We start from the raw sequence: 121,896 nt of genomic DNA, 5'->3' as shown, positions 1-121,896 counted from the left end.
CAGTTATTTTAGTCCTTTGGTCATAGGGCTGGCTATTTGCCAGAATCTTCTAAGAGAAGAAACAGTAGAGCTTATGATATTGATTATTTTAAATAAAATCGGAGTATTTTTCAAGGACCATCAAATATTCCAAGTTATGTTTGAGAAAACTCACAGGTCGTCATTTTGTATGATTCCACCAGATTCAGTGAATGTGTTATAATCAGATATTTTAAATCTATTTTATCAAATCATATCATGAAATGCTCATTCTATTACAATCATATTATCATTTTATTTTATCATATAAAACACTTAACATTTTCTACCTCATATTAACAAAAGCTAAAAGCACATGTTAGTCTTAAACTGTAAATCTTTTACAAAATTGTATAGATCTTTTTCATTAAGTACATATAAACAGGTTGTGATGTCTTAATGGGGTTATTTCTGTGTTGGTTCTTACTTTTTTAACATGGCTCTTACTTATTATAAAAGTTGAACCCAGAAGTCAACACAGTTATGCACTGACATTTTCACCCAATAAACACAGTGCCTATTATATTCTTAATCTCAGAAGGTATGTATGTTTATCCATATATTACTTGTAGTACTAAAAGTTAAATTATAGGAAGCAGAATGTTGACTTATTTATTTTTTAACTTATTATGAAGACATCTAAATAAATTATTTAGACACCTTTTAGTTTAATCTTGATTTAGCTAATTTTAGCAAGTATGTCTCAAATTGGATTCCATATTTTATATATCAATTTTTCTTATATTTCCCTAAATCATATTAACACATTTACTTAAACTATAAAATGGAAGCTACTGTGATGTTATAAAATTTTAGGTTATTCCAAAGCAAATCCACTTTAGAGGACACATTTGTTTGATTGATATTTTGATAAAGTATGTATGAATTAGGCTTTCACTTCCCTCCTTCCCTCCCACTTTTCCTTTCTCCCCTTCCTTCCTTCCTTCCTTTCTTCCTTCCTTCCTTCCTTCTTGGCTTCTTTACATTGTTCCTTTCATGTGTTTCACTAGTATTTCTTTCCCTGTAATTTAAAGTTGCTATGCCACGCCTTCACATTTAGACAGATTATCATTAGCTGATCTGGCTGTGTAGTTCAATGACCTTACCTATATTACTAAAAACATAATCTCTAAACTAAAATCTTAATAGACATCAGGGGTGCTTGGGTGGCTCAGTTGGTTAAGCGTCAAACTCTAGCTTAGGTCACGGTCTTGTGGTTTGTGAATTCGAGCTCTGCATCTGGCTCTCTACACTGACAGCACAGAGCATGCTTCAGGTCCTCTGTCTCCCTCTCTCTCTGCCCCTCCTCTGCTCTCTCTCTCTCTCTCTCTCAAAAGTAAATAAACATGAAAAAAATAAAATCTTAATAGACATCATAGTTATATGAATTACAGTATTATCTTTAAGCCAATCAAGCTATTTTAAAGTTAGTATGCATACATACATATATATTCTCCAGATTTTTTAATAGTATATTATTGAGTTGAAAACAGTTTTTCTACCACTTTGAAACATTTCTTGGATTTCTGTCATCATCATTAGGTGGTTGTGGTTGACCGTACAATGACCTTTTAGATGTCACTGCTTTGGGACCATGCAATTTCACTGGAACAGCATCTTTGAATACCAGACCTTAAAAGTCAATACTGTTCTTCCTGTGACCTACTTTCCAGATAGCAATGTGGCACATGGGAAACATACATTGATAAATGAGGATCTTTGTTGAACATTAGAACAAAAAGAACTAAATTGGGTCTCCAGATATTAATTATTCTCAGAGACACAGTCCATCTTAGTGATCTTCAAATTGAGAGACAATTTTACACTTTAAGATGATTGAGAATAGAAACATTTCAGACCTGGAGCGCAGTAAGCAATATTACAAATGGGTTGAGAAGAAGGAAAAAAAAAACACTTATGAACACATTTATAAATTAAGTTGAGAATGGTAATATTCTCTGCCTTGAGACATTTTGGCTAAGCAAAATGAAAAGAAAGGATAATTTTACCCTCTTCTGCTCAGTCTAAGACTACCCTAGGGGCAACTTGCTTTGTAAAACAGATCAAAGCACTTTTACAAACAGATGTAGCTTGATCAAAGTCAACATAAATGATTTGGATTAATGTTCACCATAGGTAAAATAACAAGAAAATGTGTCCTTTGCCTTTTTACTTTTTCATACTGTTAGTTTATTTTAATCTTATGTGTAAAAGTATATATAATCAATTTATCTTGCCAAATGGATAATATTTATGTTGATTATTGTAGGCTCATGCTTGTTAGGAGATCAGATTAAATAATGTATATAAAAAGGGTTTTGGAAAATATAAAGCATTATACAAATGGATGTGATTATTATGATTATAATCATTGTAAATAGTGAGAGTAACTGCTGTGAACATCTTAAAATATGCTTCCAACTAGGATAATCTGTCAGTCAGTCAATTGCATTTATTTTATGAATACACATACTGAATTCTGTATTATGCCAACTGGTGAGATAGAAATGAAGGAGATATTGTAATAGGTGACTTCTGAAGGCTTAACAATGTAAAGAGAGCACATGATAATCTTAAATGAATATGTGAAAGATAACATATGTACACTACATATCAAATGCCAAGCATATAAATCATGTCAAGCTCAATACAGCATATCTACTTTTGAATAGCAGTAAGAAAAACAAATCCAATCAAATAACTGCAATATAATGGGCCAAGGGGAATAATATAGGTTTGCACAAGGCATGTGTAACACATAGATTAGACCATTTGGCATAGTGGTGGCAATTTAGCATATCATAATCCCAAATATGATTGAAAGATGTGTTTTATTTGGTCAGTACATTGTCCCATTTTCCTCCCTCCTTTCTTCCCTCTTTCCCTCTCTCCTTCCCTTCTTCACTCTTTCCCTCCCTCCTTCTTCTCTCCCTCCATCCTTTCCTTCCTTCCGACAGAGGATGTGTAAGCCCTTTATACAGAAAATTATAAATCTGTATTGAGGATTACAAGGGTCTTCAGTAAATAAAATATATGCTGTTGTCTCTGAGATTTTACTTTACCTTACTTAAAACCAGCCAAATTACTTTGATACTATTTTATAGATTGTGGCAGAAGGCACAAGACTCTTGAGTTAGAGACAAACTATTACAGCTAAGGAGGCAGCATGAATATTGCCATATTTGCTTTGGTCCCTTTGCCCTCATCATCCAAGACACAGAGTGGCATGGCAGGTAGATGCCTGTACACAGAGGAGGCTGAATGATAGGAGAAGAAAACTGAATTTAAGGATCCATTGCTTTCATCGCAAGCAGTAAGCAAGACACTTTTTGTTTTTCAGGTTCTCAAGGTTGCCGGTTACATAAATAACACTGAGAAGTGACCTGTTTCAGTCACTGGAGAGCAGTCAGGGCCCTGCATTCTTTTCGTACCCAAAAGATGCATAGTGGGGACACAAGAGGCCCAAGGAGGACTGTCCTCCCAACATGTATCATGTCTATAAATGGCATATATAAATATGTGTATAATAATGGAACATTTGTATCATATAAATATGTTAATTTTCCCTCAATTAATTTATGAATTTATTGCCAGTCCAGCCAAAATCCCAACAAATTTATTTGAGGATATGGAATAATATACATGGTTGGAGGGAGTGCATATTAATAAAATTATTATGGATTTTTATTTGACATTATCTAGCATAACTGATGATGGCCATCTTGTATAACCCAGAATTTCTGTTTGTAATGTGCCTACCTTAGTTAAACTCTGCCACATGTACGTTATAAGGATGTTTGTGGTGTTCCTTATGATATTGTTTGTTTTGGAAAAAACTGAAAAAAGTCTAAAATATTTTATCAATATGGGAATGGAAAATAAATTATTAAATAGTTATTGAAATAAATTAGCTAGATCCAACAGGTTAACTGGGATAATACTAAAAAAACTAATGTACTATAAAATAAATTACCAAAGGATACATGCCATTTATGCAAATTAAAATGCAGAACAATATTATTTATTATTTATAAACACAAAATGCTAGAAATTTGACAACATGCAAAGAAAAAAATACCACAGATTGAAATAGTTATTACCTTTGGATTAAGAGGATAAAGAGAAAATAGAAGAGTGAGGAGCTTTAATTCCTTATGAAATATTTTGTTTCTTTAAAATGAAGACTTGAAAAATTGCTAACACTGATGTATAAATTCAGTAAAGTTGCAGGATACAAAATCAACATAGAGAAATCTGTTGCATGTCTATACATCAATAATGAAGCAGAAAGAGAAATCAAGGAATTGATCCCATTTACAATTGCTTCAAAAACCATAAGATACCAAGGAATAAACTTAACCAAAGAGGTAAAAGATCTGTACTCTGAAAACTGTAGAACACTTATGAAAGAAATTGAAAAGGACACAAAGAAACGGAAAAACATTCTGTGCTCATGGACTGGAAGAACAAATATCGTTAAAATGTCTATACTACTCAAAGCAATCTATGCATTTATTGCAATTCTTATCAAAATGCCACCTGCATTTTTCACAGAGCTAGAACAAACAGTCCTAAAATTTGTATGGAACCTTAGAAGACCCCAGATAGCCTAAGCAATCTTGGAAAAGCAAAGCAAGCCTGGAGGCATCACAATTCCAGGCTTCAAGCTATATTACAAAGGTGGAGCCATCAAGACAGTATGTTACTGGCACAAACACAGACACATATATCAGTGAACAGAATAGAAAACCCAGAAATGGACCCACAACTATTTGGTCAACTAATCTTCGACAAAGCAGGAAAGAATATCCAATGGGAAAAAGACAGTGTCTTCAACAAATGGTGTTGGGAAAACTGGACAGTGAAATGCGGAAGAATGAAACTGGACCACTTTCTTATAACATATATAAAAATGTTTCAAAATGGATGAAAGACCTAAACGTGAGACAGGAAACCATCAAACAGGTGGAACACAGGCAGCGACCTCTTTGACTTTGGTTGTAGCAACTTCTTATTAGACACGTTGCCAGAGGCAAGGGAAAGAAAAGCAAACTTGAACTACTGGGACTTCATCAAGATAAAAAGATTCTGCACAGAGAAGGAAACATTCAACAGAACTAAAAGGCAGCCTACAGAATGGGAGAAGATATTTGGAAAGGGTTGGTATCCAAAATCTATAAAGAGAGTATACAGCTCAACACCCAAAAAACAAATATTCCAGTTAAGAAATGGGCAAAAGACATGAATAGACACTTTTTCAAGGAAGACATCCTGATGGCTAACAGACACATAAAAAGATGTTCAAAATCACTCATCATCAGGGAAATACAAATCAAAACTACAATGAAATACCCCCTCACACCTGTCAGAATGGCAAAAATTAACAACCAGAAAACAACGGATGTTGGCGAGGATGTGGAGAAAGGGGAACACTCTTACACTTTTGATAGGAATATGAACTGATGCAGCCACTCTGGAAAACAGTATGGAGGTTCCTCAAAAAAGTTAAAAATAGAAGTACCTTGTGACACAGCAATTGTACTACTAGGTGTTTATCCAAAGGATATGAAAATGCTCATTTGAAGGGCACCTGCACCACAATGTTTATAGCAGCATTATCCACAGTAGCAAAATTATGGGAAGAACCTAAATGTCCATAGAATAATGAATGGGTAAAGAAGATACGATATAACTCTATCTCTATCTCTATCTCTATCTCTATCTCTATCTCTATCATTTCTATCTCTCTATATCATCTATATCACCTATATCTATATCTATCTATATATAATGCAATATTACTACTCAATTATCAAACAGAATGAAATCTTGCTATTTGCAATGACATGGATGGAGCTAAAATTCATTATGCGAAACAAAAAATAGGTCAGAAAAGGCAAATACCATATGATTTCACTCTCATGTGAAATTTAAGAAAGAAAACAAATGAACATGGGGGAAAGAAAAAAGGAGAGAGGGAAACAAACCATAGGAGACTTTTAAATATAGAGAACAAACAGGGTTGCTGGAGGGCAGGTGGGGGGGGATGGGCTAGCTGGGCGGTGGGCATTAAGGAGGGCATTTGTGATGAGCACTGGATGTTACATGTAAGTGATGAATCACTAAATTCTATTCCTAAAACTAATATCACACTATATGTTAACTAACTAAAATTTAAATAAAAACTAACTAACTAACTAAATAAATAGAAAGACTTAAAGCAGCTATGGCAAAATTATAACAGTTGTGAAATTTGGATGATGGGAACATGGACGTGTCACAATATTATTTGTTTCTGTCTGTATGTTTAAAACATTTTAATAGTAATGATAACTTTAATAATACAAAAATATAAACACTTCGTCTAGCTGTCTGTCTAAATTAATGAATTCACGCAAAGTATTAAGAATTTCCCTCAGTAGCTATACTGACTAGACATTAGTATGATTAGTTTTTAGCATGAGCTATGTTCTTGTGTTCAGGTTTACAATTTAATCATAATTACTGTGAAAACAGAAGAACATATAATAGTTGAAAGATAATATTTTCCTGGAAGTTAAAGAATGAGGATAAGCCAGACAAGTTCTTCTGGGTAGGTTATTTGAAATAGGGATTAAGTATTTTGACCCAAAACAATGACAGTGTTATTTTTTAAAGCTCTGCACTGAGGAGGAAAATAATTTCTGGGAGTTGTTAAAACTGTAATTTTATGTTTTAACATCAGGTTGTATTGGAGGTGTGCATGCTTTTATCATTTCTGAGTCACTATACCTTATTTGATGCTACTTATTCATGGGTGTTTAATTTTACTTTATGTTTAAGATTCAAAAAGTAATATATGCTTATTGTATAATAAATTCAAATTCCAAAATAAACCAAGAAACAACAACCATATGCCGTAACACAAAACACCAACTGTTATTAACATTTGACTTCTTTTAATACTTTTATATGCATACCTTTATTTTTAACTTAATTGCAATCATAACATATGTAAACCATTATTCACAGCTTCTGAAGTTTGAGATTTATTTCCAGCAGATAAAATCTAGCAATTAAATTTAGTTTTAGAAGTGGTTTTGAGATTTGCATCAAGGTGGTGAAAACTACAGAGAAGTTAGAATTGGAAAGCTATATAATTATTTACATACACTTAAATATTCAGAAAGAAATATTTTTCACACTAAGAAAGTACTGCAGCTGGAGACTTTCTCTGACTTAAAGGCTACATTCAGAGCAGGGCTGACCTAGGAAAAGTAAGTGTTTACCTCAGCCCTTTCTGTCTTTTGGAAGGGTTGCTTAGGAATGAGTGGATGAAACAGTAGAAGAAAGTATCAAACAAATTAAGTGTGAAGTCTGATTTCAGATTTGAGTTAGAGAAAACTTTTGTATCTCTGAGAAACCAAAACATTTTCCCTAGCAAATACTATAGAAGTGATCAAGTGATTGTAGAAGCTGTCACAAAGACCATGAAATCGTGTACTCTTGTGAGGAAATGAAGAACACTATGACAAACACATCTGTATCCCAAGGATTCCTAGTCTTGGTTTGATATATGTTGTCTCTAAGTTTGATCTAGTTGTAGTTTTAGTTTCTGCATATATCCATTTTGTAATAAAACTCAGAATTTTGTGGAACAGATCTTAGTGAAGCAACCAATGCAATAAGCTTCAATATATTGATAAAAAACAACTTAGTGCTCAATTCCCAACTCAAATCTCTGTGAGACATTTTCAGCTGCTCTGACATTAAATGACTAATTGTATTGCTGGAAATTTGGGAAAAAAATACATTGAGTTTATAGGAATTCGGACTGCATGGCAGGTAAATCAGTCCACATGCATCTGTTCCTGAGCTGATGTCGGACACTTCACTGAGTGATCCACCCAGGCATCCCTAAAAGATCATTTTAAATCTTAATTAATTTTGTAACATTCCCGCTAGGACATCTAAGTTTAAACTTATCAGTAGCCATTAAGAGATGCTTACAACAAATTTTAACAATTTGCCTTTATACATTTTGTGATTTTTATTTCAAATTACCTTCAAAGTTTAGAGCATATTCTACTCAATATCTATGTTGAGAGCTTCCACCTGAGACTGAAGAAGAGAATTATTTTCTATTTATTTTTTGCATTGAGGTATAATTGACATTTTAAATGTAAATATGGGGGCACCTGGGTGGCTCAGTCAGTGAATTGTCTGACTTTGGCTCAGGTCATGATCTTGTGGTTCACGAGTTTGAGCCCCACATCGGGCTCTGTGCTGACAGCTCAGAGCCTGGACCCTGCTTCAGATTCTGTGTTTCCTTTTCTACCCCTCCCCTGCTCATGCTCTCTCTCTCTCTCTCTCTCTTTCTCAAAAATAAATAAACTTTAAAAAAATTTTTAAATAAAATATAAATATGGATGCCAAATTGTCACGTTATATCTGATAATGCCTAATTTGTAGGAAAGAGCATAGTGTGTGTGTGCCAATTCAATCTTCTCAAAAAATTCCAGAAATATACAGACTCTCCAGCTAGATACAGCTGTTCTGGACCCAGGCAGGACTTACCCTACACAGTTAGCCCTCCTAAACACCCCTCCTCAAAGGCCAGAGCAGAGGAGAAACAGGGAGAACTCACTCTGTGCCAGCAACAGCTGAGAAGCAGGTAGCACTGGTACAGCCGTATCTACATAGTCCTCCTAAACTCAACTGATAGTTTATTTCTGGAGAGGAGTGGACATATAAGCACAAAGAGACTGGGAGTTGTGTCCATTCAGCAGTCTTAGCAAGAAGAAAATTCTTGGAGTGAAGAAGTATATTCCTACTATCTACACATAAAATGGGAAAAATAACTTTTTCCTTAAAATTAATAATTATTTATATATCTTTACAGATCTCATAACATTTCTCTTAACTGTACTATTATATAATCCTCACAATTTTTTATTTCAGTAGTTATTTTATTTTCATCTAGAAGATAAGAAATAGAGTCTCTGAGAATTTAAATCTCTTACCCAATATTACCTAGCCAGAAAGTGGAAGATATTTTTCCACACTGTGCTGCTCTGTCTATTGTATCTTCATTGAAATTAAACATAATCTCTCAAAAACTCTACAACCAGTTTGGTCCAAATTTATGAATGAAATATATCAGGATGGTGATTACAATTGTTAGCAACAAAATGAATAAAAACAGATAATTTTTCTCCTTTGGTTCTGAGTTATAGTTGTGAAGAAAAGTTCCAAAACCTTTTGAACATTCGTTCTATTTCTAGAATTGGCGCAAAATTTACAGAAAAAATTACTTTTAAAATGGTATTACTTACGGGTGCCTGGGTGGCTCAGTTGGTTGAATGTCCAACTTTGGCTCAGGTCATGATCTCACGGTTCACACTTTTGAGCCCCACATCCATTTTTGTGCTGACAGTACGGAGCCTTCTTGGATTCTCTGTTTCCCTCTCTCTCTGCTTCTCACCCACTCGTACTCTTTCTCTCTCTCAAAACTAAATAAACATTGAAAATTTTTAGATTATAAAAATAAAATGGTATTATTCATGTTAATACAAAAATCTAGCTTTTCTTAAAAATTAAAAATCTTAACATTTTCTATAATTACTTATAGTCAAACTTCATATTTTTATTACATTGTTCTGCATATGGATCATCATCATGGCTATGACTTCATAGATGAAATTGAATACTTGCAGAGCAAAGCAAAATATTTTACAATACATTTATTTTTATTTAAAGATGACAATGTAGATAATTTGAGGTTAAAGAAATCTGCAGCTTCTCTGTTGGTCTACTGATGTTTTGGAAAGCTGTTACACAATTACCTTATAATCTTTGAAGTTAAATTCAAAATTTTCCATTCTGTTTTTCTCCCAAAAGTTTAGTTAAAGAAGCTATATTTAAAATACATACTTTTTTATTGTTTTTCAGTTTGTTATGCTATTTTGCTTCTGCTGTTGCTGAACCAAGTAATTTCAACAGCAGTGTTATTTTACTTTGCCCTTATAAGTTAAAAAATGCTGCATATTATTTGCAGTCTGTAGGGAATTAGGTTGTAGTTTTTATTCAGGCAAATCAGGAAAATTCTTTATAGATTTCAATTTTTGCATGATTAAGAACTAAAGAACCATTCCTATTAATATCACTATACAATTAGGTCACAGATCAGTAGGATTTTTAGGCTTTTTACATGAATATAAAAATTTAAATTTTGAAAACCTTCATTATAGTAGGAAACTTATTCAGCACTTATTTGTTTCATGCCATTATTGATGTACATTTTAATGATGGAAGATTCCTAATGCATTTGTTGATAAATAGGACACTAGCTTTTCTCTATAGGATTACTGAGTTTTATCTTTTCTTCATTAAATTGTCAAGGCTTCTCTCCTCAATCACAAGTACATCCTGTATAATAATGTACAACAATGATTGGTGATAGAAAAATGCAATGGGGAACATTTCAATTTTTGAACTTCCTGGTTTTTGGTTTTAGTTAATTATTCTACGATTGATGTGCAAGCAGGGATGTCATTGATCTCCATCTCCCAGATGCCTCATCTGCTGTCTGATATTAGGCTAGGCATCAGGGTGCTATGTTAACTCTCTCAGGCCAAAGGAACACTACTGAGTGAATTATAATGGGGCCATTATTATATTTGGGTTTTCTTTATTCAGGTCATTTATGGCAAGCTTCAGAGATGATGCCATGACCCTGTAGTATTGGCCAATTATTCTGTCAAGGTATGCCCTAGCCGGACTACTGATATCACAGAGTTACAAAGCAGAATGAAAGATTCTACTTAAACAGCTTCATTTTAGGGAGGCATAAATTGTAGTCCAGAAGGATTAAAGACTTTGTGACATCATAAAGGTAATGACATATCTGGAGACAAAGAGAAATGTGACCTGACCTTTAACACATTGCTTTTGGAGAATCCAAGGTTCTTCCACTTATTGGCTGTGTGATATTTGGCAAATTATATAGCCTATCAGGCTTCAAGTTCATTGCTTACTCTTTATTGATAATGTCTACTTCATAGGTTTGTGTGGGGGGAAAAAGGCAGATATACAGTAATCATTAAATTTCCTTCTTTTATTTTTATTTTTATTGTTTCAGAGAAATCCACCATTAGCTCTTGAAAATTTTTCCTTAACCATGGTCTCTTGGAAATATTACCTTTATGACTGTAAGTAAGCAGATTTTGTTAAAATTATTCTTTTTAATCAAAGAGTTAAAATACTTTAAAACATTTCATTGTTGTCAGTGGTTGAGTGGTGAGAGGGGCAGAAAGGATTTGAGGAAGCTTGTGTTTCAACTCACTGCATTAGAAATAAACTGCAGCTAGAAATATCTCAGCTTGTGTATTTCTTTGAGTGAAAGATTTTTTGTAAAATTTTCCTTTTCTCCATTGTATTTCCATGAACAGGAATGAAAGCGAGTGCTGATTCACTTGTCCTCTATATAGCTCCCTTTGCCTCTTCTCTATTTAATCTTGCAAGCATAGGATCCTGGGATCCTCTTATGATTTTTTTCTCCTACCGAGTAAAAACTTAGTCCTATATATGATACTGGTGAGATAGTTCAAAAATGTCAAAATTCAATCATTTGATTGTTGACTTGAATTGCTGTTCAAGAAATACAATATAATTGTTGAAACCATGTATTTGAAATGGAACTTTAAATCTTCTGATTATTTTTAAATTAAAATACTTTATGTATCAAACCATCCTCATTACTGTTGTTGCCTAATTATAGAGAAGAAATTTTAGAGGTGATATTTGTTTATAAAACCTCAGAAAAAAATGGTTAATGTCACTCTAGACCTATGGGTTTTTGAGACAAGTATTTCGGTTGAAGCAGGATAGCATTAGGAAGAGCACTACCTTAGATGAATGTGCCAGCAGAACTCTTCCAAAAAGAAACAAAAGAGTGATAACATGTTTTAAAAATGTAAGTTAAACCTTTTCCAAAAAATTAATATTTGACATAAAAGAGGTTGTTATAATGGCTAGAATGGAATACATACTGTTATGCTTTACAAAATAATTATAGACAAACTTTATTTGGATTAGAAATTCATTAATGATAGGTGTGCTTTGAAATATTAGTAATAAAACCATGTTAGGATAGCATTAAAAACATTAATTTGTGATCCCCAATGGATTATTTACATAATAGCATCATAACTGCTTAATAACAACTCTTATATTTATAACTTTTATGGGTTATATAGTAATTGATGGATAGCCAAATATTATCATACCATCTTCAAACCATCCCTCTGAAATAAGATATTATAGTTATTCTTATTTTATAGATGAGGTAACTGAGGTTCAGAAAGATTACAGTTCCCAAAGTTACCCAGGCCAGAATTTGAACCCAGCTCTTCTAGTTCCAAGTCTTTTGATTTTATATCACACTCTAATACCATAAATAATAAACACTGTGATAATGTGAAAAGTGAAATGAGAGTTTAAAATCTGGAGTTTGCTCCTAACTGTATCATTAAGTCACTGTTGAACTAGCATGAGAAATTTGAGTCTATGCAGAGAAAACTGAAGCCTAAAGATTTTAATTTGCCCAGTCCAGTGTTTGGGGTTGAATAGACAGTTCTCACCTGGTGATAGTAGGAAGGAATAGCAACTACAAATTAAAGAAAATAAAATGATTATTTGAACCAAATGAGTTATATTAGGAAAAATTTTAAAGAAATATAGCTGAGCAATAAAAAAAAAGTGAAACATTGGAGATAAAAAAAATGACATTCTTTATAATATGCAGATGACCAAAGCAATTATCTTCCTGGTCTTTTCTTTCATCATATTTTTCTCCAGAAAATGGATTAATCACCCTTTTTGACTCACATTTCTTTAATTCTTTTTAATGTTTATTTATTTATTTTGAGAGAGAGAGAGAGAGACAGAGAGTGAGCAGGGGAGGGGCAGAGAGAGAGAGGGAGACAGAGAATGGGAAGCTGGTTCCAGGCTCTGAGCTGTCAGCACAGACGTGGGGCTCGAACTCATGAACCGTGAGATCATGACCTAAGCTGAAGTCAGATGCTTAACTGACTGAGCCACCCAGGCACCCTTCTACCCATTCATCCATCGATGGACACTTGGCAGGCTCCACACTGTCAGCATGGAGCCAGATGTGGGGCTCTAACTCATGAATTGTGAGATCACGACCTGAACTGAAATCAAGAGTAGGACATGCAACTGACTGAGCCACCCAGACGCCCCACAAATACTTTGTGCTTTTTAGGCAATTTCATCAGAATTCCACTGTTACCCATTTTGAGATTTGGTACATATTAAGTTCTAGAAAGTAAAGCCTCTCCAATTTTTGAGGAAGAGTTTCATCAGCTTTTCCTGGCTAAATACAGTGTTTAATTGAGATAGCCTATGTAAGTCTGAAAGCTATTAGCTAAAAGACAAAAAGACTACACTGGAAAGGAAGAACAATTGACTGTATTGTGAAGCCCGGCTAAAATGAAGTTGACACCGGGTTTGCAATTTTCTCTCTAGTCAAATCCAATCAAAGAAAATTCTGAACCTTACCTAAAATAAAATTACTTACAATCAAAGGAAATGTAAGTGAATTTGCCCAACTTGATAATCAGTTTTCTGAATGAGAATCGAATATATGAAAGATTCATCAAATTAGAAAGCGGCACAGTAGAGATGTTAGCAGTATTTCAAAGTGAGGAGTGAATAACAGTCCTATAATCCCAACAGGAGAACAATACACAATGGCCAATGGAAGAGCTTCTTGTTCTAAACTATATTCAGACTCCTCCTTTCCACCCCAAAAGATAAATCCCATATTCTGTCTCCACATCTTTAAAAAATATGTTCTAAAGTTCTTCCTCTCCTATTCATCTCTCCAACTGAATTTTGTGTCACCAACTAAAATCCTACACATTCATTAAGAATCCTCTCAAAAGCTACATATGCCATGATTGAAGCATTTCCCCCCACCCAGTGGATTCAAAACAATTCCCTCTGTGGTTCCACAGCTGTTTCTTTATTATACAAAATTAAATCACTTTGATAGTCAACAACAAATTACAATTTGTGGTATATATGTATCGGTATAGATATCGGTATCTATCCCCTTTTAATGTGCTTGAAAGCAAAGAACTTACTTGGTTAATCTTTCAAGTTCCCACATTATCCCACCTATTCTAAGCAATGCTATGTTTTCAATAAATGTTTGTTCTGTTGAATTCACACTAAAATGTATATTCACACTATTTATATATCTTAATATAAGATTATTATATTTAGGAAATAATAGATTTAGAAAGAGGTAGAATAAGATCAGCTGGGAAATGATTCATTAAAATGTACAGAAATAGATGTCATGAGGAGTGAAAATAATTTCCTAGTTGCTAATTTATAGAAGGTAGGCAATTAGCTGGCCTGCTGCTAAAGTCATATGTAGTGCATGTATGCAAATGCATGTATGTATTGTCCACTATAGAATAACTTAAAATATTATTGTGATTCTCAGTCCTGGAAATGACTATAGGTAATTGAACTGTGACAACTCTGTTTTCATAAATCCTGAAACCTATTGAAGTTACATCTGCTCTGGAAGATTATAAATCTTTCTTAACAAGAATTTTGAGGCAGTTTTTAACTTGTATTACACAGACATGACATTTATTACTACACACACACACACACACACACACACACACATATACACACAAATTCCTATTGACTAAATAAACACAAGCTAAAATCTTTCTATTTAATTCCCTCATTAAACCAGATAATTTTATTTTCTTTCAAGGTTATTTTGAGAGACATAGAGAGAGAGCATGGGAAAAGGGGCAGAGAGAGAGGGAGAGAGAGATAATCACAAGCAGGCTCGGCACTGTCATTGCGGAGCCTGATGCAAGGCTTGAACTCACGAACTCTGGGATCATGACCTGAGCTGAAACCAAGTGTCTGATGCTTAACTAACTGAGCCACCCAGGTGCCCCCAAACCAGATAATTTTAAACATCATTGTTCACTTTTTATTCTATGTGCTATAAATATTGGTTATGTTATATATATTAAGTAGATTTCTTCTCTGATCTTATTATCTTGATATCTTCTCATCAGAATAATTTTAACCTTAAATTTTAAAGATTTTTTAAACATGAATTAAATTTTCCAGTGAAGAATCCATTATTGTTATCTGTCTTTCTTTTTTTTTAAACTGAACAGGGGTGAATTTATAACAGCCTAAAAACAAAGTGAAGGCTCAGTAGAACATATACAGTATTCTGCCAAATTTAGTGATGTTAACATGTTGTTTTTTTAATGTTTATTTATTTATTTATTTTGAGAGAGAGAGAGAGAGAGAGAGAGAGATGGAGAGAGAGAGAGAGAGAGAGAGAGAGTGTGTGTGTGCGCAAGAGTAGGGTAGGGGCAGAAAGAGAGGGAGAGAGAGAAAGGATCCCAAGTGGGCTGTATGCTGTCAGCGCAGAGCAAGACACAGGCTTGAACCCACAAACTGTGAAATCATGACCTGAGCCGAAATCAAGTCGGGCACTTAACCAACTGAGTCACCCAGGTGCCCCAACATTTTTTTTTTGCATCTGAATTATTTCATCATGAATGTATTCAAGCATAAATGGCTTTTCTTCATATACACACAGGGTTGTTATTTTAAAATAGAATAAAAATCAAGTCATCAAAGTTTCTGTGGAAACAAATAGCTTTATTTATCTTCTTTAGATAATCAATCTGTGAATATTTTATGTAATTTCACTAACAACAGTGAAGACTTCCCTTCATATTTTATTGCCAGAGATACTCTTTTACTACATATTTCTTCTCTTTGTAATGAAAATTATGTCTAAAAAATAGATTTGCTTTTTAAAATATTTTTATTAATATTTTAAATGCATTTTTTACATTTTATTCATTCTTCTTTCTTCACATATTTAGTATTTGATTTCTTCTGTAATTGGAATTTGTTCTTAAATATTATTTGATGTGCATTAGAATTACAAATTTCACTTCTATTATGCTGCCATATGCTCTTACACTTAAATTCATTGACTTACTCTTTTCTCCTGTTTTTGGTCTGACCTTGAATAATTATTTCTTTTCTATTAAATTTGTTGACTCACAATTTACACTTTGTAATACTTAAGAACCTCAAAGTCAAACTACTCCAAGTACATTTGTGAAAGCCTTATAAATGTGAATGTAAGTTCAAAGTTGGGAAATAAAATTAAGACTTAGAATTTTTTTACACGGCACTCACTTTCACACAAAAAAACTTACAAGTATTTAAAGTCTCATCTCCTCATAAAACTTTCCCAAGTTACACCCTACAAATCTTGAATCTTTGCCCTTGAATTCCTATAGTATTTCTCTCCACATATATTTTTTCTATATTATCTTCTAACTGTTTTATAACCTTGGATAAAATTATACAATCCTTGAAGATATTGTTAATATTGTTAATATAACCTTGGATAAAATTACACAATCCTTGAAGATATGGTTAAGGTTGTTTTTGGTATTTTCATTATTTGAAATGCGTACCACCTTGTGATTGTATATTGAGGTATTTAGCATATTGATGAAATGAGATAATTTATGTAAAATATGTCATTAATTTGACCTCTATCGGCCATGGTTGAGGCACCAAAGCAGAAGTAATTTACAACCTCATAATATCAGTTATTTTGATTCAACCTACATGTTAACAATAATGTTTAAGATGGACAACAAAGTTTTAGTATCTATCCTCTTAGCGATGTCTTATTGGCCAAACAGCCAACTTTCTGTCATCTAGTAATTAAAATATTAGATAGGCTATCTTCATCAGTGCAAAAGCGACCTTTTCCCCCATTGCTCTCTAACCAAAGCCACTTTCCTTCTGTTTGAGTAGTCACTTCAGAAGCTACAAGTCACAGAATGTATGAAGATCTCTGCTTCTTCCTCAGGATAGCATTTCTGCTGTAACAAAATCATGAGGTACAAATTTTATTGAAGCAAATAAAGGAGCTGTGTACTCACTGAATCCTACCCACAGAAGAAGAGTTGTATGCTTAATTACAACAGAGAAGAGCCTCTGTTGTTCTCTGAACCAGGATCTCAATTGTAGTATCTTTAGGTTTGTATCATTGTGATTGCTTTAAGTCACACAGTTTTAAAATAATAACAGACATTCACAAAGCTTCTAGTAGGTTTCAGACATTGTGGTATGATTACATTTAATCATCCTATAGGATAGTAACCCTCCAACCCCACTCTCGGTACTGGTATGTTTTATTACTCTGTTTTAGAGAAGATGAATTTAAATAACTTGGTTTAGGTAACCCCAATAACAAGTTTATAATGAGAATTTAAATAGAAATACATAGTTCTTCAAACTCACATTCTTCACTAACCCATGTTGCCTCCACAAATCCTCTCAAATATAAAGTGTGAACTAATGGTATTTTCTTTTTTAACTTACAGCACTTATTCTTTTCACTTATAATATTGTGACAATTGGAGAAATTAGGTAACTTCTATTTTGGAGTATTAATTTTGTAATCTAGAGACAGTTAGCCAAGGGATTCAGAAATATCTTATGAATATGTTTTGACTTATTTTTCAGGTCAACTGTTGACATTAATTTTACCAATATAGATATCTTTAAATCTTTGGAAATGAACATAAATACGTTTTAGATCATTGTTTAGTTTTCATTGTCATTTTATTTTGAGATATATCATTTATAATCTGACATTTTGATTATGTCTTTAAACAGCTACAATATATATCATATTCAGTCAACATAGACAGTATAATCAGATAAATTGAATAATTCTCTATCATCACATTTTATTAGTGCTGATAATAACTCAAAAACATTCTATGAGGTTATTCTGTCTTAGCTCAATAGAAATACCATTGCTGTTTATTCACTATGTGCTTTTAGACAGCACCTAAATATTTTTCACTCATTCATTCACTCATTATGTATGTTGCTTGTAGGACAATAATTCTCAAACATTATTGACTCACAACTCACCGGGGAAGTTTATAACTGGCCCCATCTCAGAGATTCTAATTCAATAATTGACAAATATAGTCATTATGAAGCAGATTAACACAAGGACCACACTGTTATAGGAAATGCAGCTAATTAATATCAGTCACTTAGCAAATAATATTTATTTAGTGAAAAAGTGTATTTGTTTCAATACCATATATTTCTGCCTTTTAGTATTCTTCAATTTATTTAGGGAGATAAAATTACATATAAATTTTAGGATATCTGTGAAACAATCATCAAATAGCATTTGTTCAGTAGTTTCTAACAACTGTATTTTTCAAAACATATCATTACCTTTCTTTTTTTAATAATTTATTTTTAAATTAGCTAACATACAGTGTAGTATTGGCTTTAGGAGTAGATTCCCATGATTCATTACTTACATAGACTACCCAGTGTTTGTCCCAACATGTGCCCTCCTCAATACCCATCACCCATTTTTACAATCCCTCCCAACCCCCCACCCACCCACCCATCAACCCTCAGTTTGTTCTCTGTATTTAAGAGTCTCTTCTCTTATGGTTTGCCTCCCTCTCTGCTTGTAACTTATTTTTCCTTCTCTTCCCCAATGGTCTTCTGTTAAGCTTCTCAAATTCCACATATGAGTAAAAACATATGATATATCTTTTTCTGACTGACTTATTTCACTTAGCATAATACCCTACAATCAGTTCTCTCCATGTTGTTGCAAATAGCAGGATTTCATGCTTTTTCATCGCTGAGTATTATCCTTATTTCAACATTACTTTCCCTAACCATTTTAACTTAGTATATATACAAAAAGGTAATTTTTCATCTTTTCCTACACATAGCATAAAATATTGACAGCTGGTTGAAAAGTGAATAGTCCATAAATATAAACATATTATTATTATTAGGCTTAATCAAGTATCTTATAACTTGATTTAATCTATAGATTGTTTTGTCTTTTAAAAATGATTCTATCCTTAGAATTTTGAATTCTAAAGAATTAAATTGCTGTATCTAATTAGCATAAAGCCCAGAAAATATGTGGTTTATCATTTTCAGTTTATTCCTTGTTCTGATTCTGAGAATAAGTCATCAAAAATGTGGTAAAATATTAAGTTGGATTTTGTAATTATATGTATTTAGTTCTGATATATGCATAACCATCTGGGTTTATTTGGCATGTTATATGAAAAGTTAAGTAATCTTTACCAAACTAAAAGTTATTGAAATATTTATGAAGGTTGACATGTATCTTTCATCACTAACAAAATGAATGCAAATATCAAAGAAAATATCTGAAGATCTCACCAAGGGAAAAGTAAACAAATAAATAGTTAATCATGGGAGAAATAAGCAGGATTAACAACTACAGACCTGTACAAGATCGTTTGTATTAATTATAGCCAAGTTTTGATGTGTCTCATTAAATTTCAGTCACAAATTTTATTCAGAAGAGTTCATTTAAGTTGGCTTTGCATTTAGCATTGTTGTAATGTTTAAAATCTGGACAATGGGCTTGAATCAGAGTGACAGTAAACAATGTCATGTTTTCCAGGTACCATAGGGATGAATGTCAGTCTGGTCTTATTTGAAACCTCATTAATGATGTGGGAGTCAGAGTAAATAGTGTACTAATGAAATTCTGAGATGAGCTCAGATTGGCAGGTAGTGAAACATGACTTAAAAAATGGTCATTATTTGAGACAACCTTAAACAAGTAGAAATTTGGCAAGATAGTTAAAACACATTTAATTTATTAAATGGGATAACTGAGGAAATTAATGGAAACTACAATGTGAGCTCAATCTTTAAAAGGTATTTTGGAATTAAATAACAGGAAATATTAAATTAGAACATTTTATTCCAATTTCACCACAAAATAGTTCCATAGATAATACAGCATGGCATTCAAAAGTTTAAAAAGTTAATAGTTTATATTACACATACAGATATCCACATATCTATTTGAAAACCTACAGGCATTTTTCTGTACTTAATACTCTGGATGTATCTACATTATAGCCCCTCAGAGACTGAACTTTAAATCTTGTTGTCGATGTTGGCTAACTCATTCCAAGAAAGTTGTAGATGAAGTGGCAGGAGAGAAAGAAAAAGACCCATAAAAAGCAATTAAGAGGGGGAAAAAGGAATAAGAATTAGGAAAGAATAGCATTGGAATGACACCTTTGGGAAAAGAGAGAAGAATGCCTTCCTGGAATCATTTATATGAAAACAGAAGAAGGGAAATAAACAGTAAAACATGAAATTTAAAAGAAATATCAGGAGAAGAGTGGTAAAATAATGGAAAGAGTAGCATTTACAAATGAAATGAGTTTGAAAATAACTTTCACTACAAAGATTATCTTTTTAGAGCAAACAGATCTGTCTCTAAGTTATGTTACAAGCTCAACTGCCCCATTTATTACTATCCAGACTCCTTTCTACTCTGGTAATTTAAATATTTTTGTGACATAAACCTAGAATAATTCCAAAACACTACACATTAATTTTTTAAGGCCTATTTAGAACCTATTGGTATATTTGTCAGTTCCTGAGCACTTTTTGCCTTAGGCAACTTCTACATTTGGTGTTCTAGAGTTTCGTTGAGTTTTAAGAAAATCATGTACGAAAAATAAACATGTATTTGTTTAGGGCATGTGGAAGAGCTCTATTTTTGGTGTCAGAGCAAATGTATTTGAAAGAGTACTGAATTACAAGTCTGGTCAGACAGATTATATTAGTTAAGTCACCAACCATATTGATCTTGGATAAATTCCTTAAACTCTTAATATTTAATTGTGAAATTGTAGAGGTAGAATCAGATGATCCAACAAGTCTAGTATTCTATAGGTAGGAAATAAGTCCTTTGTCCCTCTTATCATCCAAGATATAGGAAATACAGACAACATTTTTAGGAACACTGAAAATAGGGGCAATGTATTAATCAAAAGATTCTACTGTACAAATTTAATGGAAATGAAATAATTACTTATCAGCTAACTAAACACTATATCAAGACAGTACAAATAACATACTGAAAACAATCTAGAATTCTGAAGATTAATGGGACTTAAGTGTGGATATTTAAAGACAGTTAGGAATTTCCTAAAAACTGAACTGTAAATATGAAGAGTAGATCCTAAGTAAGCAGAAAGAAAAAAGTGATCCTTTAGGGTCTACTGTTATTAAAGGTTAACTTTTGGTTCTTGTATTTAAATTTTTTATATGGAGTTTTGACAAATGCCACTTGGAGGCACTCTTATACTGTAGTACTGTACAATTTATACTATCAGGATGTCATATAATGAAACTTTCAGTTTTTATTTCCTTTTTTAATTCTAATAATCACTTGGGGATGGGTAATTAACACTGGTTGTGGTATTTAAACTTTCACATTATTCATATTTATCACCTTGTAATTTTTACTGTTGTAAATAATCTCCTCTTTATCTAATAAAACGGATTTCATTCATTTCTGTAAGGAATGGAAGATTTTAGGACAACACCAAAGAATTACTTGAGGATAAATTTTGGTTTACAAATTAATGTCTATTTTTCAAATTAGAAATTCTTACTATTTTTTTTAAATTAATGTTTATTTAAATTTGCTATTATCCAAAGTAGAACAACAATGAGAATTCAGAGACACTCTTGATGAGAACCAATCTCTTTAATCATTTGAAAAAATTATGGCAAATATAGACAACAGGATTAAAATTACATTACATATACTAAAATATGTAATGGAATACAGAAGCATGTACAGGAATATACCTTAAAATTGATTTGCACAGGAAAACTAAAGTTCATAAGGAATGGAGTCATGTTGAGATTTTCTTACTTTTATTCATTTTTATAAAGTTAATTTATTTTAAAATTATATAAAATTATTTCTATACATGTGAAGAATATGGATTGTTCATACTTCTCTTGGTTTCAAATATATTTGGAAGATATTGAATGTTACATTAGTAAGGATATGAATTTTACCTCATTTCTACCTTAATCTGAAGATAGAATCTACAAAATAATGCATTAGAAGTAAACATTTTTTACTGTTACTTTTGCACAGGATATTTTAATGTTTTTATTATAAGCGATGTTATTATAACATTCAAGCTACACAAGTAAAATTTTTATTTTTATCAACATTTTAATTAATTGGTAATAGATAATACTGATTAAAATAGTATATTTGACTATGCATGAAATGAGTAAACACTAATAGAACTCATGCATATATGAATATGTTATGTTTGAAAATATTAATAATTTAATTCTTTAAACTCTTGTTAGTCCAATGACATATTGAAAAGGATCTGTCGTTTGGATAACTTCAGTGGGAATGAGGTTGTTCACTAACCTGACTTGTTGATTAAATCCCCACCCACAGTTTTGGGCACTGGCTCCCTATTCACTCTTTTGACATTCATTCCTTCTTAAGATAATTATTCATTTCCAGGGTCTTAACAGCTAAGGCATTTATGTTTGTCAGCACTACAAATCTTGCTTTGCCCTATTGTTCTACACAATGAAACATTTCTTTAATCTAGGAATTTGATTAATATTTGGACAAAAATCTCTATCCAGTCTTTATCTCTGTCCAAATATCTCTATCTCTATCATCTACATCTTCTTTTTATTAGTTGGGGTTTTATTGGTTGGAATTAATATATATTAATATTAATTAATACATATTAATATATCATTGATTAAAAGCTAACAATTGAGGGCAAAGCTAATTTATTTAAATTCATACATCAAAAATGTACTCTCTCTAGGAACTTAATGGAAAATTATATTTACAGCTAAGAAAACCAAAAATACCAATGACTGAATTTTCCTCTTTGCAAGTCAATGGGTAAGCATTATATAAAGAAAACATAATAGTGAGATATCTGTGTGTTCTGGTTGTTTATTTTTGTGTACCAAGCCACTGCACAATGGCTTAAGTCAATAGCAGCCGTTTATCTGTTTACAAATTTGGGGAATGGGACTCAGGCCAGTTCTTTCTCGTCGCATGGGGTAGCGGCAGACACTGGTTCAGGCTGGGGCATAGAGAAGAATGTTTTACTCAAGCACCTGGTATTGAACTCCCTCTTTCCCACTACATGGTATCTGTCTCCATATGGCAGCTCAGGGTAGCTGGAATTTAGTACATGATGGCTTAATGCTTCCAGACCAGTGTTCCAAGAGACAGCAGAACATGCATGGCCTTTTCTAAACTACCCTTGGAAGTCATGAAGCATCACTTTCCATCATGTTCTATTTGTCACAAAGGTCTATTCAGTTTCAAGGGGAGACATGGATTTTACCTCCTGATTTAGGACTGTTAAAAAAAAAGCACGTTTTTAACACAGCTCTTTTATCAAATTTTCCAAGCAAAGATAAACTTCAACTTTACCCAAATCACAAACATCAATCCAGAATATTTTAATTATAAATACATTCAATTTACCATTTTGTACACTTTGAGATTCCTAATCCAAACAAGTATATATCTTCCTTCAAATGAATAGTGATTTTCTTTTTTTTCCAAATTTAAAATTAAATCTTTTTATTCTATACGAATGAGAAAATATTTCCTAAATCTGTAATGTACTGTGACTCTCTGATTTTCTGTTCCTTTACATATTAGGATGAATTCCTTAGTTGTCTAGTCTAATCCTCTGCATAAAGCCTAAATACCCTGACAACATTCCAGATAGGTGAAAATCAGCTAATGTCCAAATACACACAGGAATTATTGACTGACTCAGGGAAGTCCATTCACATTTTACCCAGAAACAATAGAACATTTCTTTAATTTTTTCCAATTTTACTGAGAAATTATTGAGATACATCACTATATAAATTTAATGAGTACAGCATGATGATTAGATTTACATATAGTAAGAAATGATTACCATAGTAAGTTCAGCTCACATTCACCTTTTCTTACAGGTACAATAAAAAGAAAAGAAAGAAAGAAAAAAGGAAAAAAAATTGTCTCCTTGTTATGTTAAATCATGATTTACTCTCTTAACTTTTCTATGTATCATATAGCAGAGTTAGCTACTCATCATGTCTTATGTTATAACCCCAGTACAGTAAAACCTTGGATTGCAAGTAACTTGTTCTGTGAGTGTTCTGCAAGACGAACAAACATTCTTTTCCTTTTTTTTTCTTCTTTAATGTATATTTATTATTTTGAGAGACAGATCATGAGCAGGGGAAGGACAGAGAGAGAGGAAGACAGAATCCAAAGCAGGCTCCAGGCTCTGAGCTGTTAGCAGGGAGCACGATGCATAACTTGAACTCACAAACTGTGAGATCATAACCTGAGTCAAAGTCAGATGCTTAACTGAGCCACCCAAGTGCCCCTAGACAAGAAAACATTTGTAATAAATTTTAACTTGATAAATGAGCAATGTCTTGCAATACAAGTAGTATGTGAGGCCACGTGTCACATGATCACAACTAAGCCAGTGATTACTGAAATTCACTTTGATATAGGAGTGCTTTGGATTACAAGCATGTTTCTGGAATGAATTATGCTTCCAAACCAAGGTTTTATTATACTTATTTATCTTATAACTGAAAGTTCATACTATCTACCTTCAATTCCCTCCCCCACCAATGTCCATCTCATAACCACAAGTCTATCTCTTTTTCTGAGTTTAAGATTTCATTTATAAGTGAGATCATGTAGTGTTTGTCTTTCTCTGAATTATTTCACTTAGCATAATGACTTTCATGTCCATCCATCTTATTGCAAATAGTAGAATTTCCTTGTTTTTTTATGGCTCAATAATATTCCATTATATATATTATTTCTATATATTCTAATATATTATATATTTTAATATATATTATATTTCTGTATTTCTATATTATAAATTATATATATATAAACAAGTAAGTTATTACATATAACATCTTTGTCCATTTATCTATTGATAAACATTTGTTTCCTTATCTTGACTATTTTAAACAATGCTGCTATAAATATGGGAGTGAATGAATATATTTTTTCAACTGTTTTCATTTCCTTTGGATATATTTCCAGAAGTAGAATTGCTGGATGACATGGTAGTTTTGTTTTTAATTATATGAGAATCTTCCATACTGTTTTCCATAGTGGCTCTATCAATTTACAGTCCCACCAACAATGCACAAGGGTTCCCTTTTCTCCATTTTCATGCCAACACTTGTTCTGTTGTCCTTATGATGAAGGCCATTCTAACAAGTGTGAGGTAATTATCTCCCTGTGGTTTTAATTTGCATTTCCCAAATGACTACTAATGTTCAGCCTCTTTTGATTTACCTGTTGGCCTTTCATGTATTTTCTTTGAAAAAACGTCTCAGGTCCTTTGCCCATTTTTTTATTGGATGTTGTTCATTTCTGTTGAGTAGCATAAGTTTATTATATTTTTTGGACATTAATCCCTTATTGGATATATGGCATGAAAATATTTTTCCTGTTCTGTAGGGATTTTTTTCACTTTGTTGATGCTTTCTTTTGCTGTGCAGAAGCTTTTCAGTTTGATATGGTCCCACTTGTTGATTTCTGGTTTTGTGGCTTGTGCTTTAGGTGTCATATCCAAAAATCATTACCAACGCCAATGTCAAGGAGCTTTATTTCTATGTTTACTTCTAGGAGTTTCATGGTTTCAGATCTTACATTTAAGTCTTCACTCTATTTTAAGTTATTTTTTTTAGTGGTGTAAGATAGAAGGTCCAGTTTCATTCTTTTACATGTGAATATCCAATAGTCCCAGCCCCATATATTGAAGACTATCTTTTCTTTATTGAATATTTTTGGTTCCCTTGTCAATATTACTTAACTGTATATGCATGGATTTATTTCTGGGTTTGTGATTCTGTTCCATTGTTCTATTTGTCTATTTTTATGCCAGTAACATACTATTTTGATGACTATAGCTTTATAGTATACCTTGAAATCAGGAAGGGTGTTGCTTCCTGCTTTGTTCTTTTTTCTCAGGATTTCCTTCACTACTTGGGGACTTTTGTGGTTCCATATGAATTTTAGGAGTTTTATTATTATTCTTTTAACTTGGTACAAAAAGTCATCAGAGTCTTTTGACAGAGACTGCTTGAATCTTTTTTAACTACTGACATTTTAATAAATTAGTCCTTCCAATTCATTAACATTGGATACCTTTACATTTATTTGCATCTTCTTTGATTTCATTCACCAATGTCTTTTAGTTTTTAGAGATTTTTACCTCCTTAGTTAAATTTATTCCTAAGTATTTTATTGTTTTGGGTGCTATTGGAAATGTGATTGATTTCTTTATTTCCTTTTCAAAAAATTCATTGTTAATGTATTGAAACGTTACTGATTTTTGTATGTTACTATTGCATCCTTCAACTTTACTGAATTTATTAATTAGATCTAAGAGTTTTTGGTTGAGTCTTTAGGATTTTCTATATATAAAAATATCATATCATCTGCAAATAGACATAATTTTTTTCCTTTCCAGTTTTGATACCTTTTATTTTGTTTTCTTGCTCAATTGCTCTGCCTAGGACTTCTACTACTATGTTGAGTAAGAGTGATAAAAATGAAACTCTTGCTCTGTTCCTGATCTTAAAGGAAAACCTTTTAATCTTTCATTGAGTATTTTCATTGAGTCTGGAAGTGCTCCCTCCTCTTTGATCTTTTGGAAGAGTTTGAGAAGGATCAGTGTTAATTCTTTAGAGTTTGGTAAAATTCACCAGTGAAGCCATTAAGTCCTGAGCTTCTCTTCGTTGGAGATTTTAGGTTACTGATTAAATATCGTTACTAGTAGTTGGTCTAATCAGATTTTCTATTTCTTCCTGATTTAGTGTTGGTAAGTTTATGTTTGTAAGAGTTTTTCCATTCTTCTAGGTTGTCCAATTTGTTGGTGTATAGTTGATCATAGTAGCCTCTTATGGCCGTTTTAATTTCTGTTGTATCAGTTATGTCTTTTTCATTTATAATTTTGTTGATTTGGGCCCTTCTTTTTTTTTCCTTAGTTAGTCTAGCTAAGGGTTTTCAGTTTTTTTTTTTAATTTTTTCAAAGAGCCAACTTTTAGTTTGGCTAACCTTTTCTATTATTTTTCTCCTTTCTTATTTATTTATACTGTAATCTTTATTATTTATTTTCTGTGCTAAATTTTATTTCCTTTTTTCTTTTTCTTTAAGGTATAGTGTTGAGTTGTTAACTTGAGATCTTTCTTGCTTCTTACTGTAGGTATTTATTGTTATAAAACTCTCTTTTAGAACTGTTTTTGTTGCATCCCACAAGTTCTGGTACATTATTGTTGTCTCAATGAACTTTTATTTCCACTTTAATTTCTTCTTTGATCTATTGGTTGTTCAGAAGAGTCTTGTTTAATATTTTATGTGTTCAAAAATTTTCCAGATTTCCTCATTATTGATTTCCATTTTCATGCCATTGTGGCTAGAGAATCTACTTGGCATGATTTCAATTTCAATTTGCTAAGACTCATTTTATGGTCTAAGATATTGTTTATCCTATAAAATGTTACATGTGTACTTGAGAGGAATGTGTATTCTGCTATTGTTGAATACAGCATTCTGTATATGCATGTAAATCCCATCTGGTCTATAGTGTTGTTCAAATCCACTGAAACTTTCTCTGTATGTAATCTATTAATTATTGAGAGTAAGGTATTAAAGTCCCCAATTATTATGGTATTAATACTATTTCTCCCTTTAGCTCTTTTATATTTTGCATTATATATTTAGGTGCTACAATATTGGGTGCATAAATATTTACAGTTGTTATATCTTCTTTATGTATTGACACTTTTATTGTTATATAATGACCTTCTTTGTCTCTTTTTATAATTTCAGTTTGAAATCTATTTTGTTTCATATAAGTATAGTTACACACACACCCTTTTATTTCATCACAATTTGCTTTAAATGTCTTTTTACATTGCTTCACTGTCAATCTGTGTGTCGTTCAGGCTAAAGTGATTCTTTTATGAGCAACATGTTTTTGGATCTTGTGTGTGTGTGTGTGTGTGTGTGTGTGTGTGTGTGTGTTTAATCCATTCAGCCGTTCTTTGTCTTTTAATTGGGGAATTTAATTTATTTACATTTAAAGTAATTATTGATAGGTTAAGGACTTAACTATTGTCATTTTGTTGTTTTCTAGTTATTTTGTAGATCCATTCTTCCTTGTTTCTTATCCTTTTGTCTTTTACGTGTGTTTTGATGTATTATAGCATCAATATGCTTTGACTTATTTATCATGTCTTTTTTTCTTTTTTCTTTTTCTTTTTCTTTCTTTCTTTTTTTTTTTTTTTTTTTTTGTTTAATTACTATAGGAATTTCACTTTTGGTTACCATGAACCTCACATAAAATATCTTAATTTTCCCAATTGGATGGGGCAGGAACTACCTTGAGCCTTGGCTATAAATTAGTCCCCTGCCTGTGTAGAGCATGGTAATGCTTCATATCTGGTATTGGCCTTGTTCTGGGGACAATCAATTCTGCCCGTCCTCCTCTCAGCTCAATTGTTTCTGGGCTGCACTGTTTCCAGGAGTTGTCACCAGCCCTTCTGATCAGTTGGGTTAGAAAATGCTTTCAACAGTGGGTTGGGTTGTGATTCAGCTCCTTGGCTGAAGGTGGGCAAGCAGGGCTCTAGAGCCACTAAAGCTCTTCACTTGATCATCCAAATGAGGCAGATCTATGCTCTGACAAGCTCTCTAGTCATAGTGTGCCCCATCTTAGCTCTGTAGATGAACAAATCTCCTGGTTGGGTAATTACTTGGGCACTGCAGGTATGAACTCAGTATGCCAATATCCATGTGCTGGTTGTTGCCAGCTCCTTCCCTCTTCTCTTTTACAGTCAGACTCTGGGTGGTTGAGCCCCAAATTCCTCTGTAATCTCCATAGTGCAAGATCAGGTTAGGGGTGCCCACAAGGCAACTCTAATTCTGAGGTACTGGTTGTACTCCCTGGGTCTTCTTTTCCCACTAGATACTGGAGGCAGAGGGGAGACCTCTCCACATGACGTCATGCTAGCCTGGGGGAGGGAAAATGTGGTCAATGTGTAGCCTCTTCTCTTACCCTTTTAATGTTTTTTTGTTTGTTTTTTGTTTTTTGGGTTTTTTGTGGGTTTTTTTGTGGCCTTTTTGGTGCAGGGGAGAGGGTTACTTCAGTCTCACTTTTGTGTTCTAGGATCTCTCAGTGGTATCTTATTTGTGAATAGTTGTTGTTTATTCTGAATGAGATAGAAGTCAGAAACAACTATGTCACCATCTTGGTGATGTCGTTCCTTCTTCCTTAATTTAAACCACCTTCTGCCTGCTTCTCTATCCTAGGTTCAAAATATTGAACCTGTACCTGATGACATCAGTGGACATGTAAGTGTGAACACATCTCAGTGGTTGGTTAGAACTTTGCATTATTTAAGACTGTGACTTCCTGATCAGATCACCTGCATCAAATTTTAAGTAATCTCTACAATGTAGGTCAAGCACATGCCAAAAGCCACTTCCCATTTCAGCACAAAGATCCACTTAAAAATTCGTCTCTGCTTCACCCCTAAATTCCAAAATCAGTAACAAAATTTATTGGCTGGAAGAACATGCTGCTTAAATGAAACAACAAATGTAAAAGACTGACATACAAACTTGTCACCAACAATGTGGATAATAAATAGAAAAGTACTTGGCTTATTGCTCTGGCCCAGAGGATGATCCAAGACTTGAGGAGCTGAATGAAAGCCAAGACTCTGTTACATTAAAATTTTTGAGAGTGCTTTTGTCCCCATGTCCTTAAATTGAAAATTCTATTACAACATTGGAATCTGTTCATCTTGTTATGTTTGCAGTGATGGAGAGGGGATGACTACTCTTTTTTCTGCCCTCATACAATTTCCATGTTGCCCCCTCTTTTTGACTGAAAATTGAAAGGAAGCAGTAAATACAGTTTAATTATACACAATGCCTATGGTACCTAGTATTTAAAAATTCAATAAAAATTTATTCAATAAATATATATTTACTGAACAAATTAGTAAAAATTTGAAAACTCTTTTTCGTCAAAAATGTCTTGACCTCCAGTTTAAAAACAAAGAAAGAGGGGCGCCTGGGTAGCTTGGTCGGTTAAGCGTCCGACTTTGGCTCAGGTCATGATCTCATGGTCCGTGAGTTCGAGCCCCGCATCGGGCTCTGTGCTGACAGCTCAGAGCCTGGAGCCTGTTTCAGATTCTGTGTCTCCCTCTCTCTCTGCTCCTCCCCTGTTCATGCTCTGTCTCTCTCTGTCTCAAAAAAATAAATAAACATTAAAAAAAATTAAAAAAAAATAAAAACAAAGAAATTTCCATAGATAGTCTTCTGGAATGGAAAGGGGACTATGATGTAACTAGATTCAGCAGGATGACCCTTCCCTTTTTAATCCTAGAACAGTCATTGTTTTCAAATATTTTGATATACATATAAAAGTGATATCCATTCTCACAAACCCTATTATTTCCCCAAAACATGTCTACCTAGCCTGTCCAACTTTTTCCAACTTAAAGAAGAAAAATGCAGAGACCAAGTCTAGGGGAAATATTTAAACAGTAATTCTTATGCATCGAAACCATATTTAACGAAGCCTGTCAACTGGTGGGCTTCTTGCTGGCAAGGGTGAATGAAATCCCTATCATATATGAAAGTAAACAGTATGTCAAGGAAAGAGGAAAGGAAGGTCATGCAGTTTTTCATGAAGATGTTTTTCTTTGCTAGAGTACTAAATATTCTTTTGGGAAATCATTATGGGATTGAGGTAATACACAACATTTAGAATCAGGTAGACATGAGATCAAATCCCTGTTTTAACATTGACTTTGGAAAGTTACTGAACTTCTCTGAGCCCATTAACTAATTTGTCAGTACAGTTGTTGTGAATATTACATCATATAATGTAAGATTATATGAACTAGAACAGTGTCTCTCCCATTCTGTTTCCCGTCTTTTTGTCATCAGTAGTTTATCCTGGATAATTACCATATCTAGGGATTTATAATTGTGGCATCAGTAATGAATGTCAGATATCTGTCAAAAACTGTTGAATCTGAGAAGATATACGGATGGCCAAAAGACACATGAAGAAATGCTCAACATCACTAATCATCAGGGAAATACAAATCAAAACCCTAATGAGATATCACCCTACATCTTTCAGAATGGCTAAAATAAAAAATACAGGGAACCAAGTGTTGGCAAGGGTGTGGAGAAGAAGGAATACTTGTTGGTGGGAATGCAAACTGGTGCAGCCACTGGAAAAGAGTATGGAGGTTCTCAAAAAATTAAAAATAGAATTACCATATCATCCAGCAATTCCATTAATGGATGTTTACCCCCCAAAAATGGAAATACTAATTCAAAAAGATATATGCACCCTTATGTTTACTGCAGCATTATTTACAATTGCCAAGAATGGAAGCAGCCTGAGTGTCCGTCAATGGGTAAACGGATAAAGAATGGAATTTTCCTCACCCATAAAAAAGAATGAAATCTTGCCATTTGCAACAACATGGATGGAGTTAGAAGGTATAATGCTAAGTGAAATAAGTCAATTAGGGAAAGACAAGTACCATATGATTTCACTCATGTGTGGAATTTAATCTACTGTTGTTCATTCACCCCCATTTCTGAAATGTCAGCAGAATTTTCATTGTTGTTGCTGTTGTTATCAAGAAGGATGAATATTTTCAAATTACCACTATGGCAGCAACAGTTGCACTTGCCAAATACTACACATGCACCACCACATCCCTGTTCCCCTTGACCATCTAACACATCCTGGCCTGCAGACTTTGGGCAGCAGGGATGTGTGCCACTTCAAGACAAAGCTTGGAAAAGCCAACAAACAACTCTAAAGCTCTCTCCTCTCCTAAAGCAACAGCAGACAAGGACTCATGCTGATATGATAAAGTCATAGATCAGTTCAGTCTCAGTTGCTGGGGCCCTACTTGTCCTAAACAGTTGCCCTAATCCCTAACAGGTTACATACAAGAGAGATATAAACTTTTGTTTTGTTAAACCATAGAACCCTTGTGATTGTTACCACAATATAACATGCTCTGTACTAATTCTCATGTGAGATATAAACATTATGGCCTCCATCCTATATCACTTGACACTTACTTTGCCCATATAAACAACTCGTAAATATATCAAAGTACAACTGGGAGGCTAAGATAAGTTAAAAGTTAGGAAAATATATGTGTATATGAATAAGTTCCTTAAAGGGACTAGGGCTTCTGGAAGACCACAATAATGGAGGACCATTACTAATCCTCATTAATTGTATTATCATTAAGTAATTATGCTGGAGGAAACTAATGAGGAGATGAACATAAAAACTGGGAAATGGTATAGAGCACATACCCTTTTACTTTGAATCCTGCAGATCCACCAGCAGACTGAGGAACCTGCAACATGCTCAGGGAAGTCTAAACCTATCCACTGACTTTACTTCTTTCCAGTTTATATAAAAGAGTACTAATAACTAATAACTCATGACTTAGCCCATAGTACAAAGTTAAAAGTTCAAAAACCTTTTTTTTAAGCAAAATTATGTAATATGCTAAAACTGGAAGCAGCAGTTGGGAAAAGCTTAATCTAAAAGTCTTCATTTTTACAAAAAGACCTCTGAAATGAACTATATTGGAATTGAGTGATAAATTCCTGGAGCTTTTAAATTTTCTAAGAAAAAATAAGTAGATTCATAACTACATTTCAAATTTGAAGTTTTTTTTATCAGAATTATTTAAATGCAAAAGTTTTTGGTTATTAATGGAAGGCTGTGTGTGGATAATGCCAATGCACATTTTTAAGTCTAATGAGCTATTAATATGTGAGTTGAAAATACCATTTCTCCAGTTATTTGAGTTGATTTAAATCCAGTATTGACGCATTTCATTTCTTCCCTCAGAACATTTTAAAGACACAATCCAAAGGACTTTGATTACTTTGGTTATTTCTGATTTATTTGAAATATTTAAATGACTAGTTTTAACATAGACCTGTATCATATAATAATTGCCATTGGCTAGTAATTTAGACTGATGAGAAGCTTTTTCCATGCTGTTTTCTGAAAATCTTAATTCACTATCTTCTCTATTAGAAACACTCTTGCAGAGATACTTTCACTTGCTCATGCATCACTAGGTGGATTTATGCTTCTGGTTTACACCTTAACTGGTGCCTGTTGCTAATTTGACCAGCCAACTGGCGGAACACTTAAAACACTTTCTTGTTAAAATGACTCAACAGAGGTAGAATTATGCACTAGAGCATTAATCAAAAGACCATCTGTTCTAACAAGAAATTTTGCAGTTTCCTAGTTGTTCTCTGAAAATTTAGTGAGACATCTAGGTTACAAATCTCAGCATTTGCATAATATTGACACAGATTATAGATTAATTTGAAGTGTTTATAAGATAGAGAATGTATAATAATATGTATATATAAAGATAATTTTAGCTCTTCTAAAATTATATCCAAATTTAAAATGTAATTATTTCAACATTATTCACTCTTCTATGTTTTAAAATATATTGCTTAACTATATAGTTACCAAAGTTGGATGGGAATTCCTGATTTCAGATTAAAACCTAAGAAATATTACATATTCTTTCCGAATGTGTCCTGTAACACCTCACCAGTGGTTATCTGGGAAAATATTTGGTCTTTCTGAGAGCAGGGATTTAACATTTTCTTTCAAAAATTCAAGATCTTAGAAGAAAGTGAAAGCAGATAATAAATACATGTGGGTCCTAAATGCTAAAATGAATCAAGTAGAATTGTTTCAGCTGCAAGTAGTACTACTCCCATCTCAAAACTGCTTAGACAACAGGGACACATGACCTCATGTAACAAGATCCCAAGGGAGGAAGTTCCAGAATTCATTAAATTGATGGCTAAATGAAATCATCAAACATCCAATTCCTCTAATCTTTCTGCGCAAGCATCCTCTTCCTGTCAGCTAATGTCCTTAGATTTGACCCCTTTTGGTGTTACTGATGAGCTTTTAGCATCCTACCCTCACATAACCATCTAAATGTCAAGAAGAAGGAGGATGTGAACCTCTCTAAGAGGGATGAAATCTTTTTCAGAGGATCCTAGATTTCCTCAACGGAGTCCTTATCTGAAATTATATAACAAAAATCCTTCTTAAATTCTTCTTAAATCAGGCTTGAAAGGAGTGAACTGCCCTGATATTCAGTAACCAAGATTAACCCTCTAGGTAGGTCTTAAGGAGGAGCCCCTTTTTCTAAAGCAGGTAGCCACCTGGTGTCTTAGGTGGATATTAGGTAGGTAACCAATAGTGTTGCTCTACAGGACAAAAGCATTATTTCAAAGGAGCTAAAAATAAACACTAAGAGGAATGTGATGTTGGGCAAAATGGGATGTTTTGGTACTATTTCCCATTTGCAGAATCATCATCACTATTTAAAACTTGCTAATCCTTCCAATGATTAGTATTGTTGTATGATTAATACATAGTTAAGACTGAGCATTTCAATGGAAACATCATTATAGTCATGAAAGACTAGAAAATACATTGGGCGCCTGGGTGTCTCAGTCAGTTAAGTGTCCAACTTCAGCTCAGGTCATTAGTTGTTTCAGATCCTCTGTCCTCCTTCCTCTGCCCCCCGCCTCAAAAATAAATAAACATAAAGAAAATATATATGGAGAAGAAAAATAATGCTTTCTAGTATTAGCAAGGGACATACTTGAGTACCCTTGATGTAGCTAAAGAGAATAAGAAAGTTTTAACATATTGGGGCAGTAAATAGTTTCTATTACAGTATAAAAGAAAGTTATTTGTTAGTCTACACTCAAATGCTGTTCTTAAAAATCTATCAATGTGTATTAAATATCCTGGTTCAAAATTAGCTCTAACACTAAGAAGATATTCAAATGTAGAATATTATCCCTAAGTTGTTATTAAGAAAACATAATGGCATTAACTACATTGTAACTTTTAGGTGTGGAAGTTTTAGCATACAGAATCATTAATAGCCTTTTTTTTTTTTTAAGGAGGGATTCCCTAGCTAAAAATTTTTGCTTATAATTATAACAATAATACTTTGAGATTTTAAAACAAGTAGAGAATTCAGTAACAGGAAAACTTGCCCTTTATAGTATCAGTTAAATACTGACACATCCAATATTAATGTGGTAGAAATGTATCTTAGCTCAAATCAGACCTGCATCATTGCTACCTCCTGATATCACCTAGAGGGCATCCTTCTGGCCAGTAGACATAGTTCTGGGGGCATAATAGAGGTACATTTGTTTGAACAACAGATGACTGAGGTTGGCTGACTTGGAAACCCCTTAGAGCTAACAACTGCAGTGAATTCTCCATCAACTTTTATTTTCTATTTCCTCAACTTTAACACCTTGATCTTAATACCAGCAAATGGAGTATAAGTCTTTTGACTTATTCAGAGTTTGTTGCACACTTTGCACATTTGGTTTGGATGAATCATTGACTAGGTGGATATTGTTATAAGACAGATAATGAGTGGGTAGTAGTGAAGTTATCTTAATGTCTGGAGAATCTTCTTTTTATCCCCTGGAGTTCTAAGTTCATTTTCTTCTCTGATCTTCAAATAGGTTCTAAAATTCCACCTTTTTATAGAAGACTTAATAATAGGAGGAAAACCAAAAATTCAGTTGTGACCTTACCTAAACATTAAACCCTAATTAGCTGTCATTGTTCACTGTCTCAAAAAATTAAACAGAACTTCTTTTTAGAATGTATATTCTTCTATTCTTGCTTTTTTCTCCCTAATCTCATCTTTTTATGCAGTGATGATTAATATATGACAGATATTATTTAATATTAATTATAATTATTTGTATATAATTAATTACATATTATAAAATTAATTATATAATTAATAGAATTATAATTCTATTAATTAATATTAATATTAATATATGACAGATTTTTGGGGGGACAGTTCAAATATCACATTCTACCCCACTGCCCTCATAAATATGTGCTTACTGGTCAGATGACACATTGTACATGTATATCAAATCACTCCCTTATAGAAGAACAGAATTTTTCCTTATCTTTCATTCACAAAACTCTTCTTACACAAATATGATTTGGGTAAAATTAGAGCTTTCCATGTCCATATGTGAAGTTAGTGGAACTTCTAGCGTTTGGTGCTTTTTGAACCTTTGGTCAAGTGAAAAAATGAAGTAGGATGCATGAGGGTTAATTTTCCCAAAGAATATGAATTCCTTGGAATTAGAACAAGAGTAAGGAATATTTCTGCAGCATATTATAGCAGACTGCAGAAATGTTAACTTTGTTGGGTAATGTTATCTTTGTTGAGATTCAGACATATTTGGGCATTCTTAGAATCCTGGTGAGGCATTCCATAAGAAAATTTCTTTTGCATGACATCTGAAGTGATCCTTAGGAAAGAACTCTACTGGGGAACAGAAATGTTTGAAGCATGTCATAGAAAAATAGTGTAACAGACCAACCTGACAGTAACAGGAGGAGATGATTCATCCCAAGAGAAGGAATAGCTGTGCATGAGAGTTAAGTGTTTAAACTAGAGTCATTGTAGAAGGGGAATCGTGATTCTGATTACACCATGATGAGTACTTTCAGCCCAATCTCGTAGATACCAAGGAGAAAAAAGACTATAAAAGAAAAAGTGTACAGAAAAACTGTGTAAAACACTGGGTTATAAGCAGCTCTGATTTGGGAGCTTTCTAGCAGAATACTGCAAAAGAGCAAGAGGCCTTTTTTTTCTGTTTGTCACAAATTGCCACATATAAGTAGGGCACCATGACAGGCTAGGTCATTGATTGTGGGGCCTGGTATATTAGTCCGGGTTCTCTAGAGAAGAAAAGAAAAGAAAAAAAAGAAAAGAAAGAAAAGAAAGAAAAGAAGAAAAGAAGAAAAGAAAAAAGAGAAGAAAAGAAAAGACATAAGAAAAGGAAAGAATTTATTGTAAGGAATTGGCCCACACGATTATGGAGACTGAAATCCAAAATCTGCAGCATGGGAAAGCAGACTGAAGACCTAGGAGATCTGATGGTGCAGATGAAATCCAAAGCAGCCTATTGGAGAACTTTCTCTTCTTGGGGAAATCAGTCTTTTTGTTCTATTCAGCCCCTCAACTGAAAAGGCCTACCTACACTATGGAAGGCATTCTACTTTACCCAAAGTTCACCAATGTAAATGTTAATTTCATCCAAAACCACTCTCGAAGTTGACACATAAAGTGAACCATCACAATTGCCAACAACTGATGGGAGAAGATAGGTTTAATGAGCATTCCTTGGGGACTCCTGAAAATACTGGTGAGTAAAAAGAGGACCCTGAAGGTTGTTATTCTATTACAATAGCAGGGTTAGTGGAATTCAAATCATTACAATTATTTAATTTCATACCATCATGTAAAACAAATGATTAGGGCCAATGCAAATTCCACTTACAAGTTTTACATTTGCACAATGGGCATCTTGGGCTATAAACCATTAAAAGGTTAGACAGTGTCTGATTTAGAATGTTTAGCAAAATAACATGTTTTTAACATAATATTTAATGACTATTTTTGCTAAAAGGGTGAAATTAGAGTATTTAAGAGCATAATAGAATGAGTACATGAGCTCAAACACTGGTTCTAACGGCTGTGAGTCTTTCTGTAAATTTACTTGATGTTTCTATGCTTCAGTTTCCTTATGTGAAAATAGATATACTTATATAACCTTTTTACATGGTTGTTAAGAAAAATAAGTGAGACAATATTGAGCATTTGGCACAATTTTTGTACATAGTCAATACATGTTGACTATTGTTCCTATAATAATTTTAACAGTGCAATTAAGCTATCTAAATGTTTAACTAATTATCAATCCATCCATTTGTCTGCATATATTATACAGCCAAAGCTTTACCAAAAGATAACATTTAACAGTATTGGGAGGACTGGTTAACAACAGCATGAATGTGGAGCTATGACAAGTGAAGGAAATGGTTAATAATATCTGTATTTTGTACTTAATTGGTTTATAATAAGGCAAAATAAAATTTTCTGTGTGAATATGTTTTATTGTCTATATAGTATGGATTATATTCAGTGGACACCAGCATACAAGCAAAGTTCCTTTCTTCTTTGTTTTTATTTTAATAGAGTTTATGTTTTAGAGTAGTTTTAGGTTCAAAGAACAATTGTGCAGAAAGTACTGAGATTTTCTATATTCCACTTGCCCCAATATATGCACAGCCTCCTTGATTATCAACATTCTTCCCAGAATGGTATAATCAAGCCAATTGACAAACTTACATTGATACTGACACACTGTTATAATGTAAGATTCACTCTTGGTATTGTACATTCTATGGAATTGGACAAATTTATAATGACATGTATCCACCATTATAGTTTCATAAAGAGTAATTTACTGTCCTAAAATCCTCTCTGCTCTATTCATCCTTCATTCTCCCTTAACCTCTGGCAGCCACTGATCTTTTTAACCATCTCCACAGCTTTGCCTTTTCCAGAATGTCATATATAAATATCATATACTTGAAATTATTTGGTACACAAACTTCTCAAATTGGCTTCTGTCACTTAGTTATGTACACTTACATATCCTCCATGTATTTTCATGGCTTGATAGCCGTTGTGTGTATGTGTGTGCTAAATAACAGCCCATTGTCTGGATGCACCTCAATTTATTTATCCATTCACCTACCGAACTACATCTTGGTCGCATCCAAATTTGGGCAGTTATGAATAAGGCTGATATAAACATTTGTGAACAGGTTTTTGTGTGAACATAAATTTTTAACACTTTGGGGTATATGCCAAGGCACACATAATTGTGCAATGTATGGAAAGAGTATGTTTAGTTTTACAAGAAACTGCAAAAATGTTTTCCAAAGTGACTATACCAGTTTGCATTTCCCTCAACAATGAATAGAGTTCCTTTTGCTCCACACCCTCACCAGAATTTGGTGTTGTTAGTGTTCTAGAGTTTGGACATTTTAATAGGTGTATAGTGGTATTTCGTTGTTGTTTTACTTTGCATTTCCCAATGATAATGATCTTTTCATACTATTATTTGCCAGTTGTACATTTTCTTTGGTGAGGTGTCTGTTAAAGCCTTTGGCCCATGTTCTAATAACATGTTGTTTGTTTGGCCCATGTTGTTTGTTTTCTCACTGTTGAGCTTTAAGAATTCTTTGTGTGTTCTGAATAACAATATTCTAGCAAACAAGTCTTGTAAATATTTTCTCCCAATCTGCGGCTTGTCTTTTCATTCTCTGTGTTTTTTGTCTTTTCATTCTTTTGAAAATGTCCTTTACAGAGAAGTTTTTAATTTTAATGGAGTCCAACTTATCAATCATTTCTTTCATGAATCTTGCCTTTAATGTTATATGTCAAAAGTCATCACCAAATGCAAGGTCATCCATATTTTCTGCTATGTGATCTTCTAGGAGTTCTATAGTTGTGCTTTTGCATGTAGGCTTGTGAAATATTTGTAGTTAATTTTTAGTGAAGTGTGTAAGGTTTGTGTCTAGATTTATTTTTTTTCATGTGATATCCTAGTTATTCCAGCATCATTTATTGCCTTTCTTTTTTATGTGTGAATAAGCTTTTTATCCAAAAAATGTCTATTTATTCATCAGCAATCAATTTTTGAATCACTCATACATACAAGATACTACACACTATACTTTCAAAATGAAAGAAAAAAGACATATTCCTTGTCCATAAGGAACTCCATTATCATAAAATATACAGAGAAGTAAATTAATAATTAAAATAAAATCACACACGTGTATATATTTCTGTGAGGCAAACGATTACTCCTATGTATTGGTAAATATAAATTACAATGCACACATATATTACAACATGACATTGTAGACAGCTTAAGTACAGAAGGACTTGATGGGAATGATCATCAACAGGATTATAAAATATACTATCTCCAGTTTAGGAGAAAAAAAATCTGTTAATTTACCCATGTAAACAATACTTACTAGATTACTATTAAATGGAAATCACTGAGATGGTTGGGGTAAAATATTGAGTAAAATCAAATACAAATCCTGACGTCATGGAGCTTAGAAATATGGCAGAGATAGAAACATAACTGGTCATAACTCAAGGACAAGTAAGGTACATGCACTAAAAACATCTACAAGAGTACAGAAAAGAAATGATGAAGAAAAGAAGAAATGATGGTTAAAAGCAACAGTGGACAAAATTGCTGTTACCTTAGCAGGAATCAAGGTGTATACTAGCAGTCAAGTAGTATTGTAGTGGTAACTGCTACAGCTTGGCAGGTATTAAATGATAATTTCAGTTATACATGTCCTCAGTGAAGTTGTAAAAAGTACATATTTTATTAAATCTCAGCTTTTGAGTACATATTTCTAATATGCTGTGGGACAAAATGGAAAGTATGCATAAAGTACTTCTGCAGCATACTGAATATGATGGCCACCTAAAGGAAAGCCCTTGTGTGATTAGGCTGTGAGCTGAACTAAAAACTTCACGAAACATCATTTTTCCTTAAAAGAATGACAAACTGATAAACTCTGGATATTTTGACTTGGGTATTTGTCAGATTTTCTCAAAAATAAACAAGTGACTAAAGTAACTGATAGTATATGCTGACAAGGGAGACAAAATTGAGTTTTCAAGAGAATATTAAAATTTTGGAAAACTTTTATCTGTCACTATGAGCTTGTCAGCTTCACAATATTTAAATATGCTTTGATGAGATCAAAGTTGCTATTAATGAATGTGATTTTTTTATAGTATGTAATGAAATGTGTCAATATTTAATAGATTTTTAGAAATCAATGAACTATATTTTCCAAATGACCAACAAATTGTTATAAAATCATGCATTGGTAACATTCATTCAGACTGCAATATTGATCAATGAATATTAGTGCAATACAGTATAAATTTTAATCGATATGGTTTCAGACTTTGCAGTGTAATCAACATTCAAGAAGCTATCTCATCAGTTTTTGGTGTTATATCAAAGAAGACTATCGATGATCATACGAAAAGACTATTAAAATATTCTTCCATTTTTGGGGGCACCTGGGTGGCTCAGTTGGTTGAGTGTCTGACACTTGATTTCAGTTTAGGTCATGATCCCAAGGTTGTAGAATTAAGCCCTGCATTGGGCTCTGCACTGAGTGTGAAGCCTCTGTGGGATTCTCTCCCTGTCTCTCTCTCTCTTTCTCTCTCTCACTTTTCCCTTCTTTCCTGCTCATGGTCTCTCTCTCTCTAAACAAAACAAAAACAAACAAAAAATATTCTTCCATTTTCTAACTATATATTTTTATGAGTGAATTTGATTTTTTTAATACTGCTACCAAAACAATATACTGCAATAGATTGAATGAAGCAGATATAAGAATCCAATTGTCTTCTTTTCAAGCAGACATCAAAGAACTTTGCAAAATGTAAAACTGTCACTTTTCTAATATTTTTAAAATATTTTTTTCATAAAAAGTGTTTACATGTAGACATGCAGTGGATTTATCATCACCAGCTTAAATAAGTTCTTAAAATATTTTAAAAATTTTATAGCTTTAATTTATACTAGATTTAACCCACATAAATAAAAGTTCCTTTGGGACTTTGTGCCGGTTATCACTTATGGCCTCTCAGCTCTGAATCCACTCTGCTCTATGATAATAGAGTTATTCCTTGTAAATATTTCTCCTTTGCCAGTCAATGGAAAGTTAAGGTTGGTTTATAAGAACACTGGAGTGACACTAGAGGTGGAGGAGTTTCATTGCCAGATTTCTGGAGAACATGCTTTCCGTAGCTTTCAATGTCAGGCAGCAGTGGTGTAGTCAGGACCCCCAGACACCGCAACATCTGCAGCCCAGCCCAGATCACTACTCTTTTCATCCTCGCTTTAGCTCTGCATGTGCACATGCCAGAGGTCCCATCAATCTGCTATTTAGTGAGCAGATCACCCTACCTGTATTGCACACAGCCCAGGAATGCACAGAGTCTACTAGGTTTGTAAAGAGGAGGCCTGTCTAGCCCCTGGTTTCGGCAGTTCTGGCAGTGATACTCTGACTTCCTCTACAAGCCTGGCTACTAGCTTCAGCTCACCTGCTCCTCAGAGGAATCTTTCACTTTGTCCAGTGACTCTGGAACAGCTCTTCCAGACAACTGAGCAAAATTCTACTATCTAGTTGGTTTTTTAGAACTTCAACAAGGTCTGAGTCCCAACCTTGGGGACAGGATTCCCTTTTCAAGTTTGTTCTTTTTGGGGAACTCTCTCTCAGTCCCAAGGTACCCTTAGACTTTATATAGTACATATAAAGATAGACAGGTAACTAACTCTATCTTTATATTTAATCTAGTATAAAAGCTTGATAATAATTATTTACACTGAACTTCCACTATTTAAATTACTGTAAGAGGTTTCTGACTCATTGCTGGACCCAGAGTCCTCAATAATTTCTGAGATGGTAAAAGTGTCCTGAGATCAGAAAGTTTGAGAATGACTGCTACAGGACAGTAAAAAAGTAAATGAAGGTGATGAACACTGCATAGAAGGACTAGGGAACAATATTATTCAAAGCACTTGTCCCTGTAACAATCATTCCATTCTAGGAAAAGCTTGGAAATTGAAATGTCTCCTGAAATTGAAGAGAGATATCTTCTTGTGGTTGGAAGAATTTTTTATCCTATGGTTTTAGTTAATAAAACATCTTACTTCTGGGACATTTAAAAAAATATGTACTTATCTTTCTCCACAACTCATTTCTCCTTTGGTCCTTCATGTTTCAGTTAATAGCCCAGAATCTGCCCACTTCTGTCCTCTTTTATTACTATTATTCCTAAACCGAGCACCCATCATTGCTTACCTGTTTAACAACAATGGCACCCTAACTGGATCTCAGGCTTCCACTCTTACATCTTTCAGAATAATATCTACTCAGCAGGCTGACATCTACATAGCAGCTAGCGTGAATCTGCTAAAATTTAAATAAAATGATGCCACTCCCCTATCAAAACCTTCCTGTGGTCCCCCCATATAGCTCAGATTAAAATCCAAAATCTTCACAATGGCCTAAAAGTTTCTGCAAAATCTTTCCTTCATGATCTCTCTGTCCTCACCATCTGGTATTGTGCTGGCACTCCTGTTCCAGCCACACTTGCCTCCTTGAAAACATCTCTGTGCTCTAATGCAAATGTACTCCTTGATGACGGGATTTTTTTTTTGAATTTTGTTTATTTCTATAAATTTAGCATCCAGGACAATATTGAAAAAAAATTAGTTGGTTTATAAGTCTTTTTTTTTTTTTTTGCATAAAGTAGTAAAACCAGTCTAAGCTGAAATGCTATAGAAATTTAGATTGAATCTAACACTGTAATTTTCTCTGAAGTGAAACCTAATTCCCAAATTTGTCTCTGGTTATGAATATTTTCTTATATTTTACATCCAAAGGGATACTGTGGTTTCATTTCAGGTTAAAACTATATTCCCAAGATAGTGTCAGAATTAAAACATGAATTAGAACTAAGATGTTTAATTAAATCATTCAAAAAACATTCATTGAATGCTCGCTTCGGCAGCACATATACTAAAAAACATTCATTGAACATTTGCCACATTTAAGATACTCTTTTAGCTACTGTGTAAGCCAAGATGATGCAAATATGATCCCTGTCAGTGATATGGAAGATAAAATAAAGTATATACAGTGGACAATTTCTCTATCAAAATGGCAGATGGTTCAAACATTGTAAATCACTGCTTGTCATCTCCAATCTAAAAAAAATTAAAAGAAACATAAAAACAGGTCAATGAGCATACAGCCTTGACCAAAATAAAGAGGACTGCTCAGAGGCACTGAATTTGTGCAACATTTTTTAAGGGCATCCAAGTGAAATTTACCACAACCAATAAGCTAAGGACCCAAATAGAATGTCATAGCTCACAAGGGAGATCAGGCAGCCCAGAAGACAAATGGGAGAATTCTGTCCCCAGACTAAAGCACACAACTAATGACCAGCAAACTTCTGAGGAAGATCAACACCATGAATTAGAGGAAAAAAAATCAAATGTACAAAAATGCCCAAGAAAACAAAATTAATTTATTAATCCAGAAATAGATTTTAAATAAATTAAAATTAATAGGTATGTATGTTTTATTCTCATTTACTAACAGGATAATTGATTAGAAAACATACTCTTTCATATGTATCATGGAGACTTAGAAATTCAAAGAGAAAGATCTGTGTGAGAAAGTGAGTTAGGAAAATCTTTTGGGAAAAGTTAGGTTTTTAACCATTTGTCATAGCAAACATGAGATTTAGAGTTATAGAGAAGAAAGACAACATCCATTTCACTTAGGCATTATGAAGGCATATAGGGAAGGCTGAACTTTCTAAAACAGAGGACTGGTGTTAAGAGGAAGCTAAGAATCAAATTTCAAGGCAGAGACAAGGGAAGTTTGAAAAATTTGGATTTGAGTTAACATAACAGAAAATACTGTATGATTGTTAGTAGAGAAAAAACATGTCCCTGGATAGTACAGAACCAGTTTTAAAGACATTTGCTTTTCAGTACTGAAAGGGAAGTAGTAGCAAGTGATAGAAAGAAGAATCTTAAGTGTAGGAAGGGTTAATGAATACTTTTGTAGGTCTGAAAATTTTCCCTAGGTTGTTAACATCATGCATTTTCTTTCATTAATGTTACACATTTTCAAAATGGTCATCAGTTGATAAATATCATCTATGGACATTTTAATAAATGGGGCTCTTTTGTTGTCACTTTTGCTATTGAGCAGTAAGGTCTATGCACTCTCTCTGATATTGAGTGGGTTTGGATTTACTGTGAACATGAGGGAAAAGCAAGAGTGAATGCATGAACATAGTACAATACTTGCTGTATATCCTTAGTTTGAAATGGGTTCTTATACAGCAATACTAATTGAAATGGAATGTGGTACCTTGAAGTAGGGGTGAAGTCATAAAACAAAAAAGAAATGAAAAACCAAACTCAAAAATCGAGGATATAAAGCAAGGGGCACCTGGGTGGCTCAGTCGGTTAAGCATGAGACTTCAGCTCAGGTCATGGTGTCATAGGTTCATGAGTTTGAGCCCCGTACTGGGTGAGCTCCAGCCCCATTCCGGTTGAGCTTGAGCCCCTCATCATATCCAGTGAGCTCAGCTCTGCTTTGGGATTATCTCTGTCTCCCTCTCTCTGTGTCCCTTGTGGGATTCTCTCTCTCTTTCTCTCCCTCTCTGTCCTTTGTTCACTCGCGCATGCACTCTCTCTCTCTCAAAAAATAAATAAAAATAATAAAATAAAAAAAAACACAAAAGCCAACATTGAAAACATACGTTGTTAGCCTTGGAATTGGGTCATGGAAGACGCTTGAATAGGCCTTGAGGAGGCTGTTGGGAAGGCTTAACATTAAGTAAGGAAGCTGTTATTAGAACCTGGAGGAAAACAGATTCCTTGTTATATAGTGATGAGGAATTAAGCAAAACTGGCACCTGCAGTAATATGGAAAATAGACAAAGTAACTAATGACATGAGAGATCCAGCTAAGGAGATTTTTAGGCAACATGTTCAAAGTCAATTATATTCTGAAACTGTGCATCATAAAATGAGAATACAGAATGATGAAATAGAGAGAACTTAACTTAGTTTTTCAGGTAGGACATAGAGAAAATATGAGAATCAGGATTTTTCTGGTTTCAAAATATAAGAACTCACCCCCAGTGCAGATCCTCCAAGAAGCAGATGTCAAAATAGAATTAGACTGCAATAGATTTATGGTGGGGGAGGGGTGGTGGTGGTGGAAATAGCTGTGAGGGAAAAAGAGAAGGGAGCCTAGGGAGGGAGGGAGAGGTGGTAGACTGTCATGCAGGCATGACACCTATAAAGGAGAGAGGAAAGGAAAGAAGACTGCATATGCAGAAGCAGAATCTTAAGACTATAGTGAAGCTCTAAGAAATTTTAGCCAGGCCAAAGTTGCTGCGAATTAAGATTGTGGTACAAAAATGCTGGTACCAACAGATGGCGGTCATCTATCAATTAGAATCCCTGCAGCAGGAAATATGGGTTTTGCACTTTCTGAGCAACCACAGTTCACTGCTTACACTGCACAGTATACTTCTCTACATGTTCCAGGAGCACTTCTCTGTGGTTCCCTGGGACCTCTTTTTCCTGAGAGTAAACTTAGAAGGGAAGATGAACTATAGCTCCCACCATAGTAGCCTATCTTGGAGCCATCAAGAGGAGTCCTCTCCCTTCTCCACTACCCATCCTAAACAACTCTCACTCTCAGAATTTTCTTGGCTGCTTTGGTGGCCCACTAGTGACTAAACCTTAATTTCTGAGAAGCTGAACCCTTGGTAGTCCTATCCTTATCAAATCCAGGTGGTTACATATGCCCATTCACAGTTGCGATGGAACAAGGGAAGGCCAGGAAGTACCCAAGTCCATCACCTGCATTCCGCATATATCCATGTCCTCATTGAGTAAAAAGTAATTATTGCAGTGACTGGGTGGCTCAGTTGGTTAAATATCTGACTCTTGGTTTGGGCTAAGGTCATGATCTCATGGTTTGTGGGTTGTAGCCCCAAGTCGGGCTCTATGGGGGTTCTCTCTGTCCCTCTCTCTTTGCCCCTCCCCTGCTTGTGTGTGCTCTCTCTCTCTCTCTCTCAAAATAAATAAATAAACTTATAAAAAGTAATTATTGAATAAAACCCAATTATTCTTAGAAATACTCTTTTACCTACTGGTCTCTAGATATAAAATACCCCAAGTGTTGTCAAATGCCCCATGGTACACTCCCATCTTTTTAAGTGTTTGCTCTAACTCTATGCTTTCACTGTGTTTTTAGAAGACTGCTTCTGCATTCTACCTATCCATCTATTCTGGAGAGTGTGACATGTGACAAAGCCAGTGGATCCTATGGTCATAAGCCTACTCTAGCATCTCTATTGCTATGAAGTATGTCCCCAGGCCAGATGTTCCCCTGTATGGCATCCCATAAGCATTTGAATAATGTTGTTAACTCACACTTTTCTAGAAGGAAATGCAAACCCATATTCATAATAAGTCTATATACCTATGATGATGAACCATTGGCCTTTTCAGGATCAAAATGGCCTAATGCAGCTCATTTGCTTTCAAGTGCATGGTTTGTCTCCATGAGGGAATAGTGCCATATTGGCAACTAGGCATTGATTTCTATCACTGATAAATTAGACGTTTGAAGGCAGCAGTCGCTAGATTACCTTGGTAAGTGGGAATCAGTGTTTTTGATCCCATATGTAGTTTTTATCTTTGCTACCATAACAATTCCCATCATGAGCACATCATGAGCACTACATCATTGTAGTTCTAGAGTGCATGGTGATGAAGGTTGGCTGTTGTCAACTGGCCAACTCATTTGGTGTCTTGTTTCTTCATTGTCATTTCCATGGTGGTAAGCATTAACATGTGGTATAAAAATCTCCAAATTCTGTGACTGAGCTAACTTGTTCATGAACTAAAGTGGGATTTTTTTCTTTTTCAGTTAGTCTTACAAGATCCCCCATACGGAAGCCATAGTAAAAGCTGGAGCAAGGTGCTATTGCAAATATGAAGGGTGACATGAGGATGTGGACTTCCCACTCATGCAGCTTATTCATGTCCTCTGTTTGTGTTTTGTTCCAAGCCTGGATATTCTGCTTCTGAATCTGTCCACCTCTGACTTGGTGAGTCTGATAGAATCCAACTCATAATAGGAAGTTCCAAATTCACAGTCAATTTATGCTCCAAGGTCAAGCATTTTATCTCTATCATAATAAGTAACACATACAACAGGAACTGCTTCTCACATGGGGTATAATTCTCTACCAGAAATGGCATCACTTTTTCCCATACTTCCAGGGGTCTGAAATTTTATACTTTCACTCAGGCTTACCATGAGCTTTATCCCACATTTTTCCCACTGCTGATGCCTCCAACACTACAGTGTCTGTCAGATTTTATACTCCAACTATGGTGACCAGCCACATTGGTTTCTCTAAGGCTTTCTTGGTTTTAGCATTGAAAGTCTCATGTCCCAGTCCAGGAACACTGAGATAGCTGGTCACACTACAAGTAACAAAAATGCTTGCTTGCAGTCCCCACAAAAAGCTAGTCTTCCATGTTATTCTGTAGATGGGGTGAAGAAGTATTCTTAAGTGTAACAGATGTTGTCTCCAGAACTCTAAGGGGCTTATTACCATACGCTGTGTGGTAGAGCACACAAGATGCAAGAAAGCATCTTTTATTTTGAAGGAAATACCTGGCATGTCTCTGAGGACAAAATTTCACTGAAGAGGTAGGTATCTGAATTCTGTAGCTGTTATGTCTCAGCTTCTGAGGCTCATGTGACTTTACCTGGCCTGTAGGCTGCCAGCCACCTCTTACTCATTTTGTCCACCAGTATGGCATAATCAATGTAATGATCTGTGTAATATTCTTTGGGATGTCTAGGCATAAGTATTATCTTCAGACTATAGTATGGCAGAAAGTAAGAATATTAACATAGTCCTGAGGCGAACTGTAAATGAATGTTGTTATCTAACTGACATGAATGCAAACTGTTTGATAGCCTTTTCTAATCTGAAACTAATACAGTTGTCAAATTAGTGGTCACATGCAGAGTACCTGAAGTCTTGCTAATTTGTTCATGCAATGATATCACATCTGGCGCAGCAGCTGTCCTTTGTTAAGCCTTCAGTAGTCTACAGTCATTATTCAGAATCCATCAAGTTTTTGGAGTGGTCATACTGGTGAATTAAATGGAGGTTATATATAATAAGACCATCACCCTTGCATTCTTTTGGTCTTTAGTTTTAAACTCTATTCATTCCAGGATATGATACTGTTTCTGATTTACTCTCGTAAAGGTCAGGAGTTGGGGGTAGTTTCAGAGTTTTCTACCTGGCCTCCACTGTGAAATTCTTACTTTCAGTATTATGTGTGTAAGTTATTCGAAGAAACAGACAGAAAGAAGGGATTAAATATGCAAGAGATTTACTCAAGTAAATACTGTGAGGGGAAAGAGTGGGGAAGCCATAGGAGATGGGAAAAAAAAAAACATCTGATTGTGATGCAGGTCTGTCCACTGTGAAGGAGAGAGAGAAAAAGTATTGGAGAGGCAGATTACCCAACTATAGTGCAGTTCTAAGAAATTTCTGCTGGGCAGATAAGGAGTCGTCAAGCCAAAGTTCCCCATTAGGAGAGTATTTCCTCTTACAGGAATATGCTTAATTTAGTACCCTTGCCACATTTAGTCACTGAGAACAGCCCATGGGAAACATGGCCATATTACTTACATAGTAGATTCTGTGTGTCACAGCTGGGATTATCTGTCAATGAGCTTCAGCTGGCAAGACATCTGAGTGGCATGTTTTTATGGCTACCACACCCACTACCGCCAGCTGAGTATTTCCAAGTGCTGAAAGGCCTCAAGGCAAATCCAGGATACCATCAGCAAAATATGGTTTCAGGCTAAAAATTAAGCAATTGATGACTATAACATACTTTGTAACACTTCTGAAAGATTTAAGGTGTGCAGCATAAACACTTTCAGTGTATAAAAAGTCTCTCTTAGGCTTGTTTTGTTGAACACCAAGGGTTCTAAGACTCATAGGGATTTTTGTCATAGCACCTTTACAGGGAGCACAAGAAAGAAAAATTAGTAGGTGTGGCTTTTGTCTAATGCAGTAAATGATAAATCAGCACACAAGAAAAGAAACATAAAATTAAAAAAAAATTAGAGCAGCTCAGATGGAAAGAGACAGAGACAGGGCAAAAAAAAAAAAAGGCTCTGAACCCCTCTTCCCCTATTTTTCCAGGCAGGACTTAGGTTGAAACAGCTGCACAGGTGCACGTATGGGTTGCCTTTCACAGGACAGAGGACAGAACAAGAACCTGGAGGGAGCTCATAGTCATGGAGAATTCCATAACCATGGGCCAGGAGATAGGACTGGGCTGTAATCTAGAAATTGTCAACTCATACTGGCTGAATCTTAGAAAAGCTATGGGACAGTGACTGCTGTGTACTTCCTGTCCTTCTCATGTCCATCTCTGAGTAGGAGTGCCACTTGCAGTTACCCTATGCCTACCTTACTATTGTACTTGGGTGTGTGAAACAAGATAGCACATTTCTTTAGTTCACCAGCTTTAAGACCAGGAAAAACTAAACTCAAGGACTATACTAGAGGGATCACACTGAGGAGCATCATCCATACCTGGACTGTATTTAGATGACAGAATCTTGGCTCAATTTTGAACCTCGTCCCATAAAGAGTTTAGGCATTTTGAAAGTCTTGACAGAGCCTGATTCTATTTTTCATATGTGATAAATATAAATAATTTGTGGTCAGATGAAATTTTGTTGGCTTTTTAAAATCATGGCAAATTACTTCAGCCTCCTTCCATGAGAGGTCATTTTATGTCCCCTTGCCATGATTACGGGTGAGGTGTGCATTTGCTTCAAGTAACAGAGTCCAGCAGAAGTGGTCCTATGTGACTAGGATTAGTTTATGAAAACTCATATGGCTTCTTCCATGTTCTCATGCTCATTCATATCACATTCTTTCTTGGAACCCAGCCATTATATTATGAGAATATCAAGCCACATAGAAAGCTTCTTGTAGGTGTTCCAATTGACAGATCCAGTTATGCCTATCCTTTGAGTCATCCTATCCCTGGTATAAGAAAGGCCTGAGAAGAAAGCTCTAGATGATTCCAGTCCCCTGCTGTTCAAATATTCCCAGGTAAGCCCCGACACTGTGAAGCAGTGTTCTGTCCTATTTCTTGGCTTACAGAATCCTGAAGTGTAATAAAATAGTGTTATTTTCTACTCCCAGTTTTGAGTGGTTTGTTTCACAGCAGTAGTAACTATGTCATCCAATATTCCTTATTGGAAAAGCTGAAAACAAAAAAGGTTAGGGGAGCTTGGGTAGCTCAGTCAACTGAGTGTCTGACTGTTGATTTTAGCTCAGGTCATGATCTCAGGGTTGTGGGATCAAGCCCCACATGAGGCTTCATGCTGAGCATGGAGCCTGCTTGGGATTCTCATTCTCTCTCCCTCTGCCCCTCTCCCCCACTCTCTCTCTCTCTAAAATAATAATAATAACAACAACAACAATAATAAAAATATATCTATAATACAATAAAAAACAAAAAAGTTAAGTTCAAAATAAGTCTCTAACTTAAAGACTCTCTTCCATATTCCAAATCAGTTATTTGTTTTTTCCCCTAAATATTTGCAACTACAGCACTTATAGGAGTCCCTAAATCACATACTTCTCCTAAACCATATTCTTGACTTTGGAATTTGAAAGATACACCTACAACAATGCTACTAGAAAGTTTATAATCCCCAAAGAGTATGTTTTGGGATGAAAAACAATATTTAATAATTCATCTTGAGTCATTATTAAATAATGATTGATGTGACAATATTTCATCTTTAGGAAAAGGAGAAAAAAGAATATTTATGTTGTTAGAATATATTTAGAAATATAAATATCCACTGCATATTTTAAAATTCTAAAAAGCCAAAAAGCAAAGTTCAGTATATGAAACACATGTATCTCCTCGCAGAAGTGGAAGTATTTACATGTGGAAAAACAGAGTCAACAGGGAGAGAGAAGTGAGGAGGGATGAGAAGGGAACCATATGAAGTATGGAAACACTTAGGGAAATTTTGCATGTTTCTATGGACCATATTTTCTAAAATTACAGAATGTGAAACTAGAATGCCATGTGATTTCTTATTCATCAATTAAAATTTAGTCAATTTCACTCTAGTAGGCATTTTCTTTTGAGCAGCAATATTTCTAGAGCTTAATGTGCCATTTGGGTGCTCAGAAGGGCCTTTGAACAGCCTGTGGTGATAGACCAGACCTTCACTCAGTGAAATCTTGCTAACAGCCAAGAGCAGAACATTGCATTTTGTACCCTTAAGATAATATAATTGTTGGGATGCAATTACTCTTTCATCTTATAGTGATAATCAATCAGTGATTGACAACTCTAATTAGAAGCCTTGGTACGTACGGCATAATAGCACTTTCTAACAACGTTGTAGCCTGGAAAATCTTTTTAGCAATGCTATAATAAAAACATAATATTTTATAGATAATTCAATTTACATTGCTGCCATTATTGTTTGGAGATATGAAAAGGTTTTATTGGGGTAGAAGAATACTATCTTTCCAAGTACAAATATACCACTCTAATGGTTTTATGGTGTCTCCCAAGACCTCAGTATTTCTGCTCTAAAGGTTTGATGATTTTTCAATTTGGCAAAGATGGATTATTGTATGTGTACATTATCTTCAGAACATAGTGTATTTCAGGTGCATAGATATATTTTTTGATGAAAAACCTTCCCAACTGAGGTAATTCATAATGGGATACAGTAATCAGAAGAGAAATGGCATCTGTTAAAAAATATGGTGCTTGGTTACAATGTCAAGATAAAATACCATATTTTGTTAGGCACTGAAAATATCTAGAAAAATCAGTGCTCATTTCTTTCTATAATATGACATGTGTTAAGAAGTCTCTGAACAGATTTTTTCACATTGAAATATCTTCAAAAATGTTAAACTTCAAACTGGATAATTACACTGTATATTTGTCTTTTAGCATTTCAATTAGGATCTGTTGATCTTGAACTTGTGTTACTTACTTTGTATGCAGAAGGAAAAAGTGGAATTACAGGAAGTATTAAACCATTCTTTTTGTTCTAGATAAAATGATATAATAATGCACAAAGTGCTTTCCTTCACTTTTCTGATATTTCTTTTAGAAAATGAGGCTTTCCATCATACAGAAAGTGATAAATTACTGAGAAGACAAACTATTCTTTCTTGCAGTATGTAGACTGCATCAGACATGGATTTTCCTGAGATGCCAAAGGAAAAGACAGCATAAAAAATACAATTATAATTTTGCTCCAAATATCCCAATACAGTAGTTTGAATTTAAATGCCTCCTTAGACATTCTATAATTTAGCAAACACACATTTTCAAAATAAAATTTAAAACTGAAAGGTACATGCAATATCTGGAAAAGCACCAAAAAACAGTCTTTAGCAATATGTGGATATAAAGGAGACTTGGGGATCCCTGCTTCAAAGGGATCAAGTGTAAAATACCACAGAACAAGTACAACTCAGCAATTCATTTTTAAAGACGATTTTTAGATATTATGTAAAGTATGTAAAGTATGTATGTAAAGCTCTGTGCTGACAGCTCAGAGTCTGGAGCCTGCTTCGGATTCTGTGTCTCCCTCTCTCTCTGCCCCTCCCTGGCTCGTGCTCTGTCTGTCTGTCTCTATCAAAATAAATAAACATTAAAATTTTTTTTAAAAAAGAATGAAAAGAAGTCACTCCTTGTTTTAGAAATATTTTAAAAGATTAGGGAAATTAACTTGAGATACATACTATAATATAGCTATATACTGTTTGGAATTTTCCATTGAACATAATTTTCATAATCTCTTTATTTGCTATTATGACTTTACATTTTTAATAATATTTTTCTAGGCTCTGTAAGAGCCTGAGCTTAAAGAAAAATAAACTTCAAAAGTTTTAGGGTATGTTTTCAGAACTAGAAGGACCTCCTAGATATTCACAATATTTACTTTGTCTCCATCATCCTGTTAGATATTCCAGCCCTTACATGAGTGTCAACTATATGCTCCATTCGTCATCAGTATCATCATCAGTAATTACATGCTGCAATCAGTATTCATTCACTGACCTCCAAAAGAGACTAGGTATAGGTAAGATTTGTTTAGAAATATCATACTGCAAATTTAATTAAGTGAGAAGATAATTATTTATTGGAGATGCTCTTGAATGTTCTATTTACTCCTTCTCAACTACTTTACTTTTTTTTTTCTCTTTTACTTTATAATACAACTTGCTACCTCCACCTGAATTTGCACAGTACACAGGCTTATTTAAAACAAAATAGTTTTGGATCCAATATCTTAGTTTAACCTCATAAAAATTTAAAGCAAGTAAATTAGAGTACATATTTGACCATGGAGGAAATGATGTGTGTTAGCTCATACACCTAGTTATGCCAGAGATAAAAGTGGAGACAGTTTCTTGATTTCTGGCCCATGTCTTTTCACTGGACTATAGTACTATCTATATCTATAACTATATCTATATCTATCTATCTATCTATCTATCTATCTATCTATCTATCTAAATTAATGTACACTGCTTACCTGACAGTCAAGTAAAGCAAGAAAAAGAGGCAAGTGTCCAGATACTATGAGACTTAATGTCATTTTCTAACTTATCTTGACTTTCAGCAGTACTTACAATTTTAATTTGAGGTCCTAAACCTAAACCTAAAAAGAGAGAGAGAGAGAGAGAGGAGAAAGAGAGAGAGAGAGAGAGAGAGAGAGAGAGAGACAGGGAGAGAGAAACATATGAATTCTATGTCTGATTAAGTTAAAAGAAAGCTGAAAAACAATATCAACAAAACTGGACATGGCTTTACTGTTTAAACTACCTTTTCAAAAAGTGGAGAAAACAAAGTATAATATAAGCCCCCAATTTTATTTTAGTAGATATAAAGAGAAAACACTTAGCCTAATAAAGTATATCATATAGAAGCAGTCCTAAAGGGTTTCAACACATATAATCAAGATTCTTTTAGGAGGAAATGTCTCACTGGTTTAAGAGAACGGGAAGAAATTACATTTTCAAGAAGATTTTTTCCATATGTGCTTGTAATAAAGGGTGCTCTTATTAGTTTGAGATCTTTTTAAATTAGCCAACATGTTATAATTCCCTCTGTTTGTGTACAGTGAGATTTCATCTCTTTAACAAAAAAAAAAAAATCAAAGATTGTCCATATCATAAATAAAATACTCTGAAACAGATTGGAAAGGAATATGCCAAATATCCAGTCTGCTTTTCTGAGTTCATTGACGAAACTACACTATATCTGAGCATAAACCATAAGCATTAAATGCCCAATGCCATACCTGGCACATCTCAATTCCTCACATATGCTGTCTTCTCAGCAATGTTCCCTTACCAAATACCAACTTGGAGAACTATAAAGGACATCCATTACACTAAACACCTTAAAAAAACTCCAAAAACCCAACAAAACAATCAATAAACAAAAACCACTCCAAAGAGCCCATGGTGTCTGAATGAAAGGGTAACTAAATTTAATTCTGAAATTATTTGAACATTGAGATACATTGGGTGTTTCAAGGGAAAACTGAGAAGAACCATTACTGATAATACTCTTCAACTGTATATAATTAAATAAATCATTAATTTTCTATTTAAACTGCGTTTCTTACAGCAACCATCTAATAAAGATGACTCTATTAGACTCAAATATTATTGAAGACAATTAAATCCTGTCTGGATACAAACTGCTGCCTACAACTTTTCATATACAAGTTGAAACTGTTCACTTAATGGGAAATTATGCTGAAACAGAAATCTTTGGGGGGTAAATGTCAGAGAAGTTTCAGGATGAAATAAAACTAAAAGCAAGGGTTCCAAAGGCTTCATTTTGATCTATATAATTTAAAATGGGGGCATCTGGGTGACTCAGTTGGTTGAGCATCTGACTTTGGCTCAGGTCATGATCTTGCAGTTTGTGGGTTCGAGCCCCACATCAGGCTCTGTGCTGATAGCTCAGAGCCTGGAGCCTGCTTCGGATTCTGTGTCTCCCTCTCTCTCTGCCCCTCCCCCACTCATGCTCTGTCTCTGTCTCTCTCTCTCTCTCTCTCTGTCAAAAATAAATTAAAAACATTAAAAAAAATTTTAATGGGACAAGCTGATATTATAGGTAAACAGAAGTGAGTAAGACATAGTCTTTGATCTTTAGAAGTTATGATCTAATGGGCTGTTGGAAACATATGATTATAAAGTATTTCTAACATAAGAAAGAATAATTGTGTTATGAGGAAAGTAAAAATGTAGTCCTCTGAGAAGTCAGAGGGATAAATGATATCTATGCACTGAAGCTCTGGAAGACTGTATTGAGGAGGTGATGTTTAAATGGCCTTCTATGGATGCCTGGATGGCTCAGTCATTTGAGCAACCGGCTCTTGATTTTGGCTTAGATCATGATTCCGGGGTTGTGGGATTGAGCCCTGCATTGGGCTCCTTGCTGAGCATGGAGCCTGTCTCCTTGTGCCCCTCTTCCCTGCTTGCATGCTTTCTTTCTCTCTCTCCAAAATAGAATAAAAATAAATAAGTAAAAATAAATAGCCTTGTAGAGTGATAGAAATTTTAGTAGGCAAGAGATTGGAAGGGAAATTATTCTAGGAAAAAGATAGGAATGAGAAAATTTTAAAAAAGTGTAGAGTTATTTAAGAGAGCCATGAGGGATATATTAAGGAGATTAGTGAAGTATTGAATGTTCTTCAATGTTCAAGTATGGTTTTTAAAAAATTTTATTCATTAATTCAGTAGACAATGGGTGACCCTGTGAAAATGAATAATATTATTTGAGCTATACTTTAAGAAAATGAATCTTCTGGTAAAGGAGACAATTTATTGGATACTCTAATTCAGGGACTATTACAACTTTCTAGGGAGGACACAGGGATGTTTCTTACCAGAGTGATAACATTAGGAGTGGAAATCAAAGGATGTTACAGCAGTTACAGAAAAATAGAAAGTAAGTCTTACCTTGAAGGGAAAAGAGACGTAAGGAAGAAACGAGACAAAGGAAAAAGAAATATAACTTTGAGGGTGTTAGTTAATTGGGATGATGGCATAGATGTATTTTAAGTAATATGTGAATAGACATGGAAAGTAGGCTGGGGCCAGAGGAGATTATAAATAGTAAATTCTTTAATAAAAGGGCAGCTGGGTGCCTAGAATGTGTCTTGGGGGAGACTGAAAAGGGGTGTTAGTGTTAATAAGACATGAATATAACTTATACATCCCTCCTTCCTTGCTATTCAAGGATGAGACTAGCCTAGCCCTCATCTTTAGTCTGTGCAAATATCACTGTACCTCAGGAAATTAAATTTCTCATTGAAAATTAATACATTGACACTTCGTTGTATCAGAGATATTTTTTATATATTTGATTAGCATGAATGAATTTTTATGCCAGAGAGGGTCTGGTCTGATCATTTTCTGAAATACTGAGTTCTTGAACTTCCTCAGATGAGGACCAGATTCATACTTGAATAGTAAGGAGGGAGGGTTGCATAAATTGTGTTCATATCCTATTAACAACTTTGCATTTCAAATTCTAAGTTAATTTTTGTGTTCAAGAAAAGCTTGAGCAAAATTCATCTATTCTAAGATGACAAGGGCTTTCGGGAAATAGAGATATGGGAAGAAAAACTGTAAATCTCTACATATTTCACTTTTCCAATCTGTGCAAAGGAAAGTAATAATAGTATCCACCTTGTGGAGATACGAATGGTAAATCAGATTATACATGAAATTATTGAGAACAGTGTCCAGCACATGATAAGTAGCACAATTCGTGTTGACTATGATGATGATTTAGATGAAGGCAAAAAAAGTGACAATAGAAAGAAAAGTAGAAGAACAAGGAAAAGAAGATGTAGTTTTCAAAGAGGCTAGGTCCAGAAGATAGAACATTTTTAAATGAGCTATTTGATGGAAAGTTCAATATTCCCCCTTATTTTCTCTTCTGGAAAATGATTTATCCTACAGAATTTTAGTTCACTGTAAAGTGTGTTTTAAGATTTGCCTACTTGTTTGTTTCCCACAGAATATTAATATCCATGTGAAAGTGAAAGAATTCACACCTCAGAAATAAAGCCTATTCAAAACAAAATTGCAATAACATAAATAAGAACAAAACAGACATTATTGTGATGTGCACATTTCACATGATGGAAACAATAGAAATTTTAGCTGACCACATGTTACTTATGTTATTTAAATCCTATATATTAGATTAGGATAGTGCATTTGAAAACTGACTCTGAGTTGCATTTAAGAATTTTTATTATCTTGGCCAGCTACATATGTTAACACATTTTATAATGAAGTTATTTGATAACAGCTTTCAAAAAAACAGACCAAAAAAAAAAAAATAATAAGCTGCCAAGCTTCAAAAGGAGATAGCAATCCATGAGTGAAATGTTTTGCTTTTCCCCTTAATCTAAATGGGCTGCTCAATAACTTGGTATTAAAAGTCAGTTCTAACTTTGGTCTAAGTACCAACTTTTTCAATTTTATGGTTATCTATAAACCTGGATTTAGTATGTGACTCTTTCCCAAAAGCTATAATTTTGGACTTACTGTAATTAAATTTAAGTTCTTATCTACTAGAAAGGATGGTAAAATATCTTTCAAATATGTGAAGGGTCAGGTCTTCAGAAGGTTGTGGGCAAGGGTGGTGAGGGTATCTATGATAAGAGCTCACATTTTCTTTCACCTCAGGAGTAATACTTACAGGATAATAACTATTCACATTTAGTTCACTGAAGGGAACCATTAACTGTTGGTGTATTCAAGTAACTAGCAAAAGCCAATTTTAAATCAAATTAAATTGATGGATGCTTGTGGCATATTGACATTTGGGGCCATGACTGTAAAGTTCCTGAGGGTTAATTGTTCTTTGCTTTCAACCCATAGTGCAATGTCATCAATTAGCAGAGAATTAATAAGTGCTAATTGAATTGAACAGTTAAAAAAAGTGAAGACATTAGAATCAAAGTATAAAATATAGAATTTTAGAAAAGATAGATAATGTAGATTTAGATAATTTAACCTTAAGCCTCTTTATATTCTGAGACAATATGTAGTCTCTAAATTCTCAAATAGCAATAGACAAAGAGTTTTGTATATTGTTGTTAGTGGGCAACATAAGGAGGGGAAATCTAAGGATACACTGATTAAAATGAAGTAGGAAGCAAATATATATACAAAAAGATGAAACAAAAAATAATAAAATAATGGATTCAAAATGAAGTCAAGGAATAAATCAGTGAGTCCATGTGGCACAAAATAAATTTGTATCAAAAATAGGTAGATTCTCAAGAAGATATAAAAGTATGACATTTTTCCTTAAAGACTATAGATAAAGGAGTGACATAGTACCTGGCACGGACATATGTGGGGCATTTCACTGAAATACTCTAAACATAAAAGCAGCCTATGATTTTGAAGAGAGAATCATTTGGGGGACTGAAGAAGAAATAAGACTGAAACTCTGGAGTCTCAAAAATTTACAATTGTGGAAATAGAAGTTTAAGAAATAGCTTGATAGTAATCAATACAATGAAACTACTAGACAAGCAAGGGACAAAAAGATATAGACAAACAGCAAAGAGGCTTTTCCGCAAAAACATTTTCATCTCCAGAGGGTCTTAATTTCTCTATCAGGTGAACATGGAATGTGTCTATGTTCAGCTCTTTCTTCTACATCGGAGATGGGAGTCCAATAGCGTATGATGTGAATTCAATCCTATATGCTTTATCTTCAACTTTAACTTAATTTTCTTGGTATAAACTGTGAAAATATGATTCTTGACCAAACTTTTTTGATCAATTTTAATGATTTTTGCAAATTCAGTAGGAATTAAAGAGAATTTGGAGCCACAAAATGACAGATTGAGATGCATGTCCTGTGCAAATTCTCATAGCTAGATACAGGGAGGCAAAATGGTACAGCCAGAAATATCAAGGGAAGAATGACATATATGGCTTCACATGCCGACATTCGAAGGCATGAGAAATTAAGTTAGATATGGAAAATTTATATGCCAGTTTCCCTCTGTTCGTTTCCATTTTCTGGATCTAATATAATCTCTAGATTTGGCCCCTTATTCACATAATTTAAAATAATTTAAAATAATAAGTAATGATTTGAAAAAAAAAAACATGTTTATATCTTCACTTCCAAGTATATTTTTAACTGAAAAGGTAAAGGAATCAGAAGTCTATATCCTCTAAAAACATCACATTTAGGATTAGATTTGATTCTATTCATTTTTAGATTAGATTATACAGACTGCATTAAAGAAGAAAATGAGGACACAAAATGCCTTTAAGGAAAATGTCTATCTACAGTTTCAAAATCACTTAAAAATGGAAGTGCATTTCATTATTAAAACTTATATGGTAAGTTAAATATTTATTCTTGGCTTTTCAATTTTAGATTAAGTGTGCTACTACCTATTTGCAAAAAACAAACAACAACATCAACAAAAACCAGAAAACAAATGTACCAACATTATAGGTGGATATTTTATTTTCTAAAAATAAATTATAGAAGAATCAAATTCTAGCAACGGGAATCAATCGTTAGCATTCTGATTTGTTTTAAGATGCTCCCATGACTACAGCATGCAGAGAAATTTGAGAATCGCTGCATAAAATGATTTGGCCAAAGTCTCGCTGTTTCAAAACCTGAGGGAGACTACAGCTTCCCTACATCCAGAACATTACTTGTTCTGATGACTCTACCACAATTACCTATCATTTTTTTTAGATCACAATACAATGGACATAATAGGTGTGATTCATCGTGTAATCAAGAATGGAAAATTAACAGTAAATTGAGGCCCAGATGCAAAGAAACTGGCTTGTTTTCTGTGTTTACACTGTGATTGTCAGTGACCATTATCTGCTGGGTCCAAGTAATACTGGAAATAGCTTCTTCAGGTCAGTAATATCAGCCAAAATAATGAAATAGTAGCCGTGTCAGGAAGCAACCTCACCTGACTCCTCTATTAGTTGGGAGAGAATATAAAGTGACCTGCCCTCTCTAACATGATCTTAGACCAATTATTATAGTGCATTGTTCTCAAAAGGCCAAGATATCTTAAACCAATGCCCATCGATAAAAGCTTTTCCCATAAACTCCTCCTATTAATTAAATCAAATGTAGCTTTTAAATTGATGAGATTGCAAAGATAAGTTATTCCTTAAGTTTAGTATATTTATCAATAAAATAATGTAAAACAAAACTATGAGTAAGAATACTAAAACATTTAGGAAAAGAATTGTGCTCTCCAATTTCAGTTGTCCCTGTGTGTTCCTATAATTTAAAGAATAGAGTTACTGAGGAAAAATTTAAAAACAAGCAAAAGAAAACAAAACAAAACCCTGAACAGTTAGTGAACATCCAAAGTATAAAATGTGGTTTCATGTCATGTCTATTTTGGCTTTTACTGTATAAAATGATCCTGAAAGTGAACTTATGGAAAATAAAGGGTCATTAAACTAATATTGAAGACTCTAAATAAAAAGGTCTACTATTGCTTTAGAAAAGTGAGATTTATATATTGATGCATTTAAAATATGTGGTCTATTTTCAGCATCAACTTAGAAGAAATTGTAGAACCTACTGAGAAGCCAAAACATACATTTCTGTTGCTTCCAAAAATTAACATCAATCCACTTTTATATGCTGGTTTCAGAAAACAAAGATATAAAAGATAAAATAAGTTATTTTACGTATATTAACTTTGAGACACCCTTAAATCCAATGTGTAGTTAGGATTGAATTCCTAATACTTATATATAGTAATTCTAAATGTTCCTTGGAAAATTCTGATGCCTACCAATATTTATTTAACAATGACAAAGAAGCACTTAACAATATTTTTGAAGCTTTGTGCCATTCAGAAGTTGCTTTCAATTTCCAGAAGGACATGTTATAAATGGAGTTACTTTCACAAAGCCCTTGAGTAGAGTGTTTCATTAGAACTGAATTTCAGACAGACAGTTTTATTTATCTGGAAAACTAACAGAAAGTACCTCTGAATTTAATGTAGGTCAAAAAGCACCAGCTATCTCCTAAAGATATTTTAAATTAATTACATAAAAATAAGAGCTTAGGAAAAAGTATAGTTAAATCAGGGTAAAATTCCTTCAGTTAGAGGGTTCATATTTCAAATTATATCTTGATACCCATGATATTAGCACATCTATATAATATAAGGTCTGTAGAAAAATTAAATTTTTATTTTAAAATTTTAATGTTACTTCTGAAAAGCAAAGAACACACTTTAGTAGTGAAAAACCTGAAAACTAATCTTATTAATCAATCACATTGTCTCTGGTGTGCATCACTAAAAGCACTAGCATGTCAGTTACGGACACATATGTGGAAAGACAAAATACATGTTGAAATCAAACAGATGTAGAGTCACCTCTTGATGCCACCTCTCACAAAATGGGCAGTCGTGAGACAGCTCATAATAAATGGTAGTCATATACGTATTAACTCCGGGCACCTGGGTGGCTCAGTCAGTTAAGCCTTGGACTCTCGATTTCAGCTCAAGTCATAATGTCATATGGTTTGGTTTCTGAGATTGAGTCCTGAGTCAGTCTCTGCACTGACAGCGTGGGTCCTGCTTGGGATTCTCCATCTCTCTCTCTCTCTTTGCCCCTCCCCTGCTTTCTCTCTCTGTCCCTCAAAATAAATAAATAAACATTTTTTAAAAATTTGCATTAGCTCTTAATATTTCATTCACTCAAAATATCCTTGTTCAGAACAAGACTCACTGGGTGTGCAGCTATAAATAGAACAAGATATAATCTCTGCCCTCATGGGGCTTTCAATCTAGTGGATGTTTCTTATAATTTTTATCTCATGTTTTATTGATACATTCTGAAATTCCCTTGGTTTTTAGGATCATACACCCTATTTCCAAATTATATAACATTGATGGTTACTAGTCTCAGCAGAAACCACCTGGATTTGGGGTAGCAAACTAAAGGCAGAGACCAGTTTGGCTTACAACATTTTATTTAGTTTTAGTCTGTGCTTCCCAGGACATCATAGGAGTAGATGAGGTACCACTTTCAGCTCAACTCAAAAAGATTTACAGAAAGGTCTCTCTTCTCATTCCTTGTTCTAACTCCTTGGCCTAGTTTCCACAATCCTCAATAATTATTTAAATAAAAATATTTAGAATATTTTCTTTCCTACAACCAGTTTTCATTTAGATGCCACTTTACTTGTCATCTTTGGCTGGGGTTACCTAGGTTCAAATCAGAATAATAATTTTATCAATTTGATTAAATTATAATTTAATATGTTATTATTATTAATGTAATAACAGATTAATATTAAAATATATAGTAATAGCTATTCAATTCTCCCTATCTGCCAGACACCAGATTAAGGAATTTATATTGTATCACTTTGTTTAGTCTTGGTAACTACTGGATGAAGTATTATTTTTATCTTTTGCAATTAAAACACTGAGGCTAAGAAATGTTAAAAAAAATTACTAAAAACCCACCAATTAGTAGGATGATTAAAACTTGAACCCAGAACATCTCTCACTGGTTTTTACTGCATTCTTATTTCCTGATTCTATCCTGGCTCTAGATTTGTCTTTCTCCCTTAACATCCACTCTTTCATCAAGGCCTGACGGCTCTCTAAGTTTTCATTTATTTTTTAATTCCATCACTTCTCTTGTGCCATCACAGTCACCATCTTCACACAGGTTTCATCAGCATATGACTTTACTTCCCTGTCTCACTTACCCATCCTTCAAATCATGGCTAATGTTAGTCATCCTATAATCCCCACTTGGTATAGGCCCCTCCCATCCACTCTGCGAGAGTCTTCATTCTTCAATGCTTTTTGATGACCTTTCCGGCTTCACTCCTGCCTATATATACTTTAGTGTATCTCCATGATGGGAATCCTTTCCTGATCTTATGATAACTGTGAAAACAATACACAACTTAGAGCTGATGGTATTCAATTCACGAATAATCCTATGGGGGAAGAAACTACAGTGCAAGAGTCTGTATCTAGCAGGGTGAAATCAGTGCAGGTATAAAGTTAGTGGCATTTCAGATAGAAATTGATGACTAGATACACTATTAACTTGTATCTAGGCCCAGAGATGTGGCCAAATAGAGTATGTGAAAGTAATTTGACAGTCATATCTTTCCCCCTAGGGAGTGTGTAATTTATTTTAGAGCAAAGTCCTTGCTCTAGTCTTCATTTTCAGATTCTTAGTATCCATTCAAATATTCAGGCTACAGTAGGCTCTCTATAAAGTTTTTTTAAATAAATCTCCAATAAAATGAATTTGATATCATGCTGAAAATTACTAGAAATGTGCACATTAGAAATTATCTCCATAAAAATCATCAAATTGTCAATGGTAAGTCAATTAGCATGGGTAATAATGATTTGTGCACTGTACCAATCTCATAAAATGGAAAAGAAAAGTTTGTATTCTACCCAAGTACAGGACTTTTCAGTCTCAAAATAATAGTCCTTTAACATGAGTATTTAAATAAACTAAAAAATTAATCTTAAAAGTTCAGAACTAGAGGCAAGGACATTGTCTCTGCCAATATATATTACAAAAGAGGTAGAATTAGAAACTCCCTTTAACAATGATATTTTAAATACAATTTACCAGAAATAGAAGTGAATGAAAAAAAATGTGGGTATCCATATACTGTTGTATAGAACATTTCAATTTTATTTCCCGTTTTCTACTTATTAGAAATTGCCCATCATTGTTAGAGATAAATGAATCATTTACATTAGTCAAAAACAGACCCTTTGCTAAAATTTTGACCAGGAATATTTTTCTAGAGAACTAAAATTAAAAATTAAGCATAGGCATATATTTCTTTTATTTAAATTTCTTAATATTAGCTGTAATTAAGGACAAAATTAATAAATAGAATTGCTCTGCCTTTCTACATTTTTTCAGCAAGTCTCCAAGTGTACCTGGAACATTAAAAAGCTAAAATAGTTCCTTTATTTTCGATTTCCTTGTAGAAATACCACTTTTCTTACTACCTTAGGAGTTAACATCTTAGGCATGCTGAGTTCTCAAAAAACTTAAGTGGTAATCACAGATACAAATGAACTAAAGCTCACTCACTACTTTCTATGATTATCTCTAGTATATAAGTTAGTCAGGAGAATTGAATAGTGCAGCTTCCTTACATATTGATGCCAATCAAATACATCTTAGAATACAGAATCATCTTTTTTTTTTTAAATTTTTTTTTAACGTTTATTTATTTTTGAGACAGAGAGAGACACAGCATGAACGGGGGAGGGGCAGAGAGAGAGGGAGACACAGAATCGGAAGCAAGCTCCAGGCTCTGAGCCATCAGCCCAGAGCCCGATGCGGGGCTCGAACTCACGGACCGCGAGATCATGACCTGAGCTGAAGTCGGACACTTAACCGACTGAGCCACCCAGGCGCCCCCAGAATCATCTTTATAAAATTATGTTATAATAAAAAACATTATTTTGTGCACAAGTAGGCATATTAAATAGGATTTTTACAATGTTGACACATTTTAGCTTAAGACATTTGAATTTTTCCCCCCAGAATTGGCAATATTTTATTTTATTAATTAATTTATTATTGTTTCAATGTTTGTTTTTACTTTTGAGAGGGAGAGAGAGAGACAGAGTGTGAGCAGGTAAGGGCAGAGAGAGAGGCTGACACAAACTGAAGCAGGCTTCAGGCTCTGAGCTGTCAGCACAGAGCCTGACACAGGGCTTAAACTCATGAACTGTGAGATCATGTACCTGAGCAGAAGTCAGACGCTTAACCCACTGAGCCACCCAGGCATCCCTGAGAATTGGCAATTTTAGAGATCCAATAGCCTTTATTCTTTATATCCCTGAAGGATGCAAGATGCAGGACAGTGCCTAAGAAGATGAAATACTAAGTTGTCATTATTATATGTAATAGAATATACCCATCAGAATGACCAGTTGACTCTGTTTATCCAAAGTTTATACAATAGATTAATATCATGATGACCTGTACTCCCAATTTAGCTTTGAAAACTAAATGCTAAGCATAAATTATTTTTAAGTGTACAGAACTGGAAAATGACCCAAAATAATTCTTATTCTTGATGGTTGAAAATTAAGACTATTATCCTTCTCTGAAGAAATGGAGTTTAAAGGAGATATTAGGAGTCCCACAACAGGTATCTGATTTTTTTTTTCTTTTTTGGAGATATACTTTGATGTTTTTGTCAATGGATTTTGATTCTTCCAAGCATAAATATCCTTTGATTACTTTAAAATTTCTTTGTTATTTTAATGGGGCCTCCCAAATGCTACTTCATCCCAAATGATACTTCACACCAAAAAAAGAGAAAATAAAATCAATTAGAAAAATTATATCTCTATCTCTATCTATCTATCTATCATCTATCTATCTATCTATCTATCTATCTATCTATCTAAATTTTCAGCAATCACATTCAGATTTACAGTGCATATTCTGGTACTGTTAAATTTGCACAATTTCCTTCTCTTGCAATAAATTTTTATCAGATACTTTGTACCCAGTTGTACTCTTGTCTGAAACCTTCCGAAGTGCTGTTGTTGCCAAGGAAACCATTTCCTTATTATCTGTGCATTCAGCACTGTCTCACTGTCTGGCTCATTTTTCTCTTTTTTTTTTTTTTTTTTTCACTCACTCTTTCCATGACTCAACTGGAAATTTTATGTCATGTGTTAGTCAAAATAAAACACATTGCTTTCCTCCTCAGAGTACAATGCTCATTTAAAAGATGCAGAATGCATAATAAAATATTATCATTTTTTGTGTGAAAAAAAGAAGGAAACCAAAAAAAAGACACTTTTTCATGATTTTTTTTTTCATGCTGAACGGTGTATGATGTCTTTGTTTTGATCTCCCAGCTATATATGAGTGCTATGAAAGTCTGAAACAAGTGCTCTTTGAGTAATTTTTAGCCCTGACTCTCTGCATATAGTTTAAGAAGGAAGACACAATAGTGTAGGAAAGGTGACAGAAACATGAAAGAGAACTTGGAAATGGTAAACTGGTTTAAGGTCAAATGTTTTATGAATACTTGTTGCCTGTTTAGTCTCTGACACCTTTCTCCACTCCCTAATTCTTAATTTGTATGCATATAATAAAATGTCTTTAATTGTTAATTAGAAAAAATGTATAGAGCTAAAAGAAAATTCCACAGTAACAGTGGGGAATTTTAACAAATTGCTTTCAGAACAATGAAAAAGAAAAAGAAGACAAAATAATCACTGAAGCTATGGATCTTACATGCATTCAATTTGTTTGTTTTGGTTTTTTTTGTTTTACTTAAATTTCTATCATAAATATTTATCAAATACCTGCTGTGTTCTAGGTAATATTTTCAGCTCTGTATTTAGTAATAAAATGATCAAGAACATAGACAACTACCTTGATTACATTAGGTTTCCATTCTATTGAAGAAAGATGAGAGATAAACAAATAAACAATTTACCAAATAAGATAATTTCAGATGATAAATGCTATGAAGAAATTAAGATCAAGTGACATGACAGTAAACAAGTATGTGGTGGTGGACTACTGAATATATAAAATTCAGGAAATAATTCTCTGAGGAGATAACATTTAAGCAGAGATGTTATGAATGTGGAAAATGTGCTAGACATCTGTAAGACAGAATACACTAAATATAAATGAGTAGGTATTTGAAAGCTTACATGAACACATTTTATGAATATGATCATGATATATTGGAGATATTACTCTAATGCAGCTGTCACACCATCTTACCTATGACCTCTTCCCTGCCAATCTCCCACAAACCTAGGACGAACCACTATTTCTTTACTGTTGTTTTGTTTGCTAGGACAGAAGTGGATGCACACATACTCAGTAGACACTGACGTGCAGTTGTTATTCTCATCTTCTTCACATATGCTATAGAGATATTTTATGTCTCCAGAGCTATAAAGACTTATGCTTTTGAGGGGAAATTTACGACTAGCTTCTGCTTCGTTGTGATTAGGCTAAGCATAGCTGTATGCAACATGGAAAGCTGGATGGCTAACCACGTCCCTTCTGAATCAATATGTCTTCCCTGTTTTTAGTTCTCTTATTCTTCACTGCTAAATAAGCCTGTAAACCTTCGTTGCTTCTAGTTGTAGCTTCTCTTTAGTTATTCCTGTATTATTTGGTGTTGATAAAGTTTATAGGTAAGTTATAGAAAGTTATAGATAAGTTATAGATAAGTTATAGGAATTCCTGACCTGTGCCTCTCCCTCCATTTTTTGAAATGTATATAAGATGAAGTTTCTACCTGAGATGAAGTCAACTAATACTTAAGGAACTCAATGTTTTGGGAAAGAAATATTCAGGTCATACCAAGGGTCAAGACAAAACATCAATATTTTTTAAAAGTGGCTGTCTTTTTAAAGTGGCCACTTCTTAAAAGTGGCTTTTGATAGTGATGAGGTTTTGGAGTGGTGGGCATCCAGAGCCAATGGCCAAGAAAGAACTCTTGAGACATGTTTGGTGCAAAAAGGTGATTTTATTAAAGCCTGGGGACAGGACCTGTGGCAGAAAGAGCTGCCCTGGGACCATGAGGAGAGACTGGTTATATACTTGGGAGTTGGGGGAGGTAAAGTTAAGGGCAAGTTTCCATAGGGATTTTCATATGCTAAAGAAGATTCACAGGATACTAAAGGCCTAGCTATTGTCAAGTTAAGGTTGTTTTTCCCTCTAGCAAAGCATTAACATTAAGACAGTAGGGAGTTCCTGGAGAAATGTTTTAGTCTGCCAGCCTCAAGTTATTTCTCAACGTGTTATTTGCCATTTCCTTCTGCCTTTATTTCCCACCTTGAATCTGTTTTCTTTTTTTGTTTTTTATAGGTGTTCTCTACATTTTTATGAGAAATGAACAGCACTTTCATTATAGAAAAAAAAGAGAAAATGTTAAAATTCGAAATGAAGAAGTTATCCATGGAATTCTTACATTGCTAAAAGAGAGAAGGCAAGAGCAACGAGATAAAAACATAAATAAAAACAAACACCAAGAGGTTGATGTAGGTGGTGGTCGTCCACAATGTCTATTTCAGATGGCTGGTTTAACTGCTTTCCTAGGTTCTTGAGGTGAACACTTTCTGATGTAAAGGGAATGAATCCACGGTATGACTCAGACCCTGTTGTCTTCTTGCTCTCTGCTCTGTTTTCCCTCAATAGCACTTGGTTGAGAAGACTGATCTTTCAAAAGTTTTATCAGCGAAACTACACACTGATTCTTTGGCATAGTGAACTGAACAACAGCTGTCCCTCAAGTTTAGCATAGGTTCTTTTGTAGCAGGATTCTCACACAGACATATGGGACACTGAGGCTCTTCTTTCCAGGAAGCAGCTTTATTGTGCCAGCATAGGCTCAGCAGGCTAAGACCCCAAAAAGGTTGAGCCTGAGTGCAGTGGGGTGTAGTCTTTCATGCAATTTCTATTTCTTTGTCTCCATATATGGTGACACATATAGTCTGACTGGACATAGCCCAAGTTACAGAGTAGTTTCAGAGCTATGCATACATGTATAGGAGTTGATTGGGCCACGTTGCATGTTGCCTTCCTTTGTTCTGAGAAGGCCTCCACCACATTCCTTAGGGAGGGCCTCTATCACACTTTGATGCTTGGCAGAATTGTACATTCCAGGGTGATCAAGTGTTGTTTACTGGCCATAAAGTCTCTTTTGTCTTTTTCAACTAATTCCAGCTTCTGACCTGCTCCTGAATCCTGAAATTCCCAAAGGCTGATGTCTGAAGAGGCATATTCTTTAACTTATACACAAACATCCACATGTGCATCCTTATTGACAAACTGTGTACTTTGGAAGGAAATAAAAAGAAGGGCAACAGAAAGAGGGGGAAGGAGAAAATGAGGAATAGGAGTAGAAGAAAAGAGTCAGGTGGACAAAATGAAACATGGGTACACCTAAAATCAAACTGCTCTTTTGAAGTAGAATTTAGGTTATGATTTTGTGAATTTATCAAAAGGATAGTGAAGAAGTTTTGGGGTGATGGTTCATGGGGTTTGGAGCTGACAGCCAAGAAAGAATTCTTGAAGACATCTTTGGTGCAAAAAGATGATTTTATTAAAGCACATAGACAGGACCCATGGGCATAAAGAGCTGCAGTGACTGGTTATATACCATGTAGTTGGGGACATAAAGGCAAATAGGAAGTTGCCAAATAGATTTTTATATGCTAAAGAAGATTCACAAGATGCTCCTGGCCTAGCTATTGTCAAGCTAAGGTTGTTTTTCCCACTAGCAAAACATTAACATTAAAACAGTAGGGAGTTCCTGGAGAAATGTTCTACTCTGTCACCCTCAAGTATTTGTCAATGGGCTGCAGGTTTTAAGGAAATTTAATGTTATCTGCCATTTCCTTCTTGCCTTTGTTCCCCATATCACTATGGAGGGGTGATGTTGGGGTTCTAGGAAACTGAACCTATAGGTTTCTAGAGACTAGGCTATTGATAAGAATTGCTTTTTTCTTATAATTTACTAAGACATTTGTACTCTGATGGAGACTCATGTCCTGCATGACTGTGATCTGTACCACTTAACCATTTGTCTTCTTTCCTTTCCTTCATTCTTGGGCAGCCAGCAGTGCCTGAGGAATATCACGCTTATCCCACGTGGGGGATGGGGCTGGGTGTGCTAGCCTGTACTTTGATCTTAGCCTGCCTTATGCTCCCTCATCAATGAACAAAAAGGTAATAAAGGTTTTGCCTCTGTTTAGCTTTCAAAGTTTCATTTTTGTCTCCTCTGTTAAGACAAAATATAAGCAGTATGCTCCCTTTGTCATTATTGGTATCAATTCCAACCAATTTCAGATTACAGTGATTTTTTTTCTTAAAGAATAAATGAATCACTTTAGATTCTTCTAAATGCCAACTCTTACTTCTTAGGTGTTACCTTCTCCCTATAGGGATTTTGTACAAAGGGGTAAAATTGAATAAATAAAATACCAAAAATACAGACTATAAAGTGACAGAAACTCCCCATTTTGACTTTGCCAAATTAGAACTTCATTAACATTATCACCTAGAACTCTACTAGTTCGGTTACTTCTGTCTTACTGATTTTCTCTGACTGAATAAGTTCTTGTTAGTGGAAAAACTAAACCCACTTTTAAAAAGTTTTAGAAGATATTTGGCCTATAAAAAGCACATGATGCCTTTAGACTCAGGCATTGAAAAGCTAAGGAAAAGGCAATCTGCAGAGACAAGCATAATTATAAGTAAATAAATTGTAGGGCTTAATTGTGAACACCCTTTTACTGTGCTCAAGGGAATAAAGCTATCCTCATAGTCTATTTTAGACCTAGAGAGGAACTTTGAGAAAGGCCAGACAGACCTCTGTGCTGCTGGAGCCATTTTTAACTCAAGGGGATCAGAATAGGACTTATTTCCTAGAGTTATTATATAAATTAAAGGCACAAGGTTAGCTTTTGAAGTGTTCGTTGAAGTAGGTCACCAGCAGAAAAACATGAGTACTTTAGGCATATGAATTGGCACCATTGGCCTGTTTACATTTATTTACACAAAAAGAGAAAGAAGGAAGCAGAAGATGAAAGGAGACATGGGAGTTTGTTTATTTGTAAACTTTTCTTTTTATACTCAGAAATGAAGTGAAAGGGCGGGCCTACGCCTGCCAACTCCATCTTGTTCTGTGTCCTTCACCTAGACCACGTCTCCTCCCCTTGAGTAACCTCCCGCTCACCCGTTCAAACTTCCTGTTCAAAATACGCCCAGCGACCTAGGTAACAGGACTCCGACCCTTCCCCAGCCAATACCTCACTAACTGCCCCTAGGCCCCAATAAAACCTTTGTCCTTTTGAAACTCGCTCTCTCTCCCTGGTATCTCACTGCTGCGTCGGTGCAGGTAGGGGATTGAGCTCGAGCTAGCTCGAATAAAGGCTCTTCTGCTTTTGCATCGGACTCGGCTCCCTGGTGGTCTTTGGGGATCACAAATTCTGGGCATAACATTTGGGGGCTCGTCCGGGATCCCCAAGACCCCTGAGGGACCCCCGACCCGGAGAGCCTGACTGGCCACAGTTAGTGTCTGTCTGTTTGTTCTGCCTTTTCTGTGTGAGCTCATTTCTGGAATTCTGGTAGTGCCTGATGCGGTCTAAGTGGACGCACTGGAGGACCACAGGCTGGGAGTTTCGGAAGACATTCCGATTCTCTCTTCTGGAGGGATGTGGAATCCCCTCATCTGTTTTGGAGGGACATGGAATCCCCTCAAAGGTCTGAGACGAGGCGGGTTGCTTCCGCTGGTCGGCGTGAGGCCATTATCTAGCTTTCGGTTTTGGAGGGACGTGGAATCCCCTCATCAGTTTTGGAGGGACGTGGAATCCCCTCAAAGGTCTAAGCTAGCTTTCAGTTTTGCTTCCGTGGAGTTGGAAGACTTTCTAAGGGCCATCTGTTTGTCTGTTTCTGTGTTTCTCTGTTTTGTTCTGTGGACTTACTGGACGGACGTTATGGGACAGACTCAGACTACCCCTCTACCCACCCTCTTGGATTAAGCCCTTCCTAGCCCCGCTCCCTCTGGAGCCAAAACCCATTCTTGCTTTGCAGGGGACAAGGAAAACAAGAAAAGTCTTACCCAGCCTTCAGCACCCCTCTACCCTGTCCTACAGGGGGGTACTGAAGAAGAATTAATTTTTCCTCCCCCGTATAACCCCTCTAGGATGCCGGAAGAACACCATCCTCCCCCTCCGGGGGAGGCAGACGCTGTTCCGAGAGCAGGAGGCAGAAAGGCTCCAGTGGAAAGCCTGCCCTTTACCAGACAAAGGGCTCAGAGGGGGCAATCCGCCTCCGCCGCCAACTCCACTATTCTGCCCCTGCGAGCCACCGGACGCCCAGATGCGGAGGGGAATCAGCCCCATCACTATTGGCCTTTCGCCACTAGTGACCTCTACAATTGGAAAGCTCAGAATCCTAAGTTTTCCGAGAAACCGGCAGGGCTTATTGATTTATTAGACTCTGTTCTTTTTACCCATCAGCCCACGTGGGACGATTGCCAGCAGCTTTTGCAGGTCCTGTTCACGACTGAAGAAAGAGAAAGAATCCTCAATGGGGCCCGAAAACTAGTCCCAGGCGCAGACAGGAATCCCACCACCAACCAGGCTCAGATAGATGCCTCCTTCCCCTTAACTCGGCCCCAGTGGGATTTCAACACGGCAGAAGGTAAGGAGAGGCTCCGGGTCTACCGCCAGACTCTAATGGGGGGGTCTCCGAATGGCTGCTAGAAAGCCAACCAATTTGGCCAAGGTAGGAAATGTACAACAGGGAAAAGATGAATCTCCGGCTGCCTTTTTAGAACGGATCATGGAGGCATTCCGTACCTATACCCCAACGGATCCAGAGGCTCCGGAAAGCAAGGCAGCTGTTATGGCCTTTGTAAACCAATCGGCCATAGACATTAGGAGAAAATTACAGAAAATAGATAGACTAGGAGAAAAAAGTCTGCAGGACTTACTGGTGGTAGCTGAAATGGTATATAATAACCGGGAGCCTCCTGAGGACAAGCAGGCTCGCGCCATGGCGGCTGCCAGCAGTAAGCAGACTCGAGACCTGGCCAGAATACTACTAGCTACCACTGCTGACTTCCCCGAGGAACGAGACCGCCATCTCCGGCAGCTGGCAGACGACGCAAGAAAAGGTAAAGGAACCACCAAGGGGGGGAAGCAGAGGCTGCAGAAGGATCAGTGCGCATACTGCAAGGAGATAAGGCATTGGGCCCGAGGTTGTTCTAAAAGGGCCGGCGGGAAGGGAAGAAAGGCTGATTGAGTAAAAGTCCTAGAGCTAGATGAACTAAGGATTAGGGGAGTCAGGGTTCGGACCCTCTCCCCGAACCCAGGGTAACTGTTAAAGTGGAGGGGACCCCTGTTGACTTCCTTGTCGACACCGGAGCATAACATTCGGTCCTCTGCACCCCACAAGGAAAACTAGCCAGCAAGAAGTCCTGGGTACGAGGGGCAACTGGTATGAGCCAGTATTCATGGACTACCTGAAGAACAGTAGATTTGGGAACGGGCCGGGTATCCCACTCCTTTATGGTAATACCAGAATGCCCCTACCCGCTGTTAGGACGGGACTTACTGACCAAGATTGGAGCTCAGATAACTTTCAGACAAGGGGGGCCTCAGGTCACCGATGGCAAGGGCCACCCCATCCAGGTCCTGACCATGAAACTGGAGGATGAATACCACCTCCACTAGGAGGCACTCCCGAGAGAGGATAATATAGACAGATGGCTTCAAGAATCCCCCTCGGTTTGGGCAGAGATGGGGGGGATGGGACTAGCCGCTCACAGGACCCCAGTCTTGGTAGAGCTCAAGCGAGGAGAGAGTCCGGTAAGGATCAAACAATACCCCATATCTCAGGAGGCCTGGAAGGGGATCCAGCCACACATCCGGAGACTACGAAGCCTAGGGATACTAGTTCCTTGCCAGTCTGCCTGGAACACCCCCCTACTGCCGGTCAAAAAGCCTCACACAAATGACTACCAACCGGTACAAGACCTCCGGGAAGTAAATAAGAGGGTCGCGGACATACACCCAACTGTTCCCAACCCATATACTCTCTTGAGCTCCTTGGCACCCTCCAGGGTCTGGTATACTGTGCTAGATTTAAAGGATGCCTTCTTCAGTCTGCTGCTGGCACCCCAGAGCCAACCCTTGTTCGCCTTCGAGTGGCATGATCCAGAGGAGGGCTACAGTGGGCAACTCACCTGGACACGGCTACCACAGGGATTCAAAAATTCACCCACCATCTTTGACGAGGCACTACATGAGGACCTGGGTGAGTACAGAAGGGAGCACCCTGGCCTCACCCTTCTACAGTACGTAGATGACATCCTGATTGCTGCTGACACAGCCAAAGACTGTGAGTGAGGGATCCAGGGTCTGCTGGCTACCCTGGGGGCCTTAGGGTACTGGGCATCCTCGAAGAAGGCTCAGATATGCAGTGAGAGGGTAAGTTACCTGGGATATATCCTGGGGGGGAAAGCAGTGGTTATCAGATGCCAGAAAAGAAACTGTCCTAAAGATCCCTACTCCCACCTCCCAAAGAGGAGTGAGGGAATTCCTAGGATCAGCCGGCTACTGCCGCCTCTGGGTTCCAGGTTTTGCTGAGATCGCCAGGCCCCTATATGAAGCTACCAAAGAGGGGAAAACATTTAAATGGACTGAAAAAGAAGAAATTTCCTTTAATCAGTTAAAAAAGGCCCTCCTAAGTGCCCCAGCCCTGGGCCTACCAGACATTACAAAGCCCTTCCACCTCTCTGTAGACGAATATAAGGGAATAGCAAAAGGGGTTCTAACTCAAGCCTCAGGCCCCTGGAACCGCCCAGTGGCTTACCTGTCTAAGAAACTAGACCCAGTGGCTGCCGGCTGGCCGCCATGCCTAAGAATTATTGCGGCGACAGCACTCCTAGTAAAGGATGCAGACAAACTGACCCTAGGACAGGAGATCTGGGTCACGACCCCACACGCCATTGAAGGGGTCCTGAAACAGCCTCCTGACAGATGGATGAGCAACACACATGTGACTCATTACCAGAGCCTCCTACTCAACCCTCCATGAGTGCGGTTCCACCCCAGTGCAGCCCTCAATCCTGCAACCCTGCTGCCCGACCCTGACCTGGGTGCTCCACTACATGACTGTGCGGGAATCCTGGAAGAAGTACATGGATTCTGGACGGACCTGACCGACCGGCCCCTCCCCGATGCCGAGGCTACTTGGTTCACTGATGGCAGCAGCTTTGTTCGAGATGGACACAGGTATGCGGGTGCAGCGGTGGTCACCGAAACGGACACTGTATGGGTGGAGGCTCTACCTTCTGGAACATCAGCCCAGCAAGCAGAGCTCGTCGCCCTTACCAAGGTGCTAACGTTGGGAGCTAGAAAATGGCTTAACAACTACCGGACTTGGGAGACCCAGTTTTACCAGACCTGCCCAAATACTCCCAAGAGGAGTTACAGCAGATCAAGAAACTCCCCATGGCCCAGGAGATAAAGGGATGGTGGTATACACCTAACAAGGAGCTCCTGCTGCCAGACTGGCTCAGAGTCTCAATATTAGAGCACATGCATCAGTCTACTCACATGGGGGCCCAAAAATTAAAAGACTTAATCCGACAGACATGCCAGAATCAAGATTCACCAACAGGACACCAAAATAGAGCAAGTTGTATCTGCCTGCAAGACCTGCCAACTCACCAACGCGAGGAGAGCCACATCAAATATAAAAAGGAACCAGGCTCAGAGGTACCAGACCAAGAGCCCAATGGGAAGTCGACTTCACAGAAGTCGAATGAGGAAAGTATGGTTATAAATATCTTTCAGTATTTACAGACACCTTCTCTGGCTGGGTGGAGGCATACCCAACCAAGCATGAAACAGCTCAGACGGTGGCTAAGAATACTAGAAGACATCTTACCCAGGTATGGTTTTCCTGCCATGGTAGGATCAGACAGTGGACCAGCTTTTATGTCGTAGGTAACACAGGCAGTAGCCAAGGTGGTGGGGGAAAACTGGAAATTACATTGTGCTTATAGGCCCCAGAGCTCAGGACAGGTAGAAAGAATAAATAGAACCCTAAAAGAGACCCTTACCAAATTAACCATGGAGACTGGCGGGGACTGGGTGACTCTCCTACCGTACGCCCTTTACCGGGTTAGAAGCACTCCTTACACTCTGGGTTTTACTCCCTACGAGATCATGTTTGGCAGGCCACCCCCTGTTATTCCCAGCCTTTGAGCTGAACTTATTGCTGAGTTTAAAGATCAAGAACTTTTTCTTTCCTTGAGAGGGCTCCAGAGGGTGCACGAGAACATTTGGCCATGCCTCCGTCCCATCTACGAGGCTGGCCCGACCCCGATACCTCATCAGTACAGGCCGGGAGACTGGGTCTATGTCAAGAGGCACCACCGAGAGACCCTCGAGCCGCATTGGAAGGGACCCTACATCGTGGTGCTGACAACCCCCACCGCTCTCAAAGTAGACCTGGGTCCATCACACCCACGTTTGGCCAGTGGACCCCTCCTGGATCCGGAAGGACTTCGTCACGCGATGGGCCATCAGTCGGGACCAACACAACCCGCTCAAGCTCAAGCTACAGCGCATTTGACCCACCTAATATTGGTAACTCTGTTAACTCTTCTTGTCATTGCTCATGCTGCCGGGAGTCCCCACGCCCCCCAAAACATCACCTGGCAGATCATAGACACCAGCTCGGGGACAATACTTAATCAGACCTCCCAGAGCCACCCCAGGGACACTTGCTTCCCAGAACTTTGCGTAAACCTCCAAACTCTGTTCCCCTTGTCACCGTAAATGCAGCCGGTCCCATGATTGGGTCCCTAAGCTACATCACAAGGGGGGGAATGAAAGGGCGGGCCTATGCCTGCTGACTCCATCTTGTTCTGTGTCCTTCACCTAGACCACGCCTCCTCCCCTTGAGTAACCTCCCACTCACCCGTTCAAACTTCCTGTTCAAAACACGCCCAGCGACCTAGGTAACAGGAGTCCGACCCTTCCCCAGCCAGTCAGCTGAGGCCACAGCCATTACCTCACCAACTGCCCCTAGGCCCCAATAAAACCTTTGTCCTTTTGAAACTTGCGCTCTCTCCCTGGTATCTCACCGCTGCGTCGGTGCAGGTAGGGGAATGAGCTCGAGCTAGCTCGAATAAAGGCTCTTCTGCTTTTGCATCGGACTCGGCTCCCTGGTGGTCTTTGGGGATCACGAATTCTGGGCATAACAGAAGATAAACGTTCAATTCTATTTGTCAGTTATACCCCAATAAAGCTGGGGGGGCACCCAATTGTGCTGACTTAGAATTAGACCAAAGGCTATTGCATCAGTGTGCAGATTGTGTGCTGTTAGGAATGAGGGGATGGAAGGAGAGTTGGTACCAATGGGACAATAGCAAGAACGAAGAGAGAAGAGAGTGGAAGTAGGAAGAATTATGCTTTATGGTAATCAGATTTTCGCTATATGGCCTAACACCCAAATATCATTCTCCAGCTATTCTCATTGTTGATCTAACAAGGTTTTGAGTTTCTTTTTTTACAAAGCACTTAATGTGACACCTGACATGTAACAGACACTTAACAAATGGCAGCAAATATTGTTATCCATGTGTATTCTGGCCTCAGTGTTCAGATGCTACATCATACATGCATACCACCATTTAACCAGAATAAATGGAAACATCATTTCAGACTTATCCTTACAACAGGTGCCTACTTAATAAAAGTACAGGTGATCTATCCTCCTCTGGAAATATAGTAGTCTTTCCCCTCAGTTCAATCCTTTAATAATTAATTTCTACACATACATTTTCCTTTTCCCTTTCTTTCTCTCTCCCTCTCCCCACCCCCCCCTTCTCTTTTTGCCTTAGCTAACAGAAGAAGGACCTATATGAAAGCAGTCATTTGTAAATGGCTGTTTTCAATTTATTGTTGAAAACATCACTCAGATCCTCAGATGGTTACTGCATGATGCTTGTCTTGGGTAGCAGAGCAGAAATGATTTAATTTGAAAGCAAAGGAACTGTTCCCTGAGCTATCAGTAAACAAATTAATGGAAAACATTTCCTTACTTTACTCTGCGGCAATCTATCTACTGCTTAGGACCTTCTAACACCTTGTTCCTTTCACGTATGTGGATTGTGGCCTCTTTCACACCTTAATCACTTGACCTTTCTACTATTTGAAACCAGAACATATTTGTCAAAACTTTATAGATGTATTCTAATGGAATCTAGGTGGCCAGTGGGTCTGGACTTTAGAAGCTGAATGCTAGAACTTGAATAGTGATGTTAGAGAAAGTGCCCTGGGGCCAAGAAAAATTCATTTCAAAAGGAAAAATTCTAAGAAAGACAATTCAGAGCATATTTGACAATATGCTCAATATTCATTTTGACATTGAAAGTTATTTTTTGACCTATCTTTTGACAAAGCCTTGAACTTTAAGAGGAAAAACAGACCTCTTTTTTTTTTTTTTAATGTTTATTTATTTTTGGGACAGAGAGAGACAGTGTGAGAAGGGGACAGGCAGAAAGAAAGGGAGACTCAGAATCCAAAGCAGGCTCCAGGCTCTGAGCTGTCAGCACAGAGCCCGACTCAGGGCTCAAACTCACAAACCGCGAGATTGTGACCTGAGCTGAAGTGGGATGCTTAACTGAGTCACCCAGGCGCCCCAAAACAGACCTAACTCTTAAATGCCATTGAGAAGTTTTGCCAAATTTCCTATCAGTGAACATTATTATTCATTACATGGTTTTTCACTATCATGTGTATGTTATGAACTAAAGAAAAGGAAGGGTCATTGTGGAAACCTGGCCTAAGGAAGCAGGATCGGCTTAAGAGTGACATCTGTTAAAAACGTAATTAAACGATTGTTCTCCTATAAAGCTGGGCTGGGCTAAGCTGGTCATCTAACATGGTTGCCTGAGTTATACAGAGATTTCATGACATCTGTGCCCAGGGCATTCTGTGTTCTACAATCATTCACATTACTATGTGTCTATTTACCCAGAGCCAAAGGGAAGCCAAGTGTTCGGACTGATATGAAGCCTTAACGATTTCCTCTGTGTGATCTTTTCTAGCCTTTGCTTTAATATATATATATTTTCCAGTGGGTAGGAAAGAGGCAGGGACCGAGCATGTGGCTGGATGAAAACAAGGTTCACTTAGTGTCTCTGTGTAAGAAGTTTCTAGAATCTCTGATAAGTGAGGGTAGGTCAGGGCAAATCTCCTCAGTGGGGTAACTTTTGGTCAATTCTGCAGCATCTAGTAGCATAATATTAAAACCATAGAAGGTTGACAAGCAATATCTTTTGTCTCTTAACAACTACCCAATTTCACCTCTGCTTCCACTGGTCCAATTCTCTCTGATTAGCTGTTTCAGTGGCAAATGAAATAAAAATCCATGGTATTAACCTGTCATATTAAAAAACCCTTTTTGCTCTGGCGCATACATTTGGCACAGCTGTGCATTTTGCATTTAAATATCCCTCCACCAGTGGGCTGCTTGAAACTATTGCTTTTCTATGGGAAATTAAACAGGGAGCTGCTTAATGCTCCTTGTTAGTTTTTTAATAAAAATGGAAGTGAGAAGCCAGCAGTACCGGGAGCAAATGTCTGCAGGACCCCATGGCTGTGCTAAAAGCAAAGAGGAGGAACCAAAATGCATATTACTTTAAACTGCCCCTGCACCGGTGGCTTTGCAATACCCACTCCACTGTGGACCTCTGAAATTGCCTCTCAAATGTTGTTTAGAGGTTATGTTAAATTGGGAGAGTCTTCTCCTGGGATCATTAGGCAGCTTTCAATTTGGTTTTCTAATAAAATATTGAAAGTTACAATGTAGAAACAAAGCCACAGCTATTGAATTTGTGTGGCTTTTGTGAATTAGGGAATCAAGAAGAGGACAACAAGAAATAGAGGAATGGAGAAGAAAAGAGAGGGAGCAAAGAGATTGGGAGAACCAATGCAATGAAAGAGATGCAGCTCTTTCAAGGAAGACACACACACAAGCGCACACACACACACACACACACACACACACACACAAACAAGAGAGACTGAAGCAGAGACTGAAAGAAAGAGAAAAACAGAGAGCAAAACAGAGAGAGAGAGAATGGCCAAAACTCAGCGTTGGTGTCTGACATGGCATTAAACAGAAACAATTTATCTAGGCTGAGCCCTTAGTCTCATCAAATTCATTTCTGTGGCTAAATCCTAAACTTTCAGGGAAAATAATTCTGGATTGATCTAACTGCAGTATCCTTATTTCAATGCAGACCATGTCTGGTGGAGTGTTGCAGAGATTTGTAATTGTAAACATGAAATTAGTCATTAGCAGCGGTGTCCCAAAGCAATAAAGGTTTTATTTCTTTTTCTTCCTTACCTTCATCATTTCTATGCTAACATGCATACAATTAAATTTATTGAGATGACAAAACCTAATTATCCAATTTTAAAAATAGTGATATGAACTAACTTTAAAAAGTTTACTGTTCAACAGACATTGACAAACTTTCTGTATGAGGCCAGAGAATGGGTAAATCAGTCATGGAGTGTCAGACTCTTGGTTTCAGCTCAGGTCATGATCTCAGGGTCCATGAATTCCAGCCCCACATTGGGCTCGGCACTAACACATTGAGCCTACTTGGGATTCTCTGTCTCCCTCTCTCTCTGCCCCTCCCCTGCTCTTGCTCTGTCTCTGTCTCTCTCTCAAAAATAAACCTAAAAAAAGCCAGAGAATAAATAGGTTTCTGTGGGCTATATGGTCTCTGTCTCAACTAGTCAACCCTGCAACATAGGGAAAAAGCTCCTCAGACAATTGCCAAAATGGGTGTGTTTGTGTTCCAATAAAACTTTATTTACAAAAATAGGCATTAGGATGGATTTGGCACCAGGATCATGTCCCTGCTATGCAGCAACACTTTTTAAGTAATCCAGGAAACATGTACAATAAGCTTCCGGGGGAAACAAATGTCTGGTAGGGAAGCTTTTCCCTAGTTCTAACTCTTTCGCATAAGAGAACAAATGCCCTTAAATTTTCTGATATTGCAAAAACACTCATTTAGTATTCTCAGACTACTTATAGCTGCATTTGACACTAGTGTAAATTAATCTTCATCACCTCCTCAAAAGTCAATGTCCATGCTCTCATTCTAATTGGAAGAGTGATAACTTTGGTCATTTATTTATCATTTTAATTTCTACCAATTTAATACTTCACTAACCTCCTTTGACTTTTTTTTTCTTTTTGTATTGTTTTTAAGCACACACTTCAGTTTTTTGGCCTGTGGTTTTATGTTTTCAGTAATGCTTTGATATAAGAAGTTCAAATAAAGTGGTTTTTTTAAAGATTTCATTTTTTAAAGTAATCTCTACACCTTACATGGGGCTCAAACTCACAACCCTGAGATCAAGAGTTTCATGCTCCACTGACTGAGCCAGCCAGGTGCTCCTCAAATAATGTTTTTTTAAAAAATCCCAGAAAACAGCATACATGAGATGTTCATAATTGGAGTGTGTATGATCATGGTATTTCATAATTAGGGTTTATAGTTAGAGACAATATCCCTTCACTCCTCAATCAGGAGGGAGCTCACAACTCCCATCTTCACACCAAGGAGTGAAGGTTACTCTACTGAAAGGGCGGGCCTCCGCCGCGGACTCCATCTTGTTCTGTGTCCTTCACCTAGACCACGCCTCCTCCCCTTGAGTAACCTCCCGCTCACCCGTTCAAACTTCCTGGTCAAAACACGCCCAGCGACCTGCATAACAGGACTCCGACCCTTCCCCAGCCAATCGGCCGAGGCCATGACCCTTCCCCAGCCAATCGGCTGAGGCCACAGCCATTACCTCACCAACTGCCCCTAGGCCCCAATAAAACCTCTGTCCTTTTGAAACTCGCTCTCTCTCCCTGGTATCTCACCGCTGCGTCGGTGCAGGTAGGGGATTGAGCTCGAGCTAGCTCGAATAAAGGCTCTTCTGCTTTTGCATTGGACTCGGCTCCCTGGTGGTCTTTGGGGATCATGAATTCTGGGCATAACACTACATCTAAAGTTCCAACTTTTAAGACTGCTACCTAAGAAATGTCCCCCCTAAAACATTTAGCTCGTAAAGCCAACAGAACTTGCATCCAGAGACCCACAGAGTATAGAAAACAAAAGAAATACATCTTAATGGGTTCACAAAGACACTGTGGCTATCATCCAAGGGTTCAGCCCAGAGAGAGCAAGCACAATCCTATTTCCTAGTCTTTCCCTGAAAGAGGACTATTTACATATTTTAAAAGCTGCTGCCTGAGGGTCAGGCTTCTAATTTAGCACACATCTAGGAGCTAATTGTGATCCTCCCTGGAAACCAGGGAAGCCCGCATACATCTTTTTTGCCTTCTCATTCAAGCCCACTCCAAATAACTAATATCTCCCTAGAAGGGATGTGTACACATGACCAGCACCCCAGCTTTTGTTGCTGCCACCCAAGGGACTGGCTTCTAGGTCATCTGGCTCTAACAGTCAATGGAACTTGCTTTCACAAGTCTTACAGGACTATAACAAACAAAAAAGACTATTCATGGACACAAGAGCATGCCCCCACCCTAAAGATGCACCCAGACCCAGCACAGAGGTTAGGAGACAAAACAAACAAACAAACAAACAAACAAAAAACCATCAGCTTGCCCCCAGGTGCTGTGATCCTCCACTCTTGAACGGTAATAGGTGTTAGCACACCCACAACACTGGAGGCCAGTAAGAAAAAAAAAAGATGGCTTGGATAATCACAAAGGTTTGAAATGTTTAGAATAGGCCAACATAGTCAGAAAGTAGATTGGTGGTTGCCTAGGTGTAGGGGTTGAGGTGGGCAGCATTGAATTATGACAGCTAGAGTATCAAGTTTCTTTTTGAGTTGATGAAAATGTTCTAGATTGATTGTGCTGGTGGTTGTACAACTCTGAATATATTAAAAATCCTTGAGTTATACATACACTTTAACTATGTGAATTTTATGGTAAATTGTACCTCAACAAAGCCCTTAAAAAAGAGAAATTGGAGTCATCTCTTCTAAACCCTCATTTCAGTAAGATATTTATTTTATACTTAAACATATGAATATACACTAAATTTTATAATATTTTCTAGCATTTACTGAAGGACAACAATGTGTGACTTTTAAGTCTCTCTAAAGACAGATATTTGTTAAGAGAGAGAGGGAGAGAGACTGATGCTCTTACAACAAATTACTTCTAGGGAAAATTTCCTGCATACCTCATCACTTTAGCTACCTCTCTCACTTGGTTAATGCTTTGGGTAACAGGGGATAATGAAGAACCAGTTTTCAAACGACTGACAAAGTTTTGAGTTTAACTTAAAAGCTGAAAGTGAAATCTCATAGTTAAGCATTTCTATGTATATTAGCCTAGACAGTGAACAAAGAGAATAACAGATGAAAACAATTTTGATTGAGACCCAGAGTTTATAGAGAATGGAGAAGCCAGCCCACTCAGAGGGTCAAAGATCCTGAAGCCAGGGTCTCTTGCCTTTGGGCTTCCTATGGAAAAGACACCTCAGACCAGTAAACATGAAAAAATAAAATGTCCAGGGGAGTGTATTGGAAGGGGGTGAGCAAGAAAAGAGTATCAAAGAAGACAATTTTGAATAATTCATACAGATTTTGTTTTGGTTATCCTGACCAGAAATGAAGATCTACTTGATTGGAAGACAGAAAATCAGGTGACTTAATGTGACTCCTACAATTGACCAACTGATGACCAGAGAACTCAAAGGAATCATAGGTTTTGGGGTGATAAAAAGTTTCAGACAACTCTTCAATATACTTTTAACAATATCTCAGCCTCATTTTTTTCTGGTTATGTGATAAAGAGTTTATCTTATTTCTGTCTTCCTTTGTTTGGCCTTTTTGTATCTCCAGTGCATTTTAATGTTTCAACAGTTATGCCAATTTTATTCAAGGAACACAATTTCTAACCTGTATTAGTTCTCTATGTTTTCTGCCTTCTCCCTTCTCCCCAAGGTACCCACAGACTAGCAAACTTATGTACCCTTTATTTGATCTCCTTGCTAGTAATTTAGAATATGTTAGGATTTGCCAGGTTGTAATGTGGTATTCAAGTTGTCTAACTTGATATCATAGCAAGGTATGCACTAAGAGAATTTTGCAAATGAAATCTCTTAAAGACAAGATGATGACACATCACAATTTTCCTTTCCTAGTCGCAAGCACTACAATGCATGAGGTGGAAATTATTAATGTCTCAGGAAGACACAGTAACTCAAAACTGCTGCAGCGTAGTAAGGTGCTACAATTGGGGGAAAAAGAAGAAAACTGCCAAAAGAGCGTCAGGGAAGTTGAAAAAATGATGAAGTCTGGAAATGCATTTATGAGTCACAATAGATGGCTTTTTATCAACTCACTTGTAGGAAAGTTGAAAAACAATGCTGAGATTCTGTTTGTTTTTTTCTCATTCCCTTTATCGTTATTATTATTGAATAATAGTATAGTACAATTGAATAATAATTCCAGCAGCAGATCTTTTTTTCCTTAAATGAAGGTCCTAATTTCATTAGGAATTACCTGATTTCAGGTCAGCCATTTTCCTCACAGGCCAGCACACAACAGCAGTTGATGCCTGGTGGCTAACCTCCTGGTAACCACTGCAGCTTCATTTGATGATTAATTATTCACTGAGCACCTACAGTGCCCAGGGAAAGCCTCATGCTCTTGCTAGCAACTTGCAGCTTACTAGGCAAATACTGACCAAATGAGGCAAACAAAAATGTGACACAAGTGTGACACATTTACAAATGTGCATTCTGGATCCTCCAAAGGGGAGCATATTTCCAAGATGGAATCATGGCCTACATCATCTTAGAAATTTACCAAATCATTTGAAAGTAAATATTTGCGTATGTAATTATGTTAAATATACATATATAAAATTCAGAGTTTAATATATGCGTGTGTATCCATTTATCTGTATCTCTATATAAATATGAAGTCCACAAAGGGAAAAAATATTTATAAGGTAAAACATTTTCAATCTTTGCTTATGATGAATGACAGAAAATTGGCATGGTGTTTTTGTGTGGCTTTTAAAACAATACCCAAGCATTAATAACATTTCTAAATAAAAGTGTACCCTAAAAACAGGGCAGAAGATGATTTAATTGTGAAAATCTCAAACTGAAAGACAGAAATCTTCTGAGACTCTTGCTAGAGGGCACACAATTAATACATGTGGCTAGGGATTCAGGGAAACTTAGTTCCAGCTTAGCACCTCATTCTCCAGACCAATTGTGGAATGCTTTGCCAATCTCTGAGGCATGAAGTCCCAGTTTTCTATATGGATTGTTACAACAAGCCACGTTTGTGTCCTGCCTCTCTCAAACACGTGCTTACAAATATTTCAGAGAATCCTATGAATGTCACAGTCTGTACTAAGCTTTGACACTATTTCTACACTGCATATCAGTTTACCAATGAGAAAATGGGGGTGAGGGCAGTGTGTTGATCTTAAATTTAACAAATAAATGTATGTTCTTAAGGATAAGGCTGGAGAGCCCTTATTATTTCATCTTTAGCTGGGGTGATATTTTGAACCCCATTCTTATAAACTTAAATGTCTAAAGCTACTAGGTTCATTGAGATTTTTGAAAACTTGCCCTGTTTTTTCATTTTCTCATCTGTCAACATTACAAAATGTAAATGGCACGGCCATACACAGAAAATCAAGAATCCTATTTAGTTTCTAAGTCCTAGAAGTCCTTCAAAACAAAGCTTATGCATACCTAAAAACACTGATCAAAATTAAGTCTGCAGTCAAAACTAAATAAATATCAGCCAATGCATCTTAGTAATAAAGATTAGAAAAACCAGGAGATGCAATGAATGTGGTATGTGAGCCTTTGTATCTTTAGCAAGTAAAACAGCATCATTTGTGGAAAGCACTGCATTTACCTCCACGGAACTGGAAAGGGAGTAGCCACCTCGCCCTTATTTCAGGGAACTGTCATTTTTTTTAAGACTTATGTGCTTTGGCCTAGACATATGTTAACTCATGGGCTAATATATTTGATTTTTATTTTGATATATCCATTCTTCTTCCTGAAGTGTTATTGAACCATCATCTTATTTTCCATATTCCCCAAATGTCTTCTAGTTGATACATTTTCTAGTAGTGTTGACAAATAAAATATAGAATCTCTAGATGACCTGAATTTCAGAGAAACAATACATAATTTTTTTAAATATAATATGTACTATGAAATATTTTTGGCATACTTGTACTTAAAAAATCGTTCATTGTTTATCTGAAATTCTAATTTAGCTGGGCATCTTGTAGTTTTATTTGCTAAGTCTGGCAATCCCTAAACATAGTAATTCTTTTAAAACTACATACACTTTTAAAGGAAATGTTTGTCTTAGCCAGACCTGTCACTCCCTACTTATCTCTCCTGATTAATTATTAACAATAAGATCATTTGTACATAAATGATGAAAACAGTAATATTTCTTTCTGGCATTGTAGCCCCAAAGAACCAACTTTTTCACTTCCTATGGTGCAGATCTTTTTATCATGGAAACCATTGCCTTCTGTAGCTACAAAGTGCAGAGCCAGGAGTTCATCTGACCTCTTCACTAACCAGAGCCATCAATGCCTTTCCACTTCATTTATTTTCATTCCCTGAAGTAACAGCACAAATAGAAAAACTTCAGTAGAATAATTATGTGACAGTGGGTACAGAGGAAGGGGCCCAAAGTGACATGCTTTGGAACATTAAAAATACTGTAATCAGTGAGACTTCTTGCTCAGTGATGTGACTCATTTGTTTTTAAACATCTTGTGGCCACATATGGTCTTAAGACTGGAGACAGAATCATATAAGATGTTATAGAGGCTTGTGATTTTTCTCCCTTGGAAGAACTGTTTTTCACTAGTACTTGCTGATTTCTATGTAAGTTTCTGATGATAAAGTCTCTTGCATTTACCAAAAAATAAAAATAAAAAAATAAAGCAAAAGACACTATTTTCCCCAAAAGTTTAGACATCTTTGTCTAAGAGGTCCTTTTTCTTTGTTCTCAATGTCACCTGCCTAGATCTGTTTCTTAATGCTTTGACCTATTTATTTACACAGAATGACCTTTAGCTTCAGTTTTCTCATTTGTAAAATGAAGGAAACAGTAGTTACCTCTCTTAATTGTCATGAGTATTAAATGAGATGAATGTCAAAATTCTTAGCTTTGAACAACAGTAGTGTATTGTTTGACACTGGTTGGCTGAATACCTTCCCATCTGCTACTCTTACCAGTTTGTAACTTACTTATTGACATGCTTTCTGTATAATGTTAAATATGCAACTATCCAGCTTCTTGCCTCCACATGGATGATTGGATTCTGCCATTTTGGAGGCACAATTTGAAGGGATAATTGTTATAATTTCAATGTTATTATGCATTTGTCCTAAAGGACTTCATACCTTGGGGGGGGGGATTGTTTTGCTTTGTTTTTGTGTTGTTAAACTTTACTAAACTGACCATCATTCATAAGTATTCCATTACCAAATTTAATACACATTTAGATTTTCTTAACTGATAGAAACTTTTAAGTGGGATCAATCTGAACCTTGCTTAATTGTTACCTTATTGTTCACAGCAATTAAGCACTTTTCAAAGACCATCTCCACAAAGAAGATGTCTTTGGTCATATGTCTACACCAAAAACATAATATAAGGACGGTGACTGGTTGAGAGGAACAATCATATTTATTATCAACAGTAAATCAATAATACAAAAGGTTAACTAATAGTACCACCACTCTCCTATAAAATGATAGCAAATCCATCATAGTAAGTAGCATCTTCAAAAATACAAGATTCTGATAACCTCTACAGCTAGGAAAAATGAATAAATACCTCAAAATTAGATATAATCTATTGAGTTTCATATTATGTAATTTGTGAACTATGCAACATCAAGTTATGTGATGGGGTGGGGGGGAGCTAAAAGAGAAGACAGCTTAAAAAGAAGCTAGCTATTTCCCTAGAACACATTTACATTTTAAATAATTAACAGCAGTTTTCATTTTTTGAAGTTTAACTATCTCCTACAGTAGCCATGTTTTATGACTTCATGTGATTAACCTAAAACATATGTTACAATAACTGAAGAACATTAAAACTTAAATTTAAAAGTTATATTTACAAAGAAGTTGAACACAGGATCCTTAAATATTAATAAGATACACACCTCCTAGGGCCTAAGATGTCAGAAAAAAAGCATGCAAAAACTCACTGAAATATAGCAGGTCATTATAGAATGCAACCTCAGTTAAGACTTTTGGTCTCGGCACAACTGCACCAGATGTCAAGGTCTGTGATCATAATGTATTTAAAATATTCAGGTGCACAGACGATTTATTAAACCTGGTCAAAGAAAAAGAATGAGTGATTACTTCATACTTAGCCTTTAATTAAAACAGAATTCTTTCTTGAAAGGGATCTCATTTTTTAAAATTATGTTTGTCCTTCTCAAAGGGGCAAGGGTTATATTTTCTCTTTCTATGGAATTAATATTAAAAGCTAATGAAAAAAATCTATGTGCATCACAAATACAGCATACCAATGCAACAGATCCTGCTTTTATGAATATAACTTATAATAATGCGGGTCTGATATTGCCCAAATTTGTAAGAGATATTATCCAAGTCATAACTAGAGGCATGTGGAATCAGAGGGTAGTGCATCATCCCATTAATACATTTGAAATTTAAGGGAAAAAACAATGATGACTCATTTGGATGAGTTATTAAATAAGGGAGAACTCAAGGAGAAATTTTGACTTAAGGTGTAAAGATAAAGTATTGAACAGAGCCAGGGAGGATATAAGAGAAAACAGGTGGTATTAAAAAGGTGAGTGGAGGCAGTCTTGTACAACACAGAAGCAAGAGTTCCTATGTGTAGTATAATGACTAAGAACATGAACTTTGGATTTAAACATGTCTTTGTTTGGGGCGCTGGGGTGACTCAGTTCGTTAAGTATTCAACTTCGGCTCAGGTCATGATCTCAGGGTTTGTGGGTTCAAGCCCTGTGTCAAGCTCTGTGCTCAGAGCCTGGAGTCTGGTTTGGATTCTGTGTCTTCCTCTCTCTCTCTCTCTCTGCCCCTCCCCTGCTCATGCTCTGTCTCTCAAAAATAAATAAACGTTAAAAAAAAAAAAGACAAGGAAATTAAAAACAAACAAACAAACAAGTCTTTTTTTAAACTCGGCGCTTCCCTTTACCAACTGTCTCAGAAATTTCATCTCTGTAATGGAGATGATGATAATGGTGGTGATAAAGATGATGATGATGATAATGACAGAAAGATGTTTGCATCATGAAATCCGAGGGTGCACACAGAGGACATAGCACTCATTACATGTAACAAATAGCAGGTCTTTGTATTCCATGGGTGGAAAGGTTTAGTTAAAGAGAACTGGACTGAGCTGATTGTCACTATACATAACACAAAAACAAAGTAAAACTGCAGTCAAAGTTGAATAATAATGTGCATTTAAAAACATCATTCAAGGGGCGCCTGGGTGGCTCAGTCGGTTAAGCATCCGACTTTGGCTCAGGTCATGATCTCGCAGTCCGTGAGTTCGAGCCCCGTCAGGCTCTGTGCTGACAGCTCAGAGCCTGGAGCCTGTTTCAGATTCTGTGTCTCCCTCTCTCTCTGACCCTCCCCCGTTCATGCTGTCTCTCCCTGTCTCAAAAATAAATAAACGTTAAAAAAAATTTTTTAAATAAACAAATAAAAACATCACTCAACATGGAAAAAATTTAAAGACAAAAAAGATGAAACTAATGTGCATTCAGTATGAAAAATACCTAAACAAAAATATTTAAAGTTATATAATATAAAAAATTAAAAATGACTTCCATAATTCCAACATCTAGATATAATTACTTTCAACATTTTTCTTTCATCTCAGACTTTTAAAAATTCATTCACATATACACATACTCATTCACACTATTTTATTCTTTCAAAATATAACCATACTAAGAATAAGTATCTTGTCTTTTTGGATATACATATTTTTCCATGTCATATATATGGTGATATAGACATATAATATGCTACATATTATTCCATTGTATAAAATAAACTCACAGCCAAGAGACACAGCCTAAGGAGACATGATGACTAAATCTAATGTGATAACCTGGAAGGGATTTTGGAAAAGAAGAGACATTTGATAAAACCCAAGGACATCTGAATAAAATACAGACTTTAGTTAATCACAATGCACCAATATTAATTACAATACAATATTAATTGTAACAAATGTACCACACCAAGGAAGATGTTAATAGTAGGGGAAAATGTTGGGGGGGATGTATGAGAACTCTACCTTGGTAACTTTTCAAAAAAACCGGCTTCTTATACAAACATTTTGTACTCTCAAAAATGCTCAGTATGAATTTCCAAGAATGAAAAATTTGGGGTCAGAATTTTCACATTTGGAAACTTTGTAAATATATTTTCAAGCTATCCTTTACTACACTGTACTATGTACATGAACTAAGTTTGTAAGTACATATTTTGTCTCCACTCAGAATATTATAATCCTATTAAATTTTTCATGTTAGATTAAAATTATATTCCTTTTTAAATTTGTAAACATGTTTTTAGTAATGAGGTTGACTGTCTTTTTATTGGCAATTCATATCCATTTACTTGTAATTATTAATATGTATGTATGTGAATTAACAGGAATATTATAACATTCAGAATATTTCCACTGTTGACATTGTTTTCGTTCTTGCCTATACCTTGGTTTAAAACTGCACTTTTTTGGTACCTAGCAGTATTTTCAAGACAAGACAGAAATCTCCTCAGTAGAGTCAGTGAGTGTTCATATACTCTTATTTTTCATACTGTCTCTACCACTGGGAAAGACACTTGAAGCTGCCTTCCAGCTATATTCCTGCTATAAAAGGTGAAGGAAAATTGTACAACCAAGTGATGACTGTAGTAGATTTATGTGCTATTTAAATTTAGAACAGGGGAAATATTAAGTATTTTCCTATATATCTCTATTTTTGGTTTGCAGTGCATAATTATTTGCAAGAACAAACTAAATATAAAAGCCAATTTACAATATATCAAAAAAGAAAGAATATAAGATAATTGTGAAGAGAAATAACTTTCAGAACTATCAGATAAAAAGATCCAAAATACACACCATCTTTTATTACAGTTCAACTGTTATATAAATTGCTTCTTATTCTGGTTATATGTAAGCTTTGTAATAGTTTTTTTCTTTTTCAGAAACATATTGATGTAAGCTAGAAAATTCTGCAAGTGTAATAATCCTCTTCAAAATGAATATGTTTTTAAAAATCAAGTCTAGAATAAACATGTTCTTTATAGAAACCAATTAAGTAATACCCAAGGCAAGGCTATAACTTAAAACATCTGCATAGACTTTTTAGCATTTATATAAAAGATAATTGCTGGGGTGCCTGGGTGTTTCAGTTGGTTAAGTGTCTGACTTCTGCTCAGGTTATGATCTCATGGTTTTTGAGTTCGAACCCTCTTTCGAGCTCTGTGGTGACAGCTCAGAGCCTGGAGCCTGTTTCGGGTTCTGTGTCTCCTTCTATCTCTGCCCCTCCCCCACTTGTGCTCTGTCTCTCAAAAATAAATGAATGTAAAAAAAAAAATTAAAGATGAATTGCTGACCAGTATTTTGTCATTTTTCTCCTTAATAGGGCTTAAAGATCTGGGATAGTGTCTCTTTCCTGTATTCCCCTTAACATTTGTGAAAACTGCATCATTATTGAGAAAAAAACCAAACATCTTTGTAAGTTAGTTTTTTGGATTGATATCAAATTTTTACTACAAAACTCTTTGTACCAACCAATTACTCAAAAACAGAGCATCTGCACCCAGTATTGCCCTGTGTATCCCTTCAAATTTTCCAATACATGAAAAATATGACTGAGAACATTTGCTGATATTTACTGAGCATGTATTATGTGCTATTCTAAGGGCTTTAAATAGTTTTATTTAACCCTCACATAACCTTACAAATCAATGCTAATCCCCATTTCTACAGATGACGAGAGTAACACATAGAGCAATTAGCTTACCAAGTATCTCAAAGCTAGGAAAGGAGACAAGTCACTGGAAACATACAGCCTTCTTTAGAAAACATATTATTAACCTTGTGTTATGCTCCCTTATAGATCACTGAAGACATTGAGGCAACACTGGGAGAAAGATGCTATTAAAATAAAGTTATGATGCATGAACTTGGGAGAACACAGGTAACATGGGGCAAGTGATGCAATTCACCTTGATGATATACAGAAGAAACTAGGTCTTTCCTGTAGACATTTACAAAAATTTCTTGAGTGTCTACAATGTATATGTCATGCACTCTCTTATCATTCAGGTGAATAAAATCAGACATAAATGTTACCTTACGGAACTCATCATCTAATTTGGGATGCATATATATTTATAAGTTGTAATAACTGTGATAGGAAGAAGCGATTGTGAGTCATGAGAGGCTATACTGGGGCTATTTGTAGGTGTCTAGGACCAAATCTTGGGGCCTTCAAATATGTAACCCTCCCTTCCCCCACAAAAAAGAGAAGTACTACAGATTAACACGGATGGGTCAGAAAGGTAGGAGATATGGTAGATCAGATGAGTATATTGCTCATGAAAGCCAAGGGAAAAGCAACTTTTGAGAGAGAGAATGATTAATACTAATACTAGTATGAGTTCAAATAAGAGAAAGAGTTAAAAATATCCATTGAAAATATCAACCAAGATATAACAGGTAATCTTTTTTTGGATAAGCTGCTGGAATAACTTTTTATTCCTCTACTCTCTCACTGTCTCTTCCTCTTTTTTTTCTTTTCCATGAATTGTGTGTATTTGTTAAGAGAGGTGAAGTAGAGGTAGGTTGAATAAAAGGACATGATCAAGTGTGTAGATTACTGGCTTGAACAAGGCAGAATCTATCAGTGCTCTAAGTTAGCTGGATACTCTTAACATTTATTTAAATCTTCAGCCTTAGAGAAATGAGCTGATTCTCAAATTAGCTACAAATAGCCTGTAGACAAGCCATTTAAAATGTGATTTTCTCAGTTTGCAAAAATGAACCACACTTACTCTTGCAAAGAAAATCATGCTGTCCATCAGGTGGGTGATTGAGTGGCCATCATGCTTCTTTGCTGTCTAGCATGCTGCTCATGGTCAAAAGTTCGGTGGGGATTTAACATGAAAATTTGGAGAATTACTGTGCCCAGGAGGGGAGATGATTTAGGCAAGAGAACATACTGAGATGAATTGTAGCAACTGAAAATAGAATTTTTGTGTGGCTTTTTGTGATGGTTCCAGAGACTGTGGTGGTTTGCCTTTAAGTTCTACTCTGATTGTAGGTAAAAGATGGAATTTCCTTTCACTTTTTTACCCATTTAATCCTGATCATCCATATTATTCTTATCAGACATGATCATTACTACATATGGATTAGTCATTCTAATGTACTGGGACTTGGCAGAAAATATACTAATTATATTGCATCAGTTAAGCCCCTTAGACCTCCACAAAATAGGCTAATGTCAAGAAATGATATATCCTCATAAAAAAATAAATAGGGAGCTTGAGATTAGAATTCAGGGCACTGGTTTAACAATCCTTTTCTCGTCACTTAGCTACAAAACTAATGTTACAGCTGTTCATGGCCATTTAAAATAGAAGAGAACATATTGCCAAAGAAGGGTGTGGGTGTATGTCAGGCACTGTTTTCTGGCCAAATTTCAAGTTGGATAATTCTTTACCAACTTCTTGAATCTCTGTTATTTTACTGGAACAATATCCATTCCTTTCCTCTCTTGTTAATCAGTGTTGTTTGCTGTTAAATATTTGCCACGATATATTTTAAAGCTGAAATGGAAAGTCCTAGTTAGTCTTCTGAAAGGTAATAAAGCAATCTCATGTACATACATTGGGTATCTTCTTTGAGCTAGACACTTTGAATTGATAAGAACATCTGAAAGTCTGTTATTGTAAACAGAATTTCATACTTACCTAATTGAGCTTTTTCAATAGTGCTTTAACTTCAGACCAAATACTGACACCAACTGCTAACAAACAGGAGCTTACCGGTTGGGATATCTGTTTTGAAAGGCACTAACAATATTTAAAGTCGTATTTCCAACTTAAAACTTTCTGCTTCTTTGCTTTACTGCCCTCCTCATCTCCCTCCTGCTATATACTTTTAACAGAAGCACTCAGAGCTACTTGGATGGAAAAGCTATCTTGACTTCTTACAAAGACCAACATCTTAAGTGGTTTCCAAGTTGTTTTGATGGATATTGTTTATCAAGTCATTTCTGTCTCTCTGTTTAAAATACACAAAACCAAATGTACTTCGAGAGACAGTAAAACAAATCAAATAATACATATTCAGCCCTTTCCCAAATGCCTGAAAGAAACAAGTGAAGCACTTACAAAAAAAATGACAAGTGCTTTGCTGCCTTTATCTTTTTCTTTCTTTATCAGGCTTGAAATCATTTCTGAAAGGAAAAAAGCGTCTAGTGTGGACATTTCTATTTCAACAAGATAGCTTGCTATTCTATCTTAAGTAGCAACAGCAAGGTAAATACAGAAAATAACTTTAAATGGACATATTTAACTGTAAGAACTTGAATGCAATTGATACACTTCTAAGAGGCAGATTCTGAAGTAGAAAAAATATATATAATTACTCCTCTTTCCCCAGAAGAAAAAGGAATATGTAAGTACAAATAAAACATTGACTTCTTTATATTAAAAAGATTTAAAATATTTCCTTGACTGACAAGAGATTCATTTTAAGAATTATTTAATATTTTTAACCTACCACTGTTTGGCAATTATACAAACATATTATGCATTTAGTTATTTGAATAAAAAACAGAAAAGCACACTACAAAATCAAGACGTTACCTAAACATCCCCACATAATCAGGATATAAATATTATTCAAACAGTGTGCACAGTTCATATGCTCTCTGAAATATCTAAGTGAATTTCCAATTCAGTCAGTACAAATTGCTTCAAATATTCAAATAGCCCAAACATGCTAGTTTATAGGACTCTGGCTAGCTGCGAATGTCCAGCTCTTTTATTACCCTATGGTCTTCAGCCAACTTTCCCTTGCTCACCTCCAACATTTGTTCATTTTACCCTCTCAGTTGCTTAAAATGCAATTTCACACACTCTTTCTCCTCCTTCTCTACCTCCTTTTCCTCCTGCTCATTCTTCTCATTCTTCATGTTCCAACTCCACATACTAATAATACTTTCTTTACTTTAACCAATCAAATATTTTTAATTCCTCCAAGAAAACTCTGAAACACTTCTCTATGAAAACTAAAACAGGGATTTGCCATGAATCCTCCATTCCTGCAATTATAATTACTTAAAATCTTTTTTTTTACTTGTATAATTGGTTGTCGAAAACCTCTGTGGACCTATCAGTTTATATGCACTGATTACACATGCTTTAGATTAAGTCACTCTTGTGAATTGATGATATTTCCTGACATACCATTTGAGAATATTTTGTTCTTGCTCTTTTCCTCAATCCATATAAAATTCAAATACCTACTCTGGCAGATTTAAAAACTAAAACTTTCAGCAACTAAGAGGCATCTTAGATTTGCTGTCTTCAACTGATGATGAGTAAATGAGAGTGGACAATATCAGGGCATAGGCAAAGACAAGCACATCATAGGAGTTAAGAAATGCTGAGATGTGCCTGCTGAGCCCACTGTCTGGTAAGGATCCTGGATACTTGGAACAGAGATTCTTCAGAATGGAATGAGAAGTTCCATGAATTTTTTTTTCCTGGTTTTATATCTAATAGGAACTAACAGAAGGAAAAAATGTTGGAATAATAGGTTTAAAAAAACAGGGGCACTTGTATGTACACAAACCTCAATCCCATATCTGAAGAGTTCCCATTGTTTGAGGGTAGCTATTATAGGGAAGTATGCAGAATGACTGCCAATGGTGCCAAGTGGCCCAAAGAGAGAACTTCATATCGATGTACTTAACGAAGGGCTCATAGTTCTATAGTGTCCCAACCTAAGTATCTGAGGAGTCCATTTGATTTGACCCCACCTATAAAAAAATGTGATATTTTTATTTATGTACGTAAATTTGTGTGTATCCATATATGATCAAATATATATCTATATCATTACAGCTAAATGTTTAAGCTTCATGTGGTCATAATCTTACTTAATACAATACTATTTCTTTTGTTTGACTCATTTGGCTGAATACTAGCACTGTTTCAATCTTTTTCCTGGCCTTCGACATTATAACCTTGCCTTATTCTCTTTGGCATCTTATTCTGCATCATTTTATTTCCCAGTTAAACACCCATACAGGTCTCTCTGAGAAAAGCTGCAATGAGCTTCCCTCAATTTTAAATCAATATTCCTTAATTAAGTCTTATACAGTAATTATGCCCAGTAAGAGAAATAGAAAATCAAAATAAGTGGGGCGCCTGGGTGGCGCAGTCGGTTAAGCGCCCGACTTCAGCCAGGTCACGATCTCGCGGTCCGTGAGTTCGAGCCCCGCGTCAGGCTCTGGGCTGATGGCTCGGAGCCTGGAGCCTGTTTCCGATTCTGTGTCTCCCTCTCTCTCTGCCCCTCCCCCGTTCATGCTCTGTCTCTCTCTGTCCCAAACATAAATAAAAAATGTTGAAAAAAAATTAAAAAAAAAAAAAAAGAAAATCAAAATAAGTAAAATAAAATTGAAGTTTATTTTGCCCTGTCATAAAAGAAGTACAGAGTTCAGCCCTCCAGGACTGATAGGAAAGCTGTCTATTGCCAGCAAAGAGGCACACACCTTTAATAGCCCCAAGAATTTAGCACTCAGCTTCCGTCCTCAATGTCAAGGTCCAAAATAACTACAGATCTTCATCCATTCGGTCTTAGTTCTACACAAGAAGAAGGAAATGGAAAGGAAAGAGATGGCAAAGAGGTGCACATTAGCCCTCTGTCCCTCCCTCAAGGAATTTTCTCAGAAGTGCCATCTGTCAACTCCCCCTTATATGTAATTGACCACCTTGGCTGCAACGGAGCCTGAGAAACGCAGTTGCTAGTATGGGCACACAGCCGAGCAATAAATTAGTAATTCATTTCTAAGAAAAACAGAATATACCTGAAGTAGGAAACTAGTATTCTTTGATTACAAAGTCTTTTTCTCCCTAGGGGGAAAAACAGTAGTATTCCAATGAATACTCCCGCTTTCCCTGAATTTTACACTAGCTCTTTAAATTTGTAACTACCCTAAATATATCGCAATGTTTCTACTTTAATTTTCTATGGTAATTTCTGTAACTTTTATAACATAGGAGATATAATTTGAGGAACTCAGTGGTTTAAGAAAAAAATAGCTTTCTTCTACTATTTGTGTGGTTGATTGCATTATGATTCCAAATCATTTGCTTCTCTCTCTTTGTCTTGGAGGTTTACATATCTTGACACATTGCAATATATCTTGCATTACTTTACTGTAGGTGAAATGTATTTCCTTTCTTCAATGTCAGGTATGCCAGTGTGACTTACTTCAGCCAATAAAATGAATCAGAAGTAGTACAAGCTTATTTTTAGAGGAAGCTTTATGTGCTATTGTCTGTCTCCATAAACTGTCTTGTTCTTTTCCCTTTGCCATAAGAATACCACATCACAGATGGGGGTCTACCTTTGGCCTCTGCTCTTTAAGGAGATGGCATATACAGTCGAAGCAAAGTAGATGAGAACCATAGACATATCAAGCAAGAACCAAACAAATGTTATTACGTGCTGTTAAGATGTTATGGTTACTTATCATCATTGCAAAAGTTGGTGAAAGTTGCCTAATACTAAAATACTTAAGTAACTTATTCTAGTACCCATGTATACAATGAAAATTTTACTTTTTTTCATCTGATGTTATTAAAATTTCTTGATAAGCAAACATGATCTAAAAGGTCACTTGCACCTGAGGGTCATCTTTCTTCCTCTCCTACAGGTATATTTTAGCCATTACCACAGACTGTATTTGGTGAGTTCATCTTACAGAGTGCCCATCATTATTTCTGACACAGGCAAGGTAAGAAGAGGTGAAAATAAAATGTCTAGAACTGCTCCTCCCATCTACTCTCTTTCTTTATTCAAATGTGAATCCTCATCCTTTCTCTAAATTCTCCTATTAATAAAGAAACAAGAAATGAAACATAATGGAAATCAAGCAGAGGGCATTCAAGCGGGATTTTCATTCTTTTGGAAACAGTTGAACTAAATCAAAGTTGCCCAAGGAAGAATAAAATGTGATTTTTCTTTCAATGAACCCCACTACATCGTCTGAACATGCCCGTAAACATTTCATAAACAATTTTGCTGCTAGTAATTAAAAAATAAGAGAAAAGTTAGTGGTTTTTTTTTGCTTTTGGGGGGTACCAATGAATTGCTTAAAAAATTTCTGCCTGAGTTGGCAGTCTATGTTTTATCACAATTCAAAACAACTGCATTTAACATAAAGAAAAGAGATGATTTTAAGAAAATAGTTATGGGTACTAGATTTAATTATGACTAGGTGTACATACACATACATTTTTTCCTTCTTTTTTCTCTCACCCTGGTTCAACTTTATTAATTCAATCTTCATGTAATTCAAATAGCTGTGGTTTTGCTTTATATTGTTTTGTTTTGCTTTTTTTGTTTGTTTTGTTTTTAGAAATAAGATTAGGCACAACAAAGGAACAAAGATAGAAAAAGAGATCTAGGAATGAGTGATTTAATAGGCTTTCTTCAAAGAATAGCAGTCATATGATCTTGAAAAGAAAAACATTTTAGGGAGAACATATAAAGAAAGGATAGCACCAGAGCTATCACTGGAGCCATAGTTTTCCTGATGAAATGCTTTATTTTGGACTAATTGCTGTTAGAAACTAAACTTCTTTGGGTAGAATTCATTAAAGAAATCATTTATACCAAATCTCATGATATAGCAAGTTGTAGTGGAAACAAGGCTGTATGCTTGCTGTGACGGCAGAATAATGGCTCTCAAGATAACCATACCCTAATCCCTGGGACCTGTGAATAAGTTACTTTATATGGCAAAGGGGACCATGCATGTGTGATTAAATTAAAGATCTTAAAGTGAAGAGATTATTCTGGATTATCCAGGTGGGCAAATAGAATCAACATGGGTGGGTCCTTACAATCTTTCCCAACTATAGTCAGACAGAGATATGACTAGGGAAGGATCACCAGGAAGATGCAAAGTTGGAAAATGGAATGGTCTAGGAGCCAAGGAATGTGCTGGTCTTTAGAAGTTGGAAAAAGCAAATAGATTTTCCCTAAAACTTCCAGAAAGCAAAGCTCTGCCAACAGCTTGATTTTGGCCCAGGGAGACTTATTTAATATTTCTGTTCTCCAGAACTAAAAAATAATAAATCTGTATTATTGAAACCACTGTTTGTGGCAATTTGTTATAGCAGCCTTTGCTTGTTAACACGCTTACCAAACACCACTACCTTTTCCTGCCAGATACACATTTGAACCACATTTCCCAGATTCCCTGGAATTTAAGTGAAACTTCAGGTCATCTACATGGGCATGTGGACTGCACAGTCACATTATGAACTGTACTTAAAAAGGCTCTGTGCTTGGTTCAATGCTCTGTTGTTATAATCACGAAATTATCAATTATGTTTGGCCAAGAGGGCCCGCATTTTCATTTTTTACTGGGACCCCAAATTATGTAGATGGTCCTGCTATAGGACTATAGAGTAGACTATAGAGACTATAGGACTGACGTCTGTCCAGTGACATTGACAGAGATGAGTTATGCCACTTTGGGGAAGGACCCTAAAACAAAATAATTAAATTAAATTAAAACATCCCAGTTCTCATGGTTCTCCTTTTCCCTTTGCCACCAAGAATTAGAGGATTCAGTAAGGATGTACCAGTGTAAAGAACTTCTGGGCCCACTAGTCTGGGGGAGCTATCAGGAATTCTGTGCTCACTGAGCACTGTGAACAACATGCATATGAAAAGGTGCTGCAGGGAAAGGATGCAGACACACATTGTGCATCAAACCTCTGTTTGGACACTTGCTCCACTGACCCTTTGACATAACTTACATGACACAAGTTCAAAGATAAAATGTTTAAGAATTTCAAGATGTCAAGAGCAGAACTGAGCACAGTGCCTTTTTGACTGAGGAGCCTTCTGCATCTATGTAGGGCATATGCCTATGAAAGCAGCCTAGACACGTTTTGTTTCATTTTATTTCTCTCTCTCTCTCTCTCTCTCTCTCTCTCTCTCTCTCTCTCTCCTTCCTTTCTTAATGTGTAGAGGGAGAAAACTCTTAATCCTGCATGACCATGTCTTGTTTAGGCTCCGGAATACTGAAAATACAGCCAAGAAAAGAAAAAGCATATTTAAAATTACAGGCATTTAGTTACAGAGCTAGAATCTGGGTATCTTGATGATTAGATCTTAACAAGCAATAAAACCTTTTAAGAAAGATGCTAATGATCAAAATAGCTACTTCCCTTCTTCCCCTCAACTAATTTCGAAGATATATTTGTAAAAACAAAACAAAAACAAAAACAAAAAAGTAGAAACAAACCAAAAATGGATCTTTTGAATGACACCGTGGAGCAAAGCCCCTTGATTTGGACTGTGATATTAGCTAGAAATAAATTCTCATTATAGTAAGTCCTTGATCTGGTAAGATTGTTTATTATAATAGTTTGCTCCGCGTAATAAAATATAGTTTATACTAAACTGGAGGGTGTAGCCTAATTATTACCTGAGCAAGAAATAATATTTCTAGATATGACAATAGAAGTAATGCCAAAAATAACAACTGCTTATTCAGTTGTTGTAGTTAATAAATAAGAATAATCTTCAAAAATACTGGAACAACCTAGACTCAATTCTGCTTCCTCAAACCTATCAGGTCTACTGGCGAGAAAAACTTAAATTGGGATTTTATATTTTTATAATTCACACCATGGGAAATAAGCCATTCCCTGGTTTAAGCTGGACTTTGAAAGAGTTAGACCTTCACAATGATTTTATAACTGCAAGATTATATTGAATTACTGCTTTGCATTGGGCTTTTTGTTTTTCTTCCTGAGAAACTTCATCTTTTTTTTTTTTTTTTTTTTTTTTGGTAGCTATGAAGAGAAACAAGAGAAAGCCACCATGTCAATGTTTAGTTATTCCAAGTCAAGCTCCCTTAACACAGTTTTCTGTTCTTCTTTCTTCACTGTTAATTAAATCTTAATAGTAGCCCTCCAAATGATAAATAATATTATACCTTAACGTAAGCCTTCACAGAAAGTGGTTAAATTGGGAGTGTGTTTCTAAGTGTTTTTCTTGGTTATTATTTTCATCATTGCCTTTGTTCCAGTCTTCTAATCACAAACACAGTTACATAAAATGGCCTCACTGAGAAATAGGATGTCAAGAAGAAGGGAAAAAATATATATAATTGAAGTTTTGTAGCTGTTAAGAGATTGAAGGGCTCAGAACATATTTTGCTATTATTGGCATGGTTAAGATGACTTAGATGTTTTGGTTCTTGAACTAAATGAAATAAATGTACAATGTGCCAGTAGTTCCAAACAATGATTCTGCTTTTACTTTTCTGCTCCACTGAGATGAGTGACTTTACTGTCAGTGAAACTTATGACAAGGTTGGAAGGGAGATTGATTTTGGGGTGGGGGGGATGATGTTAGAAAACCAACTGAGATTCACAGAACACAAAACTGCACATCACTGCACATTAAAATTACACTTGTGGTTTTCTACAAAGAAGTATTAATTGATTGAATACTGTGTGTCTAGCATTGACTTAGTAAAATATAATATAGGAAAACATTTTTCTATAGATAAACAAAACTCTTTCTAGTTAGGATTTTAAAATACTTTGGAAGAAATCGAATTTACTTATTTTAATCATGAAAGGTTTGTAGCTGAAAATCACTTGAAACATGAGTTGTAAAGTGAAAGAAATCCATGATTCAATTACTTGCTAGCTTGGCAAAATCTAATTATGGCTTTAGTTTTTGATTATATTTCTGGGGATGAAGAAAAATTTTTATTGATTTTTAAATTACCATTGGTAAAATGTACAACAGTTATATTTTTATGTCGAGACTATTTTAATGGTGACCAATGTTTGAAAATTGCAGACAACACAAATGCATATTTCCTCTTTCTCTTGATACATCATTAAAATAATGGTAAAATAGTAAGCACTATAAACCACTACAATAAAGAATATCAAATGGAGGCCATGAAAAAATAAGAAAGGCTAGTAAATTTCTAGAACACAGAAAACAGTAGACACAGTGTCGACTGATGACATGAGAAAGTCATAGTCTAGTTGACAAGCAAACAGGTTTGTAACTGATGAGCTAGCTAAACTGCCTGCCAGGCTACAGAAGGGAAGAGTGTAAAGCAGGGTTGATTGCAAGGTCACAGGAGTGGTTGCCCCTGCCTGTCTACAATTCCACTCCACAAATGGGATCATCTAAAATAAGGCTGCATTGCTTTAAAAAACCAAAATGTTAGGGATGACTTACTTGGGCAGAAATAGTAGGCATTAGTGCTTCCATTCCTTTTCTTACACTGAAGGGTTCCCCAGCAAAATGACCCTGTACCAGAAGATACTTCCTCCAGGTCATAAAACTCACACACATATTCACAACTGTGAATGAACCTTTCTTTGGTTCACTTAAATATGAATAATTTACTGTTGGCCCCCACAAAAGACCCTAACATTGAAAGACAACGACCAAGATAAACAAAAGAAAATCAATTCTGAAGGAGATAGAAGTTAGGAAACAGAAAAAAATAAGTAAAACTAAATAACACAAACCCAAATTCTAATTAAAATCTTCAGAGAGAGAGAACATATAGATCTATATACACATATACATATACACATATACATATATATGTATGTGTTGCATTAATTAAAAAAGATACTATGAAAAAAATAATCACAAAATAAGTAGAGTTTCCTGGAAGCTAAAACCAAAATATAAAAAAGATTAAAAGATACATTTCAAGAAATCTCCCTGAATATAAGGCATAAAAATAAATTTAAGTAAAAATATGACAGAAAAGATAAGAGATAAAAAGTATCAACTATTGGAAAAGTCAGAGAAAGCTATCAATAACAATTATATTAATACAAGAAAGTTTCTCTGAGTTAAATACGTTCACATTAGAGAGGCCTGCATCCAACACAAGTGAATGAAAAATTATCAAAACTTAGATACACTGAGGAAATCCTAAAATTCTTGAGTGGGAGTAGGAATGAGGAGCACCTATGTAGATGAATCCAGTAGCATCGTTCTTATAAGAATGAATTAAGTTATTTCTTTGTGTCACTAAGTGAACAATGATTTTCAACCTCAAACATTTTTCACTACAAGCCCTATGGATTACTTGACTTTTATTTTCTAGTTTTAATTAAACTTTTATGGAGATAATTGTAGATTTGCATGCAGGTACAAGAAAGATACAAAGAGATTCCTTCAACACTTTGCCCGGTTTCTCTCAATGGTACATGTGTCTATACCTAGAATGATATGACTTCCTGGTATATTCATTCTTTTATCAATAAGTAATGTCCCTCTTTGTCTCTAATATTTTTCTTTGCTCTGAAATCTACTTTATTATATGTTAATATAGCCACTCCTGCTATGTTCTTCTTGCTTAATATTTGCATTATATATGTATATGTACACACATGCACACATATGTATACACATATGTATTTGTATATAGAGATATATTTTTACTTTCAAATTATATTGCTGAATTTGAAGTCATTTTTCATAAGCAGCATGTGTTGGGGGTTCTCAACACCATCCCCTTATATGATGACTTGTTAGCAGTATTCACAAGATTTAGCATATAGTCAGATTCACAGCTACGATGTATTAGAGCAAAGGATTTACCTGGCAAAGGGAAAGTCATATGGAGTAAAATTCAGAGAAAACCAGGTGCAGCTCTTGAAGAGTCCTCTCCCAGTGGAGTCATACAGTAAGTGCTTAATTCTTCAGGCAATGTGTTGCAATAACAAGTGTGGAATGTTTTTCATTAGGAAAGCTCCTTGGAGACTCAATACCCAGAGGTGTTTTTTGTTGTTTTTGTTGTTTGTTTGTTTTTGTTTTGTTTGTTTGTTTGTTTTTTAATTGGCAACAGGTCATGTAGGCATCTTTTGCTGGGCATGTACCAAAATTCCAGATTCTCCCCCAAAAAGCAGGTGTTTGGTATAGACCATACTATTTGCATAGTTTAGGCAGAAAGAGTCAATTTCATCACAGAAAACCAAGTTCCAAGATTTCAGGTAGGGGCCAATCTTACAAGATGGTTCTTTTAAGGCCTGATAGTCTCAGCCAACTCTGTTAATCCTTTGCTGCAAAAAGCATGCATATAGGTTATCTTTTTGTATCCATTCTGCCAATCTGTCTTTTGATTGTTGTACTTAGAGCATTTACATTTAAGATAATACTGATATGTTAGAGTTTCAATCTGCTATTTTATTTGCTTTCTATTTGTTTCTTCTGGTTCTCATACCTGGGTTACTCTTTTCCTGCTTTACTGTAGGGTTTTAGGCATATTTTTTAAGGTTCCATCTTCATTTATTTAAAATGTGTTTGAGAGTATCCCTTGGTAGAGTTTTCATAGGGGTTGCTCTGTGTATTAAAATATATATGTGTGTGATACAATAGGCTACTGGAATCAACATTTCACCAGTTCAAGTGAAGTGTGGAAATCTAACTTCCATTTAGGTCACACATTTAAATATCATTGTCTTGAGTATGAGATGGTATTATAATTTTTGTTTCAGTCATCATATATGATTTACAAAACTCAAGAAAAAGGAATTGTTTATTGTATGTATCCCTATTTCCTCTCTTTCCACTGTTCCTTCTTCCTTCCTGATGTTCCATGATTCCTTCTTTTATTGTTTCCTTTCTGTTTGAAGAACTTCATTTAGCCAATCGGTAAGGTAAGTCTGGTAGTAACAAATTTAGTTTTGTTTTGTTTTAGAATGTCTACATTTCCTTTTTCTTCCTAAAGGATAGTTTCACCAGGTATTATAGCATTAGGAACTGCAATTGTTTTCTTGCAGCACTGAGAAAATATTATGCCAAGTTCCCTTTGCCTTCCACAGTTTCAGATGAGAAATCCGTTCCAGTCCAAACTGGTGATCCCTAGGGGTAATGTGACATCCATCTTAGCTGTTTTTAATTTTTTTCTTTAGTTTTCAAAAGTTTAACTATAATGCATCTTGACATGGATTTCTTTGGATTTGCCTGCTTGAAATTCACTCAGCTTATCTATAGGTTGGTCTTTTACCCATTTGGGAAGTTTATAGCCACCACTTTTAAAAATACTCTTTCAGTCCCATTTTCTTTCTCTTCTTCTTCTGGCATTCCAATGATACAAATATTGGACCATTTTTATGTTTCACAGGTCCCTGAATCTCTGCTCATGTTTTTGTTGCTGTTGCTTCTGTTTATTTTCTATTGTTCAGATTGCATCAATTATATTGTTCACTGATGCTATTATTTGTCATCTCCATTCTACAATTGAGCCCACCCCAGTTTTTTTACCCTGTTTTTGTATTTTTCAGTTTTATATTTTCAATTTGGTTTATTTTTATGACTTCTATGTCTTTGCTGAGATTTCCTATTTTTTAAGTTAACGAGTTTTTATTATAATCTGTTGAAATATTTTTATGACACCTGCCTTAAAAGTCTTGTCAGCTAATTCCAACATATGATTTATTTTGGTGTCGGCATCAGTTGATTGTCTTTTCTTATTCAAGTTGTATTTTCTTGGTTCTTTCTATGATGGGTGATTTTTTATTGTGTACTGGACCTTTTGTCTCTTGTGTTAGGAGAATCTGGGTTCTATTTAACATTTCTTTTTATTGGAAATATTTAGAACCTGGTGTTTGGCCTATGTTTGTGGACTATGGTACTAATGTCAGTTTAATTATCAGAGCCTTTGTGGTATTATTTTGATCAATCTCGTTCAGCTGTTGCTACAGTGGCTCCAGCTGTTCCCTGCTGGTGCTGCATCAGGGGTGTGGAAGGAGTTTCCTTAGTCCTGGCTGCCAGGTATCTCTCAGCAGGGAGGGTATAGGGGGATTCTCCTACTGGGGTTCCTCCTCTGCATTGTATTTCCAGATGGGGGAGGAAAGTCTGCTGCCTGCAGCGATACAGGTGCTTCTCAGACGAAGCCCCTTTACATAGCTGGGTCCTTTGCCCTAGTAGCCCAACCCAGTGACTCTTGGCAGACAGGAAGAATCTGGGTTTCACTGAAGCAAAAGGACCTCTTGGACCAGGACCCTTGATGTGGCTGCATCCATTTTCCCAGTTCCAGCTGCCCACTCTCCTTTGCTAGGCAGGGGAGGTGAGTGTAGATACAGCAGGGACAATGAGGCTTCCTGAACCAGGCCACCTACTGTATATTGGCTCTCCTGCCAGCTCTGCCTGACCAGTTGGGTATCTCTTAGTGGGTAAGAGGAGTGGAATTTTTCAGGCCTAGTGGAAAATAAGAGTACCTCTCCTGGCTGTTTATTTCTGGTAGGACTTCCAACTGACCCTTTTTTCAAGTAGTATCCAGCTTCCCTGCTTTTGTCAGAGGGAATTCTGTTTGGGGAGGAATGATGACCTTCCTTCTGTTGCTAATTTAGGATTTGGGAAATGCTGGGTCTGGGTGGCCTTCTTCTGTCAGAAGGGGAAACACAAGATGCCCTGCTGCTGCTGTATCATTCCCAGTGTCCTTCATACCACCCTTCAGGGTCCTTTGATTGTGTCTTGTACCCTTTCCAGGGTATATAGTTGTCTTTAGAGGAAAGATGCAGGGAAAAGCAATTCTATACCATCTTGTCCAGATTAGAAGTCTCTTAATTGATCTTTTAGTATGTATCGATATATAATAATTCAGAAAAATCATCTTGTAAAATACTAGTTGAAATACTTTCTTTGGGAAGTAAATAAAAACAATTTTAATTTTGACCAGTTTCAAAACCATATAGTATTTTTTTTAAGTTCATATGAAATAACAATGACATCTATCATCTTTACAAAACTCATGCAGGTAAACTGTTTTCCTTTTTGAAAGAGGGAAAAACTGAATCCCTAAGAGATCCACTGAATGAGGGGAGTGTGAGGCTAGATAGTGCTGTCATGGACAGAGACTCAAATTTAGATCTATATAGTTAATAAACTGTTTCTTTACATTCCAATTTTATGATTTTAGTCTCAGCCTTCTAAAATTCTGTATAGATTTATAAAAAAAAATGTTCACTTGGAAACCCTCAATATGCATGAGCTTGTTTATTTTATTTTTAGTTTTTAATGTTTATTTATTTTTGAGAGAGAGAGAGAGACAGAGTGCAAGTGGGGGAGGGGCAGAGAAAGAGGGAGACACAGAATTCGAAGCAGGCTCCAGGCTCTGAGCTGTCAGGACAGAACTGGATGTAGGGCTCAAACTCATGAACAGTGAGATCATGACCTGAGCAGAAGTGGATGCTTAACCAACTGAGCCACCAAACAGCCACCCTGTTTGTTTATTTTAAATTAAATCTATTCAGTAGAAATATGAACCTGTAAAATGTGGTTTGAAGTCAGACTTTTCTTTCCACATATCCAGATTTCTCCATTTACGAACAATAAGACCTTGGATAAATTACCTTATGTTTCTGATTCTCAATTTTCATATCTGTAAATTGAATTTAATAATATTCGCCTCATCATGCCATTCATTGTAGTGATTGTATAGTGACAGAAAAAACATTGCAAAACACCTAGAATGATTTCTGACCCATAAAAGGAACTTAATAATGATATATTATTATTATTTTATTATTACTATTGATAGATGATGATGATAAGAATGGTAGAGATGAACAGGAGGAAGAGGAGAAAGTCTCTTCAAAAATATCGAGGCATAAAAAGGAAATAATCTAGCCTAAGAAATCAGCTACAGCTAATTGTATTAGTCTGGATGAGAGATATGAGAAAATTGGAATACATAATGAGAAAAGGTATTGGTTAAAATGGATGAAGCAAAGAATAAGTATAATTTTATAGAATCAAATCAAATTTTTCTCATCAGCATTCGTTTTCCATGTAAAGGCAGAGCAGGTAAAATCACATTGGGAGTTCAAGGGGAAGGAAAAATATGAGTTGAACACATTTAAAATATTCACAAATTCTTATAACAACTAGTTAGAGGCTAAGAATGGATCACTGGCTCAGTTTTACAGTTGTGGAAATTTCATGCATATCCTGTTAAGATCTTGAAAAGTGAAAGGCACCACCATTTTGGATGAACTGAAACATTTTAACAATATTTCCACTAAATAAGGAGCAGAAATTTAAATGCTGGTGGTAAATGTAAATGGGGAAAATAAATACCCCAAATCTGTGGCTGCTGTCAGAGATCATATGCAAATATCCAGCACATGACACATATTAGAAATTAAATGGAACATTAGAAATCATCTGATCTAATGAAATTATTTTACTAATAAGGGAACTGAGGTTAAAAATGCACAAGATGAAAAATGTGGCTTTTCCCACAGATGTAAATTGCTAAGGAAAAAGAGAAATAAAACAAAGCAAACCACCTTATTTCTGGAATCAGGTCCATTGGTGGTAATATGAATTACAGAAGCCTATTTGTATACAGGTAATATAGATGTTCCAATCAGGCTGACAGATATTCTGAAAGTAGATTGTAAATAAAGTCTGTTCTAAAATATGATGAAATTTTCTCCAAGGTATTTCAATCTTAAGACAAATAAGTAAACAAACAAAAGTACTTTGTAGTTAACCTCTTCATAAAGTAAATAGTTATTTTGTAATGTAGCAAATTCTAAATGATCTTAAAATTTTGAATTTCATATTAATTAAGCAAACACATGCCTGGTATATGCAATATATGCTTGGACACGGAGTATGGTATATATAGTTCTACTATGTAAGAAAGCAGTTTAACAGCTAGTGAAACAGACACACCATTACCTATGTTTAACCCTCGTATCATTTCCATGCCATTTTCATAAGAGAGAATAAAAGAAATGCTAAGATTATGCTGGGGGCATAGTGATTGGTAAAAGGCTTTTTGAAGGAGCTGATTTCCAAGTATGGCATAAAGAATAAGTATAGATTTGGTGGTGGAGATGGAGGAAGAGATGTTTCAGGCATGAGCAAAATTACAGAGGTATGGAAGTAATTGTGTAAATAACCTAATAAATGGGCAGGGTGGTGGGAACTCAACGTTTAGAGAATAGAAGGGCACCGATAATCTGAGATAATGCTAAAATTCAAGGCTGGAACCAATATGTAAGGTGTTTGATGCCATTTTTTTAAAGTTTATTTATTTATTTTGAGAGAGAGAGAGAGAGAGAGAGAGAGAGAGCGAGCGAGCAGGGGAGAGGCAGAGAGAAAGGGAGAGAGAATCCCAAGCAGGCTCTGTGCTGTCAGCATGGAGCCTAATGCAGGGCTCAAACTCACGAACTGTGAGATCATGACCTGAGCTGAAATCAAGAGTTGGATGTTTACCCCAGTGCCCCTATTCTTTATCTATTAATACAAGGCCCTTATCAGATTAATGGTTTGCAAATATTCACCTACGTTCTGTAGGTTACCTTTTAATTTCTTAATAGTATTATTTGCCATTTGCCACCCACTTCTTTTTATTCTTACAGTAACTATTTGAATTAAGTCCTTTTTATTTTTGGACTCATTTCTTAATTGTCTTGTAGACTTCCAAATGGACTCTTGTCTTCAGTTTCTACCCTCTCACATCAATCCATCATGTAGCTGTGAACTATCCTCCAAAATCAAAAATCAGATTGCCATTTCTTCCTTACAAACTATCTGTGTCTTCTCTTTGTATCTAGCATAAATCTTAACTCCTAAAAATGGCAGCAAACACGAGCACCTGGGTGGCTCAGTCATTTAAGCATCCGACTTAAATGATTGATTTAAGGGTCAGGTCATGATCTCACAATTCCTGAGATGGGGCCCCAAGTTGGGCTCTGTGCTGAAAAGGTGCAGCCTGCTTGGGTTTCTCTCTCTTCTCTCTGCCTCACCCCCACTCGTGTTCTCGCCTCTCCCTCTACTCTCTCTCTCTCAGAAATAAACAAAAAAAAGTGAGTGGATTTGAATAATATTTCAGTGGTAAAATTAGCAGAATTTAGTAATTTGTAAACTTAGAATGTTGATGAATGAGACTGTTAATAAAATGTCATCCTCTGATTAATCTCTGTGAATGTGGTGTGTGTGGCATTGCCACTATTTACAATTTAAAAAATCAGATGTAATAATATGTTTGGGTGGAAAAAAGTAAATTTCATTTCAGGCATGTTGAACTGAGGTATTAATTTCTTTAGTTTTTCTTTGTAATTCATGAGATTTATAATTTTTTAGAAGACAGGACTATCATCTTGTAGAATATGAATTAATTCTGTTATGTATGTTTTTCAGGAATACTACAGAAGAGATACTTTGTTCTTGGTGCATCACATCAAGATGCACATTGTATGGATTTATACTATTACTGACAAAGCTAATTTGTAATCAATCACTTGGTTAAAATGCTGTCAGGTTATTTTTTCCCTTAAATATATAGTGGAGAGATGTTTCCATTGAATTGAAATGATTTCTTCCTTATACATTTGGTTGAATTCACCAGTAACGCTGTTGGTATGGAGTTGTTATTGTTTTAGGAGAGAGAAGTCAGAAATGTTTCATGATAGATGCAATTTATTTAATAGACAAAAGTAATTCAAATTACACTATTTCTCCTTGTGTAATCTTTGGTAGTTTGTGACTTCCCCAAAATGTCTGTATTTCATCTAAGTAATCACATTTATTAACATAGTTTTTTATAACATTTCCCTATTGTCTGCTAAATGTCTGTATAATCTGTAGTGATATTCCCTTTTACCCCGATATTGGTAATATTGGTATGCTCTCTCTTTTTTTCCTGCTCAGTATAGTCAGAGGATTATCGATTTTCTTGATTTTTTACAAATAACCTGTCTTTTGTTTCCTGACTTTCTCTATTGGTTTCTTGTTAATATTCTTGCTTTTTGTGCCTATCTTAATTGTTTTAGTCCCTCTGCTTGCTTGGGCTTAGACTGTCCTTGTTATTCTACTGTGCTAATGCAGAAGCTTAGCTTATTGATTTAAGACCTTTTTCTTTTTTAATATAAGCATTTAGTGTAACCAATTTTCCCTCAAAATTTGGCTTAGTTCCTCCAGTATTAATGTTTTATTTTATTTTCATTTGAATTATTTTCTAATTTTCCCTGTGATATATTCTTTGATTCTTGCATTACTTAGAAGTGGTTTTAAGTTATTTATTTTGATTTTAATTCTATTCATTGATTGTATGATTTATATCTTTTTTAATTTGTTGATTTTTTTTTAATGCCCTAGAATTCTGCTTATTATAGTGAACGTTCCATGTGCAGTTGAAAAGAATATGTAGGAGCGCCTGGGTGGCTCAGTCGGTTAAACCTCTGACTTAGGCTCAGGTCATGATCTCACGGTCCGTGAGTTCGAGCCCCACGTCGGGTTCTGTGCTGACAGCTCAGAGCCTGGAGCCTGCTTCGGATTCTGTGTCTCCTTCTCTCTCTGCCCCAACCCCACTTGTGCTCTGTCTCTCTCTATCAAAAATAAATCAATGTAATAAAAAAAAGAAAAGAATATGTATCCAGTTCTTGGTAGAAAGTAGTCTATAAATATCAGTTAGATGATATTGGTTGATAGTATTGTTCAGGTTGTCTATGTTTTTACTAAATTTCTGTATGCTTTTTCTATCAATTAATGAGTATGGTACTGATTTGGTCAACTGTAATTGTTTTGTCTATTTCTTATTTTGCTGTATCAGTTTTGCTTCCCGTATTTTGAAACTTTGTCTGTTACACATTTAGGAACCTAGGTCTTCTATATTAATTAAATTCTATATTATATAAGCCCCTCTTTATACCTGGTAATATTCTTTGTTGTAATTCTATTTTGCCTGTTATTGTTATAACCAGGTTACTTTGTTTTTAATTAATGCTTATATGGAACATATTTTCACATTTAAAATATTTTTAACCAATCTACATTACCCTTTAAATTGAGTTTCATATAGCATATATTTGAGTCTTGCTGTCTTTTGCGATTTGAAAACCTCTGCCTTTTAATCAAGGGTGTTTAGATCATTCACATTTAATGTCAACTAAATTGCATCTTAATGTAATTTAATGTAATTATAGTTGTATCCGAATCCAGCATTTTACAATGTGTTTCCTATTTTTCCAATCGTTCTCTATTCCTTTTGTTCTCTTTTCCTGATTCTTTTTGGACTAATTGGGTATAAAATTTCATATTCCATTTTATTCTCCACTACTGGCTTTATATACATCACTTGAAAAAAATTAGGATAATTCTTAAACAGTATTTGTCACCTAATCACCAACAATATTTTTGACTCAGACAATTCTCACTTTGTTGTAGGGTATATCCTCTGCATTCTAAGATGTGTAACACATCCCTGGACTATATAAGTAGACACAGTAGCACATTTCAATTTTGATGGCCAAAAACATCTTCAGACATTATTGATTGTATCCTGTGTATATGTATGTGAGTATATACGTGTGTGTGTGTGTGTGTGTGTGTGTGTGTGTGTGTGTGTGTGTGTGTGAGGGGGTGGAGGAGTAATCATATACATGTGAGAAACACTGTTCTGGGTTTATCATAGTACAATTTTGAATAATACCATATCATTTCCATACAGTATAAAAATTTTAGAGCCATCCATTCCTTGTACTGTTGGCATGTGTTTTATTTTTACATGTGTATAAATCCCATAATACATATTTATAGTATTTGTGTACTCTATCAATTATTCATAGTACAATTAAAGAATATATTGATTGTAATTATTTATGCATTTTGTCTTTTCTAGCCCTGTTCATTTCTTTGCATAGATCTAATTAGCTTCCTTGACAATACTTCTAATTAAGGAACTTCTCTTATTAAGTAAGTTTTTTGAGTTTTTAAAATTTTTATTACTTTTAGAGCTGTTATAGGTTGAGGGAAAGGTACAAAGATTCTGCATGTACCCCTGCCCTCACACATGCATAGCGTCCCTCACTATCAACATCCCATACTAGTGTTCATTATAGATGATGAACCTACTTTGACACACAGTCACCCAAAGGCAATAATCTGAATGATTGTTTCCTCTTGGTGAATCCATATTATGGATTTAGACAAATTTATAGTGACATATATTCATTGTCATGATATCATAGAACTGTTACTGCCCTAAGTCCTCTGTACTCTGCCTATTCATCCCTCCCTCCCCCACCTCTGCCACAATCCTGGCAACTACTGATCATTTTACTGTCTCCATAGTTTTGCCTTTTCCAGAGTCTTATATTGGAATCATACAATATATAGACTTTTCATATTGGCTTCTTCCATTTTGTAATATGCGTTTAAGGTTTATCCATGTCTTTTCATGGCTTGATTGCTCATTTATTTTTAGTGCTGAATAATATTCCATTGTCTGGATGTACCACAGTTCATTCATTCTCTACTGAAGGACATCTTGGTTGCCTGCATGTTTTAGCAATATTGAATTAAGATGTTATAAACATCTGTGTTCAGGGGAGAGCTTCTCTACTCTCTTGGCTCATTCTCCATCTTAGGTGTCTTGTGTTCCTGGGCCCTTGGGGTGGGGTTTTGTCTATCTGCATCCCTGAGTCTTTCCTTTAATGGTGCCCAAACTCTACCTTGTATCTGTTTTGAGTATTGAGCAGGAGACCGTTTCTTGACCCACCTCCAACAGTAATAAACTTGTAACATTTCCTGAATCTGGAAGAGAGAAATCTTATTTAGAAAGACCTGAGTTATTCAATTTATCTCAACCTCTTCCATTTACTCAATGTATACTCAGACACCCAATACAGGACATATTTTCTCACTTTATGTATCCTATGCTTTGTGGACATTTCAGTATAGAACCTCAAATATAAATAAACCCATACCACTATAAAATTCCATTAGACAAAAACTGCCATATCCAATACATTCACATACTTAAAGAAATTTAAGTTGAGATAGGTCTGGTATAATAATACTACTAATTGTCTAGGATTAAAAAAATAAACTCTAAAGCCTAGCTATATCTAAGTCTCTATTACTCACTGGATAAGTCACTTAAATTCTAGGACATAATTTCCTTATTTTTGATTCAATTAAATAAAAAAATAGGTACACTTTACAAATCACTGTATTGAACTGAAGATGAAGAAAATGCAGTATTTATCCCAAATGAGTTTGCACTTCAACCACGTATTGCATGACTGTCTCCTTATGCTCAAAAATTGTATAACTCTAGATTCTATGTACAAGGAAAAATGAACTCATATAAAAAATAAATAACATCATTTAACCACACTAGAAAATATTTGAAGTTAATAATACAATATTGCTTAATTCAGCCTGACAGAATCCTATTGATTTTAGTTTATATGAGGAATTTGATTTATGCTCCTTTTGTCTCTTTTGATTAATATCTCACCTTACACAAAGATTCAGTCATCCAAAATCCTCCTGTGTATTCCATTTCAAATAAATTGAAAGTTTTGTTCCAATGAAACTTGGTTTAATAAAAAGAATATTTAAAAGTTAGTTTGGAGCATGGAAACTTCAGATTTTAGATAATAAATACGTTTTCATCTTATTATATGTATTTCATAGAATTTAGCATTATCTCAGGTTTCATCTTAGTTGGAGAGAAGACAAAAAGATTTATGGACAGTCATAGCCTACTGCTTTATGCTACAACTTTTAGTGAGATATTTTCTTAGTATAGTTTGTCCAAGATATTAACACTTCTAAGACACTACAATGACTACTAATGCTATCTTGAAATTTAACAATTGACATTAGTTAAATAAATTATATATGTATATATATTAATAAAATGACTTCCTATTCCATTAAAGAAAATATTTTCAATAACTATGCATTGACAATGAAAAAAATCTGTATGCTATGGTCTCAAACCATTTGTCTCTGTGTTTAAATGTGTTTGAAGAAAGAGTAAGTACATATGTATGTATTTGTATATCTATCTACCTATCTTAACTATTTATCTGGGGAGTGAGAAAGGTTGTGTTTCTATTTTCTTATATTTTGACTCTCTGAGAGGGTTTTTTTCCCTTCCTGACACCAACATTCATTCTGATAATGAGTGTCCTACAATTCAATTCAATTCTTACACTAACTACCTACAATTAGAGTCAGACTTCACATGTTCAAGGGCTCAGTCCCACAAAACTGCCCCCTGCCTCAGAATCCAGAAGTATGGGCCACCATACTTCTGCCTGGCTATAATTTAGAGATTCTCACAACTACTTCCTCGGGTTTTATAACAAAAAGTACTTTACTTACATTTACTTGTTTATTGTAAAGCATACAAATGAGCAGTCAAATGCAGAGGTATATAGGACACAGTCTTGAAGGATCCTAAGCATAGGAGTTTTTATTGCTATGGCGCTGGGGTGTGCCATGTCCCAGACATGTGAATGTATTTGACAAACTCTCTGAACCTCATCAGTAGGGATTGTTATGAAGGTTTCATTATATAGCTGTGATTGATTAAATTATTGGCAAATGGTGACTAGCTCAGTCTCTAGCTTCTCTCTAATTCCTGGAGGTTGAGGCTCAAAGTTCCAAATTTCTAATTAAAGATTTGGTCTTTCTGGATATCAGCCACTATCCTGAAGCTATAGGAGCTATCAAGTGCAACTCATCATAACAAAAGATCCCATCACCTTTATCACTCAGGAAACTCCAAAGGTTTTAGGAGCTCTATGCTAGGAACTAGGGAAAAGACTGAGTATCTTTCTATGATACCACACCCTATATCATTTTTTTTAAGTTACAGTAGATATACGGCACCTTTATAAAAAGAAAAATAATGTAACATAAAATTTGCTATTTAGCAAAATACAGTTTTCATATGAAATACCTGTACAGTAAACATAAAGTTTACAAATATTTTATTTATGTAATGAATATCTCTGAACTAAATTATTTCTTGAGAAGTGTTTAAAATATCTTAGAAGGCCTTTAGGGTGAGTCAAATCAGGTTTACATCATCATTGTGTGGTATGATTTGAGGGTCACAAAACCACCACTTCCTCATTCCCACATTTCCATTGGCTTTGCCACAGAGGTTGAGTTACCACGTAACATGCATTTTCTTAAAGTCTGTTTACTGCATGAGACAGTATGCAAAAGGAATACCAACACTGAAAATAAACTCGAGAACTTATTCATCTTCTAGGTGCAAGTTTCTACCCTTGAACAACATCTCCTCAATCACCCCTCCCTCATGCCAGCCATGTATTCTGGTAACCATGTATTCTCTGTTTCTACAAGTTCAGCAATTTAGATTTCACATATTAGTGATATTATATAGTATTTGTCTTTCTCTGTATGACTTATCTCACTTACCTAATGCCCTCAAGGTCTATCCATGTTATCCCAGTAGGTCTTTGGTCACAATAGCATACCTTCATAAAACTTTGAATTAGAAGTAGGCTGATAGATTACCTAGTCTGTTTTCTGAGGAGTGTTTGATTCCCTCTAGAGCATAGGCTGGCACACGTATTGTCCTTGGGCCAAATCTGGTCCACCTCCTATTTTTATTAAAAAAAAATTATTGGAACACAGACTCGCACACACACACACACACACACACACACACACACACACACACACAAACCTTGAAAAGCAATGTAATTATTAACTTAAATCTCATAAATGCCAGAGAAGGTTTCTGCTCTGGTTTGTTGTTGTTGTTACTATTGTTTTTAATCTTTTAGACTCCACATAAAATCTCTTTAAAAATCAGAATTTGCTGCTTTTATATATTAAGCCTCTACTCCAGATCCCATAATTAACTTTATCTGGTAGGTCTCAGATCTTGCCACTGAATGAATATAGCCCATTTCAGGTCTTCTCAGTCATGGCTCTACTTAATCTGGTCAAACCCACAACAAAATAAAATTTGAGGTCCTAAGCAACAAAACCTTTTCCCTCTTTTAGAAAGCAGAGAAGGGGCTACCATTGTGATTATTCATAATTCTTTTTTAAAATTTCTTTTTACCTGTTATTTTAATACTAAAGTTTGGTTCAAGACAACACAAGCCCCCTGAAGTTCAAATGTTCAATTCAGGTTAGAATTTACATTTACCAAGTAACTAGTTGCTTAATTTCAGTGACAGAAAAATAAATAAGACATAATTTTGCCCTCAAGAAACTCACAATCTAGTAAACGACAAAAGAGCACAATCATAACTTTAGTATAGAGGGAATAATGTCATAAACTATCAAACATCAATTTCATAATTTATGAGATAAGTTTATAGGATTACTTGGCCTTGAACTAAATAGACCATTCATGGGATAAAACAAAAGACAATTATATTTTGCTTTCTAGGAAAGGCTGGGCAAAGATTCAAAGCATAAGATGTTTTCTGAAAGGACAAAAACAGAAATTAGAAAAAGTACATTGGACTCTTCTGTTTGAGTAGAAGCTCATGAAGGAAAAGGATAGGAAGGAAATGTCAGTGAGACTGGATAACACCTTGGATTCCAGGGTGATGTGCCCAAGATAGAGATTGATATATACATGCCGTTGGCTACTATCAAAGTTAGTTGGAGATAGTTGAGGGCTGGAATAGAATTATTTGAAAACACTCAGATTTTCAGCTTCACTTGGTCACTGGAAATGTTAGGCCATTTATCTTCACATTCCTAAGCTTTTTTAAAGAGCTTTATCAAAATATAACTGATATACAGAAAACTGCACATATTTAATGTATACAATTTGATGAGTTTGGACATATACTCACCTCAGTAAGGTGATAAATGTATCAATCATCTCCAAAAGTTTCCTCATGCCTTATTGTGTGTACGTGTGTGTGTGGTATGAACACTGAACATGAGATCTCAACAAAATGTTAATTAAGTGTATTGTTATAGGGTATTGTTAACCACAGGTACTATGTTATACAGCAGAAGCCTACAACTTGTTCATATTGCATAACTGAAAGTTTATCCTGTTGGAAAACAACTCTCCATTTCCCCCTCCCCTCAGCTCCTGGCAACCACCATTCTACTCTCTGCTCCTATGAGTTTGAAAGTCTTAGAAACCTCCTATAAGTGGAATCATGCAGTATTTGTCCTTCTATGACTGGCAAATTTCATTTAGCATAAGGTCCTCCAGATACATTCATGTTGTTGCATACAGCAATATTTTCCTTTTTTGAGGCTAATATTCAACATTATATGTATACATCACATTTTCTTTATCCATTCATCTGTCAATGGGCAATTCGATTGTTTCCACATCTTGGCTATTGTGAACAATGCTCCAATGAACATGGGAGTGCAAATGTCTCTCTGAGATCCTGATTTCAATTATTTTGCATATGCCCAGAAATGGGATTGCTGGATCATATGGTCATTCTATTTTTAATTTTTTACTTCCATCCTGTTTTCCATAGTAGCTGTACCATCTTACATTCCCACCAACAGTGTAGAGAGTTTCTAATTTCTCCACATCTTGGCATTTGTTATCTTTGTTAATGACTGTCGTCTTAACAGATGTGAAGTGGTATTCTCACTGTGGTTTTGATTCATGTTTCCCTGATGATTAGTGATATTGAATACCTTTTAATACACTGAATTTTCTTTAAGAAATTGGTTAAGTTGGTTTAAATATCTCCAACAATACTAAGAAAGTACAGCCAAAAAAAAAAAATAGAGAAAACAAAACAAAAGACAAAACAACAGACAAAACAAAAAATAAAATAAAATTAAAAAATCCCTTTGTGATTTTCACAAAAAGTACTTTTAAGTGGATTCTGACAATGTTCATTCACCTGGTATCTGGGACAACATCACCAAGACTACTGAGAGGAGAACTCCGACTCCAAAATCTGGAACAGCCAGCACAGCTGTGAAGCCAAGTTTATGGGGCTTACTAGGGCAGCAGCTGGGCATGAACTGAACAAAGAGGATAATTCCAGTGCTTTGGAGCAGAGTGCAATGAAAAGCACAGCTTAATCTCTTGGTGAAGCAAGAAAATTGTATTTAAAAAAATCACTAAGTGATCAGCACTTTAAATAACAATGTCATTTTTAAGGCACTCTGAAAAGTTCATGTTCTTCATCTCCCCCACATTCATTACTGTCATTCACAAATCATTGCCAAGTCAAATTTTCATCTCCCTTTGATTTTTAAACTGGGCATTGGAGTAACTTAAATAATGTTTCAATTTGTTGAGAAAATTTGATTTAAAATAGGAAAAGCAAATGAGGTCCAAGTTGACAGCCAAACCTTTGGGAAAGAGGGATTAGAGAATGTGGCATTTCCCATGTGTCCCTAACATTGGACTTTAGGCCGTAATGCTGAAAATAGGCTGAGAGAAGGAAGTAGAATGTCTGTGATAAAGATGTGTTAAAGTTTACCTTGGTTAAATTATCTCTTCAAATGTTCAATTAAAAGATATTTCAACCTTCAGCTGATTATCAGAGGGGTCTTGAAAAAATTTTAAAGTATTGCAATGTAATGTTAAAAACAAATCAGAATATGAATGAATGAAGCCAGGGAGTATATGGCCTAAGAGCAGGAGTGGTCTATTAAATCCTGTGTAGCAGGCAAAACTTTATAATTGTCTCACCCCTCCCTTTTCTAAATCCTGTTTTTCTGCTATAATACTCACTTCCCACCTGTTATACAATTGTTAGAATCTTTATGTTTACTTGAAAGAATTAATAATTAACAAAACATTTGAATTTAATTCTTTCAAATAAGTAATACAATTCAAAACAGATTTGTATGTGTGGAGATAGATTCAACCATTTTATTGAGGTGTGTGATCAGTCTCATTATTTTAATGAGAATCTGATGTTTGTGTATATGTAGAATGATGATTTTATGCTTCATCTGGGCATGAGAGAAATTCTGAATATTAGCTGATAGACAATGGTAGAAAACTACATCCTGACCAGAATAACAGATGAGGAGATTCATCCAGGGCCCAGAATGTTCTCCTGTCCTGAATGGCATGTATGTAGATGCTACTAGGCAAACTACTTCTATAAGTATTACTGAATGCAAGGAAAATGTTTTTATATATTATGAGATATAGTGATCAATGCCTACATGCATGAGATAGGAGATGTGTGTAGGGTATGAGTTTTTAAGATGTCAATAAAAAATTGTCTAACACTTAGAATTGGACAAAAAAGGTCAGTGCACATTGTTTAAGTGAAATTAAATCTTATCTACTGGACATGTGGAGGAATATCTGATTCTATAGGGGTATGCACTTTTTATTGACTTTCCATGGCTAGACTATTGGACAACTCTGTTGGGCTAGAAGTTAACTTATAGAAAAATGTGGTCAAATGTGCATTGCCCATATTAGGGATCCTGTACATTAGTAAATGTATCATTTGCTAGAGGTGTCATAAAAAGAACTACAGACTGAGTGCTTAAATAGAAATTTATTTCCTCAAAGTTCTGGAGACTAGAATTCTGAGATTAAAGTGTTGTCAGGGGTGGTTTCTTCTGAATCATCTCTCCTTGGCTTATAGATGGTCATGTTCTTCCTATGTCTTCACATGGTCTTTCCTCTGTGTGTATCTGTGCACTACTCTCCCCTTCTTATAAGGAAACCAGTCATAGTGGGTTAGGGCCCACCCTAATGACCTCATTTTAACTTAAATTACCACTTATAAAATGCTGTCTTCAAATATAGTCACAATTTGAGGTGCTAGAGGTTGCTGGACTCCAACATATAAATTTTTAGAGGGGACACGATTCAGGCCATAACACCATATTACTTAATGAGTTGAAGAAAATTTCTGAAAGGGGCTCATTTATACTTTCATATCATTTAGGTTTTCCTTTTTTGAAAATTTTGATTTATTTGGAGAGAAATAAGGGATGGGTTGGAGCTTGTTAAATTAGGTCTTATCTTTTGACAATGGAAAAGCAAAGTTCTACCCTAGTAGGAAAGTCATGTGATTTTATAATATTTTGTTCATTGCCTACATTTGTGTCTAACATCTACTGTTAATATCAATTTTCTTCATACCCAGAAGCCAAGTTTGGATGGAATCTCAGAACAACCAAGAATCTTCAGAAAGATTATGAAATTGTTTCCTCAACAACATAATGGAAACAAATCCTCATGTTGAAAAGAAACCTTGATCCCAAAACTTACAAATTGCCTTTAGTTCTTTCCCATCTTAACTATAAGAGGAAAAGG

The 121,896-nt window shown here is 35.6% G+C and overlaps 1 long non-coding RNA gene across 7 annotated transcripts; it reads left to right on the top strand.

The window, feature by feature from the left end:
* The first annotated feature begins 10,808 nt into the window (after positions 1 to 10,808).
* Positions 10,809 to 68,899, top strand: LOC122240906. Of its 7 annotated transcripts, none has more exons than XR_006220693.1 (7): positions 10,983 to 11,060; positions 11,138 to 11,207; positions 29,372 to 29,413; positions 47,622 to 47,802; positions 50,694 to 50,859; positions 53,764 to 53,882; positions 68,734 to 68,899. It is a non-coding gene; the product is annotated as an uncharacterized LOC122240906 (long non-coding RNA). The 7 variants fall into 7 exon arrangements; XR_006220695.1 differs by lacking the exon at positions 50,694 to 50,859 and adding an exon at positions 46,944 to 47,053; XR_006220694.1 differs by lacking the exon at positions 50,694 to 50,859 and adding an exon at positions 22,854 to 22,906.
* The last annotated feature ends 52,997 nt before the right edge of the window (positions 68,900 to 121,896 follow it).

This window comes from Panthera tigris, chromosome C1, assembly GCF_018350195.1.
Source record: "Panthera tigris isolate Pti1 chromosome C1, P.tigris_Pti1_mat1.1, whole genome shotgun sequence".
Lineage (NCBI taxonomy): Eukaryota > Metazoa > Chordata > Mammalia > Carnivora > Felidae > Panthera > Panthera tigris.
Note: the sequence above shows the minus strand (reverse complement) of the source record. Positions and strands in the feature narration are given on the sequence as shown.